General features: G+C 53.6%; 1 protein-coding gene across 2 annotated transcripts; it reads left to right on the top strand.

The window, feature by feature from the left end:
• The first annotated feature begins 7,571 nt into the window (after positions 1-7,571).
• On the top strand, positions 7,572-93,875 carry DNMT3A (DNA methyltransferase 3 alpha). 2 transcript variants are annotated; one of them, XM_053383853.1, is made up of 24 exons: positions 7,572-7,691; positions 21,709-21,903; positions 29,510-29,617; positions 40,420-40,687; positions 51,919-51,965; positions 53,569-53,718; positions 56,878-56,910; positions 74,440-74,652; positions 76,158-76,316; positions 77,529-77,636; positions 79,253-79,409; positions 79,586-79,735; positions 81,607-81,651; positions 82,088-82,167; positions 83,434-83,546; positions 84,886-85,069; positions 86,280-86,364; positions 86,454-86,599; positions 86,727-86,817; positions 88,714-88,862; positions 90,489-90,628; positions 90,885-90,954; positions 91,970-92,088; positions 93,019-93,875. In XM_053383853.1, the coding sequence occupies exons 2-24, from the start codon at positions 21,835-21,837 to the stop codon at positions 93,158-93,160; spliced, it is 2,826 nt and encodes a 941-aa protein (XP_053239828.1). In that variant the 5' UTR covers positions 7,572-7,691; positions 21,709-21,834; the 3' UTR covers positions 93,161-93,875. The 2 variants fall into 2 exon arrangements, with proteins under 2 accessions (XP_053239828.1, XP_053239829.1); XM_053383854.1 differs by having other exon boundaries at positions 7,578-7,691; positions 90,489-90,574.
• The last annotated feature ends 15,998 nt before the right edge of the window (positions 93,876-109,873 follow it).

Genomic DNA, 109,873 nt, shown 5'->3' on the forward strand with positions numbered 1-109,873 from the left:
CTCCAGCTCTGCATATTCCCCCCTCCCTCCTCTGTATGTTAATCCGGTGTAACCCAACCTCTCTTTAATGTATTCATAATGTAATCCGTGTATCCCAACCTCTTCTTAATGTATTCATGATGTAACTGGGATGTATTTTGCACTGTATTCTGGGACATGGGGGGAGTTTCAAAAGTTCATGTCACCCCTTTCTCGCTGTTCAATCTCGCCTTGAACCTGTTGCGCAATAAACTTGGATCTTCTGCAGTTTGCTCCTGTCTCCGGCTGAGCTCATTTTCCTCCGCAGGGACCCGCGGACCTAGTCCGACGAGCTGGGTGGCAGAGCAGCCTCGCACCCAGATTTTACCGTAACAAGTTGTTTAAATCTTATTGTTTCAGTCTGTTGTTGGGTACAGTGGTACCTCAGGTTAAGTACTTAATTCGTTCCGGAGGTCCGTTCTTAACCTGAAACTGTTCTTAACCTGAAGCACCACTTTAGCTAATGGGGCCTCCTGCTGCCGCTGCACAATTTCTGTTCTCATCCTGAAGCAAAGTTCTTAACCTGAATCACTATTTCTGGGTTGGCAGAGTCTGTAACCTGAAGTGTATGTAACCCGAGGTATCACTGTATTTGGAAACCCCGCTGTGATCTTTTTCTGGATGGAAAGCAGCACATAAATACTTGAATGAGTCAATTAGAACAATGGCAGGAAGTCATCCTGGAGCCCAAGGCCTCAGCTGATCTCTGGGATCTCCTGGGCAGAATCGACTGTGATAGTAATCTTATCACTGTGCTACTTTCAGGCAACAAGCTTAAAAGTTAAGGGAACAATTCTTAAATCACAAAATAGCACTTAATGCAGACCCACAGATTACAGAACACATAATACCCATTCCCAGTTTGTAAGGCCTTGATCTTTTTTTCCCCAATTTTTTAATTGATTTTCCAAAATTTTAAACAAACAAACAAGCAGAGATCTTAACTGTACTTAATCCAGTCTTAGTAAGATTGTTAGATGACTTCCTCAAATCCCCCTGGCTGAGTTTCATTGCATATCATTGTAACAGTTTTCCAAAACCAATTTTCTCATAAAATTAACTTAGTCACAGTAAGGACCTGATCTTTTAGTGCGGCAGCACTTGGGAACTCCCTGCCTATTGAGATCACACCTTTCCGAAACAAGGGGAAAAGGGGGGGCTGTTAATCTCCTCCCTGACATGCAGCTGTACACATTTGTCCTGTTTGGTGCTAAAACCCTGACAATTTGGTTTTGTTAACTATTTGCATGTCCCATTGAGAGGCCCACTTTGCGCTGGGAGGGGGGGCAAATGCCGTGAGGGGGTGGCAAAAGGAGGACATGCCCCCCCCCCGCTGACCCAGTTGTGGAGCTGCTTTTGCAGCTTGTTCAAAAGAGGCCCAACTTAGAATCACAGAAACAAACAATCATAGATTTGGAAGGTACCCAAGGGGCATCTAGTCCAACCCCTGCAATGTCAGAATCTCAGCTGAAGCATCAAGGACAGACGGACACCCAGCCTCTGCTTTAAAACCTGCAAAGAAAGGAGAGTCCACAGCTTCCCAAGGGAGACCGTTCTACGGTCAGCAAGTTTTTTCCTGATGCTTTTCCTGAATCTCCTTTCTTGCAACTTGAAGCCATGAGTTTGAGTCCTGCTTTCCAGAACAGGAGAAAACAAGCTTGCTCCCTGTTCCATGGGACAGCCCTTGAGATATTGGAAGACTGCTATCATAATAATAATAATAATAATAATAATTTTATTTATACCCTGCCCTCCCTGGCCAGAGCCGGGCTCAGGGCAGCTAACACCAGTAAAATTACAATAAAACATAATGGGGGGGAAACCAGTTTATTAAAATATGGGTTAAAATACAATTTAAAATGCAGCCTCATTTTAATAGTAGCCCATAGATCAAAACCACAAGGGGAGGGAAAACATAAGGGCCAGACTGAGTCAGGCGGAACAGCTCCGTCTTGCCGGCCCTGCGGAAAGATGTCAAATCCCGCAGGGCCCTGGTCTCTTGGGACAGAGCGTTCCACCAAGTCGGGGCCAGTGCTGAAAAGGCCCTGGCCCTACTTGAGACCAATCTAACCTCCTTGAGACTTGGGACCTCCCAAGTGTTGTCATTCGTGGACCTTAAGGTCCTCCGCGGGGCATACCGGGAGAGGGGTCCCGTAGGTACGTGGGTCCTTGTAACTCTTCTCAGTCTCCTCTTTTCCAGGCTAAACATACCCAGCTCCTTCAACCGTTCCTCATCAGGCTTGGTTTCCAGACCCTTGAACCAGGCAAAGGGCCTTCTTGGTAGTGGCGCCCGCCCTGTAGAATGCCCTTGTCATAAGAGAATCAGGGTCAGAGAGGGGAATAATCCCATCAGATGTCAAGGAAATAAACAACTATCTGACTTTTAGGAGACATCTGAAGACAGCTCTGTTTAGGGAAGTTTTTAATGTTTGATGTTTTGTTGTGTTTTTAATTCTGTTGGGAGCTGCCCAGAGTGGCTGGGGAGGCCTGGTCAGATGGGCAGGGTATACATAATAAATTATTATTATTATTTAATATATTATTATCCTCTTTGTTGCCCTTCTCTGCACACCTTCTAGCTTGTCAACATCCTTCTTAGACAGTGGTGCCCAGAACTGGACACAGTATTCCAAGTGAGGTTTGACTATAGCAAAATCAAGTGGAACTATGACTTCCCTTGACCTGGACACCAGACTTCTGTGGATGCAGCCTAGGATAGCATAATTGGTGCCACTGCAAAACATCTGTCTCCACCCACTCTCAGCTTTACATTTGGGCCACTGAGGCTCCACAACAGCCCAGCAGAAGAGCCTCTTCTGTGCAGGAATGAATAAGCATAAACAGTCACTCTTGGATCTGCATGTGGGCAGCTCATTAATTCCTCTGCACAGGGATTTTGTCAGGTGTGAAGGACCCCGAGTGACTTGCCAGGAGGATTCAGCTTAGCACTGAAGCAGAGCAGAGGAGGAGGAGGATGGGGGCCTTTGGGACTGGTGGAGGCCCCCCCACAGCTCCCCCCAAACCACCCACGGCCAGCACTGACAGCGGCTTCTGCACATGCACCCCTCCACCACAAACACATGAGACTGCGGCTGTTTAAATCTCATAGAACCATAGAATGGCAGGGTTGGAAGGGAACTCCAAAGGTCCTCTAGTCCAGCCCCCTGCAATGCAGGAATCACAGCTAAAGGTTCCTGGACAGAGGGCCGTAAAAGGAGAGGCCACAATCTCCCATCTCCTTCATTGTCCTTTTAATCTGTTGCAGGAGATAAGAAGGTGGCTCCTTCTTGCATGGGACAGCCCTGCAGATCTCTCTGTCTCCTCGTCTCCAGGCTAAACACAACAGCCTTTTTTAAAAAAAGTGCCTTTTGATATTTGCCTTCTGGTTTACTACAAGGCAGAGCTGCAGCTGTGATCTTTCCCCTGGGCGACAGAATTGCCTTTGTGTGGACAACTCATCATCACCACCACCATTGTCGCTTTTAATTTGTGCACCGTCTTTCTGTTTTACAATACCCAAGGTTCACAACCTGAAGAAACAGAGAATGTACGCCATATACTGTTGTTAGCCGCTCTGAGCCCGGCTTCGGCTGGGGAGGGTGGGATATAAATAAATTATTATTATTATTATATAAACTAATCCAATACAAAAATGTGATAATAAAACATAACTTTAAAATAAGCAACCTGCATCAAATAAAGTAACATTCAACAATCCATTAGAATAGTATAGAATGATATTAAATATCAGCATATAAAAAATAAGCAGAAATCTACTATTAGCATTTAAAATAAATTATTTCTAAACTAATAATAATAATAATAATTTTTATTTATTTATTTATACCCTGCCCTTCCCGGTTCAAAAACCGGGCTCAGGGTGGCTAACAACAAATTTAAAACACTTAATTAAAAAAGCAGCATAAAATACAGTATAAAAACATGAATAACGATAAAATTCAAAAAACAAAAATCAGTTAGATAATCCCCAGGGCTAGCTGGCTGAATTGGTCCTATTTGGGCCAGCGAGGAGACCAAGGGAGAATTAGCTGTGGGATCTCAGAGCGGGTGATCTTCATAAAAAGGGGAGGGGAAGGGAAGGGAAATAAAAGATCAGGCTGAATTCAAATTAAAGGCCAGGTGGAATAGCTCTGTCTTACAGGCCCTGCAGAAGGATAATGTCCTGCAGGGCCCTGGTCTCATGGGACAGAGCATTGCACCAGGTCGGAGCCACCACTGAGAAGGCCCTGGCCCTGATGGAGGATAGTCTGACTTCCTTAGGGCCCAGGACCCCTAAACTATGGTTATTCATGGACTACAATCAATAAAACAACGGCAAGTCACAGTGCATGAAATAATACAAAACAAACTGAGAAGCAGAGACTGGAGGGTGAGGCAAGGCAGGCGGGAGGAGGCCTTGCCTGATGAAGTCTCTCCCCTCAGCCAGAGAAGGGATGGTTTGTGCCACTGACTTCTCTTCTTGGGAAGCCCAGAGATCCACCGGCTCTCTCTGTTTGTTTATTGGCTCTCTGGCCTTGTTGGTGAGAACATGCTCAGGGCTCATTAGAAAAGGGGTTTATAAGAAGACTGCCCATAACCTGTGTAATAAATGAAAATCTGCCCTTATTCCCTTATGGGGAACACAAGAGCACTTATAGAATCCTTTGCAGGTTCTCCATCTGTAGGAGAAAAGAACAGAGGCCAACCAGAGAATATTGAGTTGGCCTGATCTTTATTGAGCTGTTGCAACAGGGTGCTTCCCCCCCCCCCCCGAAGAAAGGAGGAGGACCTCGAACAATGGTGCGCAAGGTGTGCAAGGCCTTATATAGACATTTTAAATTGTCCGCCCTGGAGTCCAAAGCCACCCCCAGATACATCATGTTGTTTAGTCGTTTAGTGGTGTCCGCCTCTTCGTGACCCCCTGGACCAGAGCACGCCAGGCCCTCCTGTCTTCCACTGCCTCCCGCAGTTTGGTCAAACTCATACTGGTAGCTTCGAGAACACTGTCCCACCATCTGGTCCTCTGTCGTCCCCTTCTCCTTGCGCCCTTCATCTTTCCCAACATCAGGGTCTTTTCCTTGCGCCCTTCATCTTTCCCAACATCAGGGTCTTTTCCAGGGAGTCTTCTCTTCTCATGAGGTGGCCAAAGTATTGGAGCCTCAGCTTCAGGATCTGTCCTTCCAGTGAGCACTCAGGGCTGATTTCCTTCAGAATGGAGAGGTTTGATATTCTTGCAGTCCATGGGACTCTCAAGAGTCTCCTCCAGCACCAGAATTCAAAAGCATCCATTCTTCGGTGATCAGCCTTCTTTATGGTCCAGCTCTCACTTCCATACATCACTACTGGGAGAACCAGAGCTTTAACTATACGGACCTTTGTTGGCAAGGTGATGTCTCTGCTGTTTAAGATGCTGTCTAGGTGTTAATGCTCACTTGATTGGATACCCTGGGGAGCCTGGCTAGTCTTTTGTAATGACAAATACTGAGCCAGGTCACAGACTCACCCTATTCATACACAGACATACCCTTAAGACAGGATTGTGAAGGAAAAGACAATGGGGAGGCTCCCCCACGTCCTCCCTCCTTGCAGAGAAAACATTTGATCAGTTTGGGAGTGAAAATGGTTTCAGGGCGGTCCTCCTGTGCTGCTCCAGACATGTGGTCCACACATCAATGTATGCGCTTGGTTGGTACATTTATGAACTTGGTGTGGGGAGGCACTCTGCCCATGCTCAAAAGCACACAGTACAGCATGCATTATTGAGGACTGCTCTCTACTTCTCTCTTTCTCTCTGGGGAAAAGGTTCCATGGCTTTGCAGCAGTGAGGATGTGCTCAGATGGGATTGTTCCTGCCTCAACTTCAGCTCTGAAAAGAAAGATGAATAACCAACTCCGGAGTGGGACACCTCTGCCCCTCCACAAGTTGCTGACCTACAACTCCCATCCGCCCCAGCATCATCTGGAAGGTAAGGTTCCCCCGATCTGAATTAACCTGTGGAACTCAATGCTACAGGATGCTGCAAAGAGACACAGGTGATATTTGGAAACAACAAAAGTTAGATTTTGTCACAAAGCTTTAAGTAATAGATAGAAATAGAACTTCTAGGCTGATCGTGATAGCAAGGGGGCATTTCTCAGAGACAGTGCTGATCTCAGTAGCGGTGCTTAATCTGTAAAAAGAGAATGGTTATGTAAGCTTTCAGAATATTTGTTGTTGTTGAGTCGTTTACTCATGTCCGACTCTTTGTGACCCCATGGACTGGTGCTGGAGGAGAGTCTTGAGAGTCCCATGGACTGCAAGAAGATCAAACCTCTCCATTGTGAAGGAAATCAGCCTTGAGTGCTCACTGGAAGGACAGACCCTGAAGCTGAGGCTCCAAGACTTTGGCCACCTCATGAGAAGAGAAGACTCCCTGGAAAAGACCCTGATGTTGGGAAAGATGGAGGGCACAAGGAGAAGGGGACGACAGAGGATGAGATGGTGGGACAGTGTTCTCGAAGCTACCAGCATGAGTTTGACCAAACTGCGGGAGGCAGTGGAAGACAGGAGTGCCTGGCGTGCTCTGGTCCAGGGGGTCATGAAGAGGCGGACACGACTAAACGACTCAACAAGAACAACAACAAGGATCATCTAGTCCAACCCCCTGCAAAACACAGTCAGTCGCAGCCAAAGCAGCATGGCTCCATCAGTGGCGGATTTACGTATAAGCTAAGCCAAATCCCTTATTTTGGCTGCTGATCCCTTATTTTCGAGGCTGCTGGTCCCTTATTTTCAAATCTGTCAGTTGACAGCTGTGGCCAGGTGAAGGGACCCCTGACTGTTAGGTCCAGTCATGACCGACTCTGGGGTTGCGGCGCTCATCTCGCTTTATTGGCCGAGGGAGCTGGCATGCAGCTTCTGGGTCATGTGGCCAGCAGGACTAAGCTGCTTCTGGTGAACCAGAGCAGCGCACGGAAGCGCTGTTTACCTTCCCGCCGGAGTGGTACCTATTGATCTACTTGCACTGGTGTGCTTTTCAACTGCTAGGTTGGCAGGAGCAGGGACCGAGCAACGGGAGCTCACCCCGTCGCGGGGATTCGAACCGCCGACCTTCCGATTGGCAAGCCCTAGGCTCTGTGGTTTAACCCACAGCGCCAACCGTGTCCCTGGATGCAGCCTAGGATAGCATAATTGGTGCCACTGCAAAACATCTGTCTCCACCCATTCTCAGCTTTACATTTGGGCCACTGAGGCTCCACAACAGCCCAGCAGAAGAGCCTCTTCTGTGCAGGAAGGAATAAGCATAAACAGTCACTCTTGGATCTGCATGTGGCGGATTTCTGTCCCTTATTTTCAAATGCCCTTAGTTGACAGCTCTGGCCAGGCGGGACCCGAGGGGAGAAGCGTCGGGGCGCTAGGACCCGCCGGGCGCGGGCGGCGCTGTCTCTCTCTGTCTCCCTCTCTGGCGCCCCCTGTGGGCGGGAGGCGGGCACTGCGCGCCGATCGCGCCCGAGCCGAGCCGAGCGGCTTCGGTGCTGCAGTGGCGGCGGCGGCGGCGGCGGGCGAGGCCTCCTCCTCCTCCTCCTCCTCCTCCCCGGGCAGGGCAAGGCGAGCGCAGCGCGGAAGGAGGAGGCGGACGAGGAGCCCCCCCGGGAAGGAAGCAGCAGCTGCAAGACCAGCGCCGGGGAGCAAGGTAGAAAAAGGGGGGGCAGGAGGAGGAGGAGGGGGATCCCCCTCCGGGGGGGGCAGCAGCAGCAGCTGACAGTTTGCATGGGGGGGCGGGGGGAGTCCTCGATGCCCCTCTTTTGGGGGGGCGCTGCTTTGACATGCTGCTGCTGCTGCAGGGAAGCGGGCAGAGCCCCCCCCCGCAGCCTTTCTCGGCTTGCATTTTGCAAGGTACCCAAATCGCAGCAGCAGCAGCAGCAACTCTCCCCCCCCCCGCTTGTTGCATTGCACGGAAATGGGAGGCTTCCCCCCCCCCGCCGCCACTTGCTGGGATGGGTTGGAGGGAGAGAGGGGAGGGGGGTTGGCAGCGCCTCCACCTCTCCCCCCCCTTCAAGTTCAAAGGGGTTGGCATGGGGACTGGCAAGGCTGCATGTTGTGTGGCCCCCCCGTTTTCCACCCATCACCCCCTCCCTCGAGATTCTGCCCCTTGGGTTGAACTTGAACTTCACGTATCTGGCAGGGAGGAGGAGGGACAGGAAGGTATCTTGGCGCGGGGGGGGGGGGAGGAGGCAGAGTGCGGCGAGGCGCCCCCCCCCCTCGCCTGTGTTCGTGTGCGCGCGTGCGCCGTGCGGTGTGCCCGGGCGAGAGGGAGGGGGGAGGGAGGGGGGGTCGGCTGTGATTATTTATTAATTTCCCCCCATTTCTGCAGACGTGTCTGACCCGTGTCTGCTCTATTTGAGGGGGGGGAGGTTTGCAAAGATGGGAGCCCCCCACCCCACTCCCCACCCCCCCGAGCCACGCATGGGGGAGACCCGGGGGTTCCCCCAGATCGCCTCCGCTTCCCGGGTTTGACATTCTGCTGCCAAGCGGGCGGCAAACATGGCAGCCTGGCATGACCCTCGGGGGGGGGCGCCCCTCTTTCCTTCCAGGGCGGGGGGGGGCAGGAGAGGCGACGAGGGGGATCGGGGGGGTTCTGCTTAGGAGGGGCGGCGGGGGGGGGAGCCTAACTCTCGCCCTCCCCCCCCCGCACACCTGTAGCTTGGCCCGGCGGGGGGGGGGAGAAGGGAGGCTGGTGCATTTCCCCCTCCCTCCTCCCTTGCCTCGTTTTGGCGGGGGGGGGCGGCGGAAATGATGCATGGCGAGCGGGCGCCTGTTTCCCGGGCACATCGCTGCCCCCCCTCCCGGTTTCGGTCGCGGGGGGGGGAGCCTGGCCGGAGGCTTCCCTGCCGGGGGGGGGGCGAGGCGCTGCCTGTCACCCTTCTCTGCCCGGAGCTGGGGGGGGGGGGTCGGGCGCAGCTGTGTCCTTGAAGGCTTTGCGCTGCGGCTGGTGAAGGGCGAACGTGGGGGGGGGGCTGCTGCTGCTGAGCTCCCCACCCCTCCCTACCAAGGCAGATCCGCTGTAGAAGCCCCCCCCCGGACTGGATTCTCCCCACCCCACGCTTGGTGCAACAGCCCCCCCCCGGCTGTGCCCCCCTCCGTTGCGTGCGGGGATGGCTTCGCCCACTGGCACGGTGCCAGCCTCCCAGCTCCGCCTCCCTCCTGCTCTTTTGCAAGGGGGGGCTTTGCGTGCTGCTGTTGCCCCCACCAGTGGTTGACGGGGGGGGGGGAGATGGGCACAGCCCTGCAGTTGCGGAGGGGGGGCTCCAATGCCTCCTGCGGGCCCAGGAAGTGCAAGAGAGGACCCCCCCCAGCTGGGTGCCCTGTGGCGAGAGGCAGGTCAAGGGCAGCCCTGGCAGGATCACCCTGATGCCCCCCCTCACCCTGTGACATCTCTGCCCCCTGCCAAACTCCAAAACCCCCTGGGGGGGTTCCTGCTGCCAGGATCAGGAATGCCCCCTCCCTGCCTCAAAAGGATGACCATCTCCCTCTCCACCCAGGGGCACCTTGATTTAAACGCTTGCCAAACTTTTGCGTGACCCCCGAGCAGCACCCTGTGACCCCTTTTTGGGCAAGGGGGGGGAGCTCGGGGTGCCCCTCCCTGTGCCAGGCTGGGCTTTTCCGTGGGGCTTGGGGAAGGGGCAGCTAGGAGTTGGCTCCCTTCTTGGCAGGAGCCGAGGAGGGTGGGCACTGCATGGGGCCAGGTGGGCAGGGCACTGGTGCCCCCTCAACCCTTGTGCCAGCCCACCTGCCTGCCCACCTTCCTTGGCACCCCCCCCTGTCGCTGGAGGGAGGGGAGCAAGATTTCTCTTCTCCTCTCTCTCCTCCTCAACCCCAGAGCCAATTCTTCAGCCCAGCGGCTTTGAAAAGGTCTTGACAATAAGGGGAGGGGGCGACCTTTTGTGAGATGGAGATTTGGGGGGGGGGTCCGCTCTCCCTAACCCCTCGCCTGCTGAGTCAGCTGGAAACATGTTGGCAGGGGCTCTTTCTCCTTCCAATTAGATGTCTAAAAACATTGGAGGGGCTAATGGAGGCCAGGCGGCTTGCCGGGGGTAACTTGCAGGGGAGGGGGCAGCTTTGCAGCCCCCCCCCTTTGCTCTTGGGATAGCAGGATTAGATTCCGGGTGAGGCTGCCTCTAGGCTGGGATAATCTCTTATAAATTTCTCCTGGAGGGAGCCAAACTTTGATTGTCATGAGAAATGGGGAGGGGGGACGGGAGGCGCACAAAGGAATGTTTGCCTTTAGAAAGTTGGCAGGATCCCATCTTTTTTCCCCTGCTCCTGCCTCGCAAACCTCCTTTGGAGGGTGGGAACCACCTCTCCCCCCCCCCAATCCATCCTCTTAGCTTTTACAGTCAGTTCTTCTTTTGATAGCGAATCTCCTCTTTTGCTCCAGGCGAGGGCAGGCGTTTCCTGGGAGCGTGCAGAGTTCTCCAGGGCTGTCCTGCTTTGCACCGCACACACGGGGCCTCCAGCTCTTGTCAGCCGCTGTCCAAGGATGCTGGGGGGGGGGCAGTGCCTTTGGGAGCCGGGAGGGCAGACAGGTTGCGACCCCCGGCAGGGGCCTCCTGACCCCTCCACCTGCGAAGGAGGCGGCTGTCTTGTAATTCTCCTAATCCAGAGCAGCAGGCTGTCCTGGGCAGCCCTTCCAAAGGGAATCCCCTGATGAGATAGCATGGGGGGGGGGGACGGGGGCCGCTGAGGGCAGGCAGGGAGGTCGCCTGAGGGCACTGGAGCCATCGCATCCTGACCGGCTCGGATGCTCTCTGCTCTCCATCTGGACCCGTGGGGGCCGCAGGTTGCTATTAATAATAATAATAATAATAATAAATTTTATTTATACCCCGCCCTCCCCAGCGGCTAACAACCAATAATAAAACCAATAAACCAATAATAAAAACAAGTTGATTGAAACACAACTTAAAAACAAGATTAAAATACAACATTAAAACATTAAAATGCAGCCCCCCCAGTTCCCATCACCACAACAGATTCAGGGGGCCCAAACGTCTTTTATGGGGGTCCTACTTGCTTGTGTGCTTCTCACCTGCACAGGAGATGCTGTCCAGGTCGCAGACTCTGGCAAGAAGGTGGCATTTTTCCAACCAGTCTTTGTTTAAGAGTATATTTGATCCCCCCCCCCCACTTTATAGCAACTAATTCAAATCTATATTAAGGGAGGAATTCACTAAGGCGCTGTGTTCAGTTGTTCCGTCAGGGCCTGTTTTTCAGCCGGACGGAAATCTAGCCCCATCTTCCCTCCCCCTGCATGCTGTTCTGGGGGTTCCCCCAGTCAGGTTTTTTTTTTGGGGGGGTGGAATCCCCATCGGGTAGTGGAAGTCCTTGCGTCTCCCTTCTGGCGGCAGGACCAGTTAGCTGAGTGTGGCCTGGCGCACGTTGGAAACATGTGGGGTTTTTCTTCACGGCGGTGCAGCCCCGTTAAATGCATTTGTTTCTCTGTGCATGTTTATGCTGGAGTTGCATGCCGCCCTCCTGCCAAGGCACCCACAGGCGGCTCACTGTCTTAAGATCCTGCAGCAGATCCATTATCGGGACAGCAGAGGTGGCCCCATCCTCTCAGGCTGACCAGGAGCTGCTCCCTGGCCTGGACTCCTTCGCTTCTGCACCGGAAGGCTGCATCTATCTCCATATTGTCTGCACTGGCCGGCAGAAGCTCTCTCCAGGTTTCAGGCTGGACTCTCTCCCACGCCTGCCTTGAGATGATCAGGATTGAACCTGCTTGCAAGGCAGCTATTTATCGGTCCCTCTTGCTGCAGCAAATGTGGCCTGAGAAGTGGTTTCCCACTTCCGGGGCTGGAATAGATTCCATACCCTCCAACATTCCTCCAATGAAACTAGGGATGTCCCATTCAGTAATGGTGATTTTACTATTTATACCCCACACATCTGACTGGGTTGCTCCAGCCACTTTGGCAGCTTCCAACATATATACAAACATAATAAAACATTAAGCATTCAGATGGCTTGGGGGTCGGATAACTCCATACCCTCCAACATTTCTCCAGTGAAAATAGGGACGCCCTAAGGAAAAGCAGGACATTCCAGGATCACTCAGAAACCAGGACGGCTTCTCTAAATCAGGGGTGTCCCTGGAAAATAGGGGCACCTGGAGGGTCTGAGATTCCCTACTTGAAACCCCAGAGACCTGCTGCTGCCAGTCAGTGCAGGTGGCCCAGAGCGCTGGGTTTTGAACATCCACCCCGCAGCTTGCTCCATTCCTCAGGGCTGCACGAAGGCCTGACGCAGCCTTGCTAGCGAGAGAGTCATCTAAAACCCGGCATGGCCATGATTTATTTACTTGCATTTATATCCCTCCTTTTCCTCCCACGGACGTGGTTCTCCTCCCCCCTCCTCACTTAATCCCCGCAACAACCATGCATTGCAGCCCCACAATTTCTGCATTGCACCGGGTTGGGCTGGATGACCTTCGGGGTCCCTTCCAACTCGAACCATTCTAGGAACGCTGGGAAGTTGGTTGGGCCGTGAGAGGCAGTGGCCACCCTTGAAGGTCACCCAGTGAGAGCACCATGGCCAGGCGGGGATTCGAACCCTGGCCACTCAGGTCCTGGTTCGTTGCTCTAACCACTGGACCACACCATATGGAGCCACGCCTCAGGGAGGGCAGTGATGCTGGCGTTTCCCTTCCTCTTTCTGCCCCAGAGTCCCTAGGTGCAGAGAAGGCCTTCTCCTTATTGCTGTGATTCATTGCATCTGCCCCACTTTTTCCTCCACGGAGCCCCACGCGTGGTCCTCCCCCTCCTCATTTAACCCCCGCAACAACCCTGTAAGGTAGGACAGGCAGAGCGGTGGTGTCGCCGGGTGAGCTTCAGGCCCAAGCGGGGATTCGAACCCAGGCCTCTTCCACAGTGACCCACATGAGTGGGTCACAAGCTCCTTGTCGCCTGCCACAGAGGGCAGAGCTGGCTGGAACCGGGTTAGAAATCTGCTCTTCCAATCTGACTTGGATGAAGGAGGCATCTGGGCTGGGCCCCTTGATCCGTTTCAGCTTCCCTGGGGGGGCCATGTGTGTGTCGCTCCCCCAGCCGTGGGGCAGAACGGCCTCTGCAGGGCAGCTGGGTGTGTTCTGCCCCCCCCCCCGGAGTCACAGCTGATGCTGTGAGAAAGCAGCCCCTCCGCAGTCCATGCCTAGCCTGCTATGTGCTGGAAGTTGGAACCATGCACTGGGGCCCAAGGGGAGGCCTTGCCCCCTAGACAACACCTTTCCCCCTGGGGAGATCTGGAGGGGTTTTGGGGGTGTCCATCTGGGGTTCCCTCGTGGGGCTTCCCGGGCTTCCCAAGCGCTTGAGAGACATAGACTCTGCTGGCATCTTGTGTCTGTCTGGCAGGCAGGATTGTGCTCGGGGGTCGCTTATGTATTTGTCCCTGCACCCCACCTTTCTCCCTCTAGGGAGCTCAAGGTGACCTAGGGGGTTCTCCCCCCCTTTACCCTCCAACAACCCTGTGAGCGGCGGCAACTGGCCCCAGGACACCCAGTGAGTTTCACAGCTGAGCCTTGTCCGACACTCTAACTGCTAGGCCACGCTGTCGCTCTTGCTGCGTTTGCCCCCTGGTGCACAGGAGAGCAGGATGCCCAGGGAGCTTCCTCTCCCCGAAGGCGACCCACGCCTGTGGGGCTGCTGGGACGGGTGTTTCTCCAAGACTTTGGAGCTGGCAGGCTTTGGAAGAAGCCCAGGTTCTTCTTGCTCCTGGCTATGGATTGATGGCTGTCTGTCAAGAGTGATAGCAGGGCAATTCTGTGTGCCTGTGCCCTGCGGGTGGCGCTGATTCCTTCCCTCTCCCTCACTGGCCTTGGGCAAGTCACTCCTCTTGGCTCAGTGGGGAGGCAGAGGCGGATTTAGGGGAGCACGACTGGTTTGCCCCCACTGGGCACTGGGCCAAGAGACACTGCAACAAGGATGGGCAAGGCGGAGAGAGGGGGTGCAGTGTTAGAAACTCAGGTGTGTAAGCTAGGTGCTTAAATCTAGGTTACGGTAACCACAACAGAGTGTCTGTTCACCAGGGGGCTGGACTAGATGCCTCTGGGGACCCCTCCCAAAGCTACGCTTCTACAATTCTTTGCTCTCAGCGACATCTCTGGGCTGCTCTTACAGCAATTCACTTGTCCCAGGATGCAAGAAGGAGAAACACACACAGTGGAAATGGATAGTGGAGGTTTTCACAGCCTGGTGCCCAGAGATCTCCATATAGTCATCATTCGACCTGTGCCAGTAGCAAAACGCGCCTGGCTAATTTCTAACACTGAAATTTTTAAGCCCAAAGTCCGCCGCTGTGGGTTAGCGCCATCCACAGGCGGGGAGGGCTAGTGGCCAGAGGGAGCTCCCTTAGGGTGCCGCGTTGGCAGCAGCAGCAGCAGCCCAGAGCTCTGGTGTGAGGATGCCTGTGAGAGGAATGATTCTAGGAGGGTCTTGGGACCCTCTGCACAGCCTTGCCCAACTGGGTGCCCTGCAACCCCTTCAGCCCCAGCTGAAACCTCCCCTCTCGCAGTTTCCAGCAGCTGGTACCCAGAAGCATTCTTGTCTGTGACCGCAGAGGCACAGCAGTGCCATCCATGCCCATCTCCTCTGTGAATTGGCCCAGCCCTAGGTTGGCAGCTGTTGTTGCCTCCAGTGGGAAGGCGTTCCAGAGTTTAACTCTGCGTGAAGGAGCACTTCTTTTTATCTGAAGGGCGCTTGCTTGGGCACGGCTGATTTCAGGGGCCCCCTGTGCATCTGGCCTCCCCGAAATCGCCACCTGGTGGGGGCTGAGCTGAGCCGCTGTGGCTTCTCTTGTCCTCCGGTGTCCTTAAAGGCACCCCCTGGCATGCGCTTGGCACCGTCCCGTTCGTGAGCACCAAGAGCATCAGAGGCGCCAGCCCCAAGGGGGCCCATCCAGTCCTGTTTCCAGATGCCCCCAAGGGGGGCAGTCCTGCTTGCAGGGCGTCAGCGCAACAAGCTCTCTTTTCCCCGCTGGGGATTCTCAGGCGCTGGCAGGCGAAAGTGGGTGCATTTAGCCCGTGGGCACTTTGTTTGGCACAGGGGAAGGTGAGGCACCTTTGGGTTGGGTGGTTCTGCATGAATGCAAGTTGCTGGAAACCCCAGGAGGGGAGAGGACTCTTGAGCACGGATCCTGCTTTCAGCTTTCCTGTTCTTATTTGGGTTCTCCTGTGGCATCTCTTGGTCTTTGGACTCCACTGTTTACTGTTTCCGTCCTGTGCACATGATAGAATATTACGTAATGTGTGTGTGTCTTTATCTCTCTACAAAACCTGCCGGCCGACGACAGAAGCCTTCCTGCAAAGTGTGCTCTGGCCCAGGGAAGCTTTTCCCAGGATAGAGAAACCCAACCTCTTTGCTGGGACGCGGGTGGCACTGTGGGTTAAACCACAGAGCCTAGGACTTGCTGATCAGTAGGTCGGCGGTTCGAATCCCCACGACGGGGTGAGCTCCCGTTGCTCGGTCCCTGCTCCTGCCAACCTAGCAGTTCGAAAGCACATCAAAGTGCAAGTAGATCAATAGGTACCGCTCCGGCGGGAAGGTAAACGCCGTTTCTGTGCGCTGCTCTGGTTCTCCAGAAGCGGCTTAGTCATGCTGGTCACATGACCCAGAAGCTGTATGCCGGCTCCCTCGGCCAGTAAAGCGAGATGAGTGCCGCAACCCCAGAGTCGGCCACGACTGGACCTAATGGTCGGGGGTCCCTTTACCTTTTTAACCTCTTTGCCATTCTTCTCTGCAACTGAGAAGGAAGACACTGCTCTTCTTTCCCTGCAGTTTCCCTTCCCTGACATCTTCCCTGTTCTCCTCGCCCTGGTTCTTGCTCTGGGTTCGAGAGCTGCTGCTCTGCACATGTTTGCAGGAGGCTGGAAATGGCGATAAGACTGAACACATTTTGCATTTGATGCGTTTTCTTGTATTCTCTTGCGCGCAATTTGGATGGGACCTCCTAGAATTGCAGAGGGCCATCCGCTCCAAGCCTTTGCAATGCAGGAATCGCAGCTTGTGTTCTGAAGAGAAAAGCGGGAGATCTGCCCTGAGCACAGTAGGCACAGTGCCAGCTGCCCTCTCTTGCCCATGTGGGCCTGCCCCTATGCCAAGGCTCTGCCTCCCAGCTGCCCTTTGGGTGCCCCTGCCCTGCAAGGTGGGGCTGGAGGAGGGGGGAGGGCTCTTTCGCTGGTGGGATCCTGCAGGCAGCAGCCAGGCTGTTTTCCTGGCAGCCGGCAAAGAAAGACATTTTTACTCTGCTGGGCTATTTAAGGCATAAGTGACTTTGGCGGCTGCTATGGTTTTTTAATTATAATTCTGGTTTGCGTTTTTGTTTTTTCTAAATGTAAACAGCCCTGGAAGCACGAGGAGGTGTATGAAATACTAAAAGAAATAAGTTCAGCCGTTGGCTCTTGACTCTTGAAAGTCTGGGGTGCCTAAAGTGTTGGCCGCTGCGTTGTGGGGTGGGCTGGGCTAGTGGTTAGAGTGCTGGACTAGGACTTGGGAGAGACCAGAACTCCCAAGAGCCTCGCTGGGTGATCTCTGGGTCACTCACTGCTTTTCAGACTCGCCTACTTTGCAAGGTTGTTGTAAGCTCAAAATGGGGAGGTGGAGAAGTATGTGCCCCATGAAAAGTGGAATATAAATGCAATAAATAAACATAAATCAATAAATAGAATGAATTGATTTTAGAATGCATTTCAATTGATTGTAAAGTGTTACTTTTATTGTTGTTAGATGCTCTGAGCCCGGCTTCCGCTGGGGAGGGCGGGATATACGGTGGTACCTTGGGTTACATACGCTTCAGGTTACAGACTCTGCTAACCCAGAAATAGTGCTTCAGGTTAAGAACTTTGCTTCAGGATGGGAACAAAAATCGTGCTCTGACGGTGCTGCAGCAGCGGGAGGCCCCATTAGCTAAAGTGGTGCTTCAGGTTAAGAACAGTTTCAGGTTAAGAACAGACCGAATTAAGTGCTCAACCGGAGGTACCACTGTAAATAAAATTTTATTATTTATAATAAATAAATGACCTCTTTCAGTGGCCTGACTTTCCAGGCGGCCATTTCGCCTGGCACAGGTCTGTATGTGGAGACTGGATGAACCTCCTGCTGTCCCAAAGTTCTTCCTGCGTGGGAATCTCTTTTCTTGAATCCATTGGTCCTGCTCTGGAGGGTAGGACTCGAACCCACTGCTTCACATGACAAGAAAGGTTGATTCCGACTGCACCTCCGGAAGAGCCTTGTGAGAGTGGGAGCTGTTGGGCGTGGAACCAGGAGGTGGTGGAGGTTTTTGAAGAGAGGTCGGATGGCCGCCTGCCAGGGATGCTTTAGCTGAGATTCCTTTTTTTTTTAAAAGATATTTATTAAAGTTTTCAAAGTTAATACAATAAAAAAGAATCAAAAAGAAAAAAGAAAAAATAACAAAAAATAGAAAAAAGTTTAAAAACACATAAAGTTCACAATACTTATTTTTCATTAACATATTTCCCCGACCTCCTCGTACCTCCCTTTTTTGTATTCCGGTTCAAATTGTTAGTTCAGCAAATCCTTATCAATAATTTTTAGCCTACTTCTGCACCTTTTTTTTCCATATCACTCAAAACATTACAGCTGGAAACCACTTAATTTCTATCCGACATCATTCTAACATTCATTCATTTTACAATATTTCTGCTTTAGCTGAGATTCCTGCCTTGAAGGGGGTTGGTCTAGAGGACCCTCAGGGGTCCCTTCTGATTCTCAGGTTTGAGAGCATGATCCTGCTTTAAGCCTTGGGAGGCAGGTCTGGTTTCTGGACTTGTGTGTTGGAGGGCTTGAGATCGGGGCTGGTTTTGTTGTCCCCCGAGACTCCATAACGGCTGGACCACAGGCTGCACCTGTTGAACTGGCACCAGATTCAAGACGTACAACTCAGGGTGCCATCAATGCCTGGCTTAACTCAGGCGTGGGAATGTCGAGTTGGAAGGGGCGCCAAAGACCATGTAGCCCCCCCACCCCACCCCCAGGTCTGGGCCTGACTAGAGACTCTTCCTGGCATTTGAGCCTTGCCCAGTTTTGCCTCTGGCTGTGGCACTCCTGTCCCCACTTGGGTGAGGCTGAGTCCTCTCGCCACATGAGCTTAGCAGGGCTGTGCCAAGGGGGGTGGGGTGGGCGGCCAGCCGGCCTTGATAGGGGACCCCCTCTCTGAGTAGGGCTGCCCTGTGGCAAAGTGGGGAGGGGGCTTTCAAGCACCTGGCCAACCCCTCCTGAGACGGAGAGCTCCACTGCACTCTCCTGTCTCCATCCTCGCCTGCCCCTCCCCTCGCAGACCTGGCTGATTGGCAGCTCTGCCTTCTGCGTGGGAGGGAGTCGTGCAAAAAGGCTCCTTTTCCTCGTGCGTGTGTCACACCCCCTCCCCTCCTTGCAACTCCTTCAGGCTTTGCCGCTTGGCAGAGTTGCGGTGCCAAGGAAAGGGGTCCTTTGCGCTGGAGGCTGTGGCAAAGACAAGAGGGTCCTTGCAGAGGCCGGTTTGTGGTCCTGATCCAGGAAACAGCAGCTGCCTCCTGGGGCAAGAGGAAGGTGAGATGCTCAGAGCTCTTGAGGGGACCCAAACCTGTTTGCCAGGGGGCCGTTGAGTGGGGGGGGGGGGAGAGACTTCCAGCACCCAGGAATCTGATTTATCCAGAGTCAGACTACCAGTCTGTCTACATTCGACAGCAGCGATGGCTCTCAGGCAGGCAGTTTTTCCAAGCCCTCCTTGGAGATGCCAGCAGCGTAACTTGAACCCGGGACCTTGTTTTGCTGGCAAGGCAGCAGGTGCCCTGACCCTGTGCTAGGACCCTTTCCCATGAGGGGGGTGGGCTTGGCACAGGCAGTTCTGATGGCTCCTTCTTGGGTAGGGGGCTTCCTCTAAGCCCCCGTCTCTGTGATGCTCAGGGGAGATCCCAACCTGACTGTTTTGAGAGCTGAAGGAAACCGAACCCCAGATCTGTTACTCTTTCCTAGAAAGCTGCGTTTCCGGGTGTGTGGGTGTGTGCAGTGTCTCTTTGCATCTGATTTGGGAAGATGTCCCCTTGTGGCAAGGGATGTGGGTGGTGCTGTGGGTTAAACCTCAGAGCCTAGGGCTTTCTGATCAGAAGGTCGACGGTTCGAATCCCCACGACGGGGTGAGCTCCCGTTGCTCAGTCCCTGCTCCTGCCAACCTAGCAGTTCGAAAGCACATCAAAGAGCAAGTAGATAAATAGGTACTGCTCCGGCGGGAAGGTAAACGGTGTTTCCGTGCGCTGCTCTGGTTCACCAGAAGCGGCTTAGTCCTGCTGGCCACATGACCTGGAAGCTGTATGCTGGCTCCATCAGCCAATAAAGCGACGATGAGCACCGCAACCCCAGAGTCGGCCACGACTCGACCTAATGGTCAGGGGTCCCTTTACCTTTACCCCTTGTTGCAGGAGGGCGTCCCATTGGGGGCCAAATCCTCCCTTTCCTTGGGTGCTTCCTTTAGACCTGTTTCCAAAGTGGGTGCTGGGATTACCTGGGGGGCGGTTCTAAGAGGTTAGGGGATGCAGGGGGTTCACTGGAGGGGTAAGTGTGTATTGGGCTTTGAAAATATCATCAGTTTGGGGGAGTGTATTAGTTGATTTTGAATAGATGTGCAGTAAATTGCTGCTGTTTGCATTGGGTTTTTGTCTTCCCTGGTTGGGTCTGCTGTTCTGAATAATGCTTCTTATGGGGCAGGGGGCACAGGGGGAGGAGTTTATGGGACCAAGGGGGCAGGGCCCAAAGCAGTCTGGGAACAGATGTTTCCTGGAGTATGGAATAAGCAGAGATGGCAAAACTGGCAGCCCTGATAAGAAACATCTCTAGTCTGTTTACGAAGTTACGAAGTATGCAGCGGGGTTCGAAGTTTAAGGGGAGAACAATAGCAAGAACATATTAATAAACCTGTTAAAGAGGATGAAGATGGATTTGGTGGAATTGCAAAATGCAGTTGTCCGAAATGTGTATTGCAAACATCGTTGGTGGGCGAGCGGCAGTTCATTAGTATTGTGGAATTTGGGATAACTGATGGGTGGCGAAACGTAACTTTTGAGATTGAAATAAAATAAAATAAAATATTATACCCTCCCCCCCAAAAAGATGCTGCAGAGGAACTCATCCGGAGCCGCTGCTCCCCATAGCCAGATCAGCCCCACACCGAGAGCAGAGGGGCAGGGAGGGCTGGGTGCCCTGAGCCTTCGTGGGCACCTTGGGGGGCTGGCAGGGGCTGGCATGTGAATTTGGGTTTGGGAAAGAGCCAAGGGAGGGTGCTCAGATTCTTCCGCAGCAATTCATGCCCACTTGCAGGGGGCATTGAGTGCCACTGTGGGTCAGATCTTGTTCCTAGCCTGGCTGGGGGCCGGGGGGGGGGGTTGTCTTCCGCCTGGGAAGGGCTGATTCCCTCTCCGCCTTGCACTTGTGACTTGGCTCACTTGCAGCGCATTACGTCCCTTTAGCTGCAATTCCTTTATGGTGGGGGGTTGGGCGCCAGAGGGGTCGCATCCTGTGGCCCTTTGGCATTCCCAGGTAGAGGGCGGACCAGAACTATTGTTTGTGGGGGACACACACCCATTTCCAGAGTTCTTCCCCCGTTGCGTTGGAGGTGCCCAGACTGGAGGCCTCTGTTGCATTCGGCTCCTGATTCATAGAGTTGGAAGGGACGCCGAGGGTCATCCAGTCTGACCCCCCCAATGCAGGAATCTCGGCTGAAGCATCCCTGACAGATGGCCCTCCAACCTCTGCTTAAAAACCTCCAAAGGAGAGGCCACCCCAGGGGGACTGTTCCATTGCCAAACAGCTCTCACTGTCAGAAAGTTCTTCCTAATAATAATAATGATTTTTATTTATACCCCGCCCTCCCCGGCCACAGTGAGGCTCAGGGCAGCTAACACCAATAAAATCACAGTAAAATCTGGCGGTTCCCTTATTGCGAGAAGTGAGGTTGCAGGGAACCAGGCAGAGGGCCTTCTTGGTGGTGGCGCCCGCCCTGTGGAACGCCCTCCCTTCAGATGCGAAGGAAATAAGCAGCTATCTTCTCTTTAAAAGACATCTGAAGGCAGCCCTGTTGAGGGAAGTTTTTAATATTTAGTGCTGTATTGTTTTTAACACTTGAGTGGCTGGGGAAACTCAGCCGGATGGGCAGGGTATAAATAATAAATTATTATTATTATTATTATTATTATTATTATTATTATTATTGGGGGATAAGGGGGGAGAGAAAGAAAAAAAGCCAGTTTAAAATACAGGTTAAGATGCAATTTAAAATGCATGTTTGAATCTCCTTTTTCTTGTAGTTTGAATCTTTTGGTTTGGGTCCCAGATTCGGGACTCATATCCTTGAAGCAGCAGATGCAGTTACCCCCCCTCCCCCCCTTGCCCCCACCCCCACTGCACCTTGGGCAGCACCAAGGCCTGTTCCTTCTCCCACCCCATAGCTCTTTCCCTACCAAGGGGTGCTGGGGGGGGACGACTCTGGGCCGGGTGGGGACCTTTCCTTCTGCAAGTGGCCCTGCCCCCCCCAGTTCACCCAGAGCCAAGGCTGTGGCTTAATGACCCCCCCCCCGGCCTGCGAGGGGCTCTCCCTGCCCCTGTGCGTGAGCGCCTCTTGCCCTGGGGCTGGCCCTCTGACCGCCTCCTCTCTTCTGGCCCTTGCAGGTGGCAGGGAAACCAGGACGGATCCATCCGCAAAGGGGGGCCCTTGGCGCGCCAGCTCTCCCGCTCCCCCCAAAGCCTTTTGCACCTTGAGCCCCCCAAGGGGACCCGCCTCCCGCCTCGCTCGCCATGCCGTCCAATGGGGCCGTCGACACCAGAAGCCCCTCCGCCGACCGGGATTCAGCCGACGCTCACAAGGTAAGCGGGGGGGGCAGCGGGGGGGGCTGTAATTGGGAAAGGTGGCAGCAGGGCCTGTAACAGCCTGCGGGAGAGCTCAGTCCATGGATCTCAGCGTCACGGGTTTGAGTCCCACGTTGGGCAAAGATATTCCTGCATTGGGGGGTTGGACTGGATGACCCTTGGGTGCCCCTTCCAACGCCCATTGCACCTGTGCAAAGTTTGTGGCCTCCGCCAGGGCCAGGGCCTTCTCAGTGATGGCTCCGACCTGGTGGAACGCTCTGTCCCATGAGACCAGGGCCCTGCAGGATTTAACCTCCTTCCGTCAGGCCTGTAAGACAGAGCTATTCCGCCTGGCCTTTAATTTGAATTCAGCCTGAACTTTTATTTCCCTTCCCCTCCCCTTTTTATGAAGATCTCCCGCTCTGAGACCCCACAGCTAATTCTCCCCTGGCCTCCTCGCTGGCCCAAGCAGGACCAATTCAGCCAGCTAGCCCTGGGGATTATCTAACTGATTTTTTATTTTTAATTTTTATTGTTATTCATGTTTTTATGCTGTTTTTATAATTAAGTGTTTTAAAGTCTTTTAAATTTGTTGTTAGCCGCCCTGAGCCCGGTTTTTGAACCGGAAAGGGCAGGGTATAAATAAAAATTTATTATTAATATTATTATGGGCTGCTGTGGAGAGGTCTTCTCTGTCTTCTCCAGCATCGGGTTTAACCCAGCTCCGGTTTTTGGGGTGGGAGCGTCTGCATTATGGGGGGGTTGGACTAGATGACCCTCAGGTGCTTTCCAGCTGCTTTGATTCTTTAATAATGAGACGGGCAGCTTTGAAGTCTATGGGGCAGAGGAGCAGCCTGGACTTGGAGAGCGGCAGAGGCGGAGGAAGAGAGAGCATTATGGCATGGGCTTTGCCTTGGTTCTCAAACATTATCTGTTCCGGAAGTCCATTCCAAAATCAAAGCATTCCAAAACCAAGGCGTAATTTCCCATAGAAAGGAATGCAAAAGAGCCATTCCAGACTTTTAAAAACAACCCCTAAAACAGCAATTTAACATGAATTTTACAAGCAATTTAACATGAATCTAACAAGACCATCGATCCATATAATGAAATAAATAATCAATGTTCTGTATTATAAAATAAGTAAAACAGTATTGTAGATGATAAAAATTAAAACTAAATTTTTTTCATACCTGCACTGATGATCGTCACTGTTTGGATGGGGGGATTTTCTCCATTTCTGCAGTCACACAATCAATTAATCAATCAATCAATCAATCAGTAGCTGAACTGGGATCCACACAGCCACAAAAACGAATTAACCGGAAAAGCTTCAAAACAAAAAACGTAAAATAAATAGCAAAAACAAAAGCACCAAATATAAGCTCCAAATATCAATTCAAAACACTGCAATCGGAAACGGAAGACTTGAATTACAATGGGGGGAGGACGCAAATTAGCAGCGCAACAGGAAACACAGGGGGACTAAAAATGGAGCACGTTCAGCTTCCGAAAAAAGTTTGAAAACCAGAACACCTACTTCCGGTTTTGCAGCGTTTGGGTTCCAAGTTGTTCGTGAACCAAGGTACCACTGTAATGCCGAGCCAAAAGTGTGTGGGTGACCTCAGAGTTGGAAGGGACCCCCAGCGCACATCTAGTCCAGCCCTCTGCAGGAAGCCCCTGGGGCAGGTTGCGGTGCAGGAGAGAGGATCCTCTGCACATGCTCTGTTCTCTCGTGAGAGGCGGGCAAAGGCCTGGCTCAGGGGGCTGGTATCCTGTGGTTGTTAGAAGAAGCCTCGGCTGAGTTCTCAGAAAGGCCCAGGGAGGGGGAAGACGGACGGATGCCTTGTATTTCTGCGACACTTTCCATCACACGAATCCCAAAGCGTCTTGCAAACATCGTTAAGTACAGCATAAACTGTACGCTATAATTAACAACACATCAAAAAAGCAGTTGCAATCTTTGAAACACTTTTGGCAAACCGGCAACTAAAAATACTGTGTTTTATTTCATACAATTTATATACTACTGATTGGTTAAAAAGGGGGGGAAAGACCCAAAAACCTCGCAAGTGGTTTAAAGAAAGCATTAACATTATCAATAAACCTTTCTCTCTCTCTCTCTCTCTCTCTCTCTCTCTTTTGAATTTGCATTTTATTTATTTATTAACATTTTTATATCACATCGATAAACGTTGTCATATTACATTACAGGACTTACTATAATATAATTTCCAACATGTATGCAAAAATTATATACACATTTTATATTCCTAGAAAGAAAATGAAACAAAAAAGAAAGAAAGAACAAAGAGAAAAAACAAAAACAAATCCCGCCCCCAATAAACCTTTCTCAAAGTTAAATTAAAATAACAATGGACTGGAAACGGACAAAAATGCTCATCCTCTTCCTGAATGTCTGGACGGGCCTGTCTAAACACGAATGCTTTCAGCAGGTGCCAAACAGAGCAAAGACTCAAGTGGTGGGGAGTTCCAAAGGGGAGATGCTGCCACTAGGGAAGATCTGTGTATTTACAAATGCAGAAGGGGGTGTTATGTGGCAGTTTGGGATGGGATAATGTTTGGAGGGGAGACCAGAGAGGCAAAGCTGTCATGCGCATGTGGGGGGGCGGAATGCAGGTGAGGCGTTCCAGGATCAAGGAAACCGGAGGGAGAGAAAGAGACCTGTTTTTGCACCGGAGGGCTGGGAGCCAGCTGGCACAGCCTGGCTCATGCCGGGACTGACTCAGGGTTGCTCTGCTGTGCCCTGAGGGTGCCGAGTTCCAGAGCTGCTCTCCATCAAGGCGTGTGTTATGTGTCCGTGGGGTTTTCCCTACGGCTCGGTTCACGGCTTCCGGCTCTCTTGCTGCCCCCACACCTGGAAAGGGGCAGCGTTCAGGTGTTGCTGCTGCCGCTGAGGACCATCCGGGGACTGGCACCCATCCTGCAAGTCTGCCGCTTGCGCTGTTCTCTGGCACCCTGGTGCAGGAGCCCGCTAAGGCTGCAAGGGAGGCTCCAGGGCTCGTGCAGAGGGCTCCCTGCGGGCTTTCACCTGGCCCTCCCTCCCCTGTTCTGCGCCACAGTCTCTCAGGCGCCTTTCCCAGGTGACACCTGAAACGGGGTTTTGTGTTTCCACTGCATGTGTGCGCCGGTGTGCGCCCCCCCGCGCATTCCCCTTCTCTGAGCACAGCAGAATGTGTGCGCATCCAGTGGAAGATTCAGGACAGAGGAAAGAGAGAAGCTTCCCCCCCGCAGCGCATAGTTGGAACTGTGGAACTCCCCGCCACAGGACCTCGAGGGCTTGAAAAGAGGATGAGGTCTATTCATGGAGGAGGAGAGTGATATCAGTGGCCCCTAGACAGAATGGCAATACCTCTGGAAGCCACATGAGAGGAGGGTGATTCTCTTTTGCCCCCCCCCCCTCGCCCAGCTCCTGTGCCCAGGCTGCCCCAGAGGCACTCCAGTATCCTAGGCTCCTGCCAGCTGTTTCCGTCACTTGCTGCCTGCTGTACAGCCCTGTTTCTGCAGGAGAATCCGGCCCTCGGAGGGAGGGGGGCTGTTCCCCTGCTCCCCCCCAACAAGGGAGTTTTCCCTGGAGTTGTTTGGCAGGCACAGCAGGAGGGAGGGAGGCGGGTTGGAGGGGCCCTGGGGGCTTTGCAGGCAGCCAGGTGGCTCGCCGCACCTGAGGCACAGGTGGAGCAACTTGATTTATAGCGGGGCGGACCTGATCCGAGCCGGCTGGAGGGAGGAGCCTCCCTGCGCAGGGGAAGAGGTCTTTCCTGACATTGCCCTGGGATCACATAGCAACCCGCCTGCTTGGCTTGTCGGCCTTCAGGCTACGTCTTCTCCGCCAAGGAAGCATCTTCTCTTCCTGTCCATCTTCTAGGGCACCTGTCAATCTCGAGAGAGAAGGGAGGGCACCTTGGAGGGTCAAGTCAAACAGCTGGATTAGCATGCGCCACAAGCCTGGGCTGCATGTCTGGAGGTCCTGGCCTGCCCAGGCAACAAGACCCTCCCTGTCGGCCTCACTGGTGGGGGGTCCTAGGGAAAGCAGAGCAAGATGTTGGGCACCAGTTTGAATAATAATAATAATAATAAATAATAAAAATTATTATTTATACCCCGCATCTGGCTGGGTTTCCCAAGCCACTCTGGGCGGCTTCCAACTAAACATTAAAATACAACAATTCACCAGCTATTAAAAGCTTCCCTAACAGGGCTACCTTCAGATGTCTTCTAAAGGTTTGGTAGTTATTTTTCTCTTTGACATCTGGTGGGAGGGCGTTCCACAGGGCGGGTGCCACTACTGAGAAGGCCCTCTGCCTGGTTCCCTGTAGCTTTGCTTCTCGCAGGAAGGGAACCGCCAGAAGGCCCTCGGTGCTGGACCTCAGTGTCGGGGCTGAACGATGGGGGTGGAGACGCTCCTTCAGGTCTACTGGGCCTTTGAGGCCGTTTAGGGCTTTAAAGGTCAGCACCAACGCTCTGAATTGTGCTCGGAAACGTACTGGGAGCCAATGCAGATCTCTCAGGACCGGTGTTATATGGTCTCAGCGGCCGCTCCCAGTCCCCAGTCTAGCTCCTGCATTCTGGATTAGTTGCAGTTTCTGGGTCACCTTCAAAGGGAGCCCCACATAGAGCACATTGCAGTAGTCCAAGCGGGAGATAACCAGAGCATGCACCACTCTGGCGAGAGGTAGAGTCTCATCCTGCATACCAGATGGAGCTGATAAACAGCTGCCCTGGACCCAGAATGGACCTGCGCCTCCATGGACAGCTGTGAGTCCAAAAGGACTCCCAGGCTGCGCACCTGGTCCTTCAGGGGCACAGTTCCCCTCTGTGCTGCTCGAATGAGAACTTTCTTACATTTGTCCTGAATCTCCCAGCATCCGTAGGTCTTGGCTTACGAGAAAGGGAGGAAAACGTTTCTCTGTCTGCTTTCTCCAAGGCGTGCCTGTTTTAGAGATTTCTGAAATTAGGCCTGGCGTGATTCCTTTCCAGCCGCTCAACTACTTGTTGTTGTGCATCTCTGGGGGGGGGGAGCCCTGCTGCTGCTGCTGTGGCCCTTGGGCCCTTCCCACAAGCAGGGGGGACTGTAGGAGAGGAGGACTGGGACTGGGTGAGCCCCCCTTTGGTCTGATCCAGCAGCCAGGCTCTCCGGATGTCCTGATTTTCCTTCCCGTTTTATGGAGGGATGAAAGGAGAGGTGGAGGTGGTGGTTTTGGTGGTGATGGAGAAAGACTCGCCTGAGGTCGTGCAGAGTGTCTCTGGCCAAAGTTGACGGAGGAGCCGTCAGGCCCAGTGCACAGCCGCTTCCTACGCTCCTCTCTGCCTTGACACTGCGGCTGTTTTAAGTTTTGAGGGTCTCTTCTCTGACCTGCACAGCTCCATGCACCTCTCCGTAGTCCCACACAGTGCCTTAGGTCCCAAGACCTAAAGCTTTCATCTGGTGAACTTTTGGGAGATTTCTGTTTCCGAGTTGGAAGGGACCCCTAGCGGTCATCTAGTCCAACCCCCTTGCCAAGAGAAGAGGGGCTTTGGCGTCCCGGCTGCCCATGGAGGCATTTCGGGCCCTTTGAATGTGCAGCAGAGCCAGTGCGCAGGGAACTGGGCGGTTTTGAAGATCCTCTTTGAAAGCCCCAGCACTCTCTGAGCAAGCCTTCAGGCTACACCAAACTCTTCATCGGGATAGTAGGTCTTTGGAGCAAAAACCCCAAAGAGAAGCAGGGTTTGGGGGCAGTTTGGGTGCTGGCTGTGCTTTGGCCGCTTCAGGCCAAAGAGGCAGGAGGGCTTTTCCGATTTGGGGTGCTCAGCATCCTCATTGGGCCAAGGAAGGCTGCCTTGCAAAGTCCACAGGTCTCTTGGGCACAATTTCACCTTCCCCTGGCAAGGATGGGAGGCAGGTGTGGGTCGGTTAGTTTCTTGTTTCTGTTGGGGGTTGTCGCCATCCTGGGAAGGGGCTCAGCCCCTGTTCCCTTCCTGGGGGCACCTGGGTGGGGCTCTGATGTTTGTTCTGCAGGGTCATTCAGGGGCCACATTCATTATACTAATCTGCACAAAATATGCTCTTTAAAAACACACCATGTGCTGGTTTCTTGGTCTGGGGGTGGGAGTGACAAATGCAATAAACCCCCTCGGCTTCAGAACTATATTTTCTCACGCACAGTAAATAAAGACAAGCATTTCAAAATGTTCTTTCAAAAAGCAATTGAGACAGTCATTACAGTGGTACCTCTAGCTGCGGACACGATCCATTCTGTGGTGCCATTCGCACCCCAAAAAGTCTGCAACTAGAGTGGTGCTTCTGCGCAAGCGCGGAGCGCGATAGAGCGTTTCTGCTCGTGTGCAAAGTGCGCAGAACTCTTCTGTGCATGTGCAAAGCGCGCAGAACGCTTCTGCGCACGCGGCAAAACTGTTTGCCGCATTCGCAAGCCGAAAAGACGCAACATGAACCTAACTCAACCCGAGGTATGACTGTATAGCAGTGCACTAGCAAGAGCTGAGAAAAACATGATTTGAATCGAATTCCTTCATTGTCATGAGCTAGACTAGATGATCCTTGGGGGTCCCTTCGAACTCTACAATTCTGTGATTCTATGAAAAACCTGCCCTTTGTTGGTCTTTCTAGTTGGTGCCAGTTGAATGTCCTCCTTTGATCTTGAGAATAGTGCAATTCCACCATTTAGAACATTACCTCTTAACCCTCCCTCCCCCCTCCAAAAACCCCCTGGTGTGGCAGGATAAGTGTCTTCCTGTGTGCCCTTGTGCCCCGAGCGTCACCTTGCTGTCCTACAAGATCACCTGGGGTGATCTCTTTTTTCTTTTTTAAAAAAATGTTTTATTCAATTTTCTTCAAAAGTAACAAAAATAAAAACAAACAATAACAAATACAACAGCAAACAAAGAAAAATATACACAAAAACAATATCAAATCCATAAAATGGAATTCACAGAGTCCCGTGATTCCCCCTGCCATTCCTTAAATTTTCTTTTCAACTGCATATTATTTCCATTGCAATTTTTTTTTTTACCTCAAACTTCCTACACTATCTCTAAAATTACAAGTGTTCTTAAAATCCTGCCAATGTATCAACCTTTTTACAATTCTTTTGCAAATACATCATTTGAACATTTCCCATTCTTTTTAAAAAAATTCTTGTCATCTTGATTTCTGAGCTTTCCAGTTACAGTCACACCTCGGGTTACAGACACTTCAGGCTGCGTTTTTCAGGTTACGGACCCGCCGAAACCCGTAAGTACCAGAACAGGTTACTTCCAGGTTTCGGGGGTTGTGCATGTGCAGAAGCGCTAAACCGTGCTTTGCCCAGAAGCGCCGAATCGCAACCCGAATGTGCGCAGATGCGCCGCTGTGGGTTGCGAACGCTGCAGGTTGTGAACGTGCATCCTGCACAGATCACGTTTGCAACCCGAGCGTCCACTGTAGTATCGCCATTTCAGCATAGTCCATTCACTTGGTTTGCCACTCTTCTCTGGTCGGAACTGCTTCCTCTTTGCATCTTTGGGCTAACAGTATCTGGGCATGAACAATTTCTTCTGGTCTTTTGGAATCTCCGCTCCTACCTGTGGTGACCGCTCTCTCTCTCTCTCTCTCCCTCCCTCTCTCCAGCAGGGCGAAGAGGACCCTGATGAGAACCGCAGCAAGGCGGAGAGGCCAGACGCAGGGATCCCCGCCAGGAAAGCAGGCCGTCCCGGAAGGAAGCGCAGGCAGCCCGTGGTGAGTGGGGGCCCAGGAGCCGTTGGGGGCGAGGGTGACCAGGCACAGACGGACCTCTTGCGCGTTCCCATAAATGCCGGCCGGGGCTGGCAGAAGGCGGAAGGCTCTGTGGAGCAGGTTTTGTGTGCCTCCTCTTGAGGAAGGATCCAGGAGGTGGCATTGGCCGAGTTACAGAGCAGGGGAGCTGGGCGCTCGGCACTTCATCTCCCGGTTCTGAGACCAGCGGGGCATCAGGGCTCCTCAGAGTAGACCTGTGGTCTTGGCTGGTGCAGAAACCAGGCCACGGAAGGAAGGAAGAGAAAGTCCCGCATTCTTGGGCCTCTCTGAGAGCCGCAGATCCACGTGTGCGCCCGCAAAGCGCACCCTCCCCTGCCCTTCCCTCTCCTGCTGCAAAGAATACCCCTCCTGGCGACATCCCTCTCTGGAAGCGTGGGCATGCGCAGACATGCCCATCACCTCTGGCAAAGCGCACAAATGCTCCTGTGAATCTGCTCCTCCAGGGGATGTGTAAGGAGCGGTTTTGGACGCCTCGGCTGCTTTGAGTGAAAGAGCTTCACGTTCTTGGCCTCGTAAACTGGAGTTCAGGAGAGGCGCCGCCTGCGAGACACTTTCCCATAGACACCACCAGGCGCACGGGATTGCGCTGTTGCCCGATGGTTACCTCGCTGGGCAAGCTTAGCAACACCCCTTTTTACCCGCACAGTCTCTCCAGGGGGATTCCCTTTGTAAGAGGAATGGCTGGAAGACCCCCACCTCCCCCACGAAGAAGTCCAAGTGCTGAGATCTCTTTTGGAAGTTAGGCTGGCGTCTCCCGAGGACGGAGCCTTCTCAGGGCTGGCCCCCCTGGCTGCGGAAATGGCCCTGGATATTTCTTTTGTGCGGGAATTTCTTTTGCCAGATGGGACGGGGATTCTGCAGTTGCGGTTCCTGCCTTGGAGGGCTGGACTAGGCGACTCGTGGGGGCCCCTTCGAACGCTGTGCTTCTCGGTGTCTCATCCGTCTGCAGCAGAGGGTTCCCAGGGGCCAAATCTATCCAGCTTTACATCCTACCTTAAATCAGCATTTGTTTTGCATGCGCTTTTAACTGAAATGTGCTTGACACTGGCTGCTCCTTCTCGGTTGATAGCTTGTGTTGTCGCCTGCTGTTTGTTGTTTGATTTCTCGTATTGATTTTATGTGTGTGTGTATTTGAAACCATGCCTGTGTTTTAATCTCTGTACGTTGCTTTCCAAATTGCAATGAGCTGGCTGACTTGAGGGGCCATCGAAGGAGAGGGGAGAAGCCTGAGGGGTCAGTTGCAATTGCTTTTGCTTGCTTGTTGGAAGTGCTTTGGAAACGTGTGACCTGGTTTCTATAAAATGTACCTGGCTAAATGGGGAAAGGATGGGTGTGCTAAGGATTGATTTTTTTCCTGTTTAAACAAACATTTTATTTTTATTTATTTAATTTTTAACATCTTTGTTGAAAATTCAAGAAGTACATATGTGCACTGAACATGGTGAGAATAAATAAAAGAGAGAGAAAAAGAAAGAGAAGCAGAACCCGTGTAGAAGAGAAAATAAAGTGGGGAGGGAGAAAAACTCAAAACTGTAATTTACAGAGTTGTACTTCACCAGATCTTAACCTATTACAGTATTTGTAAGAATGGATTCAAAGTATCATTGAATTTGTCCATGGCAAACCTGCGTTTATTTGCAAGTTGTTCATATGTTGTGAGGTTGTATACGTCTTCAACCCAGTCGTAGAAGAGAGCTGCATTTTAATTTTTCCAGTTCTTCAGTATCCGTCTTATTGCCATGGTAAAGGCACAGAGAATCCACTCGTATTGTCCTTTTGCATGGTACCATGTGCTGGCTATATAATTCAAGAGGATGTTTTGCTCCGTCAACGTAAGGTTGTTCTGTACAGCTATGTTGATAGTATGAGTTCCCTTCTGCCACAAACCTTTCAACAGAGGACAATGAAAAAACATGCGTTTTAGAGAAGTGTTATCCCTGTTGCATCTCCAACAGTTAGATACCTGAGGTAGAGCTTTTTTAAAAGAAACGTAATGGGGTCCAGTATATTCTAAATATTATGAGCCTCCATTTAAGGTCCAGAGAGACCCTTGTTATAGCAGCTAAGACATGATGAGCCTTTGGACAGCGGAACGGTCTCCCTTGGGAGATTGTGGACTCTCTTTCCCTGGAGGTTTTCAGCAGAGGTTGGGAGGCCACCTGGGATTCCTGCATCTCAGGGGGTTGGACTGGATGACCTTGGGGGGGCTCCTTCCAGCTTTGCAGTTCTCCGGTTCTCTTTCTCTTGTGCTGCCTATGGGAGATCTTCCGCTGTTTCTCCCTCCCTTGTGGGGTCTCTGCTTTGGGTCCTGCCAAACACCCCAGACCTTTCTTGGGGGTGGGGGAGGCCTAGGTCCTGGTTAAGCACCCACAACAGGTGTGGTGCCCAGCCCCTTGTCCTGCCCCTCTTTTTTCCATATAAATTTTATTGAGTTTTCATATTTAATTACACCTCATTACACAAATCTATAACATAAAGCATTGCTCAGACAGAGCATCGACTTCCTTCCCTCCCTCTTTCTGACTTTCAAACATTTTTTACTAAATTCTCGCATTTCTATAACCATTTTTTTTACCTTAGAGCTTCTTCTTTTTTATGATAATTACCTCCTTATATGTAAATCAGACCCTTATTTTCACATTACAAAACATTTCAATTTAAGCCTACAAACGTTTTCGAGTGTTTACAATTTCCTTTCATATAAAATATAAATTTGCTCCAGTCCTTTTGAAACAGTTCGCCAGCTGATTCCGGATCTCTGCATATTCTACCATCTTTATCTGCCAGTCTTCCAGTGTAGGAAGGTTCCTGCTGCTTCCATTTCTGGGCCAGGAGTATTCTTGCAGCCGTTGTGGCATGCATAAACAAATTTACATCTCTGAATTTCCTCTCTGATTAACCCTAACAAAAATGCCTCTGGTTTTTTTATTAAAATGGTCCTGCCCCTCGTATTGATCTCCACGGGGTCTCCTGGTTCTGGGAGCCCCTGGTGCAGCTGAGCACTCTTGGGGGGCACATGGGAACGCCTCTTCATGGCTGTGGGGCTCCTTCCTTGCCCCCCCTTCAGCTCTGCCCCCTTGCCTTGTGGAGCTGCAACCTGATTCTTGGCTGCATCTGCTGCCAGGGCAAGCGAGGAGCAGAGTTGGCCCCCGGCCACACGGCTGGGAAGGGCTGTTCCCCCAGCGCTGCTGCCTGCTTCCTGAAATTGGATCGGGCCCGGCAGGGCGAGGGGTCTGCCCGGGGCAGGCAGGCAAGCAGGCAGGCAGGCCAGGTTGCTTGGAGGGCTGCTGGATGGCGGCCAGGCTGCTGTCTCGCTGCCGCCAAAGCGGGGGCCCAGCAACAGAATGGTTGCAGCTGCTTGGCTGAGTCCCCAAAATCCTCGTGGAGTTAAAGGGCCAGCGCTCTCTGCTGCGGATGATGCGTGGGGAGGGAGGGAGGCCAAGAGTGGGGTGTGCACGCTCAGCCCCCTCTGTGGAGCTGGCCTGCCCTGCCCCACATTCTTGTATAAAGCAGCCAGACGCAGCCCGCGGTTGGGGCGTGTGCTTGTGGCTTTGTGTGTGTGGAATTTTATTTTACAGCCTTTATCAATGCCAAGGAGCTCAAGGTGATTCCCCCTTCCTCATTTTCTCTCCGTGCAACAACCTGCCTGTGAGGTAGGCTTGGAAGCAGCAGCTGGCCCAAAGTCACAGCCCGTGAGCGTCACAGAGTGCATTTGGATCCTGGTCTCAAGCAGAGACATCACCTTGCCAACAAAGGTCCGTCTAGTTAAAGCTCTGGTTTTCCCAGTAGTGATGTATGGAAGTGAGAGCTGGACCATAAAGAAGGCTGATCGCTGAAGAATGGATGCTTTTGAATTCTGGTGCTGGAGGAGACTCTTGAGAGTCCCCTGGACTGCAAGAAGATCCAACCTCTCCATTCTGAAGGAAGTCAGCCCCGAGTGCTCACTGGAAGGACAGATCCTGAAGCTGAGGCTCCTAGACTTTGGCCACCTCAGGAGAAGAGAAGACTCCCTGGAAAAGACCCTGATGTTGGGAAAGATGGAGGGTGCAAGGAGAAGGGGACGACAGAGGACGAGATGGTGGGACAGTGTTGTCGAAGCTACCAGCATGAGTTTGACCAAACTGTGGGAGGCAGTGGAAGACAGGAGTGCCTGGTGTGCTCTGGTCCAGGGGGTCACGAAGAGGCGGACACGAGTAAACGACTAAACAACAACAACCCTTCCAGGGACTAAACCCCCGCGAGAACCCAGAAACCCGCTTTGAATTATCAGGCAGCTGGAATCATTTCAGCCAAGGGAGGTCCTGTGGAACTTCTAGCGGTTTTGTGGCAGCAGCCACTTAGAAAGGAAGAGATGGATACTTGAGCAGTAGCCATTAACCATGACAGCCAGTAGCTTAACTCTCATGGTTAGAGGCTGAGGGACAATCACATGGAAGGGGTTAATGCAGCCTTGTATTTAAGCACTCGCCTGGTCGCCAGAGGCGAGCAGAAGTGGCAGGCAGGCAACCACACGGAATGCCACGTAGGCAAGTGAGCGACTGGACTGGCAAGGTTAGGTGGAGCACTCCATTCCTCCTGTGCCCCCTCCAGCATAGGAACCAAGCAGGCTGCAAGGGGGACTGAATTCTCCTCCCCCTTCGCTAACCCCCCACAAGCTGCTTGGGGCTCCTATAGAAGGCTGGGGATGAATCTCGCACTCGCCTCTTGGTTGGAATGACCCGCTTCCTCGTGCAGCCCCTGTGGAACTCTCTCCCACAGAAGGCAGTGATAGCCACTAAGCTGGATGGCTTGAAAAGAGGACCATTTCATGGAAGAAGATCTTGTGCTTGGATCCTGCTTCAGTTGTTCGGCCACTGTGAGAACAGGATGCTGGACTAGAGGGGCCCCGGTCGGATCCAGCAGGCTCTCCTCAAGGGATGAGGATTTAAGGGAAATATCCCTGACGGGTCCAGTGACAGCTCTGGTGCTGTGGATTTTTCAAGGTCGCTGGAGAGATGTAGGACACCTGTTTCACCTGCAGGAGCAGAGAGGGATGAGCGGGGGGGGGGGAGGCTGCCTGGGGCTCAGCTTGCTTTTGGAATTGCAGTGGTACCTCTGGATGTGAACGGGATCCGTTCCAGAGCCCCATTCGCATCCTGAAGCGAACGCAACCCGCGTCTGCGTGGGTCGTGATTCGCCACTTCCACGCATGTGTGTGACGTCATTTTGAGCATCTGCGCATGCGTGAGCGGCGAAACCTGGAAGTAGCACGCTCCATTACTTCCTGGTCGCTGCGGAGGGCAACCCGAAAATATTCATCCCAAAGCAGATTTAACCCGAGATATGACTGTATTAGCAGATTGTCTGGGGCTGGACCCAAAGCTCTGACAGGATGTTGTGGGGTGGGGGGAGCCACATCTGCTGGCGCAAGAGAAATGGAAGGCTTAGCATACCCTCATATGGGTACCAGGGGGCAGGTGGGTGGGTGGTCTCCGAAAATTTTACACATCACCTGGGAAGACAGGCAAACTAGTGTCAGTGTCCTGGAAGAAGCAAAGATCACCAGTGTCGGAGCAATGATTCTTCAACATCAACTTCGTTGAACTGGTCATGTTGTGCGGATGCCTGATGATCGTCTTCCAAAGCAACTACTCTATTCTGAACTTAAAAATGGAAAGCGTAATGCTGGTGGTCAACAAAAGAGGTTTAAAGACTGTCTCAAGGCAAATCTTTAAAAATGTAGTATAAAGACCAACAATTGGGAAACAGTGGCCTGCAAGCACTCCTGTTGGAGAACAGCCTTCACCAAAGGCATCCTGGGTTTTGAAGACATTCGAACTCAGGACGCAAGGGAGAAACGTGCTAAGAGGAAGGCACGCTTGGCAAACCCTCACCGTGATCAACTCCTGCCCGGAAACCAATGTCCCCACTGTGGAAGGACGTGTGGATCCAGAATTGGCCTCCACAGTCACTTACGGATCACTGTTAAAACCGTGTTCATGGAAGACCATCTTGCTCAGCTAGTGAGTGATCGCCAAAGAATAAGAAGGGTGTTGTGTGCTAAAATGCCCCTTAGATTGGGCTGTTGGGGGGGGTTGCTTCGAGGGCCTCTTCTTCCCTCCCATCCCTTCCCTACATCCCTTCTAGATCAGTCCAGCGCCCCAAGCAACAGGCAGAGGGCCTTCTCGGTAGTGGCACCCGCCCTGTGGAACACCCTCCCACCAGATGTCAACGAGAACAACAACTTTTAGAAGACATCTGAAGGCAGCCCTGTTCAGGGAAACTTTTAATGTTTGATGCATTACTGTATTTTAATATTTTGTTGGAGGCCGCCCATCTGGCTGGGGAAGCCCAGCCAGATGGGAGGGGTATAAATACATTATTATTATTATTATTATTATTATTATTATTATTATTATTAGTATTATTATTATTACCTAGGAATCTAGATAGATGACCTCCTGTTCTTATGAATCGGGTTTCCTTGCCTGCCGTCTCCAACGACGGTTTGGTTCAGTGGCTGCTGGGGGGGGGGCAGATGGGCCCCTGCTCTGCTGTGGTTTCCCTGCGTGACATCCCTGTCTCACTTCACTTCCCCACCTGTAAAATGGGAACAGGGTGGAGCTTCCTCAGTCATGTGGCTGTTTTCGGGGCGGCAGTCTCTGTCGGGCTTTTTGCAGCACCAGCAAACTGCCCCCCCTCACCCAAATGTGGGTCTCCCCTCAATTTCTGCTTCTGGTGAGGGGGGGAACCCCTGGTGCTCCCCCATGCAGAGAGCACTTTCTGAAATGGCGCCTCCGTGCTTCCTTGCCACAGATGCGAAGTTGCGCAGCCGCTGCAGCCTGCTCTGTGTTGCGCACGCTGAATTTGCAGGAGGCCCTGCGCATGGGTCACATCCCTCCTGGTGCTCAGCCTGCGCAAGGGAAGGAGGTCAGTTCCTGGGCAGAGCGGAAAGGGGAAGGAAGGAGGGAAGAGTTGTGGGCCGCAAGTGCATGATTGACAGCCGCGGAGGGTAATGACTATTCACCGTCACAATATGGGAGAGTTGTGAACTTGCCCGTTGTGGGTCCCTTGTGGCAGCTTGGATTTCTCTCTGCTCTGCCCCTCCCCAGGTGTCCCTTGCGGAAGAGAGTGGGGCCGGCCCCACTTTGCATGCCGCTCTGTGTGGGTGGGTCGAGGGTGCTATTTTGGGAGAGCCATGGGCCTCCAGGAAGCAGGAGGAAGCCCTTGTTCTCGCTGCCCCCTGGCCCAGTCCCTCCCTCTGCGCCACGTGCAGGAAAGCGAGTGGGGGCTCCGTGGGGTGGGGTGACGGCTTCCGTGGGGTGGGCCAGCCCAGAGGCCCGCCTGCTCCAACCAGATTCTTCTTCACCGCCTTATTCCTGGTGGTAGGATTCGAAGGGCTGCCCTTTTTAAAACCTGCCGTTTCTGAATGGCTCTCTCTCTGGTCCTTACGACAGCTTTGCAAGGTAGGCCAGTGTTATCTGTCTTGTGCAGGCAGGACCGGGCTCACGGCTGATTGTGGGGCTTGGGGTCCTTTAACCGCTGGGCTGCATGTGCCCAGTTGATTCTGCGGTTGGCATTTGGGTGAAGGGCCTGACTTAGCCCTTGAACGGTTGTGACAGCCGACTCATTGAAAGCCAGCTTTCGGTTTGCTGGGTCATAAGATGGGCTGCTCCTAGAATCCTAGAATTGAAAGGGACCCCGAGAGTCATCTAGTCCAACCCCCCTGTTGCAGGAATCTCTAGTGAAGCATCCCTGACAGATGACCGTGTTAAAAAAATTCCAGTGTAGGAAAGTCCGCCACCCTTAATAGTAGTTTGTTGGCAGGTGCCTCACAGAGGGGGCAAAGTTCCCGTTGGGGGAACTAGTAACTGGGTCTGTTGCTATAGCAACTGTCCATGCCCCCCAATTCAGCCGGGAAGCCCCTACTGCTGTGTTTGGATCTGGCTGCGCCTTAGATGGGGTGCTCATCCAGTGAGCAAGAACGAGGACAAGGCTCTGAGGTGGCGCCGCTGTTGACGCTCCCCCCCAAATAAAAAAAGTCTGCTATGATACTCATCTACTTCTTGCCTTGTGTCGCCCTAGGAGAGCGGGAAGAGAGAGATGCTGCTGTTTTGTACCTCTGGATTAACTTGACCTCACCTGTGGGAGAATCGGGTGTGTGTGTGTGTGTGTGTGTTTAATACTCTGTGTATGCAATGACAATCTTGAGTCACTGTTGGCAGGCAACCCCACTTTTGGGGTGCCCTGTTCCCTCAAACAACCACTTTCCGCCAGATGCAGAGGGCAGGATCCTCCCCACCTTGCTTTTTGCCCTGGAAAACTGCCTTTTGGCTGGGAAGGAAGGGGATGCAGGATGCTCACAGGAGAGGAGGGAATGCCTGCCTCTGTTGCCAAGGCAACCAGGCTGATGAGGATGGGGGTGACGCTCTTGGTCCTTGCCTTCCCTTCCTGGTGGCCAATGGAGCCTCCAGTGCAGCAACAGAAAGCTGGGAGCTGCCAACCTTGTTGCCTTGGCAACAGGCATCCCTTCTTCTCCCTCTTTTGTTTGCCCGCAGTGATGTTGCCTTGTGGCCCCTCAGACTGGCTACCTGACTCCGTGGAGGGGTTGCCTTCATGGTGTGGCCCCTGACTGGCTACAATCACGGAGGGGGGGCGAGAGGAAAAACTGGTACCCAGAATAAAAAAACCTGGTACCCAGAGTTGTGTGTCTGCCTGAGGAGCACAGGACCGTTGCAGTCCTTCCCCAAAAGCCACAATGGTGATGCTCTGCCTGCGTGACCAAAATCCCAGTTTCTGGAAGCCACAGGAGAAGAGTTTTGCTCTTGTGCTCGAATCCTGCTCACGGGTTTCCCCAAATGGGCATCTGCGAGAACAGGATGCTGGACTAGGTGGGCCTGATCCAGCAGACTCCCCTTATGTTCTTAAAGAGGCTTCGGATGTCTCGCTACGCCGCTCAGACCAGGCCTCTGAGTGGTGGCAGCCTTGCCAGTCTTTGGGTCCCTCCTGGAAAGGCCATTTGAAGCATCCTTGCCCCCCCCCCCGCAGAAGCCCATTTGGTGCCGGGGAGGGGGCAGAGACTTTGGCCCCACCAAATGGCTTATTGCCTCGTAAGGTCAACCCGCCTGGAATCAAAGGGAAGCGAATTTAAGAGCAGGAGGCATATGGCTGTGGGTGAAAAGAGGTGTCAAAGGGCCCCCCAAGAACATTGCCTGTTAACATGTTCCTTTCCTGTCTCACTTGGGTGATAGTCCTGGGGGGGGGTGCTGTGGGCCAGCCGAAGGGGTGCCCTGTCCGTTTCTCTGCTCCCTGTCCGCATCTCTGCACATGCAATGGAACCAGATTTATTTCTTCCTCCGCCGGTGAAGCAAGGCTTGCAAATCCTGATCAGTTTCTTCAAGGGGGTGCCAACTGGGGGCTGTCCAGCAGCTTGTGGGGAGAGGGAGAAAAGGGGGGCAGGAAAGAGTTTCAGAGACAAATGAGCGGCAAAGAGGAGGAGGGAGATTTTTCTCACCTGAGCTCTGCTTCAGCCAAAAACCTGATTTAAAGAAGTCGGTTTGGGACAAGTGGCGTAACTTCTTTGCGCAAGGCGAGTGTGCTCTTCATAACAACATCACGGAGGAGAGGACTCCTCGAGAGTTGCTGGCTGTGGGCTTCTGTGCCAAACCCACAGAGCTCTCCTCTCCCTCTCCATTCTACTCTCACAAAAGCCCTGCGAGGTAATTCAGCGGATGAGAAATGAGGACTGGCCCCAGATCATCCAGTGAGCTTCCTAGTGGAGTCAGGATTCGAACCCTGCTCTCCCAGGCCCCGGCCCACCCTCTGATGGTCACACCACACTTGGGGGGGGGGTTAAGGACATCTCGTCGAGCATCCTCTTCCTGGCAGGTGCTTGTGGGAAACGAGTTTTGCAGGTGGTTTTGTGGCTGTGTGTAGAAAAGCTCCCCAAACATCTTTGACCAGTGGCCTCAGCCACCTCGGAAGGTGCTGGATTCACCTTCATTTGAATTTTTTTACCTGTTGGGGATTCTTCAGTTTCAATTCCTGCCTTGCAGGGGGTTGGACTCGATGACCCTGGGGGTCTACCCTATAATTCTCTGATTCTATAAATGCCCCTATTTCCCCATGCGCAGTGATGGCTCTGCCGAAAAGTCGTTGTCTCTCCTGCAAATCTCTTGGCTGCATTTGTTTTAGGGTTAGGCAGTAAAAGTCATAAACGTTTAGAGAAGATTGGAAAATGTTTATTGAATATATGTACGGGGGGGAATTGTGCACACCTGAAAACGTTGGCAGCATTCAGATAAATTCAACTGTTCAAATAAGTTTTGATGGATGCAATAATGGAATACTGAATGGTCTCGTTTTTGTAAAATATGCGGGGATTTGTGATACGCAAAATGAACCGTGGAAAGAGAAGAAGGGAAGTCATATTTTGAGAATGTTTAAATGAGTATTTTAAATTGTAAAACGGAAAAGTTAACAAAAAAATTATGTTAACATCATACAGCTGAAGTGCATTTTTCAAAAAAAGTAAATGTGAATTTTGAGAATTCTCACCTGCAGCAACTTGCTACTTCTCTGGTCCCTGATTGCCTGAAGTTGGCCCCCCCCCCCATTCCTCCCTCCCTCCAGGCTGTCAGTCAAGGGTCCTTCGGAGGGTCTTGGACGATGCCCCTCCCTGCCCCTCGACCCCTCCCTCGACCCGGAGGGTGCAAAGCGTCTCACGCCTTTTGTCCCCGCTTTTGTCTTGCCCGTTTTCCTTCCAGGTGGAGAGCGCAGAAGCCCCCAAAGACACAGCCTCAGCGCCCAAGTGCCCCCCGCCTGCCCACAACACCAGCCCCGTGGAGCAAGTGCCCAATGGAGACGTGGGGACGGGCAGCCCCGAGAACAGCAGCAGCACCACCACCGACCTGAAGGGCCGGCAGCCCAGCGAGGACGAGGCCAGCAGCCTCCCGGAGGGCGAGGTGGGGGGGCGGGCCTTGGAGAACGGCCGCTGCACCCCTAAGGACAGCCCCGACCCCCCTGCCAGCGAAGGTGAGCTGGGGACGTAGGAAGGGTCTTTGGTTGGGGCTCTCGCCCCACTGCAAGCGAGGGGCAGGGGTGACTGGTCAGTGTAGGGGGGAGGTCAGGCTCTGGGGGGTGGAAATGAGGCTCTGCCAAGGGGTCACTTACCTTTAAGGAACCTCACAGTTGCCCCCTTTCCACATTCAGCCCAAACATAACATTTCTTTCCGAAGGAAACAGTGCTGCAACCTTGCAAACGAATTCCGTCTGTGGGCAGGGCTGATTGGCTAGCACCAGTGACATCTCCAATATCCCTTTTGCAATTATAACCCCACCTCCCCCAGCATCCTTCACTGTAAGGCGCAGAGTGAACATGCATGTGCTTTAAGAAATCACTTTATAATGGTGAGGAGTCTGAGAGGGGCAGGCCTGGTGCTGCAGATGGCATTAGATTCACTGGAGTGTGTGTCTGTTTCTCGTATGCGGAAGCCGGGTTTGCTCTGCTACCCCTTTGGGAGTCCCTTGAAGGCTGTGCCCACTTTCCTTCTCAGCTGCTCAGACCAAGGAGCGTGGCCTAGAATCATAGAATTGGAAGGGGACCCCAAAGGTCATCCAGCCCAACCCCCTGCAGTGCAGGAATTCTGACTTGGGAGTTCATGTAGCTCTGCCTTCACCCACCTGGTGCCCTGTTGGCCCCTGCCAGCCTGGCCGTGTAGCGAAAGCTACAGACCGAAAGATCTGGAGGGCACAAGGTTGGCAAGGGTTATTTTAGAGATCGCAGCTGCAGTCTCTGTGGGGCCTTATAGATCTGGCCAGCTTGGTTTGCCTCCCTTGCAGTGGGCACACTTTGATGTGCCCCAGTTGGGTTTCTGCCTGCACAACCACAGGTGTAGGAATTGTCTGAGGGGAAACCAAGTGCCTGCCTCACTCTGCCTCCTTTATTCCCGCCTTGCAGGGGGTTGGTCTAGATGTCCCTCAAGGTCCCTTCCAACTCTGCAATTCTGTGATTGTACGATGTGTGCCTAGTTATGCCAGCTATGTGGGCGGTGGGCTAAGGGTCGCCTGGGAGGCTGGTGAAATGATGCTCTTGCTTCTGGACTCCCGCAATGGGAAGGGCTATTGTGCAGAGACAGTGTGGTGTAGTGGTTAGTGTGCCTGACTAGGACCTGGGAGGCACCCAGGGTTCGAATCTGGGTGTGGCCTGGGGCCAGTCCCTGCCTCTCGGCCCGACCTCCCTCACAGGGGTGTTGTGAGGATTCAGTGAGAAGAGAAAGAAGCAAGGATCTTGAGCTCTCTGGAGAAAAAGGGGGGACCTGCGTGGCGATAAATCGAGAGAATGGACTCCCGCAACACACACTTCCTAAGCCCTTGAACTAGGTAGTCTCTCTACCGTTTTCCCAAAAAGCTCTCTGTGCAGTCCACTAGGCTGCCCACGTCCATAGGTGGCTCCAGGATCCGGCCTGCAGGTGCCAGGGCCAGCCTGGCTGCTGGGTGGCTCTGCCTGTTGGCTTGGGTGAGGGAGAGCAGCTGCCAGGGCAGCGACCGGCTCAGAAGCCCACAAGTGGGGCTGGGGTTTGGGTTGCCGGCCAGAAGAGCTGCCTTCAGAGGCGTTGACAAGTTGTGTATGTGTGTGTGTGAGAGAGAGAGAGCGCACAAAGGAGGCAGAGGCAGCCTGAGGTGTTGGAGGGAGGGAAATGAGAGAGGGAAAGAAACAAGACGGCCATGGAGGGCTACTGGCCAGGATGAGCTATTGTTCTGGCTCCGCAGTCCACGGCGGCCAGGATTCTGAATCCCACTTGCTGGAAACCGCAGGAGCCAGGAGTGATGCTCTTGTGGTCGGATCCTGGTTGCAGGTTTCCCATGGGAGGCCGGACAAGGGGGGCCATTGGCCTGATCCAGGAGCCAGTCTCTTCCGATGCTTCCATGCGTCCATGCACACCGCCTTGCCCTCCCGATTGAGGAGGCCCTGGGCCACACAGCGTCAGCACACCCTGCGATGGGCTCGTGCCATGCGCCAATGCCCCACGGCATGCTGGCGTCGCTTGCGGCTTGTGTGCATGATGTGAGCCTGCCCCATGGCTGCCATGGACCTTTGAGGGGCCCAGCCTCTTCACTGATAATTTTCTGGGGGGGCCCTGCTCCCTGGCCCCACCCTACTTGGCGCCCCTGTATGCGTTGGCGCGACCCATCGGGGTGCTCTCTTGCGCAAGCACAGGCTGAAGAGTGGGGAAGTTTTCTATGTGCAATGTTTTACTGTGGTTTTATAATATGTTGGAAGCTGCCCAGAGCGGCTGGGGCAGCCTGCCAGATGGGTGGCATAATAATAATAATAATAATAATAATAATAATAATAATAATAATAATTTCCCACCTGCCCCCTCCCTCCCAGGAAGGTCCCTGAAATACATGGGAGCCCCCTGCCCCCCTCAGTGTGGGGCTTGCGCCCTATGGGTAAAATCTGCCCATTGCCCTCACCTGGCAGTCTTTCGGGGTACCCAAAGTTGTGTCCTGAGGAAGAGGCAGCAGAACAGTGATGTGAGCCCCTTTGGGCAGGAGGCAGCAGGATCCTTCCTAGAAGGGTCTACGCTCCCTCCTGCCTGCCCCCCCAGCCCCCCGGTGGCTCCTGCCTGAGGAATTCCTCCTGCCCCAGAAATCCGGGGTGGGGGGGACTTTTTCCAGGGCGGTGGAGGAGAATGGCAGAGTCCTCGTTCCACGTTCCCAGGCAGCTTAGGTTTCCTGCTGGCGGGGAGCCTGCGAGGGGAGGGGTCTTCCTCTGCCGCTGTGCCAGGATTGTTCCTTGGGAGGGGGCCTCCTCGCGGCCAAGGCTTGGCCAGATGGAAATTCTGGAAGCCAGGGACCCTGGGAGGAAGGAGGCGGCCGCCAGCAGCCCCGGAGTTGTTGCTGAGCTGGCCAGGGATTTATTTGGGGAGGGCAGGAGCAGAGAGGCTTTTGCCCCCTCCCCAGCCTCCAGACTTTGGGACCCCAGAGCGTCCGGCCTGGGCATCCCAGGTCCAGAAGATACTGGTTGGGGCCAGGGAGGCAGCTTCCGAAAGGCTGTGTGTCCCCAGCGAGGAGGAGCAAAACGCCAACATTTCCCAGATCTTTGGAGGGACCCAAAAGGGGGAAAGGAATAGTCTGTGTTTGGGGTGTGTTGCACAACAGATAAGACACGTAGATATCATAAAAACCCAAATTTTAATGAGCCACAAAGAGGGTGAACAGGCTCTTTCTCCAGCAAGTGGAGCAGCGGAAGAGAGCCCAGCTGGATCTGGCCCTCACATGGGGCCTGATCCACCGGGCTTCCCCTAACATGAGCCGAGCTGCCCTCTTGTAGGAGAACTTCTGTGCAGAGTGTCAAGGTGTTGGGGGGGGCACCCGTTTGCACATTTGGGAATTTGGGATGGATGAAAGAAAGTCCTTATTCACACAGCACATAATTAGGGTTCCGTCCTCTCCTCCATGCTTTTTAATATCTATATGAAGCCGCTGGGAGAGATCATCAGGGGGTTTGGACTGGGTGTCCATGAATATGCGGATGACACCCAACTCTACTTCTCTTTCAAATTGGAACCAGTGAAGGCAGTGAAGGTCCTGTGTGAGTGCCTGGAGGCGGTTGGAGGTTGGATGGCGGCTAACAGATTGAGGTTGAATCCTGACAAGACAGAAGTACTGTTTTTGGAGGATAGGGGGCGGGCGGGTGTGGGGGATTCCCTGGTCCTGAATGGGGTCACTGTGCCCCTGAAGGACCAGGTGCACAGCCTGGGAGTCATTTTGCACTCACAGCTGCCCATGGAGGCACAGGTCAAATCTGTGTCCAGCGCAGCTGTTTACCAGCTCCATCTGGTACGCAGGATGAGACCCTCCCTGCCCACAGACTGCCTTGCCAGAGTGGTGCATGCTCTAGTTATCTCCCGCTTGGACTACTGCAATGCACTCTACTTGGGGCTACCTTTGAAGGTGACCCGGAAACTGCAACTAATCCAGAATGCGGCAGCTAGACTGGTGACTGGGGGCGGCCGCCGAGACCACATAACACCAGTCTTGAAAGACCTACACTGGCTCCCAGTACGTTTCCGAGCACAATTCAAAGTGTTGGTGCTGACCTTGAAAGCCCTAAACGGCCTCGGTCCAGTATATCTGAAGGAGCGTCTCCACCTCCCTGGACACTGAGGTCCAGCTTTGATGGCCTTCTGGTGGTTCCCTCCCTTTGAGAAGTGAGGATACAGGGAACCAGGCAGAGGGCCTTCTTGGTGGTGGCGCCCTCCCTGTGGAACGCCCTCCCACCAGATGTCAAAGAGATAAACAACTACCTGACATTCTGAAGACATCTGAAGGCAGCCCTGTTCAGGGAAGCTTTTAATGTGTGACATTTTAATGTATTTTTAATCTTTGTTGGAAGCCGCCCAGAGTGGCTGGGGAAACCCAGACAGATGGGCGGGGTACAAATAATAAATTATTATTATCATAGTTAGACGGTGGAACTCCCTCCCACAAGAGGCTGTGAGGGCCACCAACTTGTATGGACTTAAAAGAAGTTTGGAAAAATTCATGGAGGAGGAGGAAGAGAGGGCTGTGGAGGCAGCAACACTTGTGAATCCTGGTTCCTGGAAACCGGCGGAGGGGAGAGTTTTGTTCTTGCGCTCAGATCCCTTCTTGCACCCTTTGGGGCATGTGGGGTGAGAATGGGAAGACTGGCGTGATTCAGCATCTTCTAATGGAGCCTCCAGGCCCAGAGGCGGTCTCTCTGGATTTCTAGGTCCTTGGGACCATGTTGCCGCTGTGAGAACAGGATGCCGGGCTCTTGCCCTGATCCACCGGCGTGGTTTTTGTGATCTTATGTTCTCATCGCTGCCGTCTCTCCGCCCCCACCTGTTCCCACGCGGCCTGTGCGTTCGTCCTTCCTGACACCCCCCCCCGCCACTGCCTCGCAGAGGTGCTCTCTTCCGCTGCCCCCCACCCACACCCAAATTTCAGGCTGGGTGCTATTTTTAAGCTGAGCTGCGGCCTCTGTTACCTGCGAGGAAGATGACACAGGAAACTGGCGGCTCTCATGGAGGGAGGGGGCGCGGAGAATGCAGAGGCAGAGCCAACGCTTGACCCCCTTCAGTTCCTGTTTGGCATATCCTGTCCCCTGCAGCCGTCAGGCACCCCCCCCATGGCTTCCCGGGGGCTTCTCCCCATTCTCCCCCCCCGCTTCTCTGGGGCTTCTCCCCACTCGCTTTGAGGAAGGGCCCCCCCCCGGCAGGTAGAGGGCGGTGAGTTTCCTGGTCCCCACCCCCCGTCTTGCTGGGTGATCTGGAAGTGGGGTGCAGTTGAGGGCAGTCACGCAGACCAGCTTCGAAAGGACCGGGAGATGGAGGGGCCTGGCTGCAGTCGCCCGTGTTGTTCTTCTTCTTTTTCATAAATCGTTTTTATTGGTTTTACAAATACAAAATACAGTCGTGCCTCATGTTACCTTTGCTTCAGGTTGAGCGTTTTCTTTCTTATTTATTTACTTATATTAGTGTTTTCCACACAACAACACGAAAAATATCGAAAAATAACAATGCACAACACACAGAAACCAACATTCGAAAAACTAAAAAAGCAACAACAACTAATAATAATAATAATTTATTTACCGTATTTTTCACTCTATAAGACGCACCAGACCACAAGACGCACCTAGTTTTTGGAGGAGGAAAACAAGAAAAAAAATATTCTGAATCTCAGAAGCCAGAACAGCAAGAGGGATCTCTGCGCAGTGAAAGCAGCGATCCCTCTTGCTGTTCTGGCTTCTGGGATAGCTGCGCAGCCTACATTCGCTCCATAAGACGCACACACATTTCCCCTTACTTTTTAGGAGGGGAAAAGTGAGTCTTATAGAGCAAAATATACGGTATACCCTGCCCATCTGGCTGGGTTTCCCCAGCCACTCTGGGCGGCTTCCAATAAAACCTAAAATACAATAACCTGTTAAACATTAAAAGCTTCCCTCAACAGGGCTGCCTTCAGATATCTTTTAAAGATAGGATAGCTGCTTATTTCCTTCGCATCTGAAGGGAAGGCGTTTCACAGGGCGGGCGCCACTACCGAGAAGGCCCTCTGCCTGGTTCCCTGTAGCTTTGCTTCTCGCAGGGAGGGAACCGCCAGAAGGCCCTTGGCGCTGGACCTCAGTGTCCGGGCAGAACGATGGGGGTGGAGACGCTCCTTCAGGTATACTGGACCAGGGCCGTTTAGGGCTTTAAAGCACCAACACTTTGAATTGTGCTTGGAAACATACAAAAGAAATCCATATCTTACAAGTTAATAATATAAACACTATAAAAACAACAACAAAACACTGACTTCCACCAGTCCCACAGCACCTCCTTTACCTCTCATTGCGTCTTCCTGTTTTCCTTATTATCTCTGTCCTAGCATCCAGATATAAATCCCTCTTTCTTATCCTTTCACTCCACAAGGTTATTCCAGACTCAGCCAGATTTCTGTCCTCGAACCTTGGCTTTTAAGGTATTCATTTAGGCACTCCCATTCCTTTTTCACTTCACTTTTTGCTTTTTGTCTTCTTATAGGTTGAGCGTTTTCAGGTTGCGTCCTGCGGCGACCCAGAAGTACCAGAAAGGGTTACTTCCGGGTTTCGCCGCTCGCGCATGTGCAGACATGCAAAATGACACCATGCGCATGCGCAGAAGCGGCGAATCACAACCCGCAGATGCGCAGACGCGGGTTGCGTTCTGCTCATGTTGCGAACGGGCCTCCAGAACGGATCCCGTTCGCAGCCAGAGGTACCACTGTACAAATAAACACAAATTAGTAAAAACATATCTGTATAATGAGATTCTCTGAATCTCCAGACTCACCCCCCACATTCCCTCCATGGGGTCTTATTTTAAGAATCTGCAAATGCATATTCATACATACTCCAATTATTATATCAAACCATATTTGCCGTAAAATTATTTACACTACAAGTGAATCAAAATCCTGCTCCTGTTTAATAAAGTTTTTATCCTCTTGGTTTCTGAGTTTTCCAGTCAGCTTTGCCATCAATTAAGTCTTTTAAATTTGTTGTTAGCTGCCCTGAGCCTGGTTTTCTGAACCGGGAAGGGCGGGGTATAAATAATAATAATCATCATCATCATCATCTCTGCATCGTCCATCAGCTTAGTTTGCCATTCTTCTCTGGTTGGGCTTTGTCTTCTTTCCAACTTTGGGCTAATAACATCCAGGCAGCTGTTGTTCCATACATGAAAAATCTTTTCTGCTCCTTTGGTATGTCGGCACCTGAAATTCCTAATAGATAAGCTTCTGGTTTCTTAACAAAGGTTATTTTTAACATATATATTTTTCATTTCATTGTATATCATCTCCCAGTCACCCATGTTCTGGCTACCATAAGGACTTAAGAAGAGCCTGCTGGATCGGGGCCAAAGGGGCCCCATCCTGCCCAACTGGCTGCCTATGGGGAAAACTGCAAGCAGGATCTAGAAACGCACCCCCCCCCCGAATATTGGTTTCAGAAACATTTATTGTCTCCGATGGCAGAGCAGAGGCGTCCTGGCTAGGGGCCCTGAGTCGCCCTCTCCTCCTCCACAAATTTGTCCCATCTTCCCTTAAAGCCATTGAGGTTAGTGACAGTCCTGTGGCAGGGAGTTCCGCAGTCGATCAGATGGCTGTCATGCCTGATCCGTGGGGCCACCGCCCCCCAGCAAATTAGGGTGTTGCGCTAGAAGTGACTTCAACCGCTACGGATCCGAGGTCCACGCGAAGAGCTAGGGATGCCCTTGGAAGGCCTGCCGGGATTGGGTGCGAATGAAGCGGGGGCAAGGGAGGAAGCCTGGATGGGCTGCTTCACCGCCCCCCCCCCCGTGCCCAGGCCTTGCCCAGGTGGGGGGCAGCTGAAGAGACGAGAGAGAGAGAGAGAGAGAGAGAGAGAGAGAGAGAGAGAGAGAGAGACGGGTCCTTTTCATTCGTGGCCCCTCTCTGTCCAGGGAAACCCGCCTTGCTTTCTCCCCACTCACTTTGTTTTTCAAAAATGTCGAATACATTTGATTTTAATTCCTGGTTTCTCTTGTCTGCTGCTCTGCATATTCCTGTGCTGCTGTAGTTAAATGATGATGATGATGTTTTGAGAGGTTTTAGTTTTTGTAAGCCGCCCTGAAAGCATTTGCTGGTGGGGTGCGCATGCATTTCACAGAAGATAAAAATAAAACACCCGTTCCACCCAGGGGAGAATTAACCGATGGGAGGAAGGAGAGGGAACTTCTCTAGGGGAGAAAGAGAGAGGAATATTTTTCACCACCCCCACAAAATGTCAGAAGTCAGGCTCTGTGCGCAGAGAGGCTGGGGCAACCCAGTCAGGTGGGCAGGGTGCAAATAGTAAAATTATTTGTATTTCTGCATTGCAGGGGGTGGACTAGATGACTCTCAGGGTCCCTTCTACAATTCTATGATATTATTATTATTATTATTATTATTATTATTATTATTATTATTACCTGTGCTGAGAGAGTGCTGGAACGCCCCTTGAATCACCTCTCTGAATTGTTCCACTGTCAGTTTCTGTTCCTGCAAGGCTTTGATTTCTATTTTCATTTTTTACAGCATCATGCATCATACATAGTGCTCTCTCTTATTAACCCTCCCACACCCCCCAAGGATCAGAAACTGACATGGGAGCAATTTAGAGAGGCCGTTCAAAGGGCAATTGACTTACTTATTTCATAAGAATCATACCCCCCTTGATCCTAAAAAAACCCCAACCCAACAACCCTCAAAGTGCTTTACAAAGAGAATACAAAAATTATCAGTAAAAACAACTCTTTAAAGATAAAATCAGTAATAAACCGAAAGCCAGTTGGAAAGTTGATGCCAGTTTTAAACACCTGGGTAGGCCTGTCTAAACAAGAAGATCTTTAGCCGGTGCCAGAAAGAGTGTGGCAAAGACGCAAGCCTGATCTCAACTGGCAGGGAGTTCCACAGGGCAGCTGCTGCCACACTGAAATAGCGCTTTCTTACAAATGTGGAACGGGTATTATGCAGTGCCAGTTCTGCAGATTGAAGCGGTCGATAGGCAAAATAATAATAATAATAATAATAATAATAATAATAATAATAAATTTTATTTATACCCCGCCCTCCCCGGCCAGAGCTGGGCTCAGGGTGGCTAACACCAATAAAATCACAGTAAAAACCATGATGGGGGGGACGACCAATTTAAAATACAGGTTAAAATGCAATTTAAAATGCAGCCTCATTTTAAAACTAGCCGATAAATCAAGACCATAAGGGGAGGGAAACATAAGGGTCAGACGGAGTCCAAACCAAAGGCCAGGCAGAACAGCTTTTTATATATAAGATGTAAAGCGATATTGTTAAGAGGGGACACACACCCGGGACGCAAGAAACCAGGCAGAACCTTCAAGGAGTTGCCTTCGCCAAGCAGAATGAGCCTGCCCGCTTATCCCTCGCCCCAGGAGTGCCAGCTTGGCAACTTGACCACGGATGCCTGGAGCCGTGGGTGCCATGCGGTGTGCGTGACCCTGGCACTGAAATCTGTGGGTGCCTGGGCCCTTCGTGGGCAGTTTTGTGGGTGCTCGGGCACCCAGGACCCCAGGAAGTTGGCACCACTGCCTCTTCGCCCAAGCTGGTTTGGACGACAACTCCCATCAGCCCTTGCCAGCGCAGTGAGGTGGGGGGAAGGTTGGGTGGGCATGAGAGGGGACCCAAATTGTTTCTGCAGGCGATTAAAACAAGCCTGTGATCTGTATGCACAGAAATGGAAAGGAGGCGAGGGATGGATTTTGAGATGAATGGTGAGATCAACGGCCAAAATAAGGGACCAGAATGAAGGAAAGTCGATGGAAGAATGGAAAATCCTACCGGACTATTTTAAAAAACTGCTCTAGCCAAATGAAATCGTGAGCAGGTCTTGAAGTATAAGCAATGAAAGGACAGGAAGAATATCAAGCAGTTTTGGGAAACAATATATAATGAAATGAAAAAATGTCCAGATATTCATTTAGGAAAACACCAGAAGGTTTTCTATTGGGAATAGTACCAGGAAGTAAAGACAAGAAGAGGAAGAAGACAAGACATTATATTTATATGCAACAGTAGCCACAAGGCTATTGATTGTGAAAAATTGGGAAAGTGGTATAATACAGATACTCCAAATTATTGGAGTATTACAAAACAATGGGAGAAATTGGAAGGATCTCAAAAGAGAAGATAGACAAGGACTGGAAGGTGTTTAAAGGATGCTTGCAAAATCATACTGAAAAATCAGAACGCCTATTAGAATAAACAAGTTCCGTTGTAAATACTGAAATACTAAATAAGACGGATAACAATGTGTAACATTGAAGAAGTAGAAAAGTTGGTTTAAAAGTGTGTGAAAGAAAGTAATTTTTTTTTAAATTATGTTTATTAAAATTTTCAAAAAAAAAATACAAAGGAAAACAGAAAAGAGAAAAAGAAAAAAAGAAAAAAGAAAAGAAAAAGAAAAACAGCAATTTAAAAAGTTTACCATAATTATATTCCATACCCAATTTCCTTGACTTCCCCACCCCTACCCTTCTTGTATTCCAATTCCAATTTTTAGCTCAGCAATTTTTATCCCCCCCACTTTACCTTATTTCCTCTAATTCAATTATCTTAAACAAATTTTAACTTCTAAACCTCTATCTTTATATTTCAAAACTTATTATTAACATACTTTCCCTAAATTCCTCCATCAATTTAATTAACCTATTTAAACTTAAAAATCCCAATCTTTATACACGAAACACTTATTTTTGATAATCTTTTGCTAAGGTTGGCCCCAAATCTCTCCCCAAATTCCCCATTTTTATGTTAGTGGCAAAAGCCAACTTAATTAAAACAGAATCATATTTTTACACCCTTTAAATTCCCGAAGCCCTCCCACCCCCTTTCCCGGTTTCGATCCTCAACCAAAGTCCATCAGTCCATCCAAAATCAGCCTGTTTTTGTTTTTTGGGGGGGACATCGTGAATGTTAGGATGGGAAGTCGAATTGTTAGGAGAAGTGTATAAACTGGATTTTGTGCTAAGTTTTTAAATCCAGTAACAATTTAAATGTGCAAAGCGAGAGAGGATGACCCTGGTCGTGAGGGGTGGCGCCACCAGACCCAGCGCAGGCACAACGCCCTCCTTTGCGTGGGGGCACTTGCCCCCCCCCAAGGGGCCCGCATGGCCCAGACTTCTCCCCCCGGCCCTTTGGGGATCCTGGCACTCACTCTGTTCTCTCTCTGTTTCCAGGCAAAGAAGAGAAGGAGGAAAACCACTACAACTCCCTCAAAATGGAGGCAAGTATTTTCCGCACAGCTGGGCTCTTTTTGGGGGGGGGGGAGCAGCTTCCAGGGCCCCCACGCTGGAGCATTGCTTGCTTAGAGTGTGAGTCCTGCTGCGCTCTCCCAGGGACTCCCCACCAGAGCCCGTGGCTGGGGACTAAGGGGGCTGCCCAATTCCCACCCCCCAACTCCTGATGTAGAGCATATACTCTTTAGCCGAAAACGGCTCATAGAAAGACCAGGAATAAAACAGTCCCGGTCTGAAAGGTGTGACACACAAGGAAAAACGGGATGAGGAGGGCAGAGGAAAACAACAGGCTCATGTTCCTGTACTTAAAGCGGCAGCTCTGATTTTGACTGGCTGGGGGGTACATATTTTTATTTTCCCCCTTCCGATAAAGGTAAAGGTACCCCTGCCCGTACGGGCCAGTCTTGACAGACTCTGGGGTTGTGCGCCCATCTCACTTAAGAGGCCAGGGGCCAGCGCTGTCCGCAGACACTTCCGGGTCACGTGGCCAGCGTGACAAGCTGCATCTGGCTAGCCAGCGCAGCACACGGAAACGCCGTTTACCTTCCCGCCAGTAAGCGGTCCCTATTTATCCACTTGCACCCGGGGGTGCTTTCGAACTGCTAGGTTGGCAGGCGCTGGGACCGAACGACGGGAGCGCACCCCGTCGCGGGGATTCGAACCGCCGACCTTTTGATCGGCAAGCCCTAGGCGCTGAGGCTTTTACCCACAGTGCCACCCGCGTCCCTGTACCCCTTCCGATAGAGCCCTATAAATTCAAAATTTTACCAATCTAAGCAATGCACTTCACTATACATAATTTTTATCACTATTAATAATTGTTAATGCTTTTGTATATACGTTTTGACAAAACTTTTTGCATGTATTCAGAAACGTTTGTCTGAGTCTTGTTTTATTTTTAATTTTTAATGTAATTGTTGCAAGTATTGGGGTCCAGTGTAAACCGAGATATATCTCGGTGCTGAACTGTGTGAAACCCGCCCTGTGGAACACCCTCCCACCAGATGTCAAAGAGAAAAACAACTACCAGACTTTTAGAAGACATCTGAAGGCAGCCCTCTTTAGGGAAGCTTTTAATGTTTGATGTATTACGGTATTTTAATATTTTGTTGGAAGCTGCCCAGAGTGGCTGGGGAAGCCCAGCCAGATGGGCGGGGTATAAATGATTAATAATAATAATAATAATAATAATAATAATAATAATAATAATAGAAATGGAATGAAAACGGCCTTGTCCCCCTAAAATAAAAGCAATGCTTTTCTGAAGGCCACTTTTTGGAAATAAATTGGAGTTCTTGTTATTAAATATACCAAGAAAAAAGCACTGTAAGTTTCAATAGTGGGAGTGGTCCCTCCTCGCAAATCAATAGTCAGTCGTAACAAAAACTAATCCATTCAAAAGTATTGACTATTGATTTGCGAGGAGGGACCACTGCCACTATTGAAACTTGCACTGGCCAGAGTTCTGGGTGTGGTTTTTTCCTGGAAATGGCAGAGGGCAGAGCGGGTCTGGCGCTCGGGGCATCGGCTGAGATGGCAACCCGGCCCAATGATCCGGCGATCCCTTCTGACTCTCCTCTCCCCGCGCAGGGATCCCGCGGCCGCCTGCGAGGAGGAGGCCTGGGCTGCGAGTCGAGCCTTCGCCCCCGGCCGATGCCGCGCTTGACCTTCCAGGCAGGGGACCCCTACTACATCAGCAAGAGGAAGCGGGACGAGTGGCTGGCGCGCTGGAAGCGGGAGGTGAGACTGGGCGCCCCGGGTCCCGGGGTGGAGGCGTCCTGGGTGGGCCCCCCCTCTGCCCCCCTCCCCACGGGTCCTCAGCTCTCCCTGGGGGCCTCTCTTGGCTCCTCCAGGGGGTCAGCGTGAATTCTGCCGCTTCTGCCTCCCAGGGTCACAAATAAGGTGGACCAAGTCTCCCCCCACACCCAATATTTCTCAGGGGTCTCAAGACGGGCTCTGGGGGTGTTGGCCTTGGGCTGGTTCTGGGGTTTTCCAAGATGCTATTGCGGGGGGTTATGCTTTCCAGGTGATGGCTTGCTCTGTCAGCCCCCCTTTGCAGAGAATGTGGGGTGTTCTGTCTGCAAGGGGGCAGCACAGAAAGATGCCTCATTCAGGTCATTGGTCCATCTTGATCAGTATTGTCTGCACTGATTGGCAGCCCTGCCTGGAGATGCTGCTGGCGGGGATTGACCTGGTTGCAGGACAGGTGTTTTCTAGCACTGAACTATGGCTCTTCCCCATAGCGCTTTCTGCCCCAGAGATGGGAGAGGGAGACATTGCCAGAGCAACCCATCCCTCTTGCCTGCACAGCGGACATCTAGGGGTCCACAGGGGAGCCATTTTTGTTCCACCCCCAAATTACAGTTCTCACAATCATCTAGTCCAACCTCGTGCATTTCAGGGGGTTGGACTAGATGACCATAGGGACCCTTTCCCTACTCTACGATTCTGTGATCCAGTTGTGTTTGGGGGAGGGAGGAAGAAGCCACGCTGCGCCTGCCCCAGAGAAGGTTGGGGCCTTGGCGGGGCTCTGCCTCTTGGTCCTGCCCCGGGCCAAGGCGGTGGTGCATTGGAGGACATGCAAGGCAGGAGTGAGTAGTGGTCGGAGCGGCTGCTTTGGGGTGGCAGCGGGAAAGGGTGGCCGTTGAGCAGAGCAGGGGGGTCAGTGCTGCCGGGTGCTTGGTGGGGGTTACTGAGAGGGGGGTCCCGTGTGTGTGCAGTGGACGGTGGGGGGGGGGGTCAAGAGTGGCAGTCTAGGCTGCCTCAGGGGCATTGCTGGGTCTCTCTGGCACTCCCCTTCCTCTCCTAGCCCAGAATGGGCTGCAGAACGTCTCCCATTGCACAGGATTCTAGAGTTGGAAGGGAACCCAAAGGTCCTGTAGTCTAACCCTCCACAATGTCGCTTTGCTGCTTGGGGAAATGTGGGGGGGTCTTCATTTTCCTAGCACACCCCCCTTTCCATTGTGTTCTCATTCCAAGGAGAAATGAGCAATATCTCTTGGCTCCCCAAATCCCTTTTCTGCCTTCTTCCCACCCTTGAGGGTCTTTCGTAGCCCCAGGGAGAGACTGGGGGTGCCGGCTGGGAGAATTTGAGGGTCTCTGCTCTCCCTCTGTGTGTCTAGGGCAAGAGGGGGGCTGGCCGTGTGCCTGGGGGGAAGCTGGATGCGGGGGGAGGAACTTGGCATCCTGGCTAGCTCAGCTTCCGCTGTTTAAAGAGGCAACTTTCTAGTCCTCAAGAGAGTCAGGAGCGGCTTGAAAGTGTAGAGAAGTCTCAGGCCTTCTTGGGGACGGAGCAGCTTCTCAGTTGACCAGGTTGGGGGGGGTCAGAGCCCTCCCTCTAATTAGCAGGATATAATTATGCAAATCATATGTAAGTCTTCATACTCTTACATAGCTTGCAGCATTCGGTTTTGCTTGGCACGTATCTTTTTTTTTTTAATGTGTGGTTATCTACTTATAGATTTCATTTCCTTGCCTAATATTCCCCCCCCCCTTCACCCGTCTGGTTTCTGAGGCAGCCGCTTACTCAGCCAGGCATTGAAGTGTCTCACAATTCCCCCCCCCCCAAAAAAAAGAAACTACGCTCAATCTTCTATGGGAATCTTGGGCCTGAGAGATCTGGGTGATTTTGGTCGGGCCGTCATGGCCTCCAGTGGCAGTGAGTTCCACTGTTTAGCCATGTGCTTGGTCAAGTGCACCCGGACCCCCCTTCCCTCTTGGTCCCCATCACCCCCCCAATCTTCTGCCTCTCCACAGCCTTCCACATGTTTGGGTCTGGCTCCCTGTAGGTCTGCCATGAGCAGAGCCCCCCCTGGTTTTCCTTCCCTCGTCCCATGACTTTGCCCGCTCCTGGGCACATCTGGCTGGGTGCGCGCACATGCCGCCCATCAAACGGTCTGGCGTTCAGAAAGGGGCACGGGTTCATAAGATGTGAGGTTGCGCGCTTGCAAAAATGCATCGCTGCAGATGTTCTGCAGATGCTTTGAACTGTGCAAAGACATAGGAAGGGCCCTGGCGGTGTTTGCAGGGGGGGGGGCAGAGGGTTCAGGCGATGGTGGGCTGCACTGGGACTCCCACACCCTATTTTCCTTCCGGGTTTAGGATCACTGTGGCCACTTCTGTTTTGTGTAACTTCCTGGCACTCCTAGACTCATAGAACTGGCAAGGACCCACAGCTCTTGGTTCAAATAATAATAATTAGGGAGTTAGAGAGGTGGCTTTTATCGCTAAGTCTTTGCAGCATCTCTGTGACCTAATGGCATCCTCCTTCCCAGCATGCTTTGCTGTGCCCTGGTACCCTGGTCTGGCTGCAAAGCATTATGGGTTGGCATCCTTGAGACTGGCGCAGCGTAGGACGTCCTGAGCAAGGAGGGGGCTGGGGCAGAAGGTGCTCCAAGACTGAATATTCGCATACCAACCCCCCTCCCTGCATTTATTATGGTTCATGCCAATAAAAAGGCACAGCCACGGAAAGAAGTTAGAAACAGACGTCAAGTAGCCGTTGGGCAAGGATGGCGCTCTTAATTCCCTGCGTAAGTCAAGAGGGAACCGAAAAGTTTCCAGTAGGTGTGTAAAAAGCCGGCGCAGAAGGCGCTTGCTGCGTCTCCAGTGGCAGGGAGTTCCACAGGACTAAAGGCTTGGCTTCTCAGGGAACAACCACCCACAGCGCTCCTGCAGATGATCTCAGGCTGGCCTGGGGCAAAAGGGCGAGGACCTCAGTCGCTCAGGCTTTGCTCCTGCCTTAGTTGAACTGGCACCTGCCTAGCTGCGCCCCCCATCCTCCTCCCCCCCCCGTGTGCCCCCCTCCTGTGCCTGCCTGTGGGGCAGGCGGCAGTCGCGTCCTCTTGCTGTGGCTCTGTGTGTGCTAACTCCCTCCTCTCCTTTACCTTTCTCCCACAGACTGATAACCCAGCGGCAGCTCAGCTCGACAAGGTTCGTGGCCCACCTTTGGGGTTTTGCGGGGAGGGGGGCGGCTTGTCTCATGTGGACCCCGTGCCGGGGCTTGTGGGTTTGCCGGGGGGGCTGTGGGTGTGCCCACGCCCTCCCCCTGCGTCTGCCCGCTGCCAGAGAGCGCCCCTTCCTCCCCACGCACAGGCACCCACTGTGCTCCTCCTGCAGGGATTGGGGCAAGGGTGGGGGCACCCTTTCGCTGCTGGCCCCTAACCCCCCCTTACAATCTCCTCTCTCTCCTCCTCCTCCTCCTCCTCGCACGCCCAGAACCTCTTTTGCCCCAGAGCTACGTCACCATTGCCCACGGGCACCAAGTTGGCACCTTGGAGCTGATTGTAGGCCCCCACCCCGCCCGCCAGGCAAGCCACCCTCTGGGGGTTGGGGTGCTTTGTAAAAATTATTACTATTATTTGTTGAATCTGTGAGTCGCTTTATCGGGCCCAGGGCAAGCCAGGGTGGCGTAAGACCCAGCGGTCGCCTTTAAATTGTGGGGGAACCCGTCCCTGCCCTGGGGAGAAGGAAATGGGGGTCTGAGAGGAGTGGAAATCCTGCGTCAAGATAACCCGACTCATTTCTCCAGCCGAGAGCTGAGAGGGCACTGAGGGGAGGCCTAGTGGGTAGAGCATCCGCCTGGCACCCCGATTCGGTCCGCAGTGGCAGCATCTGCAGGTGGAATATATTCTTGCCTGGAACCCTCTGCCCAGTCAGTCGGGACAGTGCCAAACCCTAAAACCCTGGAATTGTAGGGTTGGGTGGGACCCGAGGGTCATCTAGTCCAACCCCCCGTAACGCGGGAATCTCAACTCGGTGGATCCGTCCTGCCAGCATAAGGCAGCCTGCCACGGAGCTGGAAATCTTAGCCAGCAGTTGGATCTCCAGTTCCGTGATCTTACCCGGCCCTGCGCACTCCATTCCAGGAATGCCACCTGGGCTAGACGCTGCCTTATTTCCCTCCTGTTAGCTGCCTGCCCGAGCTGGCAGGCTGGAGCAGGTGAGTTGGGGCGATCACAGAACTGCAGAGCCGGAGGGGAACCCAAAGGCCACGTAGCCCAGCCTCCTGCAGTGCGGGAATCTCAGCTAAAATCAGCTGAATCAACGGCCTCTCCTTTTGCGCCTTCCCACCCCAAGGAATCAGTGGGGCTGTGTGGGGCTCAGGATCCTTGAGAGGGCACTGAGGCCTGCTGCTGACCTCACCCCACCCTGTTTCCCAATGCAAGGCTTCCTTCCTCCCCGATCCTCCGCCCGGCTACTTCCTGGAGTTTATCCCCCTTCTAAATATGTTGGGTGGATGAGCTGAAAGTGAGAGCGCAAAGGGAATTTTTTAAGATTTTAGACACTGGTGTTTCCTGCCCCTTCTGTCATCCCCTGGATTTTCAAGTTGGGCTGGTTCGAGACTCGCACCCGGCACCCTTCCTGGCCCAGGCAGGTGGTGCAAGCAGAAGAGGTCTTCTGCTGCTGACCAGGACCTTTGCTCCTGTTCATAGAATCCTAGTAGAGTTGGAAGGGACACCCCAGGGGTCATCTAGACCAACCCCCTGCTGGCGGGAAGCACAGCTCCCTGTGATGCCGCTGGGTGCAGGGAGAGGGGGAGGGCACCCTTGGGAGGAGCCCGGGGGCCTCTTTTTGCACCCATGCATCCCTTCCCGCCCCCCAGGGGTGCCTCAAAGGCTGTTGATAGGGAGAGGCCCAGGGAGGGGCAGAGGTCAGCCAGGGCAGGGCGAGGGGAGGGTGGGGGTGAGGGTGCTGCGCAGCTCTGCAGGGGGAGGCCCTTTGGGATAGTCCGGGGGGGGCACCTGTTGAGGGCAGGCCAGGGCTGGAGAAACATCTAGCAAAATACCCACTTGCTTCGTAGGGCATGAAGGGGGCACCCCAGAGATTTGCCAAGGTTCCACAAAAAAAGGCTCCCAGAATTAATGAAAAAAATCACATACATATATATACACAATAATAATAAAATAACAAAATCTCTAATAATAGAGATGAAGGAGATGTGGTTTATTCTTGTTTACATTTTGAATTAGATCTATAGAATCAGCCCCAAGCGTCTGGTCCAGCCCCACAACGCAGGGATCTCGGCCACATCATCCTTCCGGGGGGCTCTCACATCTTTCGAGTGCTCCGGTCTTAATCCTGTCCTGGGACAGGCCAGTTTTGGATGGGGAAAGGGGGGGGGAGCAGAGTTTGAGGCAGGAGATGGTGCCCCCCCCCCAGGACTCTGCTTTTTAAAATAACAAACTCTGGAGGCCTGAGTGGAGCAAGGGAGTGGAAATGGGGCCAAGAGGGGCATAGGGCTGGGGCGGCTGGTATCTCACGGGGCAAGGGCATGAACAACCCCCCCGAAAAAGGGGTCTCTTACAGCACAGGGGCAGAGGATGGTGCCCTGCAGTGATCTGGCAGTGCCAGGTCTTTCATCAGGGAGGGGCCCGGCTTGCGAGAGGATCTCTTAGGTTAGGGGTGCTTGTGCCACCGCTGGGGGGCTCTCCTGCCCCAACAGAAAATTGCCGCCATCTTCTCCTGGGGTTTTACATCCACGGGAGGCCCTTAAAGGAAGACTGGGTGGCTGTCTGGCAGGGATTCTTTAGCTGGCAGCGGGTTGGGCTGGATGACCTTCGGGGGTCCCTTCCAACTCTACAATTCTAGGCTTCCAAGTGGGCTAAGCTCTCCAGAAAAATCCCTCCCAGCCCTGCCTGCGCTCTGCACCTGCGACCCTCTGCATGCTCTGCGGCCATTCCTGCCCACCCCTTCCTGAAGGGGGGAGCCTCAGCTGCAAACACCCCCCTCCTCTCTTCTGCTTTCGCCGCCTCTACAAAGGATCCGAGGGGTCAGCTTGCGCCCGCACACTGCAGCAAAATGGCGGAAGCAGAGACCCCCTCCCCATGGCAGGCCTGCCGCAGAGCACCCACGGTGCCCCGCTGCCACCCACCCGTGCCCCCCCCCCCCGGGCATGCACTCGCACACAGCAGCCGCCCTGCCCTCCTCCTCCCCCTCCCTCCCCAAATCTCCTCCGTGTCCCTGCTCTTCGCGCTGCCTCACCGCTGGGTCTCCCTAGCAACAGGTCCCCTCCTGCTCGGCCCTGGTCTATTTATAGCCTGGCAGCCCTGGCTGCTGGCATGGCGGCAGGAAGAAGGAGCCAGAGCGGCAGGCACCTCCGCATCCAGATAACGCGGGGCCTGCGTGGCTCAGGCGCATCCCCTCACGAGGCAGCGGCGCCGAAGGGGCGGAGCAGGGGACCCCACAGTTGGAGAAGGGTCCCAGGGCTTCCTTAGTCTCACCCAGCACCAGAGGCAGGGCTCATGGGGTGAGGGAGGGCAGGGAACAGCCAGTGGGGGCAGAAAGGAGGAGCGTGCAGGGGGGCGACAGGCACTCCCCTGCACGGTTGCTCCTCTGCCGGTGAAAAAGCCAGGAGAATCACAGAATGGCAGAGTTGGAAGGGACACCCAGAGTCATCTAGTCTGACCCCCCTGCCACGCAGGAATTGCAGCCAAAGAGGGTTTGCGCCTTGGCCAGGCCTGGTTCTTCATCCCCCTTGCCCAGGTCTTTCTCCTGCATGGCAGGCGGTCCCTTTCCTCATCCCTTCTGGGGCCTGCAGGTGCTCTAACCACTGGGGCGCATGGCCCTTCTGCTCTCCCCCACCATTGTGCGTGGGCTTTCCTTCAGGAGGCTTGGGAGGGCACACATGGAAAAGGCTGCCCAGTTTGTGCCCCTGGCATTAAAAGGAGGCTCTGTTCAACCGAAAGCCGCATAGATTGGACAGCGGCAGGGACAGTAAGGAGTTAATGTACAGAGGTCAGGGAGGTCTGTACTGGTGACTGGGGGGGGGGGTCACTCTGCTTTGGTCTGCAGGCCAGAGGTGCTCTGCTACTTTCCCACGCGAAACTTCCTGGCATCTGTGGCTAAAGCGGCCTTCCCCTGACTTGCTAGATTTCAGTGTGCTGGGAGATATGAGACGGAGGAGCATTTGAACCCAGGGTGCTCCTTCTGAAGTGGCCGAGGACAGGAGAAGTCACGGCCGTCTATCGCTGGACCTTGGTAAAATGACCGAGGGCATGGATGGAGCAGGAATTCCTGGCAAGTTGGAAGTGGGAGGCCGGTCAGCATTCTGGGCTGGCCTCTCTGGGCTTGAGGGACGGCCAGAGGCGTCTCTGGAGGGTCTGGGGATTTGGGGGTCTTGCCCTGCAGCACGTCTCCTGCCACATGATATTGGGGGGGGCACAGAATGCGCTGGAATGGGAAAGGCAGAAGTACCCCTTCCTTCAAAAGAGACACAAAACTTTGCATTCCTGAGTGTGCTAAAACTATCCACTATTCAAAGGGCTGAGGGAGGCAGCTGCATTTTAAAATCACAGTTCTTTTTTTTAGGGGGGGGGCCTCTGTAGAGGCAGCAGTGGCTGTTCAGGATTTGGGGAAGGGGACGGAACCTGGGTCGTTCTGCATGCCAAGCAAGTGTCTAGCCCCTCCCCAGCGCTCTGTCCCTGCTCCCGCCCCCCACCCCCCAGGAATGGGATCCTCTTGGCTCCCCCCCCCTCCCCATGGAATGAGGTGGGCAAGCTGCAACAGAATCTGCCCTGAAGGGAGAAGCAAAAAGAGCGCACTTTGCAGACTCCCTTTGTGGGGTGTTTTGTGGGGGGGGGGAGCACCCTGGGGACAGAGACGCATGTGGGGGGGGGCGGTTCTGGGGCTGCCTCTTGCTTGCCGCCACTTGCCGCCTTCAGACAGGAGCTGGCTCTCCGCGCAGCCACCAGGTAACAGAGGTTTTCAGAGGCAAAGGCGACGGCCTCGGGTGCAAGGGGACAGATTCCTGCAGGAGGGGGCTACAAAATTGTAAGTGGGGAGGGTCATCCAGTCCAACCCCCTGCCAGACTTCAGGTTCCCAGCCAGACACCCGAGGGCCTGGAAACGGCAGGAGGGGAGAAGGATTTGGGGTTCAGGTCCCACTGGCCACTGCGGGGACAGGGTGCTGGACCAGACAGGCTCCTTTGGGCCTCATCCAGCCGTCTCTTATGTTCCTGGGAATCAATGTGCAGAGTGTGCCCGCCAGGGGAACCCCTGGACTCTGGGGCCAAGGGGCTCCATGCTGGCTCCCTGCTCCTTTGCCAGCCTTGCCCACTGGCTGCACCTCTGCCTGTTTCAGTGGGGTCACTTCTGTGGCCAAACCCTGTCTCCCTCTTGGGGTCCTGCCATCCAGCAGCGCCTCTCCTAACCGGATGCCCTCCAGATTCTGTGACAACTTAAGACACCACAGCTGTGTTGTGGTCTGAAACATCTGGCGGGGGGCACCAGGTTGGGTTGCCAAGGGAATCTCAGGCCAAGATATGGTAATGGTCAGGAGTCATATCCTGGACTAAGGCCAGGGTGGCGTTTCATAGCCAACAGAGCTGCTGGATTTGCCTAGAATGTGTCTCTGTTGGGGGGGGAGGCTTTGTAAACTGGCCCCCAGATTGACTTTCCTTATTGTTGGCAGGGTTTTGGGTTGTGCTGTGAGTGTGCCAGTTGCATTTTAGGATCAGGTGGGCAAACCTCTCTGGTCTGGGTTATAGGGACGCTGCCCTTTTGCCTTTCCTTGATACTCCTGGACTGAGTCCAGCTCCTGCTCAGGACTGAGTCCTGCTCAGTTGACCCATTGAAGTCAATGGGCCTGGCAAACTGAATTCTGGTGGGTCTGCTGAATGGGATTCAATTTCTCAGTTTTGCAGATAGCCCCACACTTTTAACCTTGGTTCTTTTTAATAATATATCCTGTAGCTGCCAGTCCTGCATGTTCTGTTTTCGATTGCATCCTTTGTATATGTTGTTGTTGTTAATAATAATAATAATAATAATAATAATAATTAGAGTCTATATTTGGCTGTACGCCACTTCAGAGTTTTTTTGAGACACTTTAAAATAATTGAAAGAGATAATTGTACCCATCTCCTGTTGCTCCCTCTCTTAAATGCTGCCGTGTGAACTCCCCCCTTGTTGCAATGTGGGTACAGACGGGGGGGGGGGCTATACGTGCAGGTGGGGGTCCAGAGAACAGCATGTTGACTTTTTTGGATGGGGAGCTTTAAGGCTGCAAGGGAGAAAGCCTGCTTGAGGGGGCCCGATCCGCCTGCCACCAGCGGGCAGGGCCTCCCCATTCCAGAGAGCCCCGACGATGGCAGAATGGTAGGCTTGGCAGGGGCTCCAAGGGTCATCTAGTCCAACCCCGGGCTCTTGGTCAGTGAAATCAACCGGGTCTGATTTCGAGTGCCATTGAGTGCGAGGGAAGAGAGGCCTCTGTGCGTGTGAATGATGGTTGCAGAGTTGTGGCTCCGTCGTCGTCGTGTCGGTTCGGGACTCCGCGCATCCTTCCCAGTCGTGGGAACCCCCCCCCCCCGGATCTGCTGCTTCTGGGTCGGCACATGGCCCCCTCGGAGCAACTCCCTGACAACTGCGATGCGGCCCCTCCCAGGCACGGACTTCGCTTGCAGGGCGGGGGGTGGGCTGGGGGTCCCGCCCGCGAGCTGACACGTGTTCCGAGCGGCATCTTTGAGAGTGGGGGGCATCTCTTGGAGAGCGTCTGTCCCGACACGTGTTCCAGGGCAGCTTCCGAGGAAGAAAGTTAAGGTTTGTGGCTTCCCCAAAGTCCCCGGGAGGGTCGGATCCAGATTTGGCCAAGCAGCGCAGAAGCGCAAGCCGCCGACGGGGTTCCGTGACCCCTTTCCGGGGGCTGGGGGGTTCTAGTGCCCCGGCTGCAAAAAAAAGAGAGAGACCCCCATTTATTTCTCAATGAAACCCCGCGCAAACGGTGCGCGCCCCCTTCCTGTCTTCTGGAGGCGCGCAAGAAGCCAGGATCGCTGCCCCTGCGCGCCAATAGGGTCGGGGGCGGCTCCGGTCTCGGGCTGACGTGGGAGACACCGCGTTGCTCCTCTACGTGCGCGCTTTTTCTTTGGCGGGGGGGGGGGGGGATAGCGCCTCGTTGCATTTTCAGTCGGAGCAGACGACCCCCCCCCGAGATATTAGGAAGCCCCGCGCGATCCCGAGTCGGGCGTGTGAACGTGCCCGGGCCGGAATCCGGATCGGGAAGCGGGAAAGCGGTGCTCGACCTCTCCCCCCCCCCCCAGCAAAAAAACAGCAACCACGGAGGTCTCTTTGCAACTTTGGGGACCCCCCCCCCATCTGTTCTCTGCAGTCGTGCAATTGCAGAGGCGCCCCCCCCCGCCAGACCAGCCTTGCAAACCCGACAAGCGCCCCCCCCCGCACCTTTCTCTCTCGCTTTCTCCCCCCCCCCCCGTTTCCATCGCTCGCGGCCAACCAGGAGCGGCGGCCCGCGTCACGTGTCCCGGAGTTTCCCAGACAAAGAACATTGGCGGCGCGGCCCCCTCCCCCCCCGCGCCCCCTCCCCGCCCCCAAAGCCCGCCCGCCCCTCCTCCGCCCGCCCCCGCCCCCTCGGCGGCACCGCGGATGCTGCAGCGGCGGGACATGCGGGCAGGTACGGAGGGGCGCCGGGGCGTCCGCGGGGGGGGGGGGTCGGCCGCTTTGCACCCCCAGATCCCCCCCAGCAAATTTGCACGGAGGGCACGCGCGCGATCGGGGGGGGTGTTGTTTTTCTTCCCCCTCCACTCCATGCGGGGGGGTCTGTGCGTGCAGAAGGCGGTGGCGAGGGAGCCCCCCCTCCAGGGATCGATTTGCAAAGAGAAGGGACGGGGCGGGGGGAGAGTAAAGGAAAGGAAGAAGAGTAACTTGCCCTTTTGCAAAGGTGGACCCCCCCCTCCCTAATTCGCCAGAGGCGGGACAGCGGGGCTGGGGGGGGGGAGGCTCCCGCCTGAAAAGTTTTGCTCTTGTTTGGGGGCGAGGGGGGATTATCTCTCGCCCCCTCCCCTTTGCTGTGCTCTCAGTAGAAGTTTTGGGGAGGGGGTCGTGCGGGGGCTGCCCCCCAAGCTCCCTCGGGCCCCCCATTCAGGGTGGGGGGCGCAGGATGGGCCCTTCCGCGCTGCAGCTGTCAGCCCTCCCTTTTGCCCCTGTCCGCCCCGCACTTCTCCAGACAGTGCATCCCCCCCCCCCAAAATCCCATGCCTGGCCTGGTCCCTGCCTGGGGGGGAGGAGAGAGCAAGTGGACCCCCCACCCCGTTTCCCAGGCAAGCAACCTCTGAGCATCCTCCTGCCTCCGAGATGTTTGTCCCGAAGCAGAAGTTTTTTTTGGGGGGGGTAGAAGAGGAAGGAAGCTGGGGGGGCTGCAGGCGGAGGTGGAAGGCGGGCGGGTTGAGTAGGCGGGGGGAGAACAAAGCACCCCTTTCTCAACAGCCCCCCCCCAAGGAAGAGGGGGCTGGGGGCAGCATGCAGCTGGCTCAGAGATTGGCCCCTTTTGGGGGGGGGCAGAAGCTGGACTCTGCACAGCTGGTGCCCAGGAGAGAAAAGTGAGCAGAACTTGGCCAAGTCTGGACCAGAATTCGAATCCAGAGCTGGCTTTTCCCATTCGGTCCCTTTAAATCTTTAGAAGGAATTTGTCCAGCAAGGTTGCCCTTTCCTCCTCCTCCTGGTTCAGACTCGATTCTGTTCAACTGAGAAAGCCATTTTGTTCCTCCCCCCGGCTGGGTTTTGCTTCCCAAGAGTTTGCCAAACATCACGGCTCGGCCTCCTTCCTGCTCCTGCTCCGTCCGGCTGGGGGGCTTCCTCTTCTCCCCCCTGAAGCCCCCTTTCCTTGCCCACCAATCTGGGTTGCAACTCCGGCCCCCCAGAGGTTCCCAGACACTTTTTAAAGTTTAGTTTATCCAGTGCCACTTTTTCTCGGAGCCCAAAGCAGCCGGCAGAGAGAGACGGACGTTTGCTAAACGGCACATTTTGTTGCTAAACGTGTAAATAAATCCAGACAAGATAAAGATCGAGATGCGGGATAAATTCCACATTGCAATGAATAAAACTTGTGATCGTCGTGAGTTCGCCATCTCTTGTGTGTCTTCCCGGGAAATGCAGACCCCAACTTGGGGGACTTCAGAAGAGGATTGGAGAAATTCATGGAGGAGGCGAGGGCTTTGGGTGGAAATTTGCAGATTTTTATATAGGGGTATCTTTCCTATAAAAGAAACCATTTTTATTGGCTTTTAAATGAATACAACAACCGTTAAACACTTATTGAGCAGTAGTATTTGAGCAAGATGCTGATTGCATGGGCCACTGGCCTGATCCTGCAGAGATCTTCTCATGAGAGCTTCACTCTCTGAGCAGTTTCCCTGGAAAGCAGAGCTGTGTGTGTCCCCCCTTCCCCCCCCCCACCCCGGACCCCTCACTAGTTGGGTGGGCCATAGTGGGTCTGGGTCTTAGTTTGGTCTCTGTGCTTTTAGGAGCCTTTGGAAGGAAGCAGTAAGTTCAGCCTGCAAGTCTGTTTGCTTGCAGGGTAGAGGGGCAGGCGAATCCCGGAACTCAGAGCCCACCCCCCAGATTCTGAGTGCGCCCCCCAACGCCACACAGAGCCCGTGTCGCCTTCCTGTGGGTTAGCCAGGGCAAGGTGGGTGAGGGACCTCGTGAGCAAGAGCTAGGAAGACTCCGTGAGTCGGTGGCCTGGCTTAAAACATCCGAGGGGCCACTGACATGGGGGGGGGAGCCATCTGGGGGGGACAGGGCTCCTTCCTGACACCCAGAAAGACCATTGGCTGTGCTCTGAGCATCACGCCCCCCCCCCGTTGAGTCCTCCTGGGTAAGGGTATTCTGGGTCCTTGGCATGCGGAGATCATTTCTGGGACGAGGACAGGAGCTCTTCCCCCCCCCCCCGGCAATTGCTTTCCCTTGTGCAAATGGCCAGCAGATAGGAGCATTGTGGGGGGGGGGAGCATGCAGCTCCTGCCCCCCTTTATGGGCTGCCCAGGTGCGCCAAGTCTTCCTCTTTAAGTCAGGGGACGGTTGGTTTTATGGGGTGCTACTGGAAGCGTGTATTTTCACCCCTCTTGCTTTTTTGGGGGGGGTCTGCTCAGTGTTAGAAACTGGGGTAAGAATGCTAGGAGCCATGTGGCTCCTGGGACCTCGGTTGTGGGCGCCAAAACAAAACGTCTAGGCAGACCTGGCAGCAAGAAATAAAAATTGCTGCCCAGTAAATGGGGAGGGGTCTACAAGGTAGCCTGGCAGCAGGACACAGGTCTTTTGCTACCACTCTATCCTGCCAAATACCTGATTCACCCAGCCTAGCGATTCAGGGGGTCTGGAGGTGATTCAGGCGCATCTTTTGCTACTGCGCTACCGGTTGAATCAGCTGTTTGGCGGGACAGAGCAGGAGACACAACTCTTGCTTTGGCGCTACCTTGGAGACCAGGGCTGGGCGATATAGGGATATATCGTCCAAAACTGCTTTAAAGTTCACATTGTGATAATTGTTTTGTAATATTTGAGCTGGCAGTCTATCGCTAATCACAGTGTGTGTAAGGGCTGGGCGATAACTGCTTTTCAATATTGCAATATATCACCAGCTAAGCATTGCAATGTTATCAGCAGCTAAATCTTGCAATCTGCCACAATGTCTGAAATAAGGTACCACCCAGAGGCGAGAAGGACAATGTGCTGGCAACTGCTACTACTTAAGGGTCTAAAACGGATAAGTGACAATGTTATCAATCGCCACACAGTCTGTTTCGCCAGCAGGCAAGCCAAAATTCATCCCAGCAGGACTTTAGGTTTGCGGCATGGCTACCCAATGGTGGGATTCTGGACAATCCAAAGTATGGCGCTGAGTCGTAGGGAATACAGTCACACCTTGGGTTACAGACGCTTCAGGTTGCACTTTTTTGGGTTACGGACTGCCGAAACCTGGAACAGTACTGGAACAGGTTACTTCCGGGTTTCAGCGGTCGTGCATGCGCAGAAGCGCCAAATTGCAACCTGCGCATGCGCAGACGTGCCGCTGTGGGTTGCGAACACTGCGGGTTGCAAATGTGCATCCCGCACGGATCACATCCGCAGCCCAAGTGTCCACTGTACAAATAAACTGGGACTGCCAGGCTGCAGAAGCAGCAGTGGCAGAAACCGCTTGCCATGACCGCGATACGTAGCGGCAGCAGCAGCAACTTACGCGGCCTCACGGCGACGACAGAGAGTGGCGGCAGTAGCAGCACCCCATAAGGCTTCGTGGCGGTGATGGAAGGTGGCGGCAGTCGTGGTGGTGGCCCTCTGAGGCCTTGTGGTGGCAGAAGCTGTGGCAGCCGGCCTCGGCGGGTCTTTGCAGGCCAGTTCCGCTTCTGCTGGCGTCTCCTGCGCCACCGCGAGGCCTCAGGCTGCTGGCAGCGCCATGACAGGGCCTTGCAGGCGGTCGCCGCTTTCGCCACTGCCACAAGGCCTGGCAGGCCACCATGACTGGCCATCATCTGCCGTGGCGATGCTTTGCAGGTGCTGCAACCGTCTCTGGACACCCACAGGCACCCCTGAGACACACAGATGACGGCGTATGTTAAGGAGCATATCCACGGAAAGGAGCTGTGGGGCGAGTTTTCTAGCTTGGATTCTGGCATTGCAGGGGGCCAGATTAGATGACCCCCCCGGGGGTCCCGTCCAACACTGCAGCTCTCTGATTCTTGGATAGGGAAGCCAGCAAAGGAACTTGAGAATTCCGCAATGGGTTGGATGTCCCACTTGACTAGGAGGGGAAATATGTGAGTGCCCCCCCAAGTAACCCTTCCCAAATTGCATTTGGTCACGGAGTGTCCCCATCTTGATCTGGAGATGTGGGGCAGTCAAGAGTCCTTTCTCCTAAGATTTGGGATCCTGGTTTCTCATGGGAACACTTCTAGAAGCCTGCTCTCCCCTTGAGCATCTCCTCCCCGTCCCCGGCCATTTATTTACTGTATTTTTTGCTCTATAAGACGCACCAGACCACAAGACGCACCTAGTTTTTGGAGGAGGAAAACAAGAAAAAATATATTCTGAATCTCAGAAGCCAGAACAGCAAGAGGGATCTCTGCGCAGTGAAAGCAGCAATCCCTCTTGCTGTTCTGGCTTCTGGGATAGCTGCGCAGCCTGCATTCGCTCCATAAGACGCACACACATTTCCCCTTACTTTTGAGGAGGGAAAAAGTGAGTCTTATAGAGCAAAAAATATGGTATTTCGTTGGTGGCTTTCCGCCCCAATTTTCAGCTCAAAAGGCTCTCTGAGTGCCTGACAGGCAGTCAGATGAAGACAGCCGCTTCCCGCAGTCTTGCCATCTCAAAAACCCACAACCTGCAAGGGGGCAGGAAGAGGAAATTAAGGCTTTTGGACCACAGGACCAAGCCCCCCTCCCCTGGTTGCCACATGCTGTTCAGGGTGCTGCTCCTGCGCTGTCCAGAGAGAGTTCAGTGGGTGCAAGACTCTGAGAAATTAGAGAACAAAGTGGGGGGGGCAGAATTCTTGGAATTTTGTGGGATATTTGAAAAAAATGTCACAGTGATACAAAAATGGTTGTCGGGTTTGATGTAATAGAGCAACGGAGGAGAATTTGTAGTTTAGCCATTTAGAATTGGTGTGTTTAATGGATAAAATGTAATCAACGTAGCAGCGTTATAAGGGAATAAAAGAGCATCGTAGTAGAAGGGTGGGTGGGAGTCTGTTGGACAGGAGAGATTGGTTCTCGCTGTATTTTAAAAGCATTTGTAAAATTTGAAAATCCAATTAAAAAAATACTATTTTAAAAAAGAGTTTAGTGGGGGAAGTTTGTGGGCTGCCAGTGGGGGGACATTGTTTAGTTTGGAGGCAGGGGCGAGAGGAAGCTTGGGGTGGGAGTAGCAAATAATAATAGTATTAGTAGTAGTAGTAATAATAATAATAGTGCCCTATACCCGCAGGTCTCAGGGTGGTTTACAATATAAAAGCACAAGAGACATAATAAAAACAAAAACACCCCAATAATCCCGCCCCCCCAAGCAAAAAACCCTGGAGGTGATTCACACTTCCATTATGCCGATAGCTTTCAAGGCCGCTTGACAGACAGCAGCAACGACAATTAATTCTACGAGGCTTTATTAAGTTTTGTGAGCCCCCCAGAGTGAAGAGCAACATATTAAAATGCAATAGGTCAGCCATCAATCGATGCAAGTATAAAAGTGCAACGTCAGCGGCAGGAGGAGGAGGGTCAGGCCGGCTGCAATGCCCAGAGGAGCATCAAAATGTTTGGCCGGCAGAGTCTGAAAACAAAGACTAGGGGATGGAGCCACTGGGGAAAGACGCCCAGGGAGGGGCCTGGGATGGAGTGGGCACCCGGCGGAGCTCCCTGGTCTCTTCTCCTGCACTGCAGGGGGTTGGGCTGGATGACCCCAGGGTGCCCCCCAACCCTCCCATTCCGTAATTCCCTGGGAACAATGCCTCACCCACCCCTCTTCTCTTCTTCCCTGGAAGCCCTCTGGGGGAATGTGGGCAGCAGAAGATACATTGATTAAATATTATCCCTCCTAACTCACGCTAGTGGGGTTATTCATACTGCAGAGTACAGGGCTCAGCAAACTTTTTCAGCAGGGGGCCAGTCCACTGTCCCTCAGACCTTGTGGGGGGGCCAGACTATATTTTTTGGGCAGGAATGAACAAATTCCTATTCCCTACAAATAACCCAAAGATGTGTTTTTTTATAAAGGACACATTCTACTCATGTAAAAACGTGCGGATTTCCGGACCATCCGCAGGCTGGATTGAGAAGGCGATTGGGCCAGATTCGGCCCCCAGGTCTTGGGTTGACTACCTGTGGCAGAGTACATTCCCCTCTTTACATAGCAGTTGCTAGTTGCAGATTCGTTAGAATCTCTTAATTTCTATTCCTGGTAAGACCCCTTTGATTCCCGCCTAAAAGAATACAGACACAACAGCCTTCTTTTAAAGTAATAAGAAGTTTACTCACATTCAGTTCACAGCTGGATCCCTGAAGGCAGGCTTCAGCTTAGAGTTACAGAAGAGGGTTTGAGTTCATCCCATATGGGAACTCATCCCACATGCTGCTGGCTGAGAGAAGAAAAGGCATAATAATAATAATAATAATAATAATAATAATAATAGTAATTTATTATTTGTACCCCGCCCATCTGGCTGGGTTACCCCAGCCACCCTGGGCAGCTTCCAACAAAGATTAAAAATACATTAAAATGTCACACTTTAAAAACTTCCCTGAATAGGGCTGCCTTCAGATGTCTTCTAAATGTCAGATAGTTATTTATCTCTTTGACATCTGGTGGGAGGGCATTCCACAGGGCAGGTGCCACCACCGAGAAGGCCCTCTGCCTGGTTCTCTGTGGCTTCGCTTCTCGCAGCGAGGGAACCGCCAGAAGGCCCTCGGAGCTGGACCTCAGTGTCTGGGCAGAACGATGGGGGGTGAAGACGCTCCTTCAGGTATACAGGACCGAGGCTGTTTAGGGCTTTAAAGGTCAAAAGAGAGGAAGGTGGCTGCGTGACTGGACCTTTTGTGGGGTCTGGAAGGGTCTCGCCCACCTACCTGGTCACCTACAAAGGAAGGATGCTCCAGACCAGGTGGGACAGGAAGTTCAACTGGCTGGACCAACACCCCCCTGTTTGTGTCCACTCTAGACAAACAGGAAATGTTGTATTGACTGCTTGTGTTACATCCCACACCCTGGGGGCCTCTTCCATGAAGCCTTCCATCCTTCGACTGCAGGCGCTCCTCCACCCTCGCGAGGCTTCCTGCTGCTGGCGCAAGTGAGCGGATCTGGCCGCCCTCTGGGCAGCCACAGGAGGCTTGGAGGGGCAGCAGAAGAGGCTGCCGGGGTCTGTCCTGGAGCCTCCTTGGGGGGCTTCCACAGTCCTTGCTGGGGAGCTTTTCCAGGAGGTGGGGGCCTGAGGAATCTGGGGCAGCCCCAGAGAGAGAGCCCCCTCCTTGCCCCTGCCTTTGGGGACATGCAAAGAGGGGGGCTGTGTTGGCGACTGGACGCAGACTCTCACCCAAGCCCTGGGCATGGTGGGCGCTTGCATCTCTGCCAGAACCCGGCCAGATCTCACTTGGGTCCTGCTCTCCAGATTTCTGCACCTTCCTCGCTGCCCTTTTCTTGGCGTGGCTCTTGGGCCAGATCCTTCTGCCGGGGACTACAGATTTGGGGTGGGCTGGTTGCTTTTAGCATGTGCAGAAACGGAACTGTGTCAAAAATGCCCCAAGCCGTTGGAAAGGGATGGAGAGGTTTCCGTCCACCTGTTGTTCTTCAAGAGAGGAAGAGTCTTGGGTGTTGGCCAGTTGTCTGGGGTGGGCAAGGGGGGGTGTGAGCCTGAGTGCTCCCCCCCATCCAAAAAGTGCCTTTAGTTTCCAGGTGGATTTGTGCAAAGCGAGATCCAGACAAGGAGGTCGGGGAAAGATCCCACGTGGAGGGGGGGGGGGTTGCAAGGACCTTGTGGGGAGATGTTTATTTATAACTTACGTATAAATACCACAGCATCATAAAAACATATCCCAGTGGTTTCCAGCACTATAACGCCAAGCAATAAAATTACAGAAAGAAGTAAGCGATGGGAGGACCTGGGGGGGGGGCTGTGGTTCCACTTCTGGGCACCTTGATCCAGACTTAGGTGGGAGTCGGGGCCATGCCAGTGGTGCTGAGTCCCTGTGCTGGGGGTGGGCAGGGCTCCGATCCAGGCCAGCCTTGGCCAACGTGCTTCCCTGCAGATGTTTAGCAGCACAGCTCCCATCAGCCCGTGTTGCCTGGGGCCACGATCCACCCACAGGTTATTATTATTATTAATAATAATAATAATAATTTATTTATACCCTGCCCATCTGGCTGAGTTTCCCCAGCCACTCTGGGTGGCTTCCAACAAAGTATTAAAATACAGTGGTCTGTTAAACATTAAAAGCTTCCCTAAAGAGGGCTGCCTAAACAGGTTGTCCTGCGCCAGCTCCTTGGGGCCAGCGGAGGTGTGTCCCCCCCCCCCCCGAGACTCTCTCATCTTCAGTCTTCCCAGGGAGAGGCAGGGCAGCTGCTTGGGGGGAGGAAGGCAGAATGCGGAATCAGGTGGGCAACTCACCTGTCCCAACTTGGGGATGGTCTTTCCTCTCTCATGGTGACTTGGATGCCGGCCTGCGATGCTAGTCAGCTTCAGGGTGTGAGAAGCAGCCCCCGTGCCCCCCCCCTTTGGCGATTTCATCTTCTGTCTCCTTCCTGGAGTCTTTTGGGCTCTTGTGGGAAAAGGCGAAATCTGTGCTTACCTCCATCTCAATTCTGTAGTCAGAAGCAGATCGGTGGGACTGGGGTGAGCTGTTCTCGTTGCCTTTGGTGGGGGTGTCCTGGGGGGCTTGCTTTGTGCTGTCCTTGAGGGGCTTAGCAGCCGCTGCCAACACACAGTTGCCGCCATCTGAGCCCCCAAATCTCAGACACGCATCGTCAGCTTTGCTCCTCCAGAGCCCCGGTCTTTCCAGAGAGGCAGTGGTAGGTCCTGCTTCCTTATGGGGGCTGCAAAAAGGGATCCCCCCCACTTCCTTTACCCCCATCGGTCTGTTGCTTCGTAGTTGGAGAGAGCCATTGCTTGAGGCCTTGAATGTGGGGGACACTTGCTAAAAGTATTTGGCAGAAATACTCAAACGCTCCTTTTTGCTCTTAAAAGTTGGTCTTCCCCAGTTGTGGTTTGAGACCAGAATGTGGGGATATACTTGCGCCTGCCTGGGAGTCGGGGGTTTGGATCCTGCCTCCCGCACGGTGGATTCCCTGTGGGATCTTAGGCAAGCCAGCTCTCTGTTTCGCCTTACCTGTCCAGTGGATTCCTGAGTGGCCTGCCCTGCAGGGGGGGTTGTGATGGGAAACAGAAAGATGAGAAGCAATTTTGAGGGTTAGAAATGCCACCCAGGTCAGAAACCTCCAGAGTGGATTTCCACCCTGCCCTAACCAAAACCTTTTGGCAGTTTCCGTTACGCTGAGATTGTCTGGCACTGAGCTCTCTGGCCGCCTGCGGACTGGGATTGGCGAGCTCAGCGGGGCTGGCAGAGCCTGTGGGGAAGGAGGAGACCCCTTGCACATGGGGGGGGCTGCTTCTGGTGGTCTCAACCAGGCCCCGCATTTACTGAGCAAGGCCCCCCAGCTGAAAGACCCCTCCTCACCCCACAAGGTCATGCTGAATTTTGCAACTCTCAAATTCTCAAAATGAGGGGTGCTAAAAAGTTGAAGCGTGGGAATTCAAAAAATATTTGGGTCCGATTAATATAATTTAGTATTGCTTGGTAAGTAAAATATGTATAAAGTTGCATATAAATTATTGCCAAGGGCTTGCAGTTAAATGACTTGGTTTTCCGAAAGCAGTTCATGTGCTTCTTCATCAAACGTAGACTTAACCAAGCTAAATGCAGTCCGGTTGCAAAAATAATTGCGCCCGAAAACATATTTTTCTCACTGGAGCAAAAACTAAGTTTTGCCCCCTGAAATGGCATGCCCTGCCTGCCATTTTTTCCCGGCGGAGCTTCCTTCCTGGCAAAATGTCTCTCTGTCCTGGAAGGCACGCGACCTGAGCTGGCTGGGCTTTGCCCGGCAGTGAGTGCGCCAGGGTGGGCACCATGAAGGGGGGGGGGAGAAGCCCCTTCCCTCGTCTGCCACCCCAACCGTGTCTGCCGTCTCCCGCAGGCTGAGAAGAAGGCCAAGGTCATTGCCGGGATGAATGCGGTGGAGGAGATGCCCCCCAGCGAGCCCCAGAAGGAGGAGGAGGCCAGCCCCCCGGCCTCGCAGCAGCCCACGGACCCCGCCTCACCCACCGTGGCCACCACTCCGGAGCCCGTGGGGCCCGAGGCTGTCGACAAAGGCATGTCCAAGTCGGCCGACGACGAGCCGGAATACGAGGTGAGCAGTGCCCTGCTGTGAACCCACCCCCCAGAGCTCTCGACCCCCTAGTGGGGCTGCTGCATCCCTGGGGGTCTCTCCGCACACTGAATGCTGGCCCCCAGACGGGGCTGGCCTGAGCCATGCTGGGCAGAGGCTGTGGGCAAGGGCATCTCTGCAAGGGGAGAAGCTGGTGTGGCCGGCCGCCACTGCGGTCCCCATGCAGCCGTGTGCTGAAGACTGCGCCTATGGGGTGCCCCCCACCTTGAATTGGGTGGATGAGTTGGCAGGGAGGAACGATGGGGCTGAGAGTGGGAGCGCCCAGGAGAGGGTTTCCTCTCAGCCGGAGGGGAAGGAGGCTCAAATCCCCAGGGAAGGTGAGGCCAAGATCCTGGTAGCAGCGAAGGATCGGAATTGTGGAATCGGGGGGACCCCATGGGGACATCTAGTCCAGCCCCTGGCAATGCAAGACGGGAGGCACAGAGTTGGGAAGAACGCATGCCGGCTGGTGGGAGATGGCAAGGGGCCGGTTGGAGGGAGACTGAAGAGGGTGAAGTGAGATCTAGAAGCTTGAGAAGGCCTTTTGGCATGGGGGGTCCTCTCTCTGCAGCACATCCAGGCCCACCTCTCCTTCACACCCTCGTTGCCCGAGTTCCCCCGTGTCACAGGCAGCCCCACTCAGAGACCCCCAGGCAGCCTCTGATGGGGGTTGAGGGATAGACAGAATTTCTGCCCCACTTTCCCTTCCAACAAACCCCAGAGCGGACGATAAACGACAAAAGCAGAACAAGTGCAGAAAAAGTCCTAGAAAAGGATTCGAAAGCCATCCAGACAACATCCATACAGCACTATTTGCAAGCCAGAGACTGAGAAATAAGCTAAATGTGGCAATTTCAGCACAAGTCATGTTAGCTGATGAACAAATCACCAACGAGGCATTTAGAACCTATAAAATAATATATCAAGTCCATACACACACTCTTCCTCCCCACCTAATGACTCACAATCTTTGCTTCTTTTTAAAAATAGAATTTTTATTTGATTGTACAGATTGGTTGACATTCAAAATCACAAATAGTAAAAATTACACAAGATTCTCCCGAATCTCTAGACTCCCCTCCATCGGTTCTTGAGTCAACCTTTTCAGCTGCATATTATAAGTCACTCTTAATTTTCTGGTTCTCCATTGCATCCACAGCCTACGTAACATTACAAGAGTTATTTAAGACCTGCTAGAGAGTCCAGATGTTTACAGTGGTCTTTCAAGTATAGTCTAAATTCCCCCCATTCTTTGCTGAAGTTTTGATCTTCCTGGTTTCTGATTTCCACGATCATTTTTGCCGTCTCTGCATAGACCAGCAACTTGGTCTGCCATTCCGCTCTGGTCGGGGGGAAACACTCGTCTTTCCAACTCTGGGCAAGCAGCTGTTGATCTGTGCTTTCTTCCATCCATTAAAACACACACATCTGCAACAGACCTGGACGCCCTTAGCCTGATGGTCTTTTCTTCTTCCTCCCCACGGCAGGACGGCCGGGGCTTTGGGATCGGGGAGCTGGTCTGGGGGAAGCTGCGGGGCTTCTCCTGGTGGCCGGGACGCATTGTCTCCTGGTGGATGACGGGCAGGAGCCGAGCCGCCGAGGGAACGCGCTGGGTGATGTGGTTTGGCGACGGGAAGTTCTCTGTGGTGAGTGGCCCGGGGGGGGCAGGCGGGCTCGTGGGGGGGGAGCCAAGCAGGCAGCCGAGGGGCAAGGAAGCGCCTGCTTGCTGTGGCCTAGGCCCTGGGAGGCCGGCAGGGTCCCCTGCATGAAAAAAGAGGCTGCAGGATCAGGCCAGGGGCCCAAACCCAAGAGCCCCAGTCTCCCCTTCAGTTTCCAGCGCCTAGAATTCAGAAGCATGGCTGCCTCCATGCAATCCAACACCCATCGAGAGACCTCTCCTCATCCATGAACTTGTCCCAGCCTCTTTGGAAGCCATCTGAGTTGGGGGCCATCTCTGCCCCCTGTTAATGGAGAAATCTGAGGGCTCCCTTGGGCAAAAAACAAGGACACCAGCCAGGAAGACCAGAGCAAAAGAGCAGCCAGTCGGCTTGGTCTTGATTGAAGCCTGTCGCGACAGGACTCCCACCTGCCACCAGGTGGAACAAGATGGAAGCCCCGAACAAGAGAGAACCCAAACTTTTATTAGCTGCTAATCCCCATGTTACACCCCCCCAAACTACGAAAGGGGAGGTCTGGTGGCAGTAATCTGAGCATCCTGGACCCTGCCCCATGGTTCCCCTTGCCCTCCACCAAACACCCATCAAGTGTAACAAAAGAGATCTTTACATTTCCCTCTTTCCCAGCCAAGTTCATCACACCCTTTTGTCTTCATCTGGGTTTGTTCTTTCTGGCATGGCTACCTGTCTGGCACTCAGGTATCAGGAGGCCAGGAATTATCCCTCAGGCAGAGGGGCTGCTGAGGAGCTGAGCTCACGTGTCTATTATGAATTTCAGAAGTTTTCCCAGTGAGCCAGTACAGAGATACATTTATCAGTGAATTCTTACATTTGGTATCGTGCAGCAGAGGCCCTTTGAATAGGCAGGAAGAAACTGTGATGAAGTGTTTTGTGGGGACAAATCACAAAAGTCACAAAAGTGACTGGGCTGATTTTGGTAGTGCATGATATCTGCTGGAGGGGCAACCCCCTCAACCTATATGTAAATTCCTGCAACCCTCCTGTGGCAGGGAGTTCCGCAGTTCCACTTTGCTTTCTAACCCTAAGAAACTCCACCCCGCCCTCGTTCTGTCATTTATTTTCCAAAAGAGGGCGAAGGAGGTCTCCCCGGCTGCCTGGACCGCCCCTGGGATTTGTGGAGAGGGTTCCGCATCTTCACACGTGCCCCCCCTCTTTCCGCAGGTCTGCGTGGAGAAGCTGCTCCCGCTCAGCTCCTTCTCCAACGCCTTCCACCAGGCCACGTACAGCAAGCAGCCCATGTACCGCAAAGCCATCTACGAGGTGCTGCAGGTAAGGCCTGACTCTGCCTCCTCCCCCCGTTCGCGTCAGCGTTCCTCTAAGGGACGCAGGTGGCGCTGTGGTCTAAACCGCTGAGCCTCTTGGACTTGCCGATCAGAAGGTCGGCGGTTCGAATCCCCATGACGGGGTGAGCTCCCGTTGCTCGGTCCCTGCTCCTGCCAACCTAGCAGTGCGAAAGCACATCAAAGTGCAAGTAGATAAATAGGTACCGCTCCGGCGGGAAGGTAATAATAATAAATTTTTATTTATACCCCACCCTTCCCAGTTCAGAAAACCGGGCTCAGGGCAGCTAACAACAAATTTAAAACACTTAATTGATGCAACAAAAAACAGCATAAAATACAGTATAAAACATGAATAACAATAAATTCAGAATTCAGAAATCAATTTAGGGGGAAATCTATCCAGTAAACATTAGATGATCACCAGGGCTAGCTGGCTAAATTAGTCCTATTTGGGCCAGCGAGGAGACCAGGGGAGAATTAGCTGTGGGATCCCAGAGCGGGTAATCTTCATAAAAAGGGGAGGGGGGGGAAGGAAGGGGAATAAAAGATCAGGCTAAGTTCAAATTAAAGGCCAGGCGGAATAGCTCTGTCTTACAGGCCCTGGGAAGGAGGTTAAATCCTTCAGGGCCCTGGTCTCATGGGACAGAGCATTCCACCAGGTGGGAGCCACCACTGAGAAGGCCCTGGCCCTGGAGGAGGATAGTCTGACTTCCTTAGGGCCCGGGACCTCTAAACTATGATTATTCATGGACCTTAAGGTCCTCTGCAGGGCAGACCAGGAGAGGTGGTCCTGTAAATACGAGGGCCTTGAGTTTCTGTACGCTGCTCTGGTTTCGGTGTTCCATTGCGCCAGAAGCTGCTTAGTCATTCTGGCCACATGACCCAGGAAAAGTGTCTGCGGACAAATGCCAGCTCCCTTGGCCTGTAAAGCGAGATGAGCGCCGCAACCCCAGAGTCGTCTGCGACTGGACTTAACTGTTAGGGGTCCTTTACCTTTTAGGAAGCCTTTAAAAGGACAAGTCCTCCCCTCCCCTCCCGTTCACGCTGCCCCACAGACAAACTCAGGGGGTGGGAAGGGACCTGGTCAACTGCTCCACAGCCTTCCTCACCTGCCCCAGATCCACCTGTGCCAGAAGCACAGAGGAAGAAAAGGGGCTTTCTTGGAAAAACAACATATTGAGGGTCTCCTAGTCCAGCCCCCTTGAGGCAAGCCAAACAGAGGCTGAACCAATGTGTGGGGAACGCGCCCCCCCAGCAGGGACCACAGCCAGCCTTGCCAGGGGGCAGATTCACATGCACCTACAAGTAGGTGGGAAAAAGCCCAGGTTCCCCTGCAGAGCTTGGGGGCTGCAACAGAGGATGCAGCAGGGGTATCTTTGCCAGCCAGACCCCCACCCTGAAGCAGCTGCCCCAGGAGCCTAGGGAGCAGCCTTGGCTGACCATTGAGCCCAACGAGCTCAGTATTGTCCGCTCAGACTGGCAACAACCGCTCTCCAGGACTTCAGGCAGGGAGATGCTGCCATCGGGGATTGCACCGGGGGCCCTTCTGCATGCACGCAGGTGCTCTACCCACTGAATGAACTGTCCCTTCTGCCCCCGCAGGTGGCCAGTAGCCGGTCAGGCAAGATCTTCCCCTCCTGCCCCGAGAACGACGAAACCGACACATCCAAAGTGGTGGAGATCCAGAACAAGCAGATGATTGAGTGGGCTGTCGGGGGCTTCCAGCCCTCTGGCCCCAAGGGCCTGGAGCCGCCAGAAGGTAAGGAAGTGGGGCAGGAGCTGGGGGGGCTCTAGGGCAGGCGGGCAGGCAGACCTTGGGGCTTCCTGTCCCCGAAGCCCGGTGAGAGCGAGGAGAGGAGTTTCCTCACTAAGGGACTGCGGAGTTAGATTCGCACTCGGGGCTTGCCCCCTCACCCCCCCGTTCTTTCCTTGCAGAGGAGCGCAACCCCTACAAAGAAGTTTACACAGAGATGTGGGTGGAGCCGGAAACCGCTGCCTACGCCCCGCCTCCCCCCGCCAAAAAACCAAGGAAAAGCACAGCGGAGAAGCCCAAGGTCAAGGAGATCATTGACGAGCGCACCAGAGGTCAGCTGGGGGCCGGGGGGGCTGCTTTGTCTGGGAGGTTCCCCACTATCTCTGATGTCGGACCATCAGAAGGATCCGCCGGATCAGACCCAAGGGGATCACCTAGTCCCCCCCCCCCATTTGGGGATTGAACCTGCAACCTTGGACTTGCCAGCGCCACGCTCTCGCCAGCGCAGCGCAAGCAGGATTTGAACACAAGAGCAGCGCTCTCCTCCGTTAATTTGCCTTTCAAAGCCGCCTTTCTTGGCTGCCTCCTGTGGCAGGGAGTTCCAAAGTTGAACTCTGTGCCGCATGAAGGACTTTTCTGGCCCAGATGCTTCTGGAGGCAGGGGCAGGGGGGAAGCATTGTAGGGCAGTAGCTGGCCCGCTGTGCCTTTCCCCCCCGGACCTGTGTTCCTGGTCCTCTGTACCCCACTCCATCTGGGGGTGCCCCCTCCTCTGCTTGCTGGAGTAGCTGCCCCAGTTTGCTCCTGTGCAGAGAAAGACCTGCACAGGACTAGGGCGTTGAGGTGTTCTAAGAGGCTGCGTGGAGCAGTGGTCAGAGCAGAGCTTTCCCCGTAAGTGTGTCCTCTCTCCCTGTCACCCCCTTCTGGGATGCAGGACATGGGGGCCCCCTTCTTGCCTCTGTGCTTTGTCACCTGCACCCTGGCACAGCCCCTGGGCAACCTTCCTGCCCCTTAGCCTCCTCTTCCGCTCCTGGCATCGCTGGCACAGAGTCCTTGTCCCAAAGAGGCCAGTGTTGTGCTTGGGGGGCTGGCTTAGAGACCCTTCTGGCTGTTCCTCTGGGCAGCCCGGGACCCTGAAGGAGGGGTCAGGGAGGCTGTGCCCCCCGGGGGGGGGTCATGGAGGACTCTGCAGGAAAGGGGCAAAGCCTTTGCCCAAAGCTCAGTGCAGACAGACGTCCCCAAAGCAAAACAGGAAAAGTGGGCAAACCGTTTCAGTCAAGCCCTACCTAATCTGGGCAGGTTTCGTCAAGACCACCTCTCTGTTTTTATAATGGGAAAAGAGGCAAAATCAGCATAGATAAAAGACCATCAGATGTGCTGATGAGCAGCTGAGGCCACCCCTTGGCATCCCATAATGCAGCCTTTGCCAACTTGGTGACCCCTCCAGAGAATAAAAAAATTGGGGAGTTGGAAGGGACCCCTGGGGGTCATCCAGCCCAACCCCCTGCAAGGCAGGAATCTCAGCTAAAGCTTCCTGGACAGACAACCATTCCACCTCTGCTTAAAAACCTCCAAGGAGAGTCCATCACCTTCCAAGGGAGACTGTTCCCTGTCAAGCAGCTCTGACTATCAGAAAGATTTTCTGTATGTTTAGTCAGAATCTCCTTCCTTGTCACTTGAAGCCATGGGTTCGAGTCCTGCCCTCCAGAGCAGGAGAAAACAAGCTTGCTCCCTCTCCCATTTGAGACATTTGAAGATGGCTCTCCTATCTCCTCTCAGTCTCCTCTTTTCCAGGCTAAACATACCCAACTGCTTCAACCACTCCTCATCAGGCTTGGCTTCTAGACCCTTGATCATTTTAGTCACCCTCCTCTGCACACCTTCCAGCCTTTCAATATCCCATCTTCCTAAAAACTTTTAAATTTTTAATTCTTTTCCTGTATTTTTTTTTTGTTTGATATTGATGCAAACCGCCGTGATAGATTTCTGTGATACAGTGGTGTAATAAATCTTTTGAAAAACAAGATAAACATAACTTTTTAATGTGTTGTTTTGCGCTTTCCTGTTGTTGCAAAACGCTGTGATGTATTTCTGGGAAGCAGTGGTATATAAGTATTTTTATAAATAGCAGAACAGAGCCCAACCTTATACTCTGCCAAGATCTGCCCTCCGCTCACCAAACCGCCCCCCCTTTCCCCTCCGCAGAGCGTCTTGTTTACGACGTCCGGCAGAAGTGCAGGAACATTGAAGGTGAGCCTGAGCCCTTGCTGCCTTGGCTGCGCAGAAGCGGGAGGGGTGCATGCATTTTTTTGGGGGGGGGTCGCTTTTCCACGTCCGCTTTCAGAGCTTCCCTTCAAGAGATGCTGGCCCCGGAAGCCATAGGGTCCTGGGGGGGCGAGGAGAGTCTTTCCTCCCCCCGCCTCGTAAGTGGCAGTCACTCAGAGCGGAGGGTCTTTTGTGCCCCCCCCCTGCAGCTGCCAGCTCCATCCGGTCCAGCAGGAGGGGCCGTAATGTTCCGGGTCCGGTCCAGAGGTTGCTGGGTGTGCCTTTGGAAGAGGGGGAGCATTGCAGATAGGTACAAAGGGAGGTGGGCGGTAGGTCTTGCAAGGTGGGGGGAGGCCAGGGGGCAGCTCCCATCCCCCCCTCTCCCCCCCTAACCCTTCTCCCCTTGTGCCCCCCCTCCCAGATATCTGCATCTCCTGCGGGAGCCTCAATGTCACCCTGGAGCACCCTCTCTTCAACGGAGGCATGTGCCAAAACTGCAAGGTAGGCCTCGAGGTGCCAGAATGCAGATAGGTAAAGGTAAAGGGACCCCTGACCGTTCGGTCCAGTTGTGACCGACTCTGGGGTTGCGGCGCTCATCTCACTTTACTGGCCGAGGGAGCCGGCATACAGCTTCCGGGTCATGTGGCCAGCATGACTAAGCCGCTTCTGGTGAACCAGAGCAGCGCATGGAAACGCCGTTGACCTTCCCGCCAGAGCAGTACCTATTGATCTACTTGCACTTTGACGTGCTTTTGAACTGCTAGGTTGGCAGGAGCAGGGACTGAGCGACGGGAGCTCACCCCGTCGTGGGGATTCAAACCGCCGACCTGATCAGCATGTCCTAGGCTCTGTGGTTTAACCCACAGCGCCACCCACGTCCCAGAATGCAAATACAAGCCCTGCAAATAATGGAAATCTTGTCATCGAGGCAGCACGTGGGTCGCTAGGGGGTGGGGTGGCAGGGGCCCCTTCTGCCACAGTGAGGCTCCTTATGGGGTCCCTGCCGCGGGATCACATTCATCCAGTGCTTTACCAACTGCACTGGCTCGCGGTGGAGTCCAGGGTCAGGTTTAAGGTGCTGGTTTTGACCTGTAGAGCCCTATGCGGCCTAGGACCCACATACCTAAGGGACTGCCTCTCCTGGTCTGCCCCACGGAGGACCTTAAGGTCCACAAATGACAACACTTTGGAGGTCCCAGGTCGCAAGGTGGTTAGATTGGTCTCAACTAGGGCCAGGGCCTTTTCAGTACTGGCCCCGACGTGGTGGAACGCTCTGTCACAAGAGACCAGGGCCCTGCGGGACTTGACATCTTTCCGCAGGGCCTGCAAGACAGCTGTTCCGCCTGGCCTTTGGTTTGGACTCAGTCTGACCCTTATGTTCCCCTCCCCTTATGGTCTTGATTTATCAAGAGGCTGCATTTTAATTTTTACTGTGATTTTATTGGTGTTAGCCAGCCTGAGCTAACTCTGGCTGGGGAGGGCGGGGTATAAATAAAAATATTATTATTATTATTATTATTATTATTATTATTATTATTATTATTCTCCTCCTCTGCCTGTGGCCAACCTGTAAGGGGGCAAGCAGCGCCTTTCCTGTTAGTGTGCTGCAAAGGGCTTTGGCATGGAGCCGTAGAATTGTGGAGTTTGGTGGGACCCCTAAGGCCATCTAGCCCAACCCCCTGCGAGGCAACAATCGCAGCTGACCGTCGGTGCCAAGAAGGCCCCCTCACTCCTCTCTTCTCTCTCCTCTTGCCCCCCCCTATCCAGAACTGCTTTTTGGAATGCGCTTACCAGTATGACGACGACGGCTACCAGTCCTACTGCACCATCTGTTGTGGGGGCCGCGAAGTCCTCATGTGTGGCAACAACAACTGCTGCAGGTGAGCCAAAGGACGGGGGGAGGGTAAGGGAGGGTTCCACACCTGTCTGTTCTCCCCCCCCCCCCGGCAGGGTAATATTATTATATCCTGAGGTCCAGCGCCGAGGGCCTTTTGGTGGTTCCCTCCCTGCGAGAAGTGAGGTTACAGGGAACCATGCAGAGGGCCTTCTCGGTGGTGGCGCCTGCCCTGTGGAACGCCCTCCCATCAGATGTCAAGAAATAAACAACTATCTGACTTTTAGAAGTTATCTGAAGGCAGCCCTGTTTAGGGAAGTTTTTAAGGTTAAGAACAGTTTCAGGTTAAGAACGGACCTCCAGAACAAATTAAGTTTGTAACCAGAGGTACCACTGTACAGTGGTACCTCTAGTTGCGAATGGGATCCGTTCCGGAGGTCCGTTTGCAACCTGAGAAGAACGCAACCTGCGTCTGTGCATGCGTGTGATGTCATTTTGTGCTTCTGCGCATGTGCGAGCGGCGAAACCCGGAAGTAACCCTTTCCGGTACTTCCGGGTCGCCGTGGAACGCAACCTGAAAATGCGCAACCTGAAGCAAACGTAACATGAGGCATGACTGTATTCTGTTTTTAGTCCTCTGTTGGGAACCGCCCAGAGTGGATGGGGAAACCCAGCCAGATGGGCGGGGTATCAATAAATTATGTATATATGTATGTATGTATGTATGTATGTATGTGAGGTAGGAGCCTGCCGGGACTTTCCCTTTGACTCCTGTGTGAGAGATGGCTGCCAAGGGGAAGCCCTGCCTCACGCAGAAGCAGGCTGGGAACCAGACCACAAGAAAAGCTTGCTGGACCAGCCCCATGGCCCAAGCAGACGCCCAAAGGGAAACCCACAGGCAGGATCCGAGCCCAAGAGCAACTCTCCCCTCCTGCCGTTTCCAGCAACTGGAATTCAGGAACATTATTCACTCAGACTATGGAGGCAGAGCAGAGCCATCCTGGTTGGAGACATCGATAGCCCTCTCCTCCTCCTCCTCCATGAATTTGTCCCATCCTCTTTGAAATCCATCCAAACTGGAGTCCATTGCTGCCTCATGTGGGAGGGAGTTCCACAGTTTAAGGAGGCGCTGCATGAAAAAGAGCTTTCTCTTATCTGCCCCGATTCTTCCAGCATTCAGACTAGGGATAAGGAAAGATTCACCCAGCAGTTGGTTCTGGGTTGGGCTAGGCCTGGGAAGGACCCCCGCCAGTCAGTGCCAGGGTGATCCCACAGGCAGTGGAGCAAGCCAGGGGGGCAGGGGGGGCAGACTGCCAGTCAGGAATCCCTTCCTCCCTCCCTCGTCCTGCTGGGCCGGAGTGCTGACGGCTGGACTCTGCCCGCAGGTGCTTTTGCGTGGAGTGCGTGGACTTGCTGGTGGGCCCTGGCGCTGCCCAGGCGGCCATCAAGGAAGACCCCTGGAACTGCTACATGTGCGGCCACAAAGGCATCTACGGCCTGCTCCGGCGGCGGGAAGACTGGCCCTCGCGCCTCCAGATGTTTTTCGCCAACAACCACGACCAAGAGTTTGTAAGTTCAGGGCGGGGGGGGGGGATAAGGCGGGTCTTGGGGTGCCTTTTTGCCAGGACGCTTCAGGAGGCGGCAGGAGACACCTCGGCCCTTGCGCTCTGCCGTGGCCTCTGGGGAGCCGCTTGTCTTGCCTGGCCAGTGGCAAGAGTGGATTTATTCCCTTGTGATGCTCAAGGCAACGTAGCACAGCAGCGGCCGGCAGGGAAGCCACACAAGGGGAGCTCCAGGCCTATAAATTGCACGGGCTTCTATTATTATTGTTGTTGTTGTTGTTATATTTACTTTAATTTAATTATTGATTGATTGAATTTATACAGCGGCCTATATATACCCAGAGGTCTCAGGGCAGTTAAATGCTTGTAGAATGGCATTCCATCACCTTAGCTTTTATGCATGTGTAGAAATCCAGTCACATTCTCTGGGAACGGACATCGCTGGGCGAGATCTGGTTTTCAGCATTGCAATATATCACCAAATAAACATGGGAATAGAGTGGTACCTTGGTTCTCTAACTTAATCCGTTCCGGACGTCTGTTCCAAAACCAAGGCGTTCTAAAACCAAGGTTTGCTTTCCCATAGAAAGGAATGCAAAATGGATCAATCCGTTCCAGAATGCAAAATGGATCAATCCGTTCCAAAACCACTCCTAAAACTACAATTTAACTAGACTTTTACTGTCTAATGAGACCATTGATCCATAAAATGAAAGCAATAAACAATGTACTGCAGTTACACAATCGATCAATCAGTAGCTGAACTGGGTTCCACACAGTCACAAAAACAAACCAAAAAGAGCCACAAAAACGCAAAATAAATAGTAAAAACAGACAGACCTCAGTGTAACACTCAAAATGGAGCACGTTCGGCTTCCAAAAAAAGTTCGCAAACTGGAACACTTCTGGGTTTGCAATGTTTGGGTTTCAAGTTGTTTGAGTGCCAAGGCGTTTGAGAGCCAAGGTACCACTGTATATTGATATATCCCGATGCCCAAAAGAAGCATGGAGCTATGTAGAGGCTTTGGTTGGCTTGCAAGATCTCCCTTGGCCTCATGAGATCTCCCATGAGATCTCGCACGACCTTCCCTCCACTGGGGGAATTCCAGGGGTCTTGACTTTGCACAAATTTGCCTCGGCACACAAAGCCCCGGGACACAACCCCCCGCCTTCCTCTATCGCCCACCCCAACGCCGTCTCTCTTTGCATCTTGGCAGGACCCACCAAAGGTTTACCCGCCGGTCCCCGCCGAGAAGAGGAAGCCCATCCGGGTGCTCTCGCTCTTTGACGGCATTGCCACAGGTGAGCCTGCCCCTCTCCAGGAAGCGAGGGCTGTGTTAGGGTGCAGCCCCCCCCCTTGCGCAGCTGTGACACTCCCCCCCTCCCTCCAGGTCTCCTGGTGCTGAAGGACCTGGGCATCCAGGTGGACCGCTACATCGCCTCAGAGGTGTGCGAGGACTCCATCACGGTTGGGATGGTGCGGCACCAGGGCAAGATCATGTATGTTGGGGACGTCCGCAATGTCACGCAGAAACACGTACGTGGAGCTCTGGGGAGGGGGGGAGGGCGGCTTCCCCTCCCTCTGTGCCGCTGGCCCAGGACCCCAGCCCCAGGGGGCGCCCCTCCCGCCTCTGACCCTCCCGCCTCCTCCTTCCGCACTGCAGATACAGGAGTGGGGGCCCTTCGACCTGGTGATTGGAGGCAGCCCCTGCAACGACCTCTCCATCGTCAACCCCGCCAGGAAAGGCCTTTACGGTAGGTGTGTCCCCCCCCGGTCCCTGCTGGGGCTCACGCGGTCAAAGAATCGTCGGGTTGCATCATCGGGTCCAGGCTTTCCGAAACTCTGGTCTCCAGCTGTTTTTGGACTACAGTTCCCATCCTCCCTCATCATTGAAAGACCTACACTGGCTCCCAGTATGTTTCCAAGCACAATTCAAAGTGTTGGTGCTGACCTTCAAAGCCCTAAACAGCCTTAGTATACCTGAAGGAGCGTCTCCACCCCGGACACCTGGGTCCTGCTCCGAGGGCCTTCTGGCGGTTCCCTCGTTGCGAGAAGCTAAGTTACAGGGAACCAGGCAGAGGGCCTTCTCGGTGGTGGCACCCACCCTGTGGAATGCCCTCCCACCAGATGTCAAGAAATAAACAACTATTTTAGAAGTTATCTGAAGGCAGCCCTGTTTAGGGAAGTTTTTAATGTTTGAAGTTTTACAGTGGTACCTCTGGTTGCAAATGGGATCCGTTCTGGAGGCCCATTCGCAACCTGAGAAGAATGCAACCTGCGTCTGTGCATGCGCGGGTTGCGATTTGCCGCTTCTCTGCATGCGCGTGCCGTCATTTTGCACTTCTGTGCATGTGAGAGCGGTGAAACCCGGAAGTAACCCTTTCCGTTACTTCCGGGTCGCCCCGGGACGCAACCTGAAAACGCACAACCTGAAGCAAACGTAACATGAGGCTACCAGACTTTTGGAAGACATCTGAAGGCAGCCCTGTTTAGGGAAGCTTTTAATGTTTAACAGACCACTGTATTTTAATACTGTGTTGGAAGCCACCCAGAGTGGCTGGGGAAACCCAGCCAGATGGGCGGAGTATAAATAATAATTTCTATTCTATTCTATTCTATTCTATTCTATTCTATTCTATTCTATTGGTCCCACTCGCTAGGGATGATGGGAGTTGTGGTCCAAAAACAGCTGGAGACCCAAGTTGAGGAAGGCCTGATCTAGTCCAGCCCCCTGCAATGCGGGAATCTTGGCTAGAGCATCCATGACAGATGGCCCTCCAACCTCTGCTTAGAAACCTCCAATGAAGGAGAATTCACAACCTCCCAAGGGAGACCGATCCACTATTGAACAGCTCTTGCTGTCAGAAAGTTCCTCCTGATGCTTAGTTGAAAACTCCTTTCTTGTTACTTGAAGCCATGGGTTCGAGTCCTCCCCTCCAGAGCAGGAGAAAACAAGCTAGTTTACTCTTCCATCTGATGGCCCTTGACGTATTGGAAGATGGCTCTCCTATCTCCTCGCAGTCCCCTCTTCTCCAGGCTAAACATTCCCAATGAACTCAAAGCCGTTTAAATCACCTGTCTCACTGATAGCTGTGACCCCAGGGTTAGGGTCTTCCTTTGTCTAGTGACGGTGGCGCTGTGGCCTAAACCACTGAGCCTCTTGGGCTTGCCGATCGGAAGGTTGGTAGTTCGAATCCCCATGATGGGGTGAGCTCCCGTTGCTCAGTCCCTGCTCCTGCCAACCTAACAGTTCAAAAGCACGCCAGTGCAAGTAGATAAATAGGTACCGCTGCGGTGGGAAGGTAAACAGCGTTTGCATGCACTCTGGCTTGCATCACAGTGCCCGGTTGCGGCAGAAACTGTTTAGTCCTGCTGGCCACATGACCCGGAATACTGTCTGTGGACAAACGCTGGCTCCCTCGGCCTGAAAGTGAGATGAGAGCCGCAACCCCAGAGTCGCCTTTGGCTGGACCTAACCGCCCAGGGGTCCTTTACCTTCCCTTCCCTTGCCTAGGGGGCTGGAGAAAGGGATTCCCCTGCACTCTTAATCCCACAGAAGGGGTGCCAGAAGGGCTTGCCAAGGGAGCTTTTGTGGGCTGGTCTCTGGTTTGCGCCCCTGTTCATTACGGTCTTCCTCCCCTCCCACCCAGAGGGCACGGGCCGACTCTTCTTTGAGTTCTACCGGCTGCTGCACGAGGCCCGGCCCAAGGAGGGAGACGAGCGGCCCTTTTTCTGGCTCTTTGAGAACGTGGTGGCGATGGGCGTCAGCGACAAGAGAGACATCTCTCGCTTCCTGGAGGTGAGAGGGTGGGCAGCGGGTGGGTGGGCAGGCAGCGCTCTTTCCTCCTTGCCCGCCCTCTGTATGTCCCTGGGCGGGAGAGGGAGGTGCATCCTGGGGGATCCTGAGCCGGATCTGAGCCAGTGCAGCCAGAACAGGAACAGCAGTGTCTCCAAAGGCGCGACCTGCCTGCCTCTCTGCTGTATTCCAGGCACAGGGAGTTCCTCCTGCCACCAGAGGGCACCTGAGTGTTTCCAGGGCTCATCTTGCACATGCCGCTGCTTGAAAAGCAGCCTTGCCTAGCGGTTAGAGTAGCAGAGCACCGGGTTCAAATCCCCCGCTCTTCCAGGAAACGCTCAGCAGGTGGCTCTCAGACTATCCAACCTGGCAGGGTTGTGGGGTTTAAATGAGGAAGGGCAGAACCATGTTGGCTATCCCGTGCTCCTTGCAGGGAAATTGGGGTATCAGTGTTGACCTCCTGTCATCCCTGTCTATTGTTCCTGCTGGCTGTCGGGGTTTTGGGAAGGGGGCAGCTTCTGAGGGAGGGGGCAACATCTGGCAGCCAGAACGTTAGCCCCCCAGGGGTAAACAGCCACGTCATAAATGAGGCAATTTAAGAGCTTGCGTCTGAGAAGCTGAATGATCTGTTCCAGGATTGAATCAGGGTGAGGTTGTCAGACAGGGCCAGGGGTCAGCAAACTTTTTCAGCAGGGGGCCGGTCCACTGTCCCTCAGACCTTGTGGGGGGCCGGACTGTATTTTGAGAAAGAAAAAAAATGAACAAATTCATATGCCCCACAAATAACCCAGAGATGCATTTTAAATAAAAGGACACATTCTACTCATGTAAAAACACACTGATTACGGTCCGGATTTAGAAGGTGATTGGGCCGAATCTGGCCCCGGGCCTTAGTTTGCCTACCCATCGTCAGGGCATTGAATGAATGAATGAAATCTTTATTGCTGAAAGCAATAAGCCGTCACAATTGGTCACAATGCATAGAATACAAATAATTGATTTAAAACTGAACAACAACAGCAGCAAAGCAAACATACAAAAATGTGGAAAACACACCTGCATAAGTTAAGCACTCCATTTCTCTCGCTCCCCCTTATGATACTTGTCTTGGTGCCCAGCTCTCAACTTTTGCAACCTGCGCAGTAAGAAATACGTTCTTGCCAGTCAGAAAACTAGAGATTTGCTGAAGGGGAGGTTGATTGGAAAGAGAGCAAAGGATGTAATCTAGGGGAATCCACAGAGAGGGAAGGGGCACCAAGGGTGGTCTCGTACAACCCCCTGCGAGGCAGGAATCTCATTGGGTTCTAGATTAAACCGCAGGGCGCCTTCCGCTCAATGAGGACAGGGCTGGCACAGGGGCATCGGAAGCTGCCTTCTACTGCACTGGCTGGCACCAGTGGCTTTCCAGAGCTTCAGGCCTGCCCTGGAGATGCCCGTTCTGCGGGCAAGGCGGGCGCTGCGCCACTGAGCTCTGCCCCTTCCCCAAAGGCATGAGCAGGGGCAGCCCCTCGCTGGAAATGTCTGGAGGGCCTGAGCCCCAAAGCGCAGCTCTGCCTGGGGGGGAGGGCAGCCCGTTCCCCCTGCCCGCCCTGTGACGCCCTGCCTCCCCCCCCTCTCTCTCTGCTGCAGTCCAACCCGGTGATGATCGATGCCAAAGAGGTCTCGGCAGCGCACAGAGCCCGCTACTTCTGGGGGAACCTGCCCGGCATGAACAGGTTGGTCAGAGGTCTGGCGCCAACACCCAGAAACCCGCCCGTGCCAAGGAAGCGGTGAGGTCCTGCCAGAACCCTGCCTGCCTTGGGACAGAGAGGAAATAATAATAATAATAATAATAATAATAATAATAATAATAATAATAATAATAGTAGTGGTGGATTAAAACTTTAGCCCGCTTGCCAGCTCCTCTGGCACACATCTGTGTGGGGCGAAGGTGTGAGGCCCAGGAGGTTGGGGTCTTGCAGGGAGGGGCGTTGAGGCTCCTGGGATCCCTGTTCTGGGCTGATCAGTTGTCTGTTTCCCCTGCAGGCCGTTGGCTTCAACTGTGAATGATAAGTTGGAACTGCAGGAGTGTCTGGAGCATGGCAGGATAGCCAAGGTGAGTGCAGGGAATTGGGACCCGGAGGGGAAAGGGCCTCTAGTTGAGGAAGGAAGGAAGGCAGGAGTCGCCAAGTGGTCGGACCTCACAGGCAGGGAAGGCCACCCACCTGGATATAATAATAATAATAATATTAATAATAATAATAATAATAATTTATTATTTGTACCCAGCCCATCTGGCTGGGTTTCCCCAGCCACTCTGGGCGGCTTCCAACAAGGATTAAAAATACATTAAAATGTCACACATTTAAAAACTTCCCTGAACAGGGCTGCCTTCAGATGTCTCCTAAATGCCAGGTAGTTGTTTATCTCTTTGAAATCTGGTGGGAGGGCGTTCCACAGGGCGGGCGCCACCACTGAGAAGGCCCTCTGCCTGGTTCCCTGTAGCTTTGCTTCTTGCAGCAAGGGAACCGCCAGAAGACCCTCGGAGCTGGACCCCAGTGTCCGGGTAGAATGATGGGGGTGGAGATGCTCCTTCAGGTCTACTGGGCCTTTGAGGCCTTTTAGGGCTTTAAAGGTCAACACTTTGAATTGTGCTTGGAAATTTACTGGCTTTCAAAGAGAACCAGACCAGTTCCTGGAGGAGGAGAGGGCTGTGAGAGACTCCTGCTCTGTCTCCACAGTCCAAGGCAGCCATGTGGCTCCTGGATCCCAGTTCGAGGGGAGAGTTGCCCTTGTGTTTGATTCCCACTTGCGGGTTTCCCTCTGGAGCGCCTGCTTGGCCCCTGTGAGAATTTGAAGGGCCACGGGCCTGATCCAGCAGCTTCTCCTTCTATCCTTATGAGAACAAGCCAAGGGTGTCTGATTCTGCTGAAGCTGCCAGTGCCCCCTGCAGTTGCCAGTCAGAGTTGGGGGCAACAGGAGTCCCCTGCTGAGGAAGGGCAGGGAGGTCAGGCAAAGCGGGGGCTGGTGAGGTGCCCGCTCCATGGGCTGGGACGGGGGAGGGGGGCAGGGTGGACGTCCCGCAGCCCCCCCCGGCTGACCTTTCCTCCGCCCTCTGTGCTCCCGCCCAGTTCAGCAAAGTGCGAACCATCACCACTCGCTCCAACTCCATCAAGCAAGGCAAAGACCAGCATTTCCCCGTCTTCATGAACGAGAAGGAAGACATTCTGTGGTGCACCGAGATGGAGAGGTGGGTGCCTGCCCTCCTGGCGAGGGGGGTGGGCTGGGTGGTCCTGGGGGGGCTCCCTTCCCACTTGAGGCATTCCCAAAGCAAAGGAAGGATTGAACTCTGATTAATAAGAATGCACACAGAGGCTTGAAGCAGCAAGACTCTGGGAAGGGTGCCTATAATAGTCTCTGCCTCTCCATCCCTCGGGTTTTATTCACGAAAGAACTTTTTACAGAGTGTTCATAAGAACCAATCAGATTTCTTCTGAGCATTTCAACAAACCCCAGGTGGGGACAAAGTTAAAACTACCAAAACTAATTAAGCACACATATTTCTGGGGTAAACAAAACAGAACTACAAAGGAGTGCATTTGGCAACCCCTGAGATCATAAACAATCAATACACATGATAAGAAGGATGGCCAGACAGACAGCGATCATTATCACCTTCAGGTGAGATCTGTTTCCTGGCCACATCCTAAAATTAACATATCAGAAAAGCTACATCAAAGAAACTGCCCACTGTCTTTGATGACCCAGGATGCCTTCCTGCCTAAGTGGGTACGTGACTTGTCAAGAAAGAGAAATGGAACAGGGATGCAGAGGTGTGGATTGATCAAGAATCATATCAAAATAGTTTAAACCCAGTCAACGCAATGCTTTCATTGCTGACACAGATGGCTTACTCTATATTTGTTATAATTCCTCATAGCAATCCCACCTGATCACTACCCCACTCGACTATTCTGTGCTGTGGGGCAGGAATGGGGGGCTGGCTGGCTGTAGTCCTGGCTCCCTGAACATGGGCATAGCTTTCAACGTTTCCCTTTTTTTAAGGGAAATCCCCTTATTCCGAATAGGGTTCCTTGCGAGAAAAGGGAAAAGTTGACAGCTGTGCCCCCGGGGCCTGCTGCCACGCTGGGTGCTGACTGCCCCCCCTCTTTCCCCGCAGGGTCTTTGGCTTCCCGGTCCACTACACCGACGTCTCGAACATGAGCCGCCTGGCGAGGCAGAGACTCCTCGGTCGCTCCTGGAGTGTGCCAGTGATCCGCCACCTCTTTGCCCCCCTGAAGGAGTACTTTGCCTGCGTCTAAAGAGACACCCGCCCTCGGAACTGGCAAAGCAGAGGAGGAGGAAGAGGAGGAGGCGTCTCAAACACAACCCCCCCCCCCCGAACAGAAGAGAAGGGGCACCAGAGAGGAGGAGGAGGTGGTGGCTGGTGGGCAAGAGGGAGGGAGGGAGGGAGAGGACGGGCCCCCCCCACCCACGGGAGGGTCTACCACCCGCCCATCCTCTCCCCGGGTCAAACCGCCCCAGACCAACCGACCAGCCCCCCTTTTCTGTTGGTGACCCTTCAATTTCCTGCTCTTTCTGGACGGCTTCGCCTCGTCCGTTGGGTTTCCGCCTCTCCTCGGCTGAGCCCCGGGCACGGAGCCCGGCTGTCCGGGCGCCCACGGGCGTGTGCCCCCCCTGCCAGCCTCTGCAACTGAGGAGAGCCCAGAGCTGAGCGAGTCTTGGGGCGACAGCTTCGCCCCTGCTCAGTCGAGGAGCACAAAGGGAGGTGCCGGGGGGGGAGCTCCTCGCGTCTACCAGCGCCATTCCTGCGGCGGAGGGTGGGGGCGCAGGCCCGGAAGCTGCCCGCCCCTCCCACCCTGCCCCCCCTTCCCCACAGTATTTGGGTGCCTACCAGGCCGGAGACCTTGACCAGTCCAGCTCCTACAGCCGCTCTTACCTCTTGTTTACAGTTTATATATATGTGAGAGTTACGTGAGAGAAATGTCTATATATATATAAAAAAAGGTACTGTTACTGCTGTACAACTGACTTTCAAAATGGTGCTTCTACATCAACGGAGAGGGCGCACCCGTGGCAGCTTAAGGGGGGCTCCGTGTGCTGGCCCCCGGGGGGGGCTTCTCAGAAAGGGAGGGCAGGTGGGCTAGCAGGGGCGGGTGCCGCTCTCTGCCCTGGGTGTCATGCAATAATGCTTTCCCCCCCGCAAAAGGCGACCCTCAGGCCAGGGGCCCCACCCACCCACCCTCCGCAGTGTCCCAAATAGTGGCCCCCACGTAAACTGGTGCTTTCTCACAAGGGGGGGCCCCCTGGGTGTCCTCCCCGGCGGGCAGACCGGGCGCTCCACTCAGCCGAGGTCTTTCTTTCCTCCGTTTCTGCCCCTGGAACCGCAGGCTCAGCAGTGGGGGGGGGGTCCGTGAGGGGAGGTAGATAAAGGGGGTGCCCTTTGGCGCCCACCCCTCCCATTCCTACACAAGCGCGGGGGGTGTTTGGGGAGGTCCGTGCGGCTGCTGCCCCCTTCCACCCGCGGCTGATGTGAACAGCAGGGCTCCTGTTTTGCTTGAACAGGCTCCGGCTGTGCTACCCGTCCCCCCCCCCCCGGCTGCCCCCCCAACCCACCCTTTGCAAGGCCCCCCACCCTCCAAATACAGGGTTGAGGGGAGCTCCTCCCAGGGTCCTTGCGCAGAGGGCGGCGGGGTTCCTGGGCTCTGCCTCCCTTAGCAATTGTGTGCACTTTAGTCCTTTGGGGCAGGGGGGTGCAGAGAGCGGCCAGCTTGGCCCCCCACCCCCGGACGCCCCTCGGGGCACGGCCTGGGAGGCTGCTTCTCCCTTCCGCTTGTGGGGAGGGCTCCCAGCAGGGCCCAAAGCCCTTGGTGCTAACGGGGAGCCGGGTTGGGGGTCCCCCGCTGCCCCCCGCCTCTGCCTCTGCCTCCCTCCCCCCCCGGCCGTCTTCCCTGCGTTCATGGTGCTCTCGGAGGCAGCGGCTTGGTGCTGAGGCAACGCTCAGGAGCAGGGGGGCCGGGTCTGCGGGAGACTGCCCCCCCCACTTACCCCCCCCAGCGGGTGAAGCAGTTGCAGCTGGCAGGGTGCTCTCTGGTCTCGGTGCTAACCGGGGAGCAGGCAGGCAGGCGGGGGCCTCCTCTCCCTTCCCCTCAAACTGTGAAAGGTGCTGGGGTCTCGCTCAGGACCCGATGGGGAAGCCAAGGGAGGGGGGGCACTGGGGGGGCTGGGACCTGCTCCCAGCTGCCTGCCTGGCAGGTGGGCAGGCGGGCCTCTCCCTCTCCAGCCCCCCCGGCAGGTGGCACTTTGATGGCCCCCACCCATTGGACACAAGGGGGTGGGAGAGGGAAGGAGGGGGCCGCCTTGGGGCTTATTTTAGTCTGACTTCTTTGGTGCTATGCGGGACGCCTGGAGCCCCCTCCCGGCCATGACCTGTCCCTTTGGGGGGCTTCCCACCTAGGCCAAAGGGAGCCCACGGAGCGCTCCCAGCCCCTGACCAGGGAAGCTGATCTTGGTGGAGAATCGAAGGTGGGGAGGGGACAGCGGACCCTCCCCACAGAGCCTTCCTTCCAGCGACTGTTGGATCAGTGGGGGGGGGCTGGCCACCATTCCCAAATTCAGCAGCTAATGGCTGTATTCCCCAATTGCTGCCCCCTCCCTTAGGTCTGCCTGGCAGACCTCTTTCTGAGCAGCCCAGCTTCATGGAACTCCCCCCACCCCAGACCCCTCCCCAAACTGGAAGTGGCCTCTCGGGAAAACCTCCTGTCTGTTTTGTCTTTTCAGCCCCCCAACTTCCCCCCCCCAAGGCGTCCCGCTGTATTTGTCTTGGATCTGTTTTGCTGTCTGCTACAGAATCCACCTGCTTCCCCCGGGGGGGGGGCGAGAGGAAGATGGGGGGGAGGATGGGGGGGTGGCTTTAGGGACCGGTTTGACTCTGGTCTCCTCTTGTGATAAAGAGGCCCCCCCCCCCGCCAGGTTGCAGAGCCCTAGACTGAAAAGCGGAGCAACCGGACTGCCCCCCCCCACTTGCCTGAATTCCTTTGTCGACCACAGAAGGATATGGGGGCAACTAAGGTGCTAAAAAAAAATCCCTCTTTTATCACAAATCTCTATTGTTAACTTAAGTCTGCTGTCTGGACAATGACTGTTTTTTTTGTTTTCTTGTAGTGGAGTTTTAAAAGAGCTCTATTATTTTACTCTTATATATTATTATTAAAAAAAAGAAAAAAAGGCATTTTAACTTTGTACTTGAAACCTTTAAGGAAAGATTTCATGTGTTTTAGCCTAGGCATTGAAGTAGCTGAAGCGCTTTTACTGTTTGTGGGAAATCATGTATTCATGCTGAAGAAATAAATCTTGTCAAGATCCTGGGAAGAGCTCGGCCACGTTCCCTGCTCTCCAGCCGTCGCTGCCGCCTTCCCGACATTCCATGCCGCTGACCGCCTCCCCGCCCCCCCTGCACCCAGCAACACCCCCCCTCACTTTACTTTTCTTTGCTAGGGTGATTTTGGGATGCGCCATCCTTTCTGCCGCTTTCCCCCCGCCTCTCTCTTTTTTTTAGGGTTGCTTCTATATTTATTGACAAATAAATAATGTACATTTCAGAGTATGGTTCTGCTATGCCAGGGGTGGAAAGTGTGTGTGGGGGGGGAGGCCCAGCTGTCCACCCCCGCCGGGCAGGCTGTTGTATCTCTGTGTAAGTATTGCTCGTGACATAGCTGTTTTATAAAAATAATTAAAAGGTCCATGGTGCCGCAGATGTTAGAAAGTCTGTCCGTTCCGCCTCCATCCCATCCTTTGCGTTTTCCGTTTGTTTTTTTTTCCATTTGTGCCCAGGACACTCTGAGAAGGATAGGCTCCTTTGCTGATGTACTTTGTGCTGGAGAACACTTGAATAAATGTTCTGTTTTGTGCAAAAAGGAAAAGCGAAAAAGCCCCGGAGCCTGTCTGCCGTCATGTGCTTTTTGTCGCCCTCGTGCTCCGAGCGTTCGTGGCAGCGGCAGGGTGGCTCTTGCTGGGAGGCCGGGGGCACAGGCAGGCCCCCCCCCCCAGGGGTCTCTCCTAGCAGAGAAGTCCACTCTCGCAAAAGGGTCAAGGGCAGGGGTGTCAAATTCAAATTCATCGGGGGCCGCATCAGCAGTTTGGTCACCCTCAGAGGGCCGGTTCGAGTTCGAGTGTCTTCAAAGCCCATGACACCTTTAACAGCTGGATTAAGTAATGCAGAGCTTCTGGCTCATGGAACACTACACCTTGATTTCATTTGAATACATATATGGATATAAAAATTGTTTCCTGTTTGGCTTGGTGTTTAAGTTACACAAGATGTGCAGGTTTTAATTTTTCTCATTCCCCAAATTTTAATCGAGCATTTGTTTGGATTTTTTCCCCTTTGCTACCTACCCTAAACCTTTGAGGAGGGAGGGAACTGATGGCCGGACCCTGTAATAACATTGAGGAAAAAATTGCATGAAATAAACCAATTCCTTATCAGCTTTTTTCCCATATATAAACCAATATAAACCAATTTCTTATCAGCTTTTTCCCCATATATAAACCAATATAAACCAATTCCTTATCAGCTTTTTTTCCATATATAAACTTTTGCAACACGCACCCTGCGGAAGCCGCGCCTGACGTTATTTACGTATCGAATTTGCTTTTGAATCGCGAATCCCCAGAGGCAGAGGATGCTGTTCATTGGGCAGTGCGGAAACGCGCCTAAAGAAATAAAGCAAAGCAAAGCAAAAGCACGCTGCCCCGAGTATTCACAGGGCGCGTTCCTGAAACACAAGCACGCTCTCAGTCTCCCTCTCTCCAACGCGTGCGAAGCCGGCTCTGCCCTTCTCCGCGTTCCACCTCGCGCAGGCGCGCTGCGCTCCCGCCGGGACTTATTTCACCCCAGCGAGCCCGAAAAGAAGTTGAGAGCAGCGGCAGCAGCCTCCCATATCCAACCCCGCCCTCGCCATGTCAAATAAGTCTCGGCTAGGTAGCTGGAGGAGGGGGAGGTCTGCGCAGGCGCAGAAGGGACCCGAGGCGCCCTGCGCGCCCGCCGCAGCCCAAGCTTCCCTCACAGATATATATAGACCAGGCTACACGGGCCACATGACGAAGTCTCGCGGGCCGGATTCGGCCCGTGGGCCTTGTGTTTGACACCCGTGGTCAAGGGGATCCACCAGGCCACATGCTTCACACAGCTGTGGAGCCTGAGAATCCACTCCCTTCAGTCGCTGGCCGTGGGAAGGCTGCCTTTGCACACCCAAAAGGAGGCAACTCGCCTTTTTTATGGGAACCGGCCGCTATTGCTGGTAAAACGCCTGTCTAAAGCAGGATCTACTTCTGACAACTTGCCCTTACCCAGCTGACATCAAAAGAATACCCAATTTCTACAGAGTTCTGTGTTATTTAGTTACATATATGCGGTTGAGATTCCTGCATGATCCTTGGGCAGCATTCAAAATCCACCAATTGGCCACTTGTGACCAAGTGAAGATGCCCAGGTGCCTGCTGTCTCCACCTGGTGGTGCCTGCCTGCCTGTGGATCCTTGGATCTTGCCCGTTTTCACACACAAGCAACACATCCTGTAGAAATCTAACTGTGCTATTTTATCTGCACAATCAGAATGAATTTCAGGATCCAAAAAGTCGTACTGAAAAATACAACTTTAGAGCCAACCAAATGGCAACTACGGATTCTGTTTTGGCGACGGTTGCCCTGGCTTAAGGAGCCATTTGGCGCCTCACTCATATATATCTGTGAGTTTTTATCGCTGCCCTTCAGGTTCCTTCCAACTCTGATTCCATGCTTAATGTTTACTATTTAAGCAGAAGACAAAAGTGCCAGGTAACCACTATAATTCTAATACGGGTTGCGTTTGGGAAACGAGAGATTTCTGTCTGCTTTTCAGGTGTAATCTTGCCAGGCCTGGATATAGTGCCAACTCTAAGCACTAAATCTGGGTGTAGCGGCAAGACGGTACCCGCATCTATTTATTATAGCTACAATTTATCTCACTGATTGCTCTTAGTTACTAATTTTTCTTTAAGACAACCCCCCCCCTCAGTCTAGCACTCTTGAGACAAGGTCAGAGGTCCTGTGAAGGACCACCAGGTCTGCGTGTGCCACTGGGCAAAAAGCACAGGTTCAAATTACACCACACATGGGAGTGGGGAGGGAGAAGGATGAGAAACATGTTTCAGATGCATCTTTGGCTCCCTAGAAAGTCACCTGGAAGCCGTTTGATTTGATTGTCATTTAGAAATCAAAACAATCCCATATAAGCCACACAACTGTCTCTCCCCCCCGCCCGCCAAAAAAGGGGAAATAAGTCAATATGATAAAAGGTGTGAGAAGCACTTTAAGGGTTTAATGGTCCTGGGAGAACAAGGAAGGTCTTATTCCCCTGGTGCCTCAGTGCTCAGCCCCCCTGCACAGCAAATGGCCCCCCTGCTCCATTCTAGGCACCCCGGGCCCTGCCTGTCTTTCCCCTAGCACAGATTGAGGAATGGTATCCTGCCATTCCGTATCTTCCCAGGGTGGCTTACGCAACATCAACCAAGGTTACAGTGGCGGTAGCAAGAGTCGTGCTTTGCAGTTACAAAAGTAGGGTTTAGTGACAGCAAGATGCAGCCTCATGCCAGCTTTACACAACACCTTGATCTGCTGCCCAGGATCTGGGCCACATAGGCCAGGGGTAGACAAACTAAGGCCCGTGGGCTGGATCCGGCCCAATCGTCTTCTCAATCCGGCCCACGGACGGTCCAGGAATCAGCGTGTTTTTACATGAGTAGAATGCGTCCTTTTATTTAAAATGCATCTCTGGGTTATTTGTGGGGCACAGGAATTCGTTCATATATTTTTTTCAAAATATAGTCCGGCCCACCACATGGTCTGAGGGACGGTGGACCGGCCCCTGGCTGAAAAAGGTTGCTGACCCCTGCCATAGGCCTTCAAGCAGAGGACTGTCTTCTGCAAACTAGGACACCCCGCCAGCTTTCACAGCCTGGGAGGGGCAGCTGGGTGGTTTTCAGTAGACCCCAGCAAAGAGTTGTCTAGAAAAGGTGGAAGTTGCACGGAAACAAGATGTTTGAGAGAGATAAGTTTCCCAGCTTGTATGTCTCACACTCCTTGGGCACCCCAACACCAGGCTCTGACTCCCAAACGCTCGTCCTCTTGCCCTTCCCCAGGGAACCTGACTTCTCAGCCCAGGACTTCTGAGGCACCAACAAGGCGCACTCCAGGGAACATAGGATAGGATTAGAAAAAGAAGAGGCCGAGTGGGTCATTTGCGCAGCCTCTGAAGCGGCTTGCTTTCACTTCCTTAGGCAGAAATGTTCCCTGCTTATTTTGGGCAGTTTCTGCCCTATCCGCAGTTTAAATCAATTTATTATTTGCCAGTGCCGTGCATATATGCGGTTGTGTGCAAGTCAAATGCACGTAACGGGAGAGACGCCTGAACTTGGAATATTTTCTGCTAAAAAGGGACAGCACACAGAGTGCCTAAGAATAAGAAAAAATATATAAGCCGCAACCACCACACTACGATTCAATGTGCCACTGAGGAATACAAGCTCTCTCTTCAACAGCCATGGGCTTGGGCTTGGCAGATACACTGTGGGTGGGCAGGGGGAGGCTGGCACAGCCTCAGGAGAGGGGCTGTCTGCATTGGTGTCCCTGAGTGGGAAAAGGAAGGGGATGCCCCTGCTTTCACTGGGCTGGGTTCAAGGTACTGCAAAGGGGGGAGGCTTACAGGGGGTGGGACACCTAAGAACTGCTGCTGCAGAAGAGGTCTTGCCAGCCAGCATCTAAGACCCAAGTTCTAGGATTCTGGGTTCCCTGCCAGATGAGACCAAAGAGGGCCCCGTCCAGCCCAGCATCCTCACCCCTTTATGAGACTCACAAGCAGAGCTCCAAGGCAACGGGTAGCTGGATGAAGGGCAGAAAGCTCCATAGCTGGGGGACAACCACCTAAAACATTTGTGGTCTCTATGGGGCATGCAAACCCCTTTGTACTGGAGGCAGACCTGGAGATCTGCTGGGCATCAGCTGTTGACAGCTTCACAAGGCACAGTCCGCACCAGATGAAGCAGACTCGAACCCATGGCTTCAAGTTACACAAAAGAAGATTCCAAGTAGACGTCAGGAAGAACTTTAGGACAGTAAGAGCTGCTCAGCAGTGGAACAGATGCCCTCAGAGGTGGTGGACTCTCCTTCCTTGGAGGTTTTTAAGCAGAGGTTGGATAGCCATCTGTCTTGGATGCTTTAGTTGAGATTCCTGCAGTGCATGAGGCTGGACTAGATGACCCTTGGGGTCCTTTCCATGATTCTGGTCTGAGCTGCCCCACACTGAGAGTCCTGAGGTCAGACTGAATGCTGTTGCTGTTGGCCTGGGTGGTCCCCAGAAAGAGGGAGGAGAGCATTCAGTGCCTGAAGGGCCAAATCCCCATTGCAATCCAGGCCCCTCTTCCAGCTGGGAGGCTGAGCCTTGAGAGGATCCACTTCCTTTTAATCCTCTGCTTGTGCAACTGAAAGAGCAGCACCTCCGAGTAATCCAACTTGGGGCTCACCAGGCAGGCCCTTCCACAGGCCGCCCAGTCCCGAAAAGCAGCCAAGCCCTTCGCTGTCCAAGGTACCAGCCAGGAGAAAAAATATTCTGTGGAAAGCGAGCAAGTAATCCAATGCAGAGCTTCAGGCTCTCCCTCGGTCACTCTCGCTGCATTCACCACTTGATTCTAAAATACTTTAAACAGATTAAAATTAGCTGAACTTGCTAGGCACCTGGGTAGGCCGGGTGTGGGCCTGCGCTTGTTTGCATGCATGCTACTTTCTACTGAAGGAGTGTTGGGAAACGGACTCCAAAAGTCACAGTTTCTTTGAAAGACATCATGACAAACAGGACTGATATTAGCAACTGAATCCCTGAGATTATTCTTGCTGACTCTCTAGCCCACCGCTGACTGGTTGACAAAGATCTGCAGAGCCTGCATTCAAAACTCTTGTGTGTATGAGCTGCCGCCTTCTCCTGGATGGCGAGGAATGTGGAGCGTTCGCTGACTCTCGGACGACAGCAAGGCAAGGCGAGCATGCCATGAGCTCAGCTGCTGGGCGCACACTGGCAATGCCCAGTCCAGAAAGCTCTAATGGAGATAGACCCCACCAACCCCTGAACTCCCATTTGCACCTGCCTCTAAGCCACCAGACGCGGGGCAGTCTGGCCACCTCACTGCCCAGAAGGAATGGTGTCTGACTGCAAGGCCCAAAACATCACAACGGTGAGGGACTTAGGTGCCATGTGGGTGGCAAGAAAAGGAAAAAAGGACTGGCTGGGAGACCAGAACATCCCCTCTAGCCATAGTTTCCCTGTTAATCCCAGGGGTATTAATTTAAAATGGAACTGCAGTGTGGTCTATGACCCAGGAGGTGGTGCCCTGGCCTCAGAATCAACGCCTAACATTTCAGTGCTGCCATGCTATCTTTGAGACACCTTCCTGGGCCTCACCCTTTTCCTCTCAGGAGGCTGCTTTCCCCAACCCCGTTCCCTGCCCCATAAGCTCATCTCTGGCACCAGATGCCCAGCCCAGTCAATATGATGCCCCAAAGTGCCCCAAGCGGTTATTTCCTTTTGATTCCTTAAGCTTAAATTCTGATTATCGTTCCTCTTACTGGCCCCCCCCTGCACCTTCCTCCTCTTGGGCATTCCTATGGCACACCTCCAGCTCCTCAACTGCATCACGGGACTACGGTTATCCTCCTTGCACACTCATAATACTGCACACAACCACCTCAGCTCTGTGGCCTGCTGCATAAATTATTTATTTCAACAGATTGTTAGCCTGCCTGCCTTAAAAATAGTTCAAGACCGCTGTCAACATTGCTAGGAAAGCTGTCATCAAAATTAAATTATGATTCTGTGAGGGGGGAAACCAGTGAGCAGAGAGCAGAGAGAGCCACCCTTTGACACCTCTGCAACCATGTCCATTAGACAAGCCATTCTAGGCTCCCAGCATCATCTAAGGCAAAGAAACCCCATTTTCTGAAACTCATAAATTCACCCAAAAAATAATAATAATAAATTTTATTTATATCCCGCCCTCCCCAGCCGGAGCCGGGCTCAGGGCGGCTAACAACAATAAAACAATACAAAAGTACAACACAAACAACACTCTAAAATCATTCATTATAAAATTAATTTTAAAAAGCCAAATAAATGGTTTTATTTCATTCCAAAAGGTAACAAAATTGTGATCCGGGGATGGAGGGGAGAGGACCTGGCTCATGGCATGAATGGAACAGGGATGTCATAGCGCTCAAGATGCGCCCTCACATACTTTGGATACCCATCCCAATTGCTAAGCTGGGTGTTAGCAGTCCTAGCAAAGGGACCAGACTAAGGTGTTACCAGAATCACAATACCCAGATGGAAAGCCCATCCCCAGAGGGGAATGAGACCAAATTAATGAGAACAAATAAACGGTGTTAACCAAGTTGCAACAACAAAAGGACACATAGATACTTTCTTCTGCCAGTGTGAGACAGATGTTGCCACAATGCATGACTGACTGGTGATGTCACATGTGCACAACACGTGTGTCACATGTTATGGGGCACTGGCACTCTAGGCTCATCAGCCGTGCCGTGCCAGAGTGCCCGAGTTTCAGCCCTCCAGTGCGACCCTGCAGGTGAGCACAGTGTGCCTTCCCTTTGGACAAAAAGACACTCTGGACTTGTCAGCAGCGTTGTGCCCTGTCAGAGATGCAGCCCTTTGGCTCAGCGCTGCAGACGAGCCCAGAGCACCTTTCTGTCCAGAGGAGAAGGCACACTGTCTCATCAGCAGCGTTGCGCCGGAGGGCTGGATCTGTGGCATGACTGCGCCGATGAACCCAGTGCGCCAGTGCTCCATATGGCGTCGCACACGTGTGACAACACTGATGAGCTGGATGCCATCGCTCCAACCCAGAGAAGTAGAACAGCACATTGTGTTGCTGACACTTACAGATCATCTTCTTCTTTGGCGATCCCTCATAGCCGAGAAAGATTGTCTTCCATGAACACCATTTTAACAATGAGTCCGTGACTGTGGAGGCAAATTCTGGATCCACACATCCTTCTACAATGGAGACATTGGTTTTTGGGCTGGAGTTGATCACGGTGTGGATTTGCCAAGTGTGCCTTCCTCTGAGCATGTTTCTCCCTTTCGTCCTGAGTTCGAGTGTCTTCAAAGCCCACGACACCTTTGGTAAAGGCTGTTCTCCAATTGGAGCGCTCGTAGGCCAGTGTTTCCCAGTTGTCGGTGTTTATACTACATTTTTTAAAAATTTGCTTTGAGACAGTCTTTAAACCTCTTTTGTTGACCACCAGCATTACGCTTTCCATTTTTAAGTTCAGAATCTACCAGCCTGAAGCAACAAGCGCATGGAATTGTAATGGCTACAAGCAACAGATCCAACAGCATTGATCCAGTACTCCGGCAATGTGGTCACTTTGACAGGGAGGTGAACATTGACATTCCTGATGCTATTGAAGATCTTGCAGGTCCACACCAAGAATATGAAGCTGGCTGACGATGTAGATCTGGGACAGGTAGCTAATAAGACCCACGGCCATGTGGGCACAAACTTTTCTGCCTTCAGCAGAGCTGCAGCTTTGGTAGCTACAGATTCCCAGCAGGTAAGCGGAGTGGTGCTGCACCAGTTCAGAGGCACCGGTGGTGGGAACGTGGGTGACCTCTACAGTTAAAGTATTGCCAGAGCAGACCAAACTGCAGAGGAGGCTGTGTTGTACAGGGCGATTCCAATCGTCTGTGGGCTTCTTCCTTTGCAGGTCAGACCCGTGTAGCTGCATGTCTGCAGCTGTGTGAGCTGCCTTGGGGACCTGTGAGTCAAAAGACACGATAGGAATGTAAAGAAAGTGATCCTTGACCTTGAAAGTGCCCAGGGCTCATCTTTAAAAGCACATTTTAAAAGACAGTAGTATTTTATAAAGACAAGTCATCTGTTCACGGCAATAGAGGAAAATAATGGATATTTTAAATATATGAAATCCCTTTAAAAGACTGTAAGTTAATGTGTTCCTCTCTGATAGTCTCTTGTTCTGTAAATTCAGTACACTGCACTCAGAGGACAGGCACAAGGCAACCCACCTAGTTCTCATGGCGCTCTTAGCAAGACCACTGCTGAAGTGTTTCCAAATAAGATCACCGACCTTGGGGTCCCCTTCTCCTTCGGGAAGACCTCTCCCTCCTGACAGGAAGGAGACCCCGGTTCAGACGGTCTTCCCACGGCTTCTCCCTCTCCTGCCCCAGACTCAGCCCCCCATGTCACGCCTGTCTGTCCATCCATCTGTCTGTGTGCCTGCCTTCCCCAGAGGCTCCAGCGGCTCTTCCTCTGGCCAGAGACCAGCTTCTCCTCAGAGAGGCTCCATCCAGAGCCACTTCTCCTCCCTCAGTCCAGGCCTCTCCAGATCCCTCTTTCTGCTTCTATCTCTCCCAAGGAGCCCTGTCTCACTTTAAGGCCTCTTTGGGGAAACTTCGCTTTTCAGGGTTTTATTATGGCTTTATATGTGCTGGAAGCCGCCCAGAGTGGCTGAGGGAGCCCAGCCGGACGGGAGGGTGAAATATACTCAGAGTCGCGAAGTGATTTCATGCTCTTTATTCAGCTCATAGTGGTGAGGAGGAATGAATGAAAGTCCCCTCAAAGTATCTGCTTTATATACATTATTTACACAATGGGCTGCACATGATTGGCTAATTCCGGAATTCTACTGTAAGCCAATCAGGTTGTGGATTCACTTCTATCTGGAGCATGATTGGGTAGTTCCTGCCAACCAATCATACTGCTGCATTGTTCTAGGACCAATCAGACTGCTGCATTCTGAATCCTATTGTTCTAGGACCAATCAGACTGCTGCCTTTTGGATCCTATTGTTCTAGGACCAATTAGACTGCTGCAGTTTGGATCCTATTCAACTCAGTACATAACACCCCTCCCCTCTAAGTTCCAGTCCTGCCCGGGAGGTCGCATTCATAGTCCTCGAGGTACGCTGGCGGCCTACGTGTGCGTTGCGGCCTGGGGTGTTCCCTGGTCCGGGGTTCAGGTTCTGGCTCGTGTTCCAAGGATGCTGGCTGTGATGGGGCTATTTGGTCTGGCGCAACCGGCTCGCTCAGTCGTGGTTCTGGTTCCGGTGTCCTTTCGGCCTCGCGGGTCCTCTCTGTATTTACTGATTCTGCCTCTCCTGCTGGCCCCTCGTGCTCTATGGGCCTCACTGCCCCTCTGTTCCCTTGGGACTCCTCTGACCTTTCCTCCTCCTGGTTTTCTCCCGGGAATCGTCGCCGTATCTGGTCGCAGTGGCGGCGCCAGCATTGTCCCCCATCTGTTAGCACCTCGTACGACACAGGGCCAGTGACCCTGGAGACTGTGGCGGGTACCCATGCTGGGCCTGCCCCAAAATTCTTTGCGTACACTGGGTCCTGGGCCTCGAAGGTCCGGGGGTTCCTGCCTTCCCCCACCACTACCTCATCCTGAGCTCTATCGGGGTGAATGCGGTCCAATCTGATTGCAAGGCGCCGACCCATTAGTAGTTCAGCGGGGCTCCGGCCAGTTGTTGAGCTGGGGGTGCTGTGCTGTGCTAGAAGGAATGTGGCAAGGCGGTACTCCCAATCCCCTTGCGTCATGCGGCGAAGGGTGTCCTTGGTGGTCCGCACCATGCGTTCTGCTTGGCCATTGGTGGCAGGATGGAATGGCGCCGAACGGATGTGGCGGATGGCGTTCTGCGCTGTGAAGGTTTGGAATTCTCCTGACGTAAATGCAGTCCCGTTGTCTGAGACGAGAGTGTCAGGGAGCCCGTGGGTTGCAAACAGCCTGCGTAGTACCCGGATGGCTGCGGATGTAGAAGTGGACGGTACCAGTGCGACTTCCAGCCATTTGGTGTAGGAGTCCACCACTATGAAGAATGTTTTCCCCTGAAAGGGGCCAGCGAAGTCCACATGCAGGCGTGACCATGGTGCTCGGGCGGACTCCCAGGACTGGACTGGGGCCCTTGGGGGATCTGGGCGGGATTCTTGGCAGGCCTGGCAGTGTTTGACCCAGGCCTCTATCTCTCCGTCGATCCCCGGCCACCACACATAACTCCTGGCAAGGGCCTTCATTCTTACTACCCCTGGGTGTGTCTCGTGTAGGGCTGTGAGGACCCTTTTGCGGAGGGGCTGGGGAACAACGACCCTGCTTCCCCATAACAGGCACCCCTTGTGGGCCGACAGTTCATGTTTGCGGGTTGTGTAGCCGGTGAATTCTGGCCCGGGGCTGCTGCTGGGCCATCCCCTCCACACCCAGTCCAGGACCCGGGAGATGACCCTATCTTTCTTGGAATGGTGTGCAACTTCTTGTGCCTGAATGGGGCGGTCGGGAAGCAGCTCCAGGCTCATAACCTCTTGTGCAGGTGCTGGGTCGGGGCCTGTTTCCGGTAGTGGTAGCCTGCTGAGGGCGTCCGCATGGCCCATCGCCTTCCCCGGACGGTGAATCAGTGCATACTGGTAGCTGGCAAGGAAAATTGACCACCTGAGGACGCGAGGAGACAGCACTTGGGGGGTCTGCTTTTCAGGGGCAAATAAGCCAAGCAACGGCTTGTGGTCAGTCACCACGGTGAAGGGCCGCCCGTACAAGAAATCATGGAATTTTTTTACTCCCTTCACGATTGCCAGACCCTCCTTGTCGATTTGCGAGTAGTTCCGCTCGGTTGCGTTGAGTGTCTGGGAAAAGTATGCCACCGGTACCTCTCTTCCATCCGGGAGTTGGTGTCCCAGGACAGCGCCAATTCCATAGGGCGAGGCATCGCATGCTAGCACCACCGGCAGCCTCTCGTCGAAGTGTGCCAAGACCGAGTTTGAGACAAGCAAGTCCTTGACTGCCTGGAATGCGGCCTCCTGGCGCTGGCCCCACACCCAAGGGGCCCGCTTGTCCAGGAGTCTGTGTAGGGGCTCTGCTACCGCCGCCTTGTGGGGAAGGAAGGAATGGTAAAAGTTCAATAGTCCCAAGAAGGCCTGAAGTTCAGTCTTGTTCTTGGGCGCTGGGGCATCACAAATGGCCCGTACCTTGTCCCCAGTCGGGTGGACCCCTTCTGCGTCCACCATAAATCCCAGAAAGTCCACCTGAGGCACTCCTAGTAGACATTTTTCCCGCTTCACCTTGAGACCCGCCGTCTGGAAACGGTGCAGAACGGTGCGGAGGCGGTCCTCAAACTCCTCTGGTGTGGGCCCGGCAATCAACACATCATCGAAGAAGGGGGTGACGCCAGGAATCCCTTTAAGTAGAGAGTCCATTAGATTCTGGAATATGCCTGGTGCCACGCTGACACCGAATTGCAGCCGCTTTACCCTGAATGCTCCTCTGTGCGTCACAATCGTCTGTGCCTCTGCTGTGGCCTCATCTACTGGCAGCTGTTGATATGCTTGGGCCAAGTCCAGCTTGCCAAAAATTTTCGACCCAGCCAGGGTGGCAAGAACATGGCTGACCACTGGCACTGGGTATGCATGGGCCGTGAGGGCCTTGTTTATGGTACATTTGTAGTCTGCGCAGATGCGGACTGAACCATTAGGCTTGACGGGCGTGACGATTGGGGTTTCCCAGGGGGCATTAGGCACCGGCTCCAGCACTCCTTGCTCCACGAGCCGGTCCAATTCCTCGTCTATACGGGGTTTCAGGGCGAACGGGACCCGGCGGGCCTTGAGCCTGACCGGTCGTACTGCGGGGTCAAGCTGTAGAGCAATGGGGGGGCCCGTATACTGTCCCAATTTCCCATCGAAAACCCCCGGAAATTCCTTGCATATGGCATCCACGTCCACTTGTAAGCTAGTGTGGTTCACCCCGGTGACGGCTAGCCCCAGTGGTCCAAACCATGCCAATCCCAGTAAGCTAATGTAGGGGCCCTTGACCACAAGCAAGTCCAGTTGCCGCGTCCGCCCTCGGTATTGCACCCTGAAGGTCCCCACCCCCATTGTGGGGACCTTACGTTTTTGGAAGTCCCGGAGGGTGAATGGGGCCGGCCTGAGTTTGGGACCCCCAGTAGGACACAGTTTCCTTAAGGTCCTTGCCGAGATTATGGATAGAGTTGAACCCGTGTCAAGCTCCATGCGGCATGGGGCCCCCTCTATCTGTACGTCAACATAAATTTTCTCTACGTTGGGGTGGGGCAACTGGTATACCTGGAAGTCCGTGAGCTCTGTCGAGTTGCCTTGGTGCGTTGGGCCCCGGGACCTGGGGCTCTTGGATTGGTCATCTGATGCCTGGCGTCGGGTGGGCCGAGCCCGACACACCCGGGCGATGTGTCCCAATTTTCTGCACTGCCTGCACTCTGCATTGCGGAAACGGCAGGTCCTCCTCTCGTGACTTTCTCCACAGCTTGCGCAGTTCCCTCCTTCTCGTCGAGGCAGCTGTGGTATGTGGGCTGCTTGAGTGCGCTGCTGTACTCGGTGCACCTCCTCCCTGTCGGATCCTGAGTCGTCGGTGAGGTCTTCGTGGTGGACCCTCGGTTGGGACAGCTGGCTCGGCCGTGCCTCTTGCGTCGACCTCTCGGCAGCTTCCGTTGCCAGGGCCTCCTCCAGAGCGACCTGGAACGTTAGGTCCTTCTTAGCGTAGAGGCGTCGTTGCAGCTTCTCATCCTTCAGGCCACCGACGAGGCGGTCACGAAGCATGTTCTCCAGCTCTGAGAAGTTGCAGAACCGGGCGGCTTGGCGGAGAGAGGTCACAAACCCAGTTATGGTTTCCCCAGGGGCTTGCCGCTTTGCGTAGAAGGCATTTCGACGAGCCACCACTGAGGGCTGCGGCGAAAAGTGCCCCTTCAGCTGTTCCATTATTGTTTTGTATGGAACAGTAGCGACGTCTTCAGGCGCAAGGAGAGCCCGGGCGATTTCAAACGTCTCCTCTCCGCAGACGCTGAAGAATATCGCCCTCTTCTTGGCGTCTTCTTCGTCGGTGACCCCTTTGGCTTCTAGGAGGAAGGTGAAACGGGAGGCGTACGCTTCCCAGTC

Source organism: Podarcis raffonei, chromosome 3 (assembly GCF_027172205.1).
Source record: "Podarcis raffonei isolate rPodRaf1 chromosome 3, rPodRaf1.pri, whole genome shotgun sequence".
NCBI lineage: Eukaryota > Metazoa > Chordata > Lepidosauria > Squamata > Lacertidae > Podarcis > Podarcis raffonei.

Coding starts and splice junctions, on each gene's coding strand:
- DNMT3A (XM_053383853.1), top strand. CDS start 21,835: ATGCCGTCCAATGGGGCCGTCGACACCAGAAGCCCCTCCGCCGACCGG. Junction 40,688..51,918: donor CGACCCCCCTGCCAGCGAAG/GTGAGCTGGGGA, acceptor CTCTGTTTCCAG/GCAAAGAAGAGAAGGAGGAA. Junction 85,070..86,279: donor ACAACCACGACCAAGAGTTT/GTAAGTTCAGGG, acceptor GCATCTTGGCAG/GACCCACCAAAGGTTTACCC.